The 143353-nt window shown below is 47.9% G+C and overlaps 1 protein-coding gene across 2 annotated transcripts; it reads right to left on the reverse strand.

The window, feature by feature from the left end:
• Positions 1-19930: 19930 nt before the first annotated feature.
• Positions 19931-103485, reverse strand: LOC135184092 (gamma-aminobutyric acid receptor subunit beta-4). 2 transcript variants are annotated; one of them, XM_064159607.1, is made up of 9 exons: positions 102727-103485; positions 98630-98718; positions 71207-71274; positions 48970-49190; positions 31496-31578; positions 25646-25783; positions 23930-24082; positions 20989-21233; positions 19931-20492 (listed from the first exon to the last, which is right to left on the reverse strand). In XM_064159607.1, exons 1-9 carry the CDS (start codon positions 102804-102806, stop codon positions 20115-20117), a joined length of 1455 nt encoding a protein of 484 aa, XP_064015677.1. In that variant the 5' UTR covers positions 102807-103485; the 3' UTR covers positions 19931-20114. The 2 variants fall into 2 exon arrangements, with proteins under 2 accessions (XP_064015677.1, XP_064015676.1); XM_064159606.1 differs by having other exon boundaries at positions 20977-21233.
• Positions 103486-143353: the final 39868 nt, after the last annotated feature.

The raw sequence follows: 143353 nt of genomic DNA on the forward strand, positions 1-143353 counted from the left end.
GCTGGGTGCTAGGTTGGCCTGGATGATCTTGGAGGTCTCTTCCAACCTGCTTGATTCTATGATTCTATAATTCTGTGATTCTCTTATCTTCAGCAGCAACCCTTTGTAAATTCCCCATTGGGACCACGATGTAAATTCCTCATCAAGACCACAAAGCTGCCATGCTCCAGTGGATGAATAACTGTACCAGGGGACCTGGAGACCTGAACTCTAAGCTTCTGCTTTCCCTGTGTATGCCATTCTCAGGTGCTCTCCCTCGCTCTGCTTGCATACCTCCTGGGGCATTCATGTGCTCCTCTAGTGTGAAACACCATCACTGCTTCACAACACGAAGCCAAGTGGAAACTTTATCCAACAAAAATGGAACACTGAGCACTCCTGTACTTCTATGCTAAGGTTACTACCACTACATAAATTCTGTTTGTGTTTTGGCTTTTATTCCCCTTTATCCAGCAAAGCTCATGAGAAGCACTGTTGTGATGAGAGAGTGAACATCACATTTTCATGTGGGGTGTACACATATCTGTGTCGCAGTGGGAGGGAGCTGAGGAGATTTTTGGACCAGAAACAGAATTACCAATAAACACAAATATTCAGCAATAATTAGTCATTTGCCTTTTCATTTCTCCAGAACCTTCATTTTTCACTTGAAACCTATTACCTGATTATGAACACTGAACAGCAGATTCCTTTGATTTACCTTCTGATAACAGGTTCCAGTAGTCACATTTCTGAGAGCTTGTCTTCATGACAGAAACATACTTCTTGTTTTCAAATGAAAACACAGCCCTGGATGCCTTCCCATGAATCAAAGAACATGTTGTTTTTTTTTGAAGAGGGACTTAGAACTAGGCTCATGATTAATTCACCAAATTAAATTAAACCAGTTGGCAACGCTGACTTAAAGTTGGCTCCTCTTCACTCGTCTGACTTCAAAATGGCAGAATGGATTTTGCTCAGACATCAGGGGGAAAAAAAGACAAAACAAAACAAACTTGTCTTTGGGAAAAGGAGTAGAGACTAGAAACAGAAATATGTGTCCTCATTGGTCACCCAGTGTTAAGCAGAAGCAGCGTCTTGCTGGTGGCTCTGCCTGCAGGTGCATGGCAGAGGAAAGATGTCTTGGTCAGCCCACAATGACATCCAGGTGCAGAGCCAAGCAGAAGTTCCTCCTCCAGAAGGAGTGTGACTGGTGGTGCTCAACAGAGTGCTGCCTTTCTGCCCCTCTCCTGAAGAAAGGCCCCACCTAGACCTACAGCACTCACCTTTAAACTGAGTATTTTAACAACTGGGCAGCAGCTCCTGTTGTGATCTTCACAGCTCCCCGAGGAGGGTGCAGCTCCTGTTGTGATCTTCACAGCTCCCCGAGGAGGGTGCAGCTCCTGTTGTGATCTTCACAGCTCCCCGAGGAGGGTGCAGCTCCTGTTGTGATCTTCACAGCTCCCCGAGGAGGGTGCAGCTCCACATAGCAACTGGAAGATGAATCAAATTGAAAATGTGCTCACATTCACCAATAAACCCACAGAGAATATACAGTGTGAGGATGTGGGTGGGTGAGGATGGATCTAACCTCACCATTGGGTAGATGCTAGATGGGCCATCTTGAAAGAGTACCACTGAGCTCTCTATCTTGCCACCAAAACGATGCCTTTTTCTACACAGGGAGAGGTTTTTTCCTGAATGCTTATACAGCAGAGATTTTAGACATGGGATATGAATAACACAGGCTAATATCTACCTCATCACAGGATAACAGGACCTCATCACAGGATAACAGGATGTCAGGAGTTGGAAGGGACTGCTGGAGACCTTCAAGTCCAATCCTCCTGCCAGAGGAGGACCATGGAATCTAGCACAGGTCACATAGGAAGACATCCAGACAGGTCTTGAAAGCCACCAGAGAAGGAGACTCCACAACCTCTCTGGGGAGTCTGTTCCAGTGCTCTGTGACCCTTATAGTACAGACATTCTTCCTCATGTTTAGGTGGATACTGTTAGTGCTGCTGAGGAAGAATTTTTTCCTTGTGAGGGTGACAGAGCACTGGCACAGGCTGCCCAGGGGGGTTGTGGAGCTTCCCTCTCTGGAGATATTCCAGAACCATCTGGATGTGTTCCAGTGTGACCTGCTCTGGGTGCTCCTCCTCTGGCAGTGGGGGCTGGACCAGATGAGCTTTCAAAGTCCCTTCCAGCCCCTGGCATTCTGTGATTCTATGATTCTATGACCTGTGCTTTCCAATTAGCCTTGCATGTTTACCTGACAACATCTCCTAAGAGTGGTGTGAGTGCCAGCTATGAACTGTTTGGCTGTCACGCAAGCACAGGGAAAAGGGCAATAAAATCTCTTTTTCCATACAGTGAGCACATGCTGAAGCCAGACCTTGTCACAGCAGCTCTTCTAAATCTTGGCTTAGGACCTGGCCTGTAAATACACAACACAGGCCACACAGGTAAATGTTCATTCCTAGAACTGAGACAGTGATACGAAATCCCTGTCTGAAGAAGCTGACATAAGTCACATTTTTAACCAGGAACTCCTCTGGATCTATTTGTCCAGCTACAGACCTTGCCACCATAATTTGTGCCTTCATTAACACAGTCTCACAGTCTCACAGTATCATCAGGGTTGGAAGAGACCTCACAGATCATCAAGTCCAACCCTTTACCACAGAGCTAAAGGCTAGACCATGGCACCAAGTGAAAAGCAGACTCCTGCAGCGTGCTTAGTATGATGTCAAAACTTCAGTGACTCCTGTTTAGCAAAGCTGGTACAGACCCTGACATGATGCTTGTCAGCAGTACCTGCTGCTGGGTTGGCTGACCCCAAGCACAGTAGCATCCTGCTGGTTTGTAGGAAGCAGGGTTTACAGATTTGTTTCTCCTTTCTTTGCCAAGCAGCCAAAGGCTTCAAACCTACCTGTTGTGAAGGAAGCAGGTCTTCAGTTTCATGAAGAAGGGCTTTTCAACTTGTCAGCAGATGTGTTCTGGGATGCTGAGTTACTTTTGCCTTGCTTTTGCAGCAGCCTGCCCAAACAGACGGTGCAGTGCTGGTAAAGCTCTGTCTTCCTTCACAGAACTTTTAGTGTAAGGAACAGAGTGACAGAACTGACTGGTGGAAGGGAATGAAGGCTGTCTCCAGGCTGTTTGTGACTGAACAGCTCCATTTGGGGAGGAAAAGTCCACGAGAGGGATTCAAGGTTGAATCCTCTGGCTGATACTGCATTTCCCACGGGCTGGGGAGAACACACGGAACAGTTAATATTTAAACTGTTGACACAGTGCCCGATTTAAGCAGCTGCTTCAGAGTCACCCTCGTTTGGAGAAGAATACTGTCTGGGGGAAAGCCACATGATCTAACCAGCAAGCACAAAATGTCTGGGCTCCCTCAAACCACATGCATAAGCTGCAGCTGAGTCGGCTCAGCTCGCTTCTGCATGCTAAGCAGAGGGTGACTTCCAAGGGCTTTTCAGCACAGGGCATAGGAGATAAGATTTCAGAAGGCAACTGGCTGGAAAATGTTTGCTGCTGCTGCTTATTTTTTCTCTCCCTCTTTGTTTTGTTGTTATTGTTTGTTTTTTTTTTTTCTTTTCCCTGCAAAAATCTTCATTTTCCCCCAAAACTGCAAAAAAATAAATAAATAAAGAAGCAAAGTCATGGTGATACAAATGAAATGCTTTTCAGCTGCCTCGAAAGAAAGGCCTTTATTTCATTTCAGGTTTAGCATCCACTTTGCTCTCAGGTTGTCTTGTTCCGAATTGCCCTCCCTCTGCCTCTGCCTGCCTTAAGTTAGTCAATGGAAACTCTGTCTGTGCAGGTCATATATAATTCATTCTTGGACATGGAAGGCTCCAAAAAGATAGCAATGAAAGGAAAAAAAGGAAAGCCTTTGGATGCAGAAGATTTTCACATGCAGTAAAGACATTAGTTTAAAAGGATTTCTGTTCTTTCTCAAGTTTTAGAGGCTAAATATTCCCATCAATGCATGACAGTTGGGAAAGCAATGTGCTAAACTCTACCTTGTTGCCACCCTCCAGACTTTGGGAGGTTGATCTGTAGTGGTATCTCCTACAAACAGAGTTGGCAGGGAGTGCATTGATATTCTTGCATGCTGTTATGCAAACTGATTTTGAGGAGTTCTTCTTTTCAGTGGCAAGAGAACTTCCAGAAGAAACCACTCTGAACACACTCTTCATGTTTGTGCAAACTTTGACTATCACCATTAAGTACTAAAGCCATTGAAAAGTTAGAGGGCCTTGGATGCTTGAATCACTTAAGGGCTTTTGAAAATCATAGGATGATAGAATCAACCAGGTTGGAAGAGACCTCCAAGATCATCCAGGCCAACCTAGCATCCAGGCCAACCTAGCATCCAGCCCTATCCAATCAACCAGACCATGGCACTAAGTGCCTCATCCAGGCTTTTCTTGAAGACCTCCAGAGATGGTAACTCCACCACCTCCCTGGGCAGCCCATTCCAACGCCAATCACTCTCTCTGCCAGGAACTTCCTCCTCACATCCAGCCTAGACCTCCCCCAGCACAACTTATACAATCATAGAATCATAGAATCAAGCAGGTTGGAAGAGACCTCCAAGATCATCCAGTCCAACCTAGCACCCAGCCCTAGCCAGTCAACTAGGCCAATGCACCGAGTGCCTCATCCAGTCACCTCTTGAACACCTCCAGGGATGGTGACTCCACCACCTCCCTGGACAGCCCATTCCAATGCCAGTCACTCTCTCTGGGAAGAACTTGAGAATGTTTCCCCTCATTCTATTGCTGGTTGCCTGGCAGAAGAGACCAACCCCCACCTGGCTACAGCCTCCCTTCAGGCAGTTATAGACAGCAATGAGGTCTGCCCTGAGCCTCCTCTTCTCCAGGCTAAACAGCCTCAGCTCCCCCAGCCTCTCCTCATAGGGTTTGTGTTCCAGGCCTTATGTGGAGCTCTGTCTTTATTTGGATATTGAAGAAGTTTTCCAGCACCATTAATGATAACAATTATTAACACAAAGACACCCCAAACCTTCCAGTATCCCAGCAGAGAGGTGGGCAGGTATGGAATTCAATGACATGCCTGTTGTTGCAAGCAGTGTAGCCCTACCTGGGCTTCCAGGATGTTTGGGTGTATACTGGTACCACTTACTAAGCATATAGTTTAATACAGCAAAACAGCTGAAATTCCAGTCTAGAGAAAATATTCTTCTTGAAAGGACAGAGAGCAGTTTTCTGGGGCCTGTGTGACCTGAAGATTGTCTCTGGATGTGAAGCAGTTTATTAGCACCTTATCCCTAGCTATGACTAGAAGAAACCATTAAAGCTTTTTCTCTGTTTGCAGTATGAGATCTTACCGTGGAAACTCGGGGGACAACAGATTAAACAGAAGAGAACAGGAGGGTTAGGTGAGATTAACAGGGCTAAAATCTCCTTTCAAATTAAATGAGATGGCAAAATGAGTTTTTCCAGCAGCTAAACATAAACACAGTTATCTGTAATAAAATGAGTGCAGGAGGAGACAGAGCATCACAGAAGCTCTCCAGAATGGCAGGTTAGCAGGAACTGTAACTCACCATCACAGCTTGAAAATATCTCCACTGTGCTGCTCACCTATGGTCTGTTATTGCATCACTTAAGCATAAACACAGCAGATACCATCCACTTGCTATTTGCTACGAAAGAATTGGCTTTTACTGTTTTGATTAAAGGAAAAAGCCTCTTTAACTTTCAGCACTTTGGTGAGACTGAGACTCTCAAGAGTTTGGATATCTAGGACAGAGCACTGGTTGCCTAGCTCACATGCTAGGTTTTGAAAGGCAAATATGGGGTCAGTGGGAAGGAGGTCCAAAAAGAGAGTGCAGCAGTGCTCTCAGGGTCTCCTCGCTGTTGGCAGCTGTGTCATGAAGGGGCAGCTGCTCAGCTCAGCAGGATTTAGGGGCTTTTAAAAACAAGAACCACCCTAATGGCTGGTGAAGATAGTTAGAAGCTGAGTTGTTATATCTGAAGGAAGTAAAGCAATGGGTTTATATTATATATACACTTCAGTGGAAAAAAAAATCCAGAGGCAAAGAAGAAATCATTCTCCCATCACCTTCCAAGCACCTGACAGTCAGTTTGCTGAACAGGTGATGGCTCCAGACAGTGTTCAAGAGGGAAACAAGGACTGGGTCTCAAATGTTGAATGCTGAATGCATTCCTAGCAAGAGTTTTTCTAACTTTTCATTCTAGCACACACACTGATCTCACTGGCAGTAGGCCTCAGCTGGGAAGAAATACAGGTACCTGGATACCCAGGTGAAGCATATCCAGCAGGGTAAATGCTCCTATTTTCCTGCCTGAGTGTGGAGGATGCAGCATTTTTCTGCTTCAGAGATGCAGAGGTGGCCCCATGACTGGCAAGCCAGTTTCCAGCATCCCACCAGCATCTCTGGACTTCTATTTTCCCCTGTATTTTTAAATCTTAGATGTATGCTGGCAGTGTAAAGCCACAGAAGTGAGGAGTATATCAAGCCGTGACGAACACAGCCTGGATGGGGCATGGGCACCTAGCACAGCTATGGCGAGGGACTTTGGGGTGGTAACATTGCTTTGCATGACAGAGAAATGGAGGCTCAAAGCCATCTTCCTCCTTTCTCATGTGTTTGTAGCTGACCATGAATCCCACTTCCCTAACAGCATCCCCTCTGTGCCCCCTCAGCCAGGCAGTGAGTGGCTCCACCACCCTGTAGCAGCCCAGTGACTCACTGCCTTTGCCCGTTCAGCAGCAGCTGTCCAGGCAGCCTGCCTGGCACATCCAAAAAACCCCCAGATTACTTCACAAGGCCAAGGCTTTTAAACTTTTAAGAAGAAATTTGGGAGCTGAAGCCTCAGCCTGTTAGCATGAAATACCTCAATGTCTTCCTCTAAGTGCATCCATCATTTCTGAAAATGCTCTTGTCTAATCCACTTTTCGTTAGCATGGCAAAGTGCTCTATAAAGTACTTTATTTACTTGTGGGAGTAGGGCTCCAGAGCTTTGGAAAATGTAATCTCTGATCTTTGCTCCTCAAATTCAGGGTGAGTTACCTGATGGTGGAAAAAGAGCACTGAGGATTTATTCTAATTTTCCCCTGTGCTCTAGGTAGTGTCATAGAGCTTGGATGTGTTCCAGCTCTCAGCTCAACCCACCAGACAGCATGGATACACAGAAAGCTTTCCTTAAGTCTTAGCAAAGTCCTTTGGATGTGTATTTCAAGTGCAATCACTGCAGCTATATTTAAAGCTAAGGACAAGTTTGAGGGCTCTAGATGGTAAGGTTGATATCACAGAATCATAGAATCAACCAGGTTGGAAGAGACCTCCAAGATCATCCAGTCCAACCTAGCACCCAGCCCTATCCAGTCAACCAGACCATGGCACTAAGTGCCTCAGCCAGGCTTTGCTTGAACACCTCCAGGGACGGTGACTCCACCACCTCCCTGGGCAGCCCATTCCAATGCCAATCACTCTCTCTGGCAACAATTTCCTCCTAACATCCATGCTAGACCTACCCCAGCACAACTTGAGACTCTGTCCCCTTGTTCTGTTGCTGGTTGCCTGGCAGAAGAGACCAACCCCACCTGGCTACAGCCTCCCTTCAGGTAGTTGTAGACAGCAATGAGATCTGCCCTGAGCCTTCTCTTCTCCAGGCTGCACACCCCCAGCTCCCTCAGCCTCTCCTCACAGGTCTGTGCTCCAGGCCTCTCACCAGCTTTGTTGCCCTTCTCTGGACACCTTCCAGTATCTCAACATCTCTCTTGATATGCTTTTCAGAGGCCAGTAATGTAGATTTGACCTAAATACAGCGCCTTGAAAATGGGAGGATGTAAGAACATTCAAACCAGCAGAGAAAAAGTTGAGTATTTCTCCTTTAAAGGCTGTATTTTACAAGTATTATTTTTGTTCTGGGTAGGGGGAGGAGGAGGAGGGTAAGGAAGAAAAGAAAGAAAAGAAAAAGAAAGAAAGAAAAAAGGCCAACCCAAAAGCCCAAGGAAGATTCCTAACCAATTAATAATTAACAGTGTTCAAGTACATTTATGTTCACGTACAGCATCTGCTTAAAAAAAATAGTTGGGTTTTTTTGGTGTTTTAACATCTTTTTACCAAAAAGGAAGGAAGGAAAGGAAAGGAAAGGAAAGGAAAGGAAAGGAAAGGAAAGGAAAGGAAAGGAAAGGAAAGGAAAGGAAAGGAAAGGAAAGGAAAGGAAAGGAAAGGAAAGGAAAGGAAAGGAAAGGAAAGGAAAGGAAAGGAAAGGAAAGGAAAGGAAAGGAAAGGAAAGGAAAGGAAAGGAAAGGAAAGGAAAGGAAAGGAAAGGAAAGGAAAGGAAAGGAAAGGAGAAAGGCAGGCAAGGCAAGGTGGAAGGAAGGAAGGAAGGAAGGAAGGAAGGAAGGAAGGAAGGAAGGAAGGAAGGAAGGAAGGAAGGAAGAAAGAAAGAAAGAAAGAAAGAAAGAAAGAAAGAAAGAAAGAAAGAAAGAAAGAAAGAAAGAAAGAAAGAAAGAAAGAAAGAAAGAAAGAAAGAAAAAAAGAAAGAAAGAAAGGAAAGAAGGAAAGGAAAGGAAAGGAAAGGAAAGGAAAGGAAAGGAAAGGAAAGGAAAGGAAAGGAAAGGAAAGGAAAGGAAAGGAAAGGAAAGGAAAGGAAAGGAAAGGAAAGGAAAGGAAAGGAAAGGAAAGGAAAGGAAAGGAAAGGAAAGGAAAGGAAAGGAAAGGAAAGGAAAGGAAAGGGAAAAGGAAAGGAAAGGGAAAAGGAAAGGAAAGGGAAAAGGAAAGGAAAGGGAAAAGGAAAGGAAAGGAGAAAGGCAGGCAAGGCAAAGTGGATGGAAGGAAGGAAGGAAGGAAGGAAGGAAGAAAGAAAGAAAGAAAGAAAGAAAGAAAGAAAGAAAGAAAGAAAGAAAGAAAGAAAGAAAGAAAAGAAGAAAGAAAGAAAAAGAAAGAAATAAAGAAGAAGAAGAAAGAAAGAAAGAAAAAGAAAGAAAGAAAGAAAGAAAGAAAGAAAGAAAGAAAGAAAGAAAGAAAGAAAGAAAGAAAGAAAGAAAGAAAGAAAGAAAGAAGGAAGGAAGGAAAGAAAAGCAAGAGAGAGAGCTAAGAAATGAAGGTACAGATGACATTATTTTGGCACTGGAACGGACCATTTTTAAAAACATTACTTGTTAGTATTTATAATGGTTTGTACAAAACTGTAAACTGTTTTCAAGCTTCTGTTGTTGGTTTTGTTTTGTTTGTTTGTTTCACTTTTGCTCATCATCACCTTTCAAAAACTGCCAAGGCAGGAACGGAAATCGCCCAAAGGAAAACCCAAAAGAGAGCAACGCAAGCAACTCTCCTTGCCCCCCTTTCCCAGCTTCCCCTCCCTGCCCTTCTGCCCGCTCGCCTCTAAAAGACGATAGGGGAGGCAGTTTTTGAAAGCACCTGGCAGTAACTGGTGAGGAAACTCCTCCCGGGAGCCCTCCTGCGGCACAGCCTGGGCTGCGGCGCCTCTCCCATGGACACAGGACGGCTCTGAGAGCAGAAAGTGCCCCCCACCAATCGCACCTTCCCACCTCCCCAGCAGACAAAGATGGCTCTTTAGGTCATTTTAGTTTATTTCTTTGTTGTTGCTTTCTGGTTTTTTTCCCTTTTTTTTCCCTCCTCCTTCCCCCCCCCCCCCCCCCCCCCTTTTCCCCCCCACTTTTTTTCCCTTTTTCCCTCTTTACCCCCCCCCCTTTTTCCCCCTTTTTTTCCCCATTTCCCCCCTTTTTTCTCTTTTCCCCCTTTTTTTCTCCTTTTTCCCCCATTTCCCCCTTTTTTCTCTTTTTTTATTTTTCCTTTTTTTGTCTTTTTTCCCCATTTCCCCTTTTTTAATCTTTTGTCTCATTTTTCACTTTTTCATCTTTTTTCCCTTTTTTCTCTTTTTTCCCCTTTTTCCCTTTTTTCTCTTTTTTCCCCTTTTTTCCCTTTTTTCCCTTTTTTCTTTTTCCCTTTTTCCCCCCTTTTTCTATTTTTTCCCTTTTTTTCCTTTTTTCTCTTTTTTCTTTTTCCCTTTTTTCTCTTTTTTTTCTTTTTTCCATTTTTTTTCTTTTTTTTTTCTTTTTCACAATTTTTCCTCTTTTTTTCTTTTCCCCCTTTTATCTTTTCTTTTTTTCCCTTTTCCCTTTATTTCTTCATTTCCCCCCCTTTTTTTTCATACAAAAATGTCTACCTCTAAATCACTTTGCTAGAAACATTATTTTTTTTTCTTTCCTTTTTTTTCCCCTCCCCCTCCCCTCATTTTTTTTATTTTTAAATTTTTTTTTTTTTTTTACATTAGTTAAAGCAGAATCTGCTTTTGTGAAAAAAGACAAGGATCAAGGTCTTCATTTCATGCAGAAAAATGCAAATTAAAGATCATAAAAATGGGTGGTTTGTTCTGGTTTCTTTTTTTTTGTTGTTGTTGTTGTCATTTTGTTGTTTTTTTTTCCTTTTTTTTTGTTTTGTTTGTGTTTTGTTTGTGTTTTTCCTGGGTTGTTGTTGGTTTTTTTTTTGTTAACACTGTACAGGATGCAACGCAGCCACTCAGAGTATGTTAAAGATGGTTCACAGAAGTCCTTTTGATGGCACACATTGACATTGACACTGATCTCCCTGTCCTGTTGTCGCTGTTGTCCAGTTAGTTGTCTGAATTTCAGGCCACGTGAGGTGTCCCCAGTCAGAGAAGAGGTCGATGCTGCGGTGGCTTTGAGAAGAAGATGGGTGGGTGCAGTTTGGGAGGATGATAGACTGACATAAATGGTCTGGATTTTCCTGGGGAAGATGCCCTGGCATTAGAGGGGTTTGCCTTGGTACCTCTCGGCGTAACGCTCCTGCAGCAAGCAGGCGGTGCGAGGGCATCTGTCCTTCAGCAGCCAGGTTCTCTTCCCAAAGGGGAGGTGATTCCACACACAGACACTGTTATTGTGACATGCCAGCAAACAGAAAGGAAAGGTACCACAGACTGAACAATGGTCCTGCTACCGGGGTCACGCGTACTTGCCAAGGGGTGGGATAGTTCAGGGGAACCCTGGAGGCTTCCCTTTATTCTCAGGCTTTTGCATGTTCTTCTCCAGCACCTAGCTATTTGTCTTTCCACATGTCAGCAGCTCTTCTCTGTGGCAACTGCTGAGCCTTTCTAGAGGGGTTGCTCACTAAGAATCTTCCCTTTCGGCTTGCCAAGCACATTGAGCCCAACCCAGTGAAGCTGTCAGACCTAGGCATGATTTTAAGATGCACAGTCGGCAGGTCAGCTCCTGTGCTTAGACCTGAGCAAGGGATGGGTCTTTCCAAAACTGGGGCATTATATGGGATTAATCTCACCACGCTCCTCTGCTCTGCTTGCCTCTTTCTTGTTTCAGTGCAATTGAAATGGGACAGAGGGGAAGGTCGAAGAGAGAGGATGAGGTCAACCCCATCTCCCTTGGTAACCTCTTCCTCCACCATCATCTAGCTTTGGCAGGGGCTGAAATTCAGGGATTTCTGACCCATCTCTGCCTGTGAGAGACTCTGGGACAAGTATCCCTTTTCTTTGCTGCCAAATTCATGGGCCACAAGGCTGGTGACATCCCTAACAACAGCCTGGACACTGCACTAACGAAAGATATATTCCTGTTCAATGAACCTTTTAATAAGTCCCCAGATGTCCCCAGATGTCCCAGAGGCAGGTAGCACAGTAGTCTCCGGAATCTGAGGTCTTGTGAGCCACTGTTTCTGGAGAAAGCAGGTTAAGCATCACCAGCTAGTCCAGCACCAGGTCTCTCCTGAGGTGCCCCTCCTGCTTGGCTTCCCGTTTGGCACATCATGACATTGCACAATAGCCACCATTGTAGTGAAGAATTATCTGTACACCTCCTGCACTCATCACTGAGACCTGGTCTCACTGGGAATGGGCATTCCCTTGGAAAGATTTGTGCCCACAGCAGTACAGGCTCCACTGCCCTGGGTGCTGGCAGGAGATGGTGATGAGAAGGAAAAGACCAACAAAATGCAGCATTCCCTACAGGTAAAACCAGAGGCACCTGCTCAGTGCCTAATGGGATTAAGAGAGCCCATCCCAGCAGAGGGCTAAGCATCTGTCAGGGAAGAGGCAGTGCCAGTCTGTTTCTCTGCAGAGAAGAGTTGAGATCAGCAACAGAGAGGAATTCCTCTGCTGACCTGAGACAGGGTGTCCCTGATGCTGAGAAACAGGCCATCAGCCCTCATCATTACAACAATGGCTGTTACCTTTTCCTTCCTCCATGGCTTAGCTTTCCCAGAGTGTTGGTCATCAAGCCCTCTCCACTGGGCTCAGCAGTGCCAGGGTTACCTGGGCAGCATAAGTCACAAAGCAGCATACCAGTGAAGCACACCACAGTCAAAGACATGTCCAGAGGGGTGGTAAAGTCAGTGAAAAGGCCTTTGACCTTCCTATCTGGACACTCTGCTCACTGGATGCCCAGTTACATCCCAAGCAAGACCTGGACTCAGGGTATGACTAAGGCAATTAACCCCTGCACTGCCTGGCATCATTCATCTGGCATAACACTGAGATCTGGCAGGCATGAGCTTTTATAGGAAGCAAACCAATACCAACCTATGCTCAAAACAAATTCTGGAGAAGAAATCATCACCCTCCTCCAAAAAAAAAAGTTGCTGACCAGTGTGCTATCTCATCCTCTCTGGGGGAAAAGTCTGCCTGTAGAGATGCCAAGCTCAGCCTGTGCAAATGACACAATGTGCAGACCTGTATCATAAATGGGATCTGCCCCCTTCATCATACATACAATGATTTGCTTTTTCCCAATATGTGTATGTGGCACTGATGAGTTCTGGCTGTCTTAGATGGGAGCAGGCAGCTCACAACATGGAGCTGAGAGCAGGAGGTTTGGGATGGTTTGTGTCTTTTGTCTCTTGTGGGGATGATGACAGCATAAGCTTCTTGGAGCAAGAGAGTGCATTTTGTTTCAGGATTTTCTAGTACAGAGCACAACAGGGTACAGGAGCTTATGCTCTCTCAAGCCCTCCTCGCTTTGTCTCTGCAAAACACCTGTCCTTGCTTGCCCACCAGTCCTACTTGGCCTGCTCCTCAGCAGAAATAGCTGAATTAAGGCTGTGTGCCTGCACAATACTGATGCACTCCAGCTGGAGTGGCAGCTGCAGCAGAGAGAAGCCTCACTGCTGAAGAATGGCCTTTCCTAAGAGGAACAAGCTTTCCTCTGCTGTCTTCCATAATAAGTTTGTTTCTTTCAGCCTCTCTGCAGGAATACAAACAGCTCAACATTCATCTGCCCAAGTGCAAAAAAAAGAAGCCAGGACTTGCCCCACCGAGGCAAGACTCTGGATTTCCATAGCAATAAACATAAGACATGCAGGTAGTTTATCAGATTAGTTTTTACCCTTTACACTCCTCAGAGTTCAGAGCGTGGATTGTGACATAGAGGGTTACCCACATGTCTCAGACCCACTACCATCATCATCCTTGCCATTGCCTGTCACTCATTTCTGCAGAGTAGAAGCTGCCTGAAGCCAGGTGTTCCTCAGTCTAAATTCAATCACTGCCCTGCACTTGAGCCCCCTCCTTTGTAATTCCAGCCTTCTGTTGAAGAATTTGGCTCTGCAAGGCCATGGCCACTAAAACAGATAACTAAGACCCCTGCTTTGCACTTTTTTATCCAAACCCATCCTTCACTAACAGCCAGAAACTTACAGACAGGGTTCTGTTGAATTGCAAAAGGTCTTAAGATAAATCTTTCCACATGGATGGCTTTCTCCTCTGAGTAGCTGGGCATCTCCCAGCACTTACCACCCTACACTAAGTCACAGGGTGAAAAGCAGCAGTAGTAACAAAAGCTTCTCAAAGGAAGTTCAGGCTTACATTGCCTTTATTCCATCTGCATTACCTCATTCCTGCAAGTATTACCCAATCTCATCTTCTTCCCCTTCACTACATCCCAAGATACAGTAAGGCATAGTGCAGGCTGGCTGTCCAGAAGGGATCATGTGCACAGATGAGTCTAACACAAAGCCTCCAGCCATTGGCCTCAGGGACAGTGGGATCAAACACTGAACAGTTACTTACATACCATCCCTTCCTCATCTACTGTCCACCTTTTCTGTACTGTGCTTGGAGGTGGATCAGGGAGCCAACCCTAAGGTCACCATGCTAGTGGGCTGTGTAAGCACAGACACAGGTTTGTCTTCCAAACTCCTGTGGGCAAAGTCTGAGAAATGTCTTAAAGGATTGGCCTGGAGGACGCTGCTTCATTGCACTTGTCACCTTTCAGCTATTCTTTACTTCTGAATATACAGAACTGCTTTTTTCTTGGTTCACATCAAGACATCAGCAATAAAACACCTTTTTGTTTTTCTTTTTTTCTTCTTCTTCTTCTTCAAAAAAAAAAAAACCACCCCCAAAATAAAACAAAAATAAAACCTAAGCCCCAACACTATATACATCTTCTCCCCAGTCTCCTCTCTCCTCCCTCCCTCCCACCCTTCGTCCCTCCCAGCATCTGTGTTAGGTCCTGCTTCCAACACACAGGTTTCACTTCTCTCACCCAATCCATACCCCCCCAACTCGATTTCCATGTCTACAGCAAAGACATCCTGCTCTGCTTGGTAAGCCAAATCTCACCTCCAAGAAAGCACTTGGCAACCTGCATGGCATTTCTTACCCATTTGGCTCTGAGCTCTATCCTGGTGTCAGGGCAGAGCCATTGCTGCAGCTTGGCACGGTGGTTCTCCCGTGTGCACCTCAGCCCAGCTCCTACAACATTGTCTACATGCAAATGATTGTCCCTGCCTAAAGGGACTGAGCTCATACTGATGGCATTGCACCATGGATCTCCCCTTTGTTTTCCTCATTCCTGACCTCTCCATCTCTCAGAGGCCACAGTCTGCCCACTGGAGACTGCTGCCATGGCTGGGTTTCTTTGAGTGCTGCCTGCAGCTGCACCCAGCCTGACTCAGTGGAGGTCTCCAGTTTTCAATACTCTAGTCCCTTCAAGCCTGCTGTATTGCACATATGTTTTTCACCATCTCTCTCTTATTTGCTCTGCTTCTGGAGTCAGAGCTCTCTCCCACCACCACCACCCTCTTCCTCATACCACCCAATAAGATTTCAGTAACCACTTTCCCTAAAGCCACTGTCCTCTGATCTGCAGCTCCAGAGGTTTCTCTTCTGCCTAATAACAGCTCAGAGATTGAAAACCTCTTTCTTTCTCCTCCCCACAAAAAAAACCCAAACCAACCAAACAACAAAACCAACACCCTTCCCCACCCCTTATCTCCTTCTGTCAGAGCCTTTGGAGCACATCTGGTCAAACAGACCAGCCAGATCAGTTCTCTGCATGGCTCTCTTTCTGGGGAGTGGATGTGCTGTCCATTGGACAGAGGAAGTGCCAAGCCTTGGCAGGTTCCCTACTTATTTGCAAGACATAAGCTGCTGGCATGGTGTCAGATGTGCATGCAAGAAAGCTGAATGCCAGTTAAGACCTACAGTCCTGCTTGTTTCATGCACTGTGAAGTTATCCTATGTACACTATGGGCTGGTTTATGCTTGAAGACATGAATATAAAGTCTACACTGGCCTTTTACCTTAGTAATCAAAGCTTTACTTTTGCCTATGAATAGCAGGGGTTTGCTACCAGGGCTCTTATTTTCCTCTTTTGCTTTTTCTCTCATTCTCCTTTCAGGTCTTAATAGTCAAGGTGAAAGGTGGTTAGGAGGGGGGACAGGTAGGATTACAGTCCCAAGGTCCTAGTTCCTAAAGGTCCCTGAGTGACAGCACTCTACAGTATCAGAAAACGAAGTGATAGAGCTGCATTGGCCATGTATGTCCTGAGAGAGATTCCATTTATATTCCTTCTCCTCCTTCTCCTCCTCCATAGGCTGTTAGGCATGAGAAAGGTGCAAAACCTTCTTCCCCAGCCCAGCTCCCTCATTACAGTCTTTGCTAATAAACACAGGCCAGCAAGCTGTAATCTTGAGCTAAGCTGCAAACAAACCAAGCCTCATTCAGAACTGCCTTCTGCACCGCTGCAGTGGAAGTCAGAAGTTCTGCTTTTGAACAGCACTCTCACTCTTTCCCTTTCCTCTTTCTTGAAGAGCAGACACACAAGCTGCAGCATGGAAGCTCCCTCCTCCTCTCTGGTAACACAAGCTTTGTACTCAGGGCATGAGAGGTTCATGCCTTTCTTTTCTTTATGCTTGTGATGGCTTGAAATCTCTGAGCCTTCAGTATGATTAAAATGTCCTTCATTTGCCCTGCACTGTCTCCTTTCTGGATCACTGGACCTCAAAATGAGACATAGGTTTGTTTCTTTTCCTAGGGGCAGACACAGACAGCTAGAGAGAGAGAAGATGGAGGTGCCACCTTGGTGATGAAGGAGGACATGTCTAAAGTTCTTCAGCATTCCTCCCTCATCCCTGTATGGAACCACATTTCCTGCTACTCATGTGGCTCACAGGACACTCGATTGTTCTCCAGCACTCTGCCTCACCACCAGAAATTATAAGGCAGTTCCTGAACTGTGAAAAGTCCTGACTGCACACTCTTTGGCAAAGATTGTTGTGTAGGACCAAATAGTCCAGATGTCTGGGCATACTAAGACTGACTCTATGAAGTAAAACAGAACTGGTGATACCAGGTCAGAAACATTCAGAGTAAAACAGATGACCTCTGATAAGAAAGAGAACTCAGTCAACAGAGAACTGAGGTAATAGCAAAGGACTCTGTTTCCCAGTCCCAGCAGGTTAAGAAATGAGCTGAGCCTTTTCCCAGGAAACCTTTTGGATTGTCACTATGAAATTCTGGGCTCGGTCTCTGACTGAAGTCTCAGATATTAAACACAATCTCCTTCTGTCTGATCTCCAGCTGCTGGAGGAGGTCAGCCGATACCCCACTCGGTGTGGGCACACCCAAGCAACAAAGAGCTTAGGTGAGTTTTGTATCATCCATGTCCTGCTGCCCCTCTGGTCTTTGGAACCAGCTGAGAGACCTCAGGTGTCTATCTTCTACCACACATCTGTTAGGTTTTTACTACAACTATCACATTACTGGAGTGCCTGAGTCATCTCCCTCAGCTTCATAACTTTTTACCATGTGGCCATTCTTAACAGTCTCCAATCTTCATAGTCTGCCTTTTTTCCCCCTTTCAATCATTCTGATTGCCCTTTGCACTGCAATCATATAGATAAAGGCTGTTTAGATACTTTACTTAATCATCAATCAGCTGGTTAGACTCTTCTTGAAAACTGAACCTGCTGATAGGCAACCTCCCTCTGGGAGCTACAGTCATCTGACATGCATCTATCCACCTACATTATGCTGCTGATGTCATAAAACATAACTTTACAACTTCCATTTAAACATTTAAAAGCCACTTCTAAACAGTCTGCCACTAGAAAGTGTAACTTTCTCTCTTGGCCAAGCTTTAACTTCCCTGCTGCGTATTGAGGAGGCAAAACTCCCCAGTTCAGCCCTAGTCCTGTTGTCCAGGCTCTTGTTGCTATACAGAACCATCTAGACCATAAACTGCAGTAACAGGGAAAGCTCATTTCAACAGCATTGCTCTTGAGTGACTTCTGCAGGGCAGCTGGGAGTGTAAGCCTGACTTAACCATTGTGCTAAAACCTTGGTGAGTCCAGGAAGGCCTGAACTGAATGTGTGCATCCTTGAAGATGATAGAGGGAGACAGAGGTTGGGGGAGATTGAGAAGGATGGATGCTCTAACTATGGTTAGGATTCTGTCAGTAGAAAATGCATAAGACACATCACTGATATAAAAGTAACAACACTTATTACTCTGATAAGCCTCTATTCTGCTTCACCCAAGTCAAGACAGACCTTTCCATGACTTCAGTGTTACTAAGTCAGGCTTGTAGGAATTCACATTTTCATAGTAATGTGCAGACAGAAATTAGTGAATGAGCAAGATGTGAATTAGTGGCATCTGTCATCTGGAAACCAGGAGTTTCCCTAGTCTCAGAGGATCACTCTGCTCTTCCAAGTGATGAGAATCAAGGAAAAGGGAAGAGAATGACAGCAGAAAAATAAGGGATGGTTGGGTTCAGGGCAGTGTATGCATTTTTGTGTCTGGCATAGAAAATCCTCCATCAGCTAAAAACAAGGTTCTCATCATTCCTCCAGGAATGGCAGGATGGCCCTAGGGTTAAGTTTTGCACTTGTGAATTCATTGTTTTCATGGCTTTTGTTCATTTTATAAAGGAGACTACCAATCGTTAGTGATTGCCAAAGTGGCCAAGAATTCAGTGGTTTCCCTGAAAGTCACTGGCTCCTTTGGAAAAGTTGACCTCAATGTCCAAGGCCAAGTTACTCTTCCATACATTTGCAATGAGCGCCTGTGGATGGAAGCTGCTACAGACTGAGAGGCTTCCATAAGCACTGACAAAAGCAATAATTTCATTGCAGTTCTCACCCTGACCAGTCTCTGAAAACCATTGACTTCCCGTGGGATGATGCTTCATGGAACTCTACTGCATCCTTAGTCACATCTTCTGCAAGAAGGGACACAGGGTGCTCTTTACTTTACAGTCTTCATGTACTAACAGACCTAGAGCAAAGCCTAATCAGAGGGTGGCAGTCCACCATTTGCTTCTGAACTTCTTAGGAAAGGGGATAGTTCTTATTTCCAGAGTTTTTCATCCTGAAGCACAACAAAATGGCATCCACCCTTTCCTGCATCTTGCCATAAGCTGTGGTCACTCAGCAGGGTGGAGCGTGAAGTCCCTTATCTGGCACAAAGAACAGGTGGACGAGGAGGAAGAGCTGAGTTTCAAGAGTCGTACAACTGCTTTTCTCCCCCAGTCTCAGTAAGAAAGATGTGGGGTGGGAATGATTAGGAACAACCCCTCCCTTCAGGACTGAATCAGATCAGTCTACTAAATAATAACAGTGAGCAGCAGCACTGTCCTCTTGCTGATCCCCAAAGCCCTCTCTCCCCTCATCAAGTATATATTTGCACAATCTACCTCCCCAGCTCCATCTCTCTACTACAAGCCAGGACCTCAACCTCCAGCCTCACCAAGTTGCAAGGAGAAAACAAAACCCTGCTCTTCTCCCCCAAAACACTGCCAGCTAAATGCCATCTGCATTTTCATTCTACAAAAGGCATTACAAACCCCCCCCCCTCACAAAACATGCCTGTACACACACATTCATGTCTACACACATGTGCACACACACACACACACACACACACACACTCACACAGCTTGCAAACTCCTGAAGGTGGTAAAAGGCAAATTGCAAATATGCCTTTGATTTTGTTAAGCTCCCCCCTCCCCTATAACCCCACATCACCCCTTCCCTTCCAGATAATTGCCTTGGCCTCCCCTCCCCTTCCCAGCTCTTCCAAAATAAATATTACTTTTATTTGTTGATTTAAAAGATTCTTTTAGGCTTGTAAGCAAAAGAGAGGGAGGGAGGGAGGGGGGAAAAAAAAATCTCCTAGCATGAGAATGGAACTCCACCACCTCATGAATCCATGAAAGAATAAACATGATGGGTTAAGAACAGTGATAGCAGGAAGAGTAAAAAATAGCTGTATCATGAGAAAGATGAAATTCAGTAGTGAAATGGAAGGGAGGATAGCACATTAGTAAGCACAGCCAGAGATAACCTATCGCCCCCACCAACTTTCGACTCAGTTTCTTCCCATTTCCCTCCCCCTCTTATTTTTCATCTTTTCTTGGGTTAGGGGGGAGGGTTTGTGGTTTGGTTTTTTGTTTGTTGTGGGTTTTTTCCTGTTTTTTTTCCTGTCATTTTTTCCTATTTTTTTTTTATGTTGGTGGTTTTCTTTCTTTTTTTTTTTTTTTCTTTTCCTTGTCACAATGATTTAAATCCTTCAGCAGGAAACCAAAATCAAGGCAAACACATCCCTCCCTGAAACAAACCCCCCCCTCCCTTGTACCCTTCATCTCCCTTACCCCCCCCCCCCCACACACATACTCCATGGTTCTACATGTGCTGAAAAGAGAACGGTAAGCTTAGAATAAACCTAATGGATCAAAGGAATAAATGATAATGATAGCAAAGAGTAAAACCCAAACCCAAAAGACCACAACACTCCTGTGTTGTCATTGTCTGAGTGTCTGTCCCTATCTCTCTGGGAGGCTGCAGGCATCAATTTACATAGTACAACCAGTAAACAAGGTTGAAGAATCCAAAGGTGATTGGAAAAATGATTCGTGACCACTTGTCAATGGTGCTGACATCTGTCAGGTCTGGGATTTTGAGCTTCAGCTTAGACGACCGCCGGCGCAGACGGCAGTTGGCACGGTTGCGGGCTGCAGCGTGGTGGGTCAGGGGGACGTGGCGGTCCAGGGTTGGGTGGTGACCAAATCCATCCCGAGAGGCCAGCTGCTTGCGAAACTGGATTCCTGAGCCTTCAAAGGACATGACAGAGTTTCGAGAGTCGCCAACGCTGCTCATCATGTCTGTGGCCAGAAGCTCATTGTTCATCTCCAGAGTGCTGAGGAGGATGTTACCGTAAGGGTCGACCTAAAACAGGGAAGACAGAGAGAAAGGTAGCAGGGATGTCCTGTTTGCACAGATTCACACTGTCGGGGATGATTCTGAACTGGACTCCGTCTAACAGTAGCACTGATTGGTCTGTTTATGAGCTCTGAACCTGGACTTCTGCATGTGAAAGTGTTGTTCAGTGATGCTGGAGTTGAAGGGCTAGCCACATGTGCTTGCAGTAAATATTTGAGCTGAGTAGTGTGATTCTGCCAACACAGTAGGACCAAAAGCCACAAGAGTGCTTTTGGGTACGCCTGGTCCATGCAAGAGCATGGTCCTGATGAGGCTGGCATGAGGATGATGACGAAATGATCAAGGAGAAAAGATCCCCAGTAATTACAAGCAAGGGGAACTGGAGTTCATGTCTCATGACGAGGAGAAAGGCTGCTCCACAGCTCACCCAGCACCAAATGAACGGTGGAGAGTCTGAATTCTCCTGCCACAATGAATGAAGGGGACAAACCTGCTCTCTCACCCTCTTCTCCTCATAACGGTGGCGCTCGTTGTTGGCCTTGCTGATCCGTTCGCTCTGTTTCTTTTGCTGCCGAGGGCCTCTCCCAAAGAATATGTAGTTGACAAAGGCATACTCCAGGAGTGCCAGGAACACAAAGACAAAGCAGCCCATGAGGTACACATCAATAGCCTTGACGTAGGGGATCTTGGGGAGAGTCTCTCGCAGATGAGTGTTGATGGTAGTCATTGTAAGTACAGTGGTGACCCCTGTAAGGAAAGGGTAGGTGCTCTGTTACTCTCAGCTTCGCCATCTCTCCTTGCAGCTGAACAGCTTCAGGAGGGATGGGAGCAGTGCAACTGGGAAGAAAACTGATTATTCTAAGCCCAGCTGACCAGTGAAAATTGTTGCAGAAAACAAACCACTTGTCAGCAGTAGGGAAAATTGCCAAAGTTGAATATCGTCAGGATGATCTGGATCGGTATCCTTTGGACCTTGGTTCTTTAAGTCCTCTTCAGTCCCCCTTTTTCTTTTCCCTCAATGTGGTAGGAAATACTCAGTTTTGCTCCCAGTTTCATAACCTCTTTTCCTCTCTTTTTTTCCACTTCAAGAACTCATCAGGCTTCCCTGCATGCCACTGAATGCCTTAGTGTCCTTATCGTGACTTTATAACCTGCTGTCTTTCCAATGCCATGAACAGGAGAAAGAGCAAAGAGATTCTCTATCATGGTGGCTTTCTTTGAGTACCTCATGGACTTTAGTCTGCATCCTTAACCTCATGAATTCCCATCTTCCTCCCACCAGCTTTACCACTCATTATTTCAGCCATCTGCTCACAATCCTCCATTGGTTCTCATGCTTTCCTTTTTAGGTCTGATCACATTTCCTACATCTTAAGCAAACATTTCTTGGCTTAATTGATACCTTTTCCCCCCTTCCATTCAAGTCTCCAAGAGCCTGGTGCACCATGGTTCCTCTTCCACCTTTGGTACTCTGTGATTTCTTCCCAGCCTCTTCTTTTCTCTGGACTGAGTGGCCTCAGGTAGGCCTGTTTGACAGTTTTCTGCTAGCTTCAAAAAGATGGCAATGAACCTTCATGCTTCTTTCGATGGCAGTAACTTTTTCTATCCAACCTAGTCTTCTTTTCTCACTAGCTTAGCTGTCCTGCTTTTCTTACTACCTTGCTGATATCCTTTTCTTCTAGTGTCTCTCCTTCTCATCTCTCTGTCGGAAGCTCTCTTAGGCTTCAGGACCTTAATTTGCTCTTCTCATTCCTGCCCTGCCTCTCCAGTGAGGACTCTCTGTGCATCATAGACCTCTGCTCCTCCTGTTTCCCTTTCACCCTCATTGTGTCGTTAGCGTCATTCCTGATAAAAGATTTACAGAACTGATAGTCTGCAGTTCACAGAAGAGTAAATAGAAAGGAGATATATTTATATACATACAGTATATTACATTGTCTATATTTAGACAGTAGTCTAAATATCCAGAAATCTGGGACAAAGAAAGGGAGAATAGAATCTTCTCTGCATCCCCATTGTGAACTGGCCAAATTGCAATGGTGACTTAGGACAGAGACAAAGAAAAGCTTTTTGACTGTGAGAGCAGGTAAATCCGGAGAGAAAGTGCCCAGAGGAGAATGTGAAGTCTTCTTTGGAGCTTTTTAAGGACAAGTTAGATAGAGAGCTGTCAGGAGCAGTTTAGGGAGAGCCGTTCCAGTTCTGATCTACAATGTTTTTCTTCTGTCTTCTCCTTTGAACCCAGATGTCAGCAGAAATTCAACAGCTGTTCATCTCATGTCCACCCTTCTGCTTGTACTTTTACTGTGCCAGCAACGTCTGCCATGGTCTCTTTTTCTTCTCTCACTGATTATACTCTTGTCAACGCAACTTACCTTTTTAATTTACCATGTTGTTCGCTCCCTGTCTCCCTGCCACAGCCTCTCCAAGCAATTTCAACCAAATAATCTCTGCTCTGATTCTCTCCAAACTCTGTTTTCTCCTAGACCTACTTTAAGCTTCCAATCTTTTCTGTAAGACTCAGGCTCTACCTGTGCTCCACTGCATCTCTGAGCCTTTCCCACACATAGATTAAATCCTTCTCCTTCCTTGGCTCTCTTACCTCCTCTGGACTTTTTCTCCTGTTTCACAGCCCCATTCTCAGTCATCCTCCCCATTTCTCCTATTCCTTCTTCAAAATCTTCATCTGCAATCCACCTCCACTTTCCTTCTGCTGCTTAAAAGACCTCATTTTTAATTCTTACAGGAAAACATTCTTATTTACATGCTCAAGAACTTGGACTTTAACTACTGTCCCACATAGTGCCATGGTTATGAAGGTCTTCAGCTACTGGGCCCTAAGTTTGCTGGAAGTGTGCAGTGCTCCTTCCTTTATTATTTCCATCTTTTAGCCATTCACTCACCATTCTTACCATCCTTTGGCCACTCATCATTAGCCTTTATCATCCAACTAACTGGTCCCAACACATCTATCAGCCAAGAGGGGTCCAAATTTCACTTCTTAGTAAGGCAAGTACAAAGCAGATTGCAGTAATCAATAGACTCATGACATGGTTGAGAAGCTGTGGCCATTTATGCTGTTGTTACAGAGTTTAAACTTGCATCCACAGAAATTTATGGCAGAACTGATTCTTATGCTACAGATTCAAGCATGGAAAGTACTGATACCACTGAAAAATGCTAACAAAAAAAGTAGCTCTTCTAGCTGAAAATTTGAAGTGTGTTGCCAGAAAAAATGTCCCCCTCCTTGGGACAACAGGCTTGGCCAGCCTATGTGATTTGCTTATCTGCTACTTCATAAAGGAAAAGGTGTTTTATTTCTTACAGCTGTCCTCACTGACATCCTGCAGTACTTCATAAAGGAAAAGGTGTTTTATTTCTTACAGCTGTCCTCACTGACATCCTGCAGTACCCTGCAAAAACACAGCTGGTGAGAAGGTACCTACCCAGTGCCACTCGTGCAGCAGAAGCATCATAATTGATCCAGAAGGAAACCCAGGACAGGATGGTGATGAGAATAGATGGCATGTAAGTCTGCAGGATGAAGTAACCAATGTTCCTTTTAATCCGGAAACTCAAGGATAAGCGCAGATATGAACCTGTCAATGAGATAGTAAAGGCAGATGAGAGGAGGGCAAAGCTGAATTTGTGGTAAGAGCTTAGGTTTGGTAGAGATAATTTCTTTGGAAATTGTTGTCAAGAGGCAGGGATAATGAGAAATCTGTCTTGTTTTCCTCATTTGGTTTTGCAGACTCATCAGGTTTTGGAAGGAGGCTCTTCAGAGTCTGCTCAGTTGATTCAGAACATTAAGCGGAAAGGAAACTATGTGAGTTGCATTGTTTTATCAGACACCATGGGAGAATGACTGTTCAGTGCTGGAACTGCTGTTGTGGGGCATGTCATTTGAGACAGGTTTACAAGGGAGACTTTAACCCTGAATCTGGGTGCAGTGAGATGATTTTCCAGTCTTTCATGTCTAGCTTTTCCTCCAAACAGCAATCAAGATCTGAACCATATTTTTCCCATGCTGTTCTAAAAATGGGTTATAGGCAGACTGGGCAAATTCATATGCAAATAGAGTACTGCTAGGTAATCTGTAGGGTTTATTTCTCCAAGTTGTTGCAACTTCCCCCTAATCCTTCAGTAAACCTAATGGGGATAATTATGACAATAAGTACTTCTGGAGTTCTTCCACTGGAGCAGGGGCATCTTCACTTTACTGTGAAACAAAGTCCAAGTCATTCTTCCTTCCCACCTCCAACCCTTAGGCAACACAGCAGCCTGAAACATGGGTGCAGTCGTGGGTTGGCAGCTAAAGTAACAAAACACCAGTTTGTAGTGATCAGGAAGTAGACTAGGAAGAAGGAATTTAGGTTCTCTCACCCTTATGTGCATCTGCATAGACTGAACACTGCATTTCACCAATCTCTTTTAAAAAAACCTCTTACCTATTTAGACAGCAAACTTCTTTTGGAGAAAAGCTGCCTCTTGTGGGTCTCCAGATTACCTTCGCATCAGACCCTGCTCCTAGCACGCCCCCTGAGGCACCATGGTAACAACATCACCATCTGCCACCATCACTGGAAGACTCAGGCTGTGATTTCATGACATTTCAAAAACTGTCCTATTTAACAGGTGTGTGACACTTTGCTTTGGCAGTGAACTTCACAACAGATCAAAGTAAAGACAGCAACCAAAATCCAAACCTCTCTAATTTTCCAACTGGCAGCATGTGAATTGTCCAAGTTATTCTCTCCAGATCTTTTTATTGCTGTGTACAGATGGGATTGCATAATTTCATAAACCACTTGCTTTTTAGCTGAGTCTTCTGCTTACTATTGCACATATATTAGCTTCAAGAGCCAGTTGCAAAGCACATAAAAATAAGATAAAGGCTGACAACCTTCTAAAGAGGTTCTGTTTTGAGCTCCCTCGGTGTTTTGACTAAGAAATTCAAACAACTGCAGCAAAAAAAAAGATCCTGTAAGTCTCTGAAGAGAAGCACTTGATGGGCAGAGAGGATACCACTTTTCCAGAGGCACAACATCCAAACCTGAAGCCTGGATCCTAAGTTAATGCCTCAGAATCTGAATCAGAAGAACCACGTTGATGTTGATCAGAATGTTTGCACATTCCATTGCATGCCTTCAACAGAAACTCACCAGTGGTGAAGACCACTTCCCTGCTGACCAGCCTCTGCTCAATAATGGTGAACTGGGGCAGTTCCAGCACCTCCATCCCCGTGACAGCAGAATCATTTCCTTGCCAGAAGAAGACAATGTCATCAACCGTGTAACCATCTGCAGAGATGAAGCACAGAGAGAGAACTAAGCTGAAAAGATGAAGCAGATGACACCCCCATTTTCACCAAGGTGATCTGGAAGAGGATTCAGAGGGAAGCCCACATCCTCAGACAGCAAGCACAGCCCCTCCCTGCTGATGTCCTGCTCTTGTTCAGCTGAGCTTGGCAGAACAGCACTCAGGAGAAGAGGAAAAAATTGGTCAGAACTCCCACTTCAGGCTAGAATTCAGGAGAAAAAGGTGAGAACTGGCCTGCCAAGCCTTGGCTTGCGTTATATAACCTCCATGGCTGACATGCCAGCAACTCGTGCATCAGAAGCCTCCGTCAAATGCACCAAACACGGTGTTTTGCTGTTTAAAAGCTGCAGCCTCTCGCCAGAAGGGGGAGAAGGCACAATACCTTCTGCTGGCCGCTGTGCTAACAGAGCAGCTACGTACCGCGAAGTCCCAGGGAGAAAAAGATTTGCAGCACAAGTTGAACAGAAATTTGGACAGCAAAGCACCTCCCTCTTCTAAGTACTCTCAGTCAAAATTGGGAGCAGAGAAGTGGACAGTCTCTGAGATCAGGGACTGCTTTTACTGAGTGCTGACCGAAAAGAGCAGCAACCAGAGCAGACAGCAATGGAAGTTAGGCTGGTGACAAATACTCATTCCTTATATTTCAGGGTAACAGAATTGCTAACCCAGCCGAGGGTATACAGCCTTTTACTTTAACCCCTAACTATATATGCCAGACAGGGCTGCACAGGCTGGAAATGCTGAGGAGCCCAAAGTCACAGTCAAAGGATGATCCTATGATCAAGCAGGTTGGAAGAGACCTCCAAGCTCATCCAGTCCAACCTAGCACCCAGCCCTATCCAGCCATCTAGACCACGGCACTAAGTGCCTCATCCAGCCTTTCCTTGAACACCTCCTTAGATGCTTCAGCCTCATAGAGAATGAGGCCCAGGGAACAAAATCATGCAGCCCCCTTCCCATCAGTGTGGTGTTCACAGTCCTGCTCATTGTGAGGGCAAGGACTCATCTCCACTTGAAAACTAACACCACTTGTGGCAAGCTGGGTTTTGAAGCACTGTGACTGTTGCTGCACAAGGAGTGGTCTGTTACTCTAAGCAAAGTGCAGAGCTGTGCACCTCTGTGTGCAGAGAAGCAGTAAGATATGTACGGACTTTGGTACAGCATGGTGCAGGGCTTCCTTTAGAGCATGAACTTTACCTGTCCCCACAGACAGCTTTCATTCACAGCTTGCTCTGCAGCACGTCAGCCTGCCTTATCCACAAGCCTTCCCAGCAAGAAAGGCAGTTGTCTAGCAAAAACCAGCAAGGCTGACATCTATTAGGGACTGCTGCCACTAAAACCATCACCAGTGTATAAGTGGGATCAGAGGAATGAGAAGCTGTTGAATGTATCACAGAAGAGAAATTATTTTACTTAGCCTTAGGGGCCAAGGGTTACCCCAGATCAGAACTGAACCTCTGAGGATAGTGTCATCCTGCAGGTCCTGAGTGGACAGAGCTAAGCAACCCGCTATGATCTCATAGCTGACCCTGCTTTGAGCTGTGGGCTGGACTAGAGACACCCTGAGGTGTCTTCCCAAACTGAATTATTTGATGACTGTGTAGTCTCCAAGCCCACATCCTGCACTCTCAGTCATTACTGTGCTTATTCATAGGCGATAAAAAATAATAGAAACCTTCCAAATGCCATGCCAGATCTGCTTCTGACATAAATCAGCTAAGCCAGAGCCTCCCCCCATGGCAGTAAATTGGCAAAGCAGCCACAGACCTGCAAAGATTCAGGACCCTTAAGTTATCATCTCATCTGCTGCAGACACTGCAGTGTCAGGGGCTGCTGCATTGTCTCGTGCACCCCAGGAACTGGAGTCTGCATCTGGCTGCAGCATCCCTCCGGGAGCACTGACTCCAAGGGTAGAAAGAAGCAAGAAACAGTCAGGTCCCTCTCTCCTCGCGGTAGTTGATTCCAGGGCCTCAGAGTCTCCTGAAGCTAAAAATACTGTGTGCATTTGAATTCATCTGGATTAGCCTTCCCAACTCTGATGGCTGCTCTGAAGTTTCCTAGGAGGTCCCCCAGCGATTTCTACCTGGTGCTTCTGCTCTGCAGAAGTGCACCCAGCCTGTAAACAAGTCACCTCTCCACCTCCTCTGCAGTAAACAATCCAGACTGAGCTATTGAGGTTTCTCTCACTGCAAAACATCTGCTCTAGCCCCTGAGCTGCTTTTTAGCATCTTTTCTCAATGTCTTCTGATTCCTCAACTTCCTTTCCACATTTTGAAAGTCAGATAGAGAGAGAATCCCTTTCCCCATCTCACAAGTGACATACTCAGAGGCTGGTCAGTTCCCTACTCTGACTCATGACTCTCCTGGTTTATATAAGCAAGCCTCCAGCCCTTTTTTTGTCCAAGCCCTGCTAGGAAACCTCCAGCAGTGGTGCCTGATATGGTAATCCCTTCGTCATTTCCCTGGTGGATACCCATGCAGATACCAATCCTTCAAGATGGTAGCCTGGCCCACACTCCCTCATCCAGGCATAGACCTCCACTTTTAGCTGTATTCAGCTGCATTCTGGATGCATTTAAATTGGGAGGCATTCAAATGTGCAGTGAGCAAGCCATGCAGACTGCGATCTTCATCATCCACAAATTTAACAGCAGTGACTTCAAATTTACTTCCTGATCAGCAATGAAAATGTCAAATTACAGTAACTAATTTTAGGAGATCTCACCGTTAACTAGCTCTATTCCATTTATTCACAGTGTCACAGTATCATCAAGGTTGGAAGAGACCTCACAGATCATCAAGTCCAACCCTTTACCACAGAGCTCAAGGCCAGACCATGGCACCAAGTGCCACGTCCAGTCCTGCCTTGAACAGCTCCAGGGACGGCGACTCCACCACCTCCCCGGGCAGCCCATTCCAGTGTCCAATGACTCTCTCAGGGAAGAACTTTCTCCTCACCTCCAGCCTAAATTTCCCCTGGTGTAGCCTGAGGCTGTGTCCTCTCGTTCTGGTGCTGGCCACCTGAGAGAAGAGAGCAACCTCCTCCTGGCCACAACCTCCCCTCAGGTAGTTGCAGACAGCAATAAGGTCTCCCCTGAGCCTCCTCTTCTCCAGGCTAACCAATCCCAGCTCCCTCAGCCTCTCCTCGTAGGGCTGTGCTCAAGGCCTCTCCCCAGCCTCGTTGCCCTTCTCTGGACACGCTCAAGCATCTCAGTGTCCCTCCTAAACTGGGGGGCCCAGAACTGAACACAGCACTCAAGGTGTGGTCTAACCAGTGCAGAGTACAGGGGCAGAATGACCTCCCTGCTCCTGCTGACCACACCATTCCTGATGCAGGCCAGGATGCCACTGGCTCTCTTGGCCACCTGGGCACACTGCTGGCTCATGTTCAGGTGGGTATCAATCAGCACCCCCAGATCCCTCTCTGTTTGGCTGCTCTCAGCCACTCTGACCCCAGCCTGTATCTCTGCATGGGGTTGTTGTGGCCAAAGTGCAGCACCCTGCACTTGGAGCTATTGAACCCCATCCCATTGGACTCTGCCCATCTGTCCAGGCAGTCAAGGTCCCACTGCAGAGCCCTTCTGCCCTCCAACCCAGCCACATCTGCCCCCCTATGACCTGTTGGTATTGGGTACCAATTTGGGAGGTTTGCTGGGGTGTTTTTATTTCATGATGTCATGATGCAAAATGTAAATCAAACACAGGTGTGTTTTTTTTCTTCAGGAAGCCATCTTTTAAAGTGAATTCTAAAGGGAAAGGTTTTTCAGTCTAAAAATAAATGCCTCACTTTGATTCCTGGCTTTAAAAAGAAAATCAAATTTCCATTTGCCTTTAAAAAGAACAAGGAATTTCACAAAGGCAAGTCATTTCAACCTGAAATATCATAAAGTATTGATATGATGTCTTGAAATGTCAGATTAAGAGCCTGTTTGCTGCCTGCTTCACCAGGTTTTTGTTGAAGCCTGGCACAGAGCTAGGCAGTGCTGAGGGTTATTTTGGGGATGGAGGGATGGGCTCAACAGCCAGTGCCAGCTCTGGTTTATCTCCTTCAGGTAAGCACTCTGAGCTGCTGTTGGGAAGGAGACCCCAGCTGCCTGCTGCTGCTTCAGAAAACCAGCAGCCCTGACCCCCAAAGAGGCTATTTCAGTAGTCTGTTTTCTTTGTTTGGTTTTTACATATTTACTTTAAGCCAGACATAAGCCAGACCTGCTATGCCAGAGTTCTGTGGACTTGGAAGCACACAAAATAGAGCCCTGCAGCTTCTGAATGGGAGAATGTGTGAAAGACAAAGTTTCTGTTGAAGGAAACAAGGGACATAGAACTGCTTGATAGAGTCCAGCACAGAGCCACAAAGATGATTAAGGGAATGGAACTTCTCTCTTACAAGGAGAGCCTGAGGGAGCTGGGGCTGTGCTGCTGGGAGAGGAGGAGACTGAGAGGTGATCTCCTCCGTGTTTATGAATATGTGCAGGGTGAGTGCCAGGAAGGTGGAGCCAGGTTCTGCTGGGTGATGCCTGACGGCAGGACAAGGGGCAATGGGTGGAAGCTGAGGCATAGAAAGTTTCATGTAAACATGGGATAGGTTGGACTGGATGATCTTGGAGGTCTCTTCCAACCTAGTTGATTCTATGATTCTATGAGGAGGAATTTTTTCACTGTGAGGGTGACAGAACACTGGAACAGGCTGCCCAGGGTGGGTGTGGAGTCTCTCTCTCTGGAGATATTCAAAACCAGCCTGAATGAGTTCCTGTATGATGTGGTATAGGTGATCCTGCTCTGGGAGAGGGGGTGGTGTGGAGGAGTTTTGGAGGTCCCTTCCAGCCCCTGACCTTCCATGATTCTGTGTGCACCTTAGAACTATTGTGACCTCAGCTAACAAATCAGCTTGACGTGTCCCATTAAGAACAAAATGGGGAACTGTGGGTGATTCTCTGCCTTCTGTTTTCTTGGTTGTACCATGAACTAGTCTCAGAATGCTAAGGAGTGCCAGAACTGACATGTCATTAGTGCCTCCAGCAGCACCTAATTTGCATCCCATTACCCACCACGCCAAGCGGTGCAACGGCTGCGCATGCCAAGCAAGCCCAGTGGTGAGTGGGAAGAGGGCTCCCAGGCACAGGCAGGGCTGGTGAGGAGGCATGGTGCCTTCCAACTCTGGATGCACTGGGATCTTTCTTGGGAAAAAAAACAATTCTCTAATAATCACCACAGAAGCTGCATCATCATTACTGTGAGATCTGCTGCTCTGGACCGCTCCTGTGGGGATACTGCAGTGCATTTTGATGAGGGAAAGCTTGGACTATCTCTGCCAGTCTGGTAGGAGTCAAGGGAAGATCTGGGCAAGGAAGGACTGCAGGAGGGCTCTGGTCCCAGCACCTGCACATAGTGGGGCAAGCCAAGAATGAGATAGGTTCCCAGGGCTTTCTTAAAGTTAAAGGAGGCTTTCACCACCCTCCTGAGGTTGAAAGTGTTTTCAATGCCCAGCTTGCTGCTAGAGCTCTGTTTTTCTGGGCATTCCACCCATGAAGTCTCCTCAGGCTGGAGCTTGGATGAGGGAGTCTTGCCCTGTCCCAGGGGACATCCTGCAGGAGGTAGCACTCCTCGGACACATCCTATAAGCAGGAAGCTGTAAGTGGGGTGGGTGGCATTGGGGTGGCACAATGTGGCAGAGAGAGGGCATTTGGCATACGCACAGCTCTCGATCTCCAGTGTGCAGTTCTGCTGGTCCAGGGGGTACCTCCGCAGGTCCATCATACAAGCAGCTGTGGTGGTGATCCTGAAGGGGAAAGTAGGAAAAAAAAAAGAGTCAGTTATGTGTCTTTTCAAGAAAGAAAGGAAGGAAGAAAGGAAGAAAAGGAGAACTGAAAAGCAGATGTGAAAGTGAGGCAGCATTTGGGGCCGCTGTTTCCCTGGAAACCAGGGAGATCCGTGGTGGGAGGTGTGTGAGGCGGGGGGCTGGCTGCGGCTCACCCTCCACTGCATGGCTTAAACCCTTCGTGACTCACGTCAGCAAGGCAGTGTCTCTATTAACAGGGTGGGAAGGGATTTGTGTTCCTTCTCTGTTGCTCCCTTGAGAGAGACAAAGAAACTGACAGTAGGCAGAGCTATGGGCAGGGGGAGAAGAGGAGAGGCATGTCAGTTCCTAAGAGAGAGACAGCCAACACATGTCCATAAAAGCAGATGTATCGATTAAATTGCCCTAAAATGACCTATGGAGAAGAACAACTGATCACATTGCCAACTCCCTCTTCTCTTGCCTTGTTCTAGTGACCCTACTTGCAGACCTTCATCCATCTATGCCCCCTCCATTACACCTGCTCTGACATTGCCAAATCCGAAAGCCCAGACCCCACCAGTGGGGCCCTTCTGCTTCTGCAAGCTCATGGCTTTGATAGCAAGTCTTTTATACAACCAATTCCATGATCAAGATTCATACAAGGTTGGGGAGGGGGTGGGTGCATCCCCCCAGAAATTAAATATGTGGAGAGAATGAGGGCTGGTGTTGCTTTGGGGTGTCAGAGCAGAGGATGCAGAGCAGCACTGCAGATATCTGCAGTGGAGTTCACATGAGGGAATGAGAAGGGTTTGTGTGCTTTACCTGTTGTACATGAAGGAGAATTGCCTTCCAGGATGGGGAGTTTTGGGGTGGGATAAATAAGGGAAGAGAGCATAAATCAGGGACAGAGCAAATCAACAGCTAACTTGCCAGCCTGGCAGTGCTGCTCTGGAGTTAACAGTCTGCCCTTATTTCTCAAATATATTGCTCCCCTCACCCTTGAATGCAGTTTTCTTCCTGTGCTATGTATGTGTGCAGAGTGCTGAAGAGGGGGAAGAGATTGGTGCATTCCCCTCCTCTTTTTTTTTCAATTAACCATCTGGAAGGCATTAATCAAGCTACACATTTTTTACTATGTAGGCATAACCAGTGAACTGTTAACGAGAAAGCTTTATCTTCTGAGCCCTGTGGCCTGGGAAACAGAAAAGAAAGGCAAGGAAAAAAAAAAAAGAAAAACAAGAAAACAGAGAGGATGAGATGGCAAACCAGGAAAAAAAAAGAGAGAGAGAGAAAAACATCAATGAAGGAAAAGAGACCAGAAAGGGAGAGAGAATAGATAAAGCTGGAGATAAAATGGGAAGGGGATGGGGGGAGAAGGTGGTTGGGTAAGCACCTGTGGGAGAGGGCTCCCCCAGTGTGGGTATAGGGGTGGGGGCTGTAGCAGGGCAGGCAAGCAGCTCTGCATTGCTGCTGGCTCTTTAAGAAATCTCGTGTGCTAAATTTATCTCTCTGCTGTCTGTGAAGACTGTTTGTAGGAGATGAAGCCTTGAGGAGAGCCTTCGCCACTGCCTGCTGTGCTATAAATAGATCCAAAGAGACGGAGGGAATTTATATATATCCTCACTGGGTCTAGATACAACACTGCAAATGCCCTCTCCCTGAGCAGGGGGCCCAAGCGAGCTCCTAACCCTTCCATCTGTAATGTGGATGGGGTGGAGGAGAAAGTTCAGAGGGGAGGAAGAACGACAGGACAGGAGCCACTTAAAAATTATCACCATGACTTTGGGATTGTGTCTGTGCTGCTTTTACAGCCTCCCAGGTTTGCATCTCTAGGATGGCTGCTGGAAAAGAAACACTTCTCCTACCCTAATCCTCTTGGACCAGGGTAGCTGGGCACAGCAAGGCTTTGGTGGAGGAACAGATCTGAAGCACATCTGGAAGGAGCTACAGCTTGCCAGGAAAGCTGGAAGTGGCAGGTACAGAGTCCATCCCGGCCAGGCATTGAGAGCAAAGAGTCATGCATGGGTATGACTCATCCCCCTATGCCGCACACAGCATATACTGTGTGCATTATACTGCATCCATGGGAAACAGCAGCTACAAATACTTCTGCCTTTTTCCCCTGAAGATGCAAAAATGTATTAAATGAAAATTTTCCACCCCATTTGTGGGGCCCTGGGGGCTAAAACCTTTCCACAGACTCCTTTCCAAAGTTGCAACCTGGCCACAAAAAGGACATCCAGGAGAAGATTTCCCTGGTTCGAGAGGGACTTTCTTGCCTCTCGACAGGATTTGCTTGACACCTGCAGTGCTGGTTGGAAATGCAGAGCATGACATAGTGAGCTATGGCTACCAGGCTCCATGCGCCAAACCCTGCTCCCATTAGCAGCCGGCATAAATCCAGAGCCACGCCAGTGATTTCTGCAAGATCACACCAATTTATGTGAGCAGAGATTTACAGCAGGGCAGAATTTAGCCCTGTTCCTTCAAAAAGAAGAGGACCTCAGGTAGGGCAGAAAGGAGAAGAACAAGATTAAGATGGCATCTGTCCTCAAAAGCCAGATAATTTCTCTTTCCTTCCAACTAAAGGGCAGTTGTAGCCACACCACATAGTTCAGTATCTTCCAGAGATGCTGCAGCTGTCTGCAGTTCCCAGACTCCTGATGATCTCTCCATGTAACACTGCTCGAGCAGGTGAGAATTTGGGCCATGTAAGACTGAAGGTTTTGTTCTGTTTTCAGAGCAGAGGTAGCACAGCCACATGTGGCTGTCCTGGGCTTGTAGCCACCTGCTCTCCTGGCGCATTTCAGCTGCAGTGCCATACCCATAGTGAGGTGTAGCCAGCAAGCCCAGGGACATCAGCACTGCAGGGCTACCTGCATGTAGTGCAGCTGCAGTATAACGAGAGTAAGGGGACAGCTGGTCTAGGGCATCAGGTTCAGCTCAGGTCCTAGCTCTGAGCATCCCAAACCCTCCTAAACCAGCTCTACTTGGTATGAAGCAGAGAGAAGGTATTGCTTAAATCTTTAGAGCTCAGATCTCCAAAAGCATCCTGGACACAGGTTTCCCCTTGCCATGCTTGAACTCCATGGGTGACCTTCAGCATCACACCCCCATCACTGCTTTTCAGAGAACCTGCTACTGTTGGTGAAATCTCCTCTTGTGGCCTCTGTGACTTGTGACTGACTCAACATTCCTTTATTCCTATAGAAACCAAGACATTTCTCAGGCTCCTTTGGTTGCTGTGTACTATGGGCAGGTGGCACTCACAAAGGCATGAGAGTTCCTCTTACCTCTTGCAACCAAAGGGGAATGAGAGCAAAAGTCAGGCATTTCAGCAACCATGTGGGGTCACAGCATACACCATCTATAGTCCAGAAGGCTTTCACGAGTGTTAACATTCCACCTTGATATGCTCTGAGCTGTTATATGAAGAGATGTGCTTGCTTGGCACATAGAAGACACCATGGGGAGTGAGGATGAGAGGCAGGAAAACAGATAGTGCAGGACAGGAGGCCACCAGGGTAAAGGAACAGAGGAGAAGGATCAGGGGAAGCAAGGGGTAAAGCAGCTTGGGGAAGGAGAGCTGGAGAAGAACAAGAGGTTAAAAGACAGAAAGCAGAGGAGGAGTGGATACTCACTCTGTGAGCAAGATGAGGAGACAGATAACAAACCATCGCCCTGTAAACAGCTCTAGACAGAGCGAGCTGCCTCCAGGAGATGCAACCGAAGTGAAAGGGAACAGGGAGCGCGGGGGCCAGAGGGAACGCCAGGGAAGGATGCCACCTTCCCCGTGGCGTTAGCAAGAGGCGCTGGCGCACGGCCAGCCTGCATCTTCTCCCTCCCCCTCATTCTCTCCCGTTTCTCTACCCACCTCCCTTCCCTTTTAGATTCAGAAATTTGTGTGGTGTGAAATCTCATCTGCTTTGACGGCGATTCACAGAGACACTGCCCATCAGAGGGGAGAGGCTCGCCTGCGCCGTGCACCCTGCGCTCAATGAGCAGCGCCGCTCCCTCCAGCAGCCCAGCCTGGCCAAAGCCACCACCCTCCAACTCCAAGCTGCCCTTTCTCCCCTTAATCTCTACCCACTCCATGGGCCTCCAGGTCAGCCCCCTTGCTTGTCACAGCCTTTATGCCTCCTTCCCCCACTCCCCCCTCGGCCAAAAAAAACAAACAAACAGGCAGTGATGCCTTTGCCCTAATAATTTCTCCTGAGGTCTGCAGGCACTTGTGCTACCCAACAACCAAGTCCTCCCTGCCTTGCTGCTCTGCTGTACAGCTGGCAGGCAGACACAGTTCATCTGAGGGAAGACAGGGTTGTGGAGAAAATACCATACATCTAATACAAGTGGAAAAGGAAGATGCATTCACGAGATGCTGAGCAACTCTGGCAAGCTGTGGGCTGACGAGATCCCCTTCTCTATCAGCAAGCAGTGGATGCAAGCAGAAGCCAAAGTTACAGGGATATCTCATTCTGGAATGCATCCTTCTATCCCAGGAGAGGCAGGAACCATCTCCAGCAGAGCAGCCACAAAGCTCTAAGTCATGCAGGGTGAGTGCTAGGTCTCTGTTACAATGAGGGAGGCTCTGGCCACCTGAAGTTTGTATCAACAAAGTAGATGCTGGCTCGGGGAAGGTGACGAAATCTGATCCTGCTGTCTTTCCCCTGCTCCCTGCTTTGCATGCTAAATCCGGCAGCAGCAGAGGACTTTGCCACCACGGCTGCAGCTCAGAAGGGAATGCTCAAGTTTCTGTCAACCCTCAGTCTTCAACGAGCATTTCAATTCTCTGCCTTGAACACCACCAACTATTCCATTACCCTTCTGATCCTCCTCCTCACTATTTATCAATGGCTTCTTCTGTCTTACGTAGAGTTATTATGTAAGTTCACACTGGGCAGCTTAGAGCTCCAATCTAACATTAAAATTCGACATGGCTGAATGCCTTCTTCCCATCTCCTCCCTATCCTCTCCATGGCTGTCCCCAAGGTAGCTGCCCCTTCAGCTCCTGCCTCGGTCCAAATTCCCTCAACAAAACTTGCGCCCTGACTGCCCTCAGCTGCTCATTCATCCTCTACATCATCTCCAGTGTGTCAGGAGAACCAAATTTGCCATCTAGAAGTGTAACAGGAAAAACTTACTTCCTCAAAATACCATCTGATTTCAAAAGGACCAACCCCAGACTCTAAGGAGGACTGGGTGTGTGAGAGGGGAAGGCTCTTACCCTTGAGAGGTTTCTAAAGCTCATCCTTATAAAATAAGCTACTGCGTTGTCTGCACCATAACTGAGTGAATACCAGCAAACCAGGCATGCCTGGCACTGGTTCCTGGGGACAGTGTCAAAGGGTACAGAACACTTTGGCTACACTGACATTCTCACTCTCCAGAAAGAGTTTGGTCCTACACAAAATGTTAGTTGAGAATGGTCACCAGCCTCTGCTGTGCTCTCACTGGGAGATGGCCAAGTGACTGTTCATGGAGACAGATAAAACACAGGAAACAAATTGACTGTGTGAGCCACTCATGTTTAGTGCTCTTTAACATTCCCTGATACCTTTGACCTTAACAGAATGCTGCCTAATATCCAGCATGGATGAGAACAGGAGCAGTAGAGCACAGACACCCCCACCAGTGCCTTCCTAATTCAAAGGGAGACAGAGTCAGTGGCTCAGGCACTGAACTGTGTTTTGAAGTTATGGATTCAGTGTCATTATGCAGGGACTAACACAAACTCTGTCAGAGGAAAAGACAATCAACATTCCTAAAAGTTTTTAAAGTTGCTGGTTGCAACTTCTTGGATTTCAGATCTCCTGAAAAGCTGAAGACCATAGAATCATAGAATTATAGAATCATAGAATCAACCAGGTTGGAAGAGACCTCCAAGGTCATCCAGTCCAACCTAGCACCCAGCCCTAGCCAGTGCACTAAGTGCCTCATCCAGGCTTTCCTTGAAGACCTCAAGGGACGGTGCCTCCACCACCTCCCTGGGCAGCCCATTCCAATGCCAATCACTCTCTCTGGGAAGAACTTCCTCCTAACATCCAGCCTAGACCTACCCTGGCACAACTTGAGACTGTGTCCCCTTGTTCTATTGCTGGTTGCCTGGCAGAAGAGGCCACCCCCCACCTGGCTACAATGCCCCTTCAGGTAGTTGTAGACAGCAATGAGCTCTGTCCTGAGCCTCCTCTTCTCCAGGCTGCACACCCCCAGCTCCCTCAGCCTCTCCTCATAGGGTTTGTGCTCCAGGCCCCTCAGCAGCTTTGTTGCCCTTCTCTGGACATGTTCCAGCACCTCAACATCTCTCTTGAATTGAGGGGCCCAGAACTGGACACAGCACTCAAGGTGTGGTCTGACCAGTGCTGAGTACAGGGGCAGAATAACCTCCCTTGTCCTACTGGCCACACTGTTCCTGATGCAGGCCAGGATGCCATTGGCTCTCTTGCCCACCTGGGCACACTGCTGCCTCATCTTCAGCTACTATCTACCAGTACCCCCAGGTCCCTTTCCTCCTGGCTGCTCTCCAGCTACTCAGTCCCCAGCCTGTAGTGCTGCTTGGGGTTGTTGTGGCCAAAGTGCAGAACTCTGCACTTGGCCTTGCTCAATCTCATCCCATTGGCCTCTGCCCACCCATCCAACCTGTCCAGGTCCCTCTGCAGGGCTCTCCTACCTTCCAACAGATCAACACCTGCTCCTAGCTTGGTGTCATCTGCAAACTCACTGATGCTGGACTCAATCCCCTCATCCAGATCATCAATAAAGACATTGAACAGGACTGTGCCCAGCACTGACCCCTGGGGCACACCACCAGTGACAGCTGCCAACTGGCTGTGGCACCATTCACCACCACTCTCTGGGCTCTGCCATCCAGCCAGTTCCTGATCCAGCACGGAGTGAATCTGTCCAAGCCATGAGCTGCCAGCTTGGCTAGGAGCTTCTTGTGGCAGACAGTGTCCTTCCATCTCCAGGACTCCTAAAGCTCACACCAGTTTGCAGTAACAAAGACACAGAATGGATGGAAGCAGCTCAGGTTTTGCAGGACTTGTGCAGACTTGCCTCATGGGACAAGCTAGACCCAGAAGGGAATTCTGGTGACTAAGAGTAGAGAGAGAAGCAAAATTGCTGTTTTGCTGAACTTGGGGGGAAAAAAAAAATCAAAATTGAATTTTTACTCTGTGCATTCTCAGTCAGTCATAAAACCATGCTGGCAAATGTCACCTTCTGCCTGGCAGTAAGCACAAACTTTGAAGGGCCTGGAGGGATTTATAAACCCGTGGTGAATTTTGCCATTCTTTTAACACAGCCTGATCTTCACAAACTCCTGGAGGTCACATTAGAACTGAGAGCAATATGGAATATTCTCCCCTTGTGTCTGCTTGCCTAAAACTGACTCCATAAGCCTTGGCACAATCCTGATAAGGTCACTCTGTTTCCAAAAGCATCTGTGCTTGCATAGGCATCCTTTGATAAATAACAGTGTGCACTGCACTCAGATAGGAGAGGGAAAAAGCCAACCCTCTTTAAAACTAGTACTCAGACTACAACTCATCTAAATCAGCTGATTTTCTACCCTTAGAGAATGCAAAATAGAGTTGCCATAGCTGCAAGGTTTTCCCTTTTTTGCCTCTTTATTCTACTGCAAATGCTCTGTGCACCTGGCAAGTTGTCAGTTGGACTGGGGGACAAGAGAGGCCCGAGTGAAACGTGTTTGAAAGGAGATTGGTTTGTTGAAGTTGCTTCAGACAACAGCAGTCTGGATTTAATGGAGCAGGAGGCCTCTTCCTTCAATGGTATCAGGCTAGGATGAAGTTAGTAAACCAGTAACCTATGACTTAAACCTGTGGGGTTTGGCAAAGAATAGACAGGGTCTAGGAATGGACTCAGACTAGTGGCTGGGCTAGGATGAACAGGCAGACTACGAGGTGCTGCCAGGGTGAGCTCCCAGTGATCTGTTAGGAACCAGTGGTAATCATCTCTTTGTGGATACTCCTTGACCTCTATTTTGGCTAATAAATGAGTCAGGTTTATAGGAGAGGTAGCACAGGCAGCAATGCCAGCCAGGCCCTGATGATGCTTGCCTCTGTTCTTGCAACATTAAGCATGGAGAAGCAGCTCTAGCTTGCTGCTTTATCCTGTTTCAGTGAGTTCCAATTTCTTCCACAGCTTCTGAGGTAATGCTGAAATTCCATATTATTAAACTTCTTAAAGTATTTCCAGCTAAGTTCCTCCTCCCAACCCTAGGAGGCAAAAATGCAGAAGTCCTTAACCTCACCTAGGGAGCTGAGCTCCTAATTATGTTCTCATTTCCTCTCACTCTCCTAACGAACTCTTCTCCCACCCACACATCTGTGTGCTAAGGAGCTGGCCCAGAGCAGAGCCCTGTGGTGGGAGCAGCACAAGGCTGCAGGACTAGCTCCAAGGGGCTGGCTAGATGGACATGAACCTCTTTCACTCAAACTGCCAAAAGAGAGACTTCTGTAGTCTTTGCCTCCTCTGTGGAGGGAGCAGGAAAAGCTACTAGAAATGAAGTAGAGCCTGAATCATCTCTCACTGTTCCAGAGAAACTTCTCTAAGGGAGGGAAAAGGAAGCCAAAATTGCAGATTTCTTCCCTTCTGGCTTGTGAAATGGGAGATGAAAATTGCTCAGTTGTCTTAGTACAGAAAAAAATGCCTCTGTCTTAGCCCACCAGGTCATATTCTCTGCAGAAAATTGAGTAATACCCATGGAGAGAACAAGAACTTGGTTGAAAACAGAAGGATTTAAATTAGGAGAAACCTTTCCATCAGCTGGAAAACCCAATAACCCCAAGCTGGGACCTGAGAAATGTAATACAGACAAGGCTGGATCATAATCAAGAGGCACATTGGAGCTGAGAACTATGAAGAAGTCCTCAAGATGAGCTCAAGCAGAGCCCCATCTGTGGGATCAGGCAGAACCCTAGGGTAGCATGAAGGACTCTGACAGTGTGGCTGGTGCTGGAAGGGTAAGATGTTTGACATACATCTGTTAACCTGTGCTGTCTCCCTTTGTAAGGAGAGCTAAAGGTGCTGCTCTAGGTGCTGCCTTGCCCAGGAATGAGGCTTGGCTTAAAAGTGTGCCAGCAGAAGCTTGATGACATGTGGGGGCTGACACTCCCCAGGAGCTGTTAGGTTTCAGGGAGCAGCTGACCGATGAGGACTTACCCTGTGAAAAGGCAGCAATTAAGTGCTGCCAAAGCAGATACTTCACACTTCTACCAGTTTAAAACTGAAAAATTTGAGTCATAGAATCAATCAATTAGAGTCATAGAATCAAGCAAGTTAGAAGAGACCTCCAAGCTCATCCAGTCCAACCTAGCACCCAGCTCGAGACAATCAACTAGACCATGGCACTAAGTGCCTCAGCCAGGCTTGGCTGCAACACCTCCAGGGACAGCGACTCCACCACCTCCCTGGGCAGCCCATTCCAATGCCACTCACTCTCTCTGCCAACAACTTCCCCCATGACATCCAGCCTAGACCTTCCCTGGCACAACTTGAGACTGTGTCCCCTCGTTCTGTTGCTGGTTGCCTGGCAGAACAGACCAACCCTCACCTGGCTACAGCCTCCCTTCAGGTAGTTGTAGACAGCAATGAAGTCTGTCCTGAGCCTTCTCTTCTTCAGGCTAAACAACCTCAGCTCCCTCAGTCTCCCCTCACTTGGCTGTGCTCCAGGCCTCTCACCAGCTTCATCACCTTCCTCTGGATACGTTCTGGTATCTCAGTATCTCTCTTGAATTGAGGAGCCCAGAACTGGACACAGCACTCAAGGTGTGGCCTGACCAGTGCTGAGTACAGAGGCAGAATAACCTCCCTTGTCCTACTCTGCCCTCTCCATCTAACTGTCTTACTGTCTTAGAGTTGTGCCTGAGGGGTTTATTTTGCAGGGGAAGGGGCTCCTGGCATTGGACAATTCTTCCTCCTGGCATTGGACAATTCTTCCTCTCTTCCTTTAAACCCTGACCAGGTATTTACACTGATGGAGGCAGCAGGGGTCTGCTTCCCCAGAGGAGCACTCAAGAAAGTAGGGCTGAGAGCTCCACTATGCCTTGACACCTTTTTACATGTCTGGACTGCCTCATCTGCAAACACATCTCGTTGCAGTGACTATCATGGGTAGGAATAAAACCCCCCACAAAGCACATGCACATGCTCCCCACCACCACTACCACCTTCGCAGGAGGAGATCCCTCATTCTCTCTGCACAGGCTTTAGTCTCTGTCATCAAATTCCTCTGCAGTTGCTCAGTTTACACTGCCTGGGCTCTTTGCCAGCCAGGCATTGCATCTTGTTTGCTGTCCATCCAGCTTCCTGCCTGCCTCCCAGCATCCCACCCCTGTGAAGCTCAGGAATGCAGTCTGGGCTCCTCAGAGCACCTGTTTTGCTGGAATTCAGTTCTGTCTCTAATTAAAATGAAATCAGATAGCTACAAGATTTCCCCAAAGGATGTGTTAAAGCTGGTTTCAAACACAATTTCAGATTATCAGATGAGACTTTCAGCATTGTAACAGTTGCTTCTATCTTTAGGTCTTTGAAAACAGCAAAATACTGGTGACATCAGCATTTGCCAAGTGTCAACTTGCTTCACTACCAAATGGGTGCTGCATGGTCTAGAAAAGGAAATAAAAATCTCAGCTCATAATGTACAGCTTATATGTGTGAGAATGTAAAGCTTATTGAATAGTGGGGCAGAGGTGGAGTAGACAATCTCTGGAGGGCCAGAGAAAGCCTCTGATGATTCTCTGTTACCCTGACATCACCAGTGGCAGTAAACCAGCCTGAAATACTGAAGGAAATACTGACATAGGTGAAAACCTCCCTACATAAAATTAGGAATGAAACATTATGAAACCTTCACATTCTCTGAAAGGTTCAAAGGAAAACTTGCACCTTAAACTTTTGCTTAAAATGTGATGAAACCAATGTCATTTCTGACAAAAAGTCATGAGGAGAAACAAATATATATTGAATTCAACCAGTGCTATCCAGTTCTTCCTCACTATTTTATCTGGCCTGCTCCACTTCTCTAGAGCTAATTGCTTTGGCTTTGTGAGTAGCTCCTTTAAGCCTCTCTCCACACTACAGAATTTCCACATCAGTTTAGCACTTTGATGCTGTGTGTCACAGGTGACCAGCCCCTGTGCTTCACAGTCACTTTTAATCCCTGCAAGGTGTCTGGGGGGCAGGCAGGTTCAGGAACCATCACAACCATCACACCAGTTTACACATCCTAAAAACCCCTTCAGCGCTGCCAGTTTGCATGCTCACATGCTGCTTTGTGTTTGCAGAGATAAGAGTGCTCTCTGAGCTGGATCTGGGTTTCAGAACCCTCTTTGGCCTTCTGAGATTCATGGCATCTGCTAACTGGCTGGGGAAGGTGGGGAAGGTATGCAACAGCAGTCCTGACTCCAGCCCTGCAGCAGCCCAGCATCACCACCCCGGCACAGCCCACTGCTGTTTATGCATTCCTTTTGTTGGAGACCTGGCAACCAGCTTTTAATCTGAGCCCAGTGGGAATTAATTTTGGAGTAAGCTTCTATACTGAACGCTTCCCCAGGATGCAGCTATATTACATCTGCTGCATTCCCTTTATCCATTAATTTGCTAATTCTATCAAAACCAAGCATATGCTTTTCCGACACACAGCTCTCACAATGGAATGTAGTGGAAGAAGAAAAGGCTTCATTTACTCAGGCAAAAAAAAGTTATCTGAAGCCTGATCTTGTTCTCACTGAAGTCAGAAACAAAATACCCATTGACTTCTCTGTGAGCTAACTCGGACCTTGGGGTCTGAGCCAGAGCTTGAGCCTGATCCTGCCAGTCACTTGAATGCTCCTGAAGGCAGGGGCCTGCCAGGGTGTCATCCTTCCTAGTCTCTGACATCAGAGACTGCTGGAAAGAAAAATTACTGTTGTGCCACAAATAGTATGATTGAGTCACTTTGCTACAGCTCAAAGGAGGGGGACGTTACTGGTGAGGAGGTAGCAGGAGAAAAGAGCAGAGTTGTGGTACCTTGCTAGGGGGAGCATAAACAGGCAATCAAAAGAAAAGAAACAGAAATTGCCTTCTTTGGCCTTCTTTCATCAGGGCAACATTATTGTATGAATACTTCCAGAAAATGCAGGAGAAGACAAGAACAGGCTTCAAAGTACTAGGAGGACCTCTGCTTTTCTTCCTGTTTGCAACACAAAAGTGGGTGCCTTTTTACAATGGTAAGAGGAGCACAGGTGAATACTCGATGCCTGTTTTCTTACACCTGCTGTGCAGGTGGTGATGCCTTTTGGAACAGGACCACTGATATTTGCACCTGCAAAACTGGACCTAGCATGTCTGCTCTCAACAGAGTCACAGGTGTGATCTCAGAAAGCAGTCCTGAGGAAATTATTGTCCATACTACTATGAATAATGCTAGAGGAGCTTCAAGCATGCAGGGCACCTAGCTTGTCCCCAGAAACTCCAGTGCTTTCAGGGTAGTAGAAACCAGCCACCATGACCTGAGGTACAGTTGGAGAACAGGAGTTGCATCTGCTCCATGCTTTGTTTTTGCAGTTGCTATTTTCTCCAGGGGCAAGAGAGCAGCTTCCAGGAAAACCAGCCAAAAGTTAAAACAACACAGGCAGCTCTTTCCTATGGCCCTGGAAATAAGAGGGGCAAACAGCTGTCATTTTCTTTCTTCTGGCCTGGATGCAGTTTTCCTCATCTCATCCCTTTATACAGGTCGTGTGAGGGAGCTGAGTTCCCTTCCTCACTGCTGGGCTCCATGGGAGAGGAAGGGAATGGATGGTTGAGAAGCTGCTTGCACAGTGTCGCAGCCCAGCTCAAGTGCAAACCCTTCAAGGGCTTCCATTGCCTGTCAGCTGTGCTGCTCATTAGTTGAGCTGATAAAAATATACTAACATTTCTTCTTCTTTTGCTGTGCAGGTGTGTGGAAAGACTTCCCACCAGCCTGGGGGAGGCAGCTCTATGCTCATGTGGGCTGGCTCAGCAGCACAGAGCAGCCTGAGCTTAACAGCACTCTTTGCCCTCCTCTTCCCAACAGGCTAAATTTCTGTCTGCAACCTACCCCTAGCCAAAGAGTTTTCTTGCTTAGCCTTCACTCTTGTTTAATATGATAAGGAAATCTGTGCTAGTCAGCTGTGGGAAGCCCAATAAGGACACTGGCCCAGGGTAGAGAAATGGATGTACTTGTCCCATGAAAGGAGAGGCAGAACTGGGACAGAGTCAGAAAGTTGAGTTTGTTACACTTTTTCCTGCCTCTGGGCCTGGAGCAAGAGGCATCCACTAACTGGAATGCAAACCCAGTACATACATCACCCCACGACCTGCATCCTGTCCTTCAGCACCAGCAGTGATTGCTGCTCTTTTGGTTGCCCAGGGCTCTGCCAGAGGGAAAGCACAAGGCACAGCCACCTTGCTGCCCTGGCAAAACGATGCCTTGTGCAGCTTCCTACTTTGCTGTGCTACAGCCAGCCCCACCCTACCCTACTCATAATAGCTCTGCTACTTAAAGAGGAGGGAAAAAATCATGGCAAGTCAGACCTTGCCACAAAACATGAAGCATCAGAGGAGCTGATACTGTAAATGGGAAGGGTGGGTGTACCCTCTTTGAAGGAGAAAGGTCCTTCCTCCCCCTTTGCTGTACTGGGATGTAAGCCCAGAGCTGCTATCACAGTCATTTGTGAATGTGGAGGCAGGTCTAAAAAGCCAGCTGTGAATTCTGGTAGTCAAAAAAAAGGGAGGTGGGGGTGAGGGGGAAGGCAAAAAAAGCACAACAGAAAAATCAAACTAGGAGAAAAGCTCAAAGCAGACAAATAGTTCTGAGAAAATCAGTGCCTAGATTTCAGCCACAGCATCCAAAACCTTCACTTGTATCTATAGCTGCACATTGCCTTTTTCATAGAATCATAGAATCAACCAGGTTGGAAGAGACCTCCAAGATCATCCAGTCCAACCTAGCACCCAGCCCTGTCCAATCAACCAGACCATGGCACCAAGTGCCTCATCCAGGCTTTGCTTGAACACCTCCAGAGACAGTGACTCCACCACCTCCCTGGGCAGCCCATTCCAATGCCAATCACTCTCTCTGACAACAACTTCCTCCTAACATCCAGCCTAGACCTCCCCTGGCACAACTTGAGACTGTGTCCCCTTGTTCTGTTGCTGGTTGCCTGGCAGAACAGACCAACCCTCACATGGCTACAGCCTCCCTCAGGTAGTTGTAGACAGCAATGAGGTCTGTCCTGAGCCTTCTCTTCTTCAGGCTAAAAAACCTCAGCTCCCTCAGTCTCCCCTCACTTGGCTGTGCTCCAGGTCTCTCACCAGCTTCATCACCCTTCTCTGGACATGTTTCAGTATCTCAGTATCTCTCTTGAATTGAGGAGCCCAGAACTGGACACAGTACTCAAGGTGTGCTGAGTACAGAGGCAGAATAACCTCCCTTGTCCTACTCTGCTCTCTCCATCTAACTTTCTTACTGTCTTAGAGTGGTGCCTGAGGGGGTTATTTTGCAGGAGAAGGGGCTCCTGGCATGGCTTCTGAAAGAAACTTCAAGGAGGTCCAAGTTGAACCCAACTCTTGTGAAGCTTGAACCAGCCAACACCTTTGCAATAACATATTGTTGAGAGGGAACCTCTTGGGGAATTTCCTTTTATTTTGGGGAGCTATTTTGTTTTGGAGAGAAGTGGGATAGGAGGAACAACCATGTGGACACCCAGGTCAATGAATAAGGAGACAGGAGGCATGATGGAGCAGCTGTTCCCCTTCGGTACATAGTGAAATGTCAGGCTGAGACCTTGCACCCTCAGAGATCAATGATGTGGCAGAATCCCATCTACAGCCCATGGAGGACCCCATGATGGAGCAGATGACCAATCCTAAGGGAGGCCATGACTCTGAGGGAGACCTGTGCTGGAGCATTCAGTTGTTGGGAGGATTGGGGTGTGCAGAAGGGACCCTCCTCTGGTGGGATGGGGAGAAAAACTACAAGATTCAAGGATTGAGACAAAGGAGAAGGTGAGCATGTTTGCCAGTTAGATAAGTTCATGGAGGACCATGTTGCTGCAGGGGAGGATTGTGAGGAGTTTTGCCCCAGAGGAGTAAGGAGTGACAGAAACAACATGGAACAGACAGGGATTGACTGCATTACTCATTCCCTGCCTGCCCTACACCACTGGGAAGGAAGGAGGTACCAGAGCTAAGACCAGAAAGAGGGGAGGGTGGGGCTGGTGGTGTATATCTGTAAGGTCTACCTGTATTTATCACTGTCCTTCACTGATTCAGTTGGTGAATTGGTAGTGGTTTTGTTTCAATTGAAGTGATATTTTCTTTATCCAAGTCTTGTCTGTCTCTTGCCTCTGATCACAACTGGCAACTTCCTCTCCTTTGTCCCAACCCTTGAATTTTGTATTTTCCACTCCCCATCCAACCAGAGGAGTGTAGAAGTGAGCTAATGGCTGATGGCCCTTTGATGCTGCCATGACACTTTCCTACCCCAGCATCTCCACATACTTAAATAACACAACAAGGCCAAAGCTTGCTCCATCCACTGCACACAGGCACAGCGTTTTCAAAGGCTGTGGGCCTGCCTAAGTTAATTTCACAGTCTCACAGTATCACCAAGGTTGGAAGAGACCTCACAGATCATCAAGTCCAACCCTTTAGCACAGAGCTCAAGGCCAGACCATGGCACCAAGTGCCACGTCCAGTCCTGCCTTGAACAGCTCCAGGGACGGCGACTCCACCACCTCCCCGGGCAGCCCATTCCAGTGTCCAATGACTCTCTCAGTGAAGAACTTTCTCCTCACCTCCAGCCTAAATCTCCCCTGGCACAGCCTGAGGCTGTGTCCTCTTGTTCTGGTGCTGGCCACCTGAGAGAAGAGAGCAACCTCCTCCTGGCCACAACCACCCCTCAGGTAGTTGTAGACAGCAATAAGGTCTGCCCTGAGCCTCCTCTTCTCCAGGCTAACCAATCCCAGCTCCCTCAGCCTCTCCTCGTAGGGCTGTGCTCAAGGCCTCTCCCCAGCCTCGTTGCCCTTCTCTGGACACGCTCAAGCATCTCAATGTCCCTCCTGAACTGGGGGGCCCAGAACTGAACACAGCACTCAAGGTGAGGTCTAACCAGTGCAGAGTACAGGGGCAGAATGACCTCCCTGCTCCTGCTGGCCACACCATTGCTGATGCAGGCCAGGATGCCACTGGCTCTCTTGGCCACCTGGGCACACTGCTGGCTCATGTTCAGGCAGGTATCAATCAGCACCCCCAGATCCCTCTCTGTTTGGCTGCTCTCAGCCACTCCGACCCCAGCCTGTAACTCTGCATGGGGTTGTTGTGGCCAAAGTGCAGCACCCTGCACTTGGAGCTATTGAACTCCACCCCCTTGGACTCTGCCCATCTGTCCAGGTGGTCAAGGTCCTGCTGCAGAGCCCTTCTGCCCTGCAACCCAGCCACATCTGCCCCCAGCTTGGTGTCATCTGCACACTTGCTGATGACTGACTCCATGCCTTCATCCAGATCATCTATGAAGATGTTAAAGAGGATGGGGCCCAGCACTGATCCCTGAGGGACACCACTAGTGACAGCTGCCAGCTGGATGTGGCACCATTCACCACCACTCTCTGGGCTCAGCCCTCCAGCCAGTTCCTAACCCAGCACAGAGTGTTGCCATCCAAGCCATGGGCTGACAGCTTAGCCAGCAGTCTGCTGTGGGGAACAGTGACAAAGGCCTTGCTACAGTCCAGACAGACCACATCCACAGGCCTCCCCACATCCACCAAGCAGTCACCTGATCATAGAAGGAGATCAGGTTGGAGAGGCAGGATCTGCCCTTCCTAAACCCATGCTGGCTGGACCTGAGCCCTTTGCCATCCCAGACAACACAAAAAGCCACCTCACTGCAGATTGTTCTCTTACTAGATACCAGCTTTTAAGCCTGGCTCTTCAGATTGCTCTGGGAAGGGACATCTTTTTAGCTGTACAAACCCACATCTTCTCTACCATACACAAAAACCACCAAAATGATTTGACTGATGCTCAGCTTTTAATAGGAAAGCAAAGGAGGCTCACCTCCACAGGCCCAACTTGAAGAAATGTCTAAGCAACTGAAAGTGAACGTTTCAAATGGCAGTGTTATGCAACGTGAATGACAGTGACCTGAAACACTCAGAGCAGACTATTCCCAGCTCCAACATTTGTCTATAGTAACACGGGCAACTTCAGAGACCCAAAGGAAACAGCCACTTCCAGATTGGAAAAGCACAAATACTTAGCACTCTGCAACACTTCAGTGTCTTTTGGGTTCAGAGTATCTCTGGAAATGGGGAGAGTTTAGATGAGATGCCATTCTCAGCCATAACCAACCAAGGTTTCCCTTGGGCTTACCTCAGGCCATACAAGACAGTCCCGTCAGGATGGAGCCGAATCATGCGGTTCTTCACCGTCACCCCGTGCAGAAAGGACTTCTTGTCGTTCAGGAAATAGGTGTCAGGCAGCCACAGCTGGTCAGCCACCCTGTTGTCCAGGGTTAGGTTGAGAGGAAGGTCGTTATATGCCAGGCGTTTGTCCCGCCAGCTCTGCTGGAAGTACATGGTGATGGTGTAGTCCTGGGGGAGAAACATGCAAGCATCAGCCTGGCTCCAGGGGAGGGATGTAACCAATGTCTCTTCACTACCACCCCTGTGGAAACCTTTGATGGGGCTGCAGCTTCTCTGGCACTCAAATATTTGTCTGCACCTCTGCCAGCTGGAGGAACTGTTCTTCGTTGTGGGAAAATGGAAACAAGCCTGAGCTCTCTAGGGGACAAAACGACTCCAGCCAAACAAAACTCATCTCACTCATGTTTTCTCAGCCTGCTTAGGCTTGGCTGCAAAGCTAGTAGAAGTCAGGGCTGTGATAGTACTAAAAGATGTCCACCAACAGTGGGCTACACCATGCAAAGACTTCAAGGGCTGATTTCCCAGTTAAGTCCCATAAAGGCCTCTGGACACAGCGCAGTCACACTCAGCCACTGCTCCCTACCACACAGTTGGTAAAAGTCAATTTTATACTCAGCAGAAACTCAGGAGATTCCCAAGGGCACATGGAGAATCTCACCTCGAGGCCAAGGTTTCAAAGTCAACCCAGGCCAGCCGTGACGAGCCATTAGCAGTTGCCTTGCTACATGAGCTGAGTTGGAAGCTTACTGTGATTCTTGGGAAGGGACATATGTGGAGCAAATCTGTCACCAGTGGAGCAGGATCTGCTGGTAAAAGGGCAAGTTCCCTACCCACCCCCAGTTAGCACAATGCCATACATATCTCTTGCTTCTCTCCTGTTCAACAGTAAAATGTTGGCACCTAAAACTCTTGCTAAACCAAGAATCTTATAGAGGACAAAGAAAGCTGTTTTGTGGCACACAACTGCATCTCTGCAGGAACCACACAAGCTGCTGAACAGCAGCAGCATTTCCAGGGATGGTCCAGACACCCTAGGTGAGGTTGTCTGGAGACACAATATTGCAACACCAAACTCTGGTAAACAAGCAGTACAGGAAGGGCTCTTGTGCACACCAGTGACAGAAAACATTCTCACAGCAGGCCCAGGCTAGAAATAGGCTAGGAGACAAGATTTAGGGGGTAAACCAGTTAGCATTAAAATAACAAGGTGTTGATTAGGAGGTGGACACAAGTCTTGCTGACGGTAGCCCAGCAGAAGTCAGTGATTTTTCACAAGTTCTTAAATCAAAAGTAATTTTGGAAATGATCTAGAAGAGATGGGTCCAGAAAAAGCATTGCCTCTTCCCAAGCAGATAGCTACAATACCTCAGGAATCTTCTTGACCATGCAGATTTGAACCACAGGCATTTCTGCTCGGGTAATTCCAGCTCTGTGCAGGGACTGATGGGGACCTTGCTCATGCACTAATGTCTGGACTGAGTCAGGGGCACCCTGCCTGCCTGTCTTCTCTCACTGCCTCCACTCAAAGTCAGGTTTGATTAACACCTCTGAAAACAAGCTCAAATAATCCCACACTGTGGGAATGCCAGGTTTGGGGTATCTAATTATGATTCAAACCCCCCGACCCACATACATACCCAAAAGGTCACAGAGTAAATCTGTGGTGTAGACTGGGTACAAAAGCTACATCTGTCACTTTCTGTGTTACATTGAAAAGAACAAAACCACAATGACAGCTTTCTGGCCAAGAAACTGTTTTGCTTTGCTGTTATTCAAAGGACTGCTGAACTCCTGCTTCAGAAGCCTCACAGTCCATCTCCTGGGGGCACAAATATTTTCATTTGGGGAAAACCTTGCAAAGGAAAATGTCCTCCCCAGTACCCCTCCCAAGCTGTTTGGATCTGTATTGCAGCGAGAGCACAGAAGAGCAAAGCACCTGAGTTTCTGGAGCTTTTTACCTTCCTTGGTAACAGATTTTTCCCCTGCCTGTGGGAAACTCAGCTACAGAGGCATCACTTTCATTCTTCCCCTTTGAGAACTCCACCCCCACATCTTGGCAAGCTGCTTCACTGCCCTGCGTGCTTCTAATCTTTGACAGAGTCCTGCAGCACCTCACCCCTAACCAGGCCACCCTGCTGTCACTGCAGGCTCCTACCAGCCTTCAAGCAACAGCAAACAAGCTGTGGTACTGATCTCCACAAGACAAAAAGGGCAATCTGCTTACAAAGTGAACAGTCATTAGCACCTAAGAGATACACCTTCTAAGCACATCTGCATTTCCAGGATCGACAGGAGCAAACTCGGGATGCAGAAGTTAAAGCCTACACCATCATCATCAGTCTGACGTTCTTCAGGTAGGTTTCTGGAGAAGAACATCCAGCCCAGCTCTGGGCTGAGCTCTCTTTTCCAGTTTTCCTGGGTTTCGAAACAAGCATCCATCTCTGCTAGGTCAGCAGTGGCCAGACCCTTTGGTTTGTCCCCTAAGCCCAGCCCAGCTCCCCGCTGCTTCCAGCCCTTTTGTTTCCCGTGGTGCCCTCCTTGCCCTGCAAGGTGGACTTTGCAGCCCAGCTGTGTGCGGGACCACACTCAGCACTGCTGCTTCCCTCCAGTCCCTCTCGAAGCTGAGGCGACACCTGAGCCTGCCGGAAAGCCGCTCAGCATGACCGTCCCCGGGGGACCTCCTCCCCCCCCATGCCTCCATTCAGTCTGCTCTGCTGAGCAGCTCGTTGCGAGCTGGCAGTCCCAGCCCCCCTTGCCTCCCCCGCTCCCAGGTTTTGCACAGGCTCTGCTCCTTCTCTCTCCTCCTTCTTGCTGCATGACGCACACAAAAGAGAAGTGAGCGCAACACGTGGAGCTGGCAGACACTCATGTTGCAGAGGTGCCTCCCCGTCAGGAGGGAAGACAGCTCACTCAAAAGCCCACAGGAGCCCTGGAGAAGGAAAGGGAACTTACCTGAGAAACTCACACACTGACCTGACTGTGAGTCCTGTCAGCTACTGAGGAAAGGGTTACTAACATCTATCTCCAGATGAGACAAAAGAGATTGCTCAGTTAGTCTTCCCTGAAGCCCAGCAGAGACCCCAAACTAAAGATGATGTAAGAGGACCAAAGAGTGGAAGGCTGAAATGTTGACATGAGAGGGGCATGGATGGAGGAAGGGATCTCTTGCAGAACCCCAGACATACTTTAGGGAGTCAGTTGAGGGTGGGAACCTGAACTTCTTTTCCTACAGATCAAAGAACAGCAAGGGGTAGACCAAGAGCAGTTAAGGCACCTCAGTAACAAGGGTAGCACTCTGCAGAGAGCAGCTTCAGTTTTTAACTGGAAAGCCACCTAAGGCACTCCTACTTTGCACACAGGGGCAGACTGTTTGAACCCATAGCCTCAAGGATGCCTCTTTGGAGGATAGTATCATGGGTCCATTCCTGCTCATTGAAGCAAGAGAGGGGGTCCAAAATTAAGAAGCCACTCTTTCTCAGAGAGTGCTGCCCTTCTGTGCAGCTTCATGTCAGCACACAGCACACAAACATGGTGAGTCCAAGGGGGCATTCCTACAAGTGTGCTTGTGCTGATTTTGAAGACACAGTGGCACTGTGTCAGATCAAAGCCTTTCTAAATTAATAGCCTATCTCCAGTAACAGTAACAAGAGTAGCAGGGAGGAATATAAGCAAAACAGAGTCCCTGATGGCGTACTTGATTCTCCAGCTGTTTGAGGCTTCAGGTTCTCCTCAGCCAGAGTTGGTACTTTCTTAATTGAAGAGACTTAGCTTCTCTTGTGGGAGCTTGGCTTCTCTCTCAAAGTACTGTCTTTGGCAGCTGCAATCTTTTGGTAGTGAGTTGCAGTTTAGCTCTTCACTCTACCTCCATCACTTTGAAATGAGTACAAAAATCAGTCTCACTCTTTTCTGATTCCCTGTAGTGCTTACATTGAGTCAGTAAATAACCATACTCCTATGTTACTTGAGCTTACGAGGTATCCCTTTTAGATATCCAGAGATTACTGAGTAAACACAAATAACTACCTGCACTCTCAAATGTAGTAGGAAAGGCTCTGATGGAGATAGGAAGCACCAAAGATGATGGAGGTAGGAAGTATCAAAGAGGGAGAACTGTTGCACAGGTTAAATGCGGAACGGAGCCATATGAAGATGGTATCTAACATTCTGCAATGGGTTGTTGCACAAGAACAGACTGAAGGCAGGGCAATGGAAATAACTTTCCACAAAGCTTCTGGAACTTGCTCTTGCAAAAGCATGAAGTCAGGAGCCTAACACATTTTGGAAGGCCTAGGCATTAATGTGGAAAATACAGTCCAAGTAATAAAAAGGAAGAGACTAACAAGAAAGAATAGCTGGAGGATGCAGAGCCTCCTGCTGCAAGGCAGAAACTCCATCTTCCATTAGAGTCACCAGAAGCATTCCTTTCTGGCAAGCAGCTTCATAAACCCCCATCACAGCTCCTGGGAGACACAGATAGTTGGCAGGTTGGGTCAGATAATTTTCCTTTGTGCTGTGACCTATGGAGTCCCCAGCACTAAACTTGTCCAGAGGCAGAACTCTGCATGCTCATGGGGAGCTACACTAGACTCAGAAGCCAGGATTAGAAATGGAAGGAATAATGTATGTGTGAGGGTCGAATATTTGTTCAGGATACAGTATTTCTGGCAACATGGATGTCTCCTGTGCTTAGTCCATTTCTGTGGATGACAAATTACTCCAATACCTTTCGGAGGGGCTTTGAGAGTGAAGGAGACTATTCCACACTGCTAATGGAAGCTGTGCTTCACCAAGCACTTGCAAGGTACTGGAAGCAATAACTTTTCTGCAGGGGAGAGTGCCCACTGCTCTTCTGCTGCTGTGTGACTTTGGGCATGAGGGATAAAGGAAGGTTTGCCTCTAGCACTAGCTGTGCCACTTGACTTTTCCCCCCATTTCCCTTCCTCCCTGACTTTGATGAAGCACCTCGTTTTGGGGAAGTGACCAAATAAAAACCCTTCCCCGTACAAGTAAATGACATATGGTCTCCTTGTCCAAGATCACAAAAGAACATTAGGAAAGCCAAGGTGCTCCAGAAAGAGGGAGAAAAATGGAACATCTGACTTAGTAAAAACCAAGCTGCCACTGCCAAAGACTAATGAACAGTTTGTTGGCTTCAAATTCTTTGATGATTAAACACCATCTCCTGTTCCCGTCATTCTTGAGAAAGGAATGAAAGGACAAAGTAGTCCTCAAGTATGTTTCATTTTAGGAAGGGGGGAGGAGAAATGAGAGGAATTATTTTTTTAAGGGGAGGAGACAGGATGTGCCTTCAATCAGCTGCAAAGAATTGGAGCAGTGGAAAATGTGCAGAATGCACAAAGGACACAACAAGATGGCCACAGTTCACTTAAGATAACTACTTTGCCCTCATAAAGGATTGTCCATTTCCATGCAGATATATCCTTGAGGCCCAGACCTTAATGAGCACCTGTTAATCTGACACAAGGAAATACCTGATAGCAGCATTTCCATCTCTGAACAGCACAAAGTCTGTTGAGACTCTCACCTTTGCTTAGGGCAGGAGGCAGCAGCTCTTGTTCTTTTCATGAGCAGACTCTTCTGCCAAAATGCTGGGTTTAGCTCCTCTTTTGGTTCAAGTGAGTGCCTGGTTTGCAAGTCTGAAGTTCTGTATGACAACTGTTATACATAAAGTGACAACTGCTTCAGATATGACTTTTCTCCCTGAGTTTCAGCTTAGCAGGTGAGAAAGTTACAATCTCTTCCCACCTCCTCTGGTTTTGAGTAACCAGATGTCAGCACTCCCTCGGTTATCACTACGAACACCTTGCACCTGCAGCCTCTCTGCCAGTAACGCAAGGGGACAAGAACAGCAGGCTTCTAGGCTATGCTCTGTGCCCTTCTGTGCTGCAGGCTTTTGTGCTCGTGAACTCGTTCTCTTTGAGACCCAAGAAACACTTTGCATGGAGATGTTCCCCTCTGTAATCTGATCTGCTTCTCCAGTAATTTGCATGTGTTTAATTGCTGAATGCGTGTCCGGAAACTAGGACAGGTATCAGCTGTATCCTCAACAGCTAGGGGTGTGCAAGTCAAGTGTCACTTTGTTGCCCTATTTTTCTCCTGCCGTGCCATGCCCAGCACCTGAGTTATACCTCAGCAGCAAGACAGAGATACCTGAGTCCTAAACCAAAAGGGCATTTATCTGCCCATGACAAGGCTTTTGGAATTCTGAGCTTGCATATCGATGCCCTATCTGAGCAGGAGGCAGCCTCACATGTTGCCTAACAGCCCCAGTCACAGTGAAAGCAGAGGGTAAGAGGAGAAAGGCAGAACTGATGGGCACAGGAATGTCTATCACCTGCTCTATGGGCACCTGTGAAACAGCAACCTTGTTCAGTGTTCCAGGCAGCATCCCAAAATCACCACCTGCAGCATGACATCTTCCTCAGGCAATCTCTTAGAAAACAACACCAGGCAGATTCTGTTCTTCAGCCACACAATCTGTCAGCTGCTGTGCACCATTTCTGCTGATCCCCCAACTCTGTTCTCCATGAACTGGTAGCTGGACAAAGCCCAGAGCCCGTTCTACTCACAAAAGCAGAGTTGCTTGACTTCTCTATTTGTGCATCAGCAGCTAGCTTTCACTCCAAACCTCACCATAACTTCAGAAACTCTTTCCCAGAGAGGAGCCATCTCATAAGAAATGGTCAAATTCATTTTTGGCTTCTCTAGCCTCCTATGCCAAACTGGCATAGAAGGGCATGCTTTGTCCAGGCAGCCAACTTTGTCCAGACAGAGGAGCAAGGCCATACAATAGGTTCAGAAAAAAATGTGATGCATGAATCTGAGCAGTTTCCAGGCAGAAAGTCAAACAGATAGTGCTTACATTATTTTCTCATCCTAAATGGGCTGGGAACTGGTAGGGACCTGTTGTAGTACCAAGAGAGATAAAAACAGGTAAGATGCTCACTTGATCAAGGAGGAAGCTCAGACAGTAAGTCCTCAGCTGAGTAATCTCCTCCAGGAAAAAGGCAAGTTAAAAGAGTGGCTGGTTGAGGCAGTGCAGGAGGACAGCAAGCTGACCCCTCCAACAACAGTGTGTGTTTTCCCAAGTGTAGTCTGCCCCAGCAATGAAGCAGATCCCAGACAGTGCAGGTAACATGGCTTATTCCCCCTCTCCTGGAGACTCTTACAGGCTTATTGCTTACATCTGTGTTCTGCCAGTGCACAAGGTGCCTCCAAAGGCTTTCATTAAGTCTTCCCAAATCCCTTCTCTTTCTTACCATGTTTACTTAAGGTAAAATTTTAATTTAGCCTCTTTTGTTGATTCTCTTAACCTCTCTCTGGGTATGCAGGAGGTTACCTATCACTGCAGTGTAAGACACACAAGCTTTAATGTCTGTGGAGTCTCAGAGAAACATTATGATCATGGATTTCATATCTGGGAAAAGGAGGTTGAGGGCATGCTTGCATCATATCAAGCTTTCTGCTCATTTAAAAAGAGATTATCGAAGAATCAACCAGGTTGGAAGAGTCTTCCAACTTCATCCAGTCCAACCTATCAGCCAGCCCTATCCAATGCACAAGACCATGGCACTAAGTGCCTCATCCAGGCATTTCTTTAATACTTCCAGGGAAGGCGACTCCACCACCTCCCTAAGCAGCCCGTTCCAATGCCAATCACTCTCTCTGCCAACAACTTCCTCCTAACATCCAGTCTGTACCTCCCCCAGCACACCTTGAGACTGTGTCCCCTTGTTCTGTTGCTGGTTGCCTGGGAGAAGAGACCAACCCCCACCTGGCTACAAACTCCCTTCAGGTAGTTGCAGACAGCAATGAAGTCTGCCCTGAGCCTCCTCTTCTTCAGGCTAAACAACCCCAGCTCCCTCAGCCTCTCCTCACAGGGCTGTGCTCCAGGCCTCTCACCAGCTTCATCACCTTCCTCTGGACATGTTCCAATATCTCAACATCTCTCAAGTTGAGGAGCCCAGAACAGGACACAGCACTCAAGGTGTGGCCTGACAAATGCCGAGTACAGGGGCAGAATAACCTCCCTTGTCCTACTGGCCACACTGTTCCTGATCCAGGTCAGGATGGCATTGGGTCTCCTAGCCACCTGGGCACACTGCTGCCCATGGGCTTTCCAAGGTGGGCAAACATGGTGCTTTCAGAAAGGCTGTCACTGCCTCTTCCACCGTTTGCCTGCACCAATCTAATACACTTTACCATGAGCGTAGGGGAACACTAGAACAGGCTCCCCAGGGAGGTGGCTGGGGCCCATCCCTGGGGATATTCAAGATGACTCATGACAAGGCTCTAGGCAACCTGATCTAGTTGAGGATGCCCCTGCTTACTGCAGAGGGTGTTGGATTGGGTGACCTTTGGAGCCCCCTTCCAATCCAGACCACTCCATGATTCTGTGCTACACAACTGCTGTCTGCACACCTACAAGCCATGGGACACTGCTAGTATCTCCACCCTACTTCTTCTCTCCCCTTCCTCTACCCAGCTTCTCCCAACTCACCTTTTCATACTTCTCTAGCACTACCATTACTGCCTCACAGCATGTGTTGCCTGTGTCCCCCTGCTTACACATATGAGCATATCTAATAGACAGCCATTAAAGCTCAAAAATGTTTTTAATAATCAATTTGCATTTAATTAAACGTGCAACAACTAGCTTATTAGAGTAAATTAAATCTGAGTGAGATATTTGAACAGTGACTAGTGGAGATACCACCTCCTAAAGCCTTCAGAAGGAGGGATTATGTCAAGGAAATGTGATGCTGGAAGACCAGTGATGCTCCCTTAAACATTTACTAAGGGCTTTCACAGCCTTTGCATCTATCTCCATAGATTTTTCGCCTTGTAGTGATTTTCTTACCTCTTGCTTGGTGAGAGATGTTCGAGTGATTAAAACTCAATAGACTTTCTAACAGGAGCAACTTGGTAAAAATGTCATTTCTCCAAGACAATCCCAGAACTTGTCACTCCTCTGTACCTTTTTTAGTGTTAAGTGGAACATCCTCTTCACCTTTCCAAGAGTTTTACTGAACATCAACCCAGTCAGACTCTGCCCCACTCAGGAGAGTTTCTGCAGCCCTCCACATCGACACTAATAGAGACCATGGGGGGAAAAGGCTGGAGGAATGGAGAACTAAAGCAGTTAAGGGGCTTAGTAGCCCACTGGAGTTAGATAATCTGGAACACACCTCTGGGTAGCAATTCCAGCTCACTCAATGCTAATTCTCCAGCAGACTGGGCACTTTCACCTATGTCTCATTTTCTCTTACCTGTAAAAATAAGACGTGGGTGCTAACTTGCCTCCATGCTGCAGTTTGGGATCCCCACATCTCTGGGCAAGTGCTAAGTGTGTAATGAACAGAAATTACTTTCTCCCTGAGGAAAAAAATAATAAAAATAGAGCTTGTAATTCCCTGTGGCAGTCAAGACCACCAATGCAGTTTGGGGCTGCATAGACTGGGAATCATGTTGTGAAAGAAGTAATATTTCTACTTCACAGGGCAGGGTAATGTGCTGCAAATGCAGCTCTATGCACTGAAACCACGAGACTCTCTGCAACAATATCAAGGCATGCAATGCTTTAAAGACACTGTTTAACTCAGAGAAGGAAGGTTTGGTATTCCAGGCTTCAAAAAGTGCCACAAAGCTGTCATTTCCCAGGAGGCAGAGAGAAGCAAACAAATCCTTTGAATGGTATGATTAACATGGTCTGGGTGGGTCACCTCAACTAGGCTGGCAAAGATTGTCTCGACCAAAAGTTGAGCATGATGTTTATTTACTTATCATGTAGGAAGGATGGCTAGGGGGAAAAAGAGAAGATGGTGAAATGCAGAAGAGCAGAGAGTATTTCTGCCAGTAGGGTTCAGTTAGGGTTTAGGTTCAGTAGGGTAGAAGCTGGATGTACTGTGGTACAAAAACCAAAGTCTGCTTTTCAACAGGCTCAGGCAAACTGGATATAAACTACTGAACCTGAAAACCCTGAGACTCCTACACACAGACTCAGTTCTATATCTGGAGTGACTTCTTCTACACATGGATATTCTGCACTGTCATGTGTGTGGCCCCTAAGTTGACAAACTCAGTCAGATTGAGCTGTTGAGAAGAGGAGGCTCAGGGGAGACCTTATTGCTGTCTACAACTACCTGAGGGGTGGTTGTGGCCAGGAGGAGGTTGCTCTCTTCTCTCAGGTGGCCAGCACCAGAACAAGAGGACACAGCCTCAGGCTGTGCCAGGGGAGATTTAGGCTGGAGGTGAGGAGAAAGTTCTTCCCTGAGAGAGTCATTGGACACTGGAATGGGCTGCCCGGGGAGGTGGTGGAGTCGCCGTCCCTGGAGCTGTTCAAGGCAGGACTGGACGTGGCACTTGGTGCCATGGTCTGGCCTTGAGCTCTGTGGTAAAGGGTTGGACTTGATGATCTGTGAGGTCTCTTACAACCCTGATGATACTGTGATACTGTGATACTATTATTAGAGAAAAGGGCCAAGAATCCACTGTCTAGGCTGTGGCAAGAACAGAGGCCTGTATAGTCATGCCAGCACAACCAAAATGTGCAGGAGTATCTGCTAACCTGATCTAGGAAACAATTTCTGCTGTCAAAGGTATTGACCTTACCACAATGAATGTAATCTACCTCTGCCTCCGTCCGTGGGTTAGCCTGCCCTTGGTTATTGCAGGCTAAAGCCAGGGGAACCAATCCAGGCTGACACCAGCAGCAGTACACACAACATGGCCCATACTAGCATTTCTCCACTTCAGCAGTCCAAGTCTTGATGCAGGATCATAAACCTGATGGACAGATGCAGTGTAGGTAACTGACAATAGCATTCAAAAGGCAGCTGTATGAAACATTCTAGATTCTGCTGAACAAGTCAAGTTTATTATGGAATGCATCAAGGGAAAGGAGATTTCAGCAGGCTGTGGAGGTCCACAAACGAGCAGACTCGGACTTCACGGCCAACTGGATGGCAGAGAACAAGCTGCAGTCTCTGTCCATGCTGAGTGAGTGCTCTCTGCAGTACCAGGACCGATAGTCCTGGAGCCAAGGAACTCTATTTGCAGAGCTCACTGAAAGTTATTGGCAAGGAGCCCATGTAAGCTCAGTAAATAAAGCATCTAGATAAAAAAAAATACCCAAAGGCACTATTTAATTTTTCTGAGGGTTCTGATACAGTCAGTAACATTGAGAGGGAACAGAAATCCTACATACAGGAACAGGAGCACAGGACAAAGGCAGCCTTCCAGAAGAGTGGAACACAAGGCACCTAGTAGGTCTGATGGCTCACAGCCTATACAGTTAAATACCCAACACTCATTTTTGGGGGCAGATAAGAAAGATAGGGTTTGTGTCTAACCCTATCAGATAAAAAAGAAAAGGGTTTGTGTTCAGGGACTAGACTGGGACTCAGAAAAACTAGACTCAGACCCACTGCATGCAGTCACAAAAAGCAGGAGCCCAGCTGTGTGCACCTTGCAAGCAGTAACTTGGAAGCTGCCAGTGGATCTTGCTATTTATGCCCTCTGCCATTTTTTCTGGCTGGAGCTGGTCTGAGACAGCACAGCCTACCCATATATCATCTCAAATGCACACCACAGCCTTGTTGCCCCAAATGATCCTTTTCATCTTAGTAGAAGACCTTCCTGGATCTCCAAACAACTCAACAGATCCTCTTCCTCTTACCATGCCTTCTCCTTGAATGTTCATTTTTCTCTGTAGCCTAGCAACTCAGCACAGACTCAGAATATTAACAGCTCCTGTCCCCACACACGATCTTCTCCAGAGGCTTGGGAAATGCGAGAGCAGAAAGACGGAGATGGGGTAGGAGCAAGCACGAGAGATACAGGGAGCACGCAGGGAGCTCCTATCAGCATTCAGAAGCAGCAGAGCTATTCAGCTGTCGTATCTGCCACCTTCACTTAGTATGTACATAACATATAGAGCTATATATAGCCCCATTTATTTACATATTCAAATAGCAACATGACACGCACGCACTCGCATTTGGATCTGGGTTCTATATCGAGGCACAGGCACTCTTGCGCACATCCACTTTCTGTTGCTAGATGCTTGAAAAGTATATATGACAGGATGTCAGAAGGTCAGATGCTCAAGATCTAATTTGGTTTTCAATCAAATCAGATGAAGCTTTCACTTGTGGGAAGATGCTTTAGCATTCTGCAGTAATCCTTTCCATTGCTGCAGTGTTCCTATTGAAACAGGTGGCAATTTGGAACATTGCTCTCAAATACAGAGGGATTTTTAATACATCTATATAAATATATATATGTATATATATATATATATATATATATATAAAGGCTGTGGGAGTTCTGCCTGTGTAAAAAGCTGAATAGAAAAGTAAGCAGGGGAGCAAGGGGAAAGGACATTTTTATCCCAGGCAAAGTTTTCTGCAGTAGCAATTCTAACTACTACAGAAACGCTGGGGTGCAGCTTGAAGTGGTTCATACCAGTACCATACAACGCTGATATGTTCAGATCTAAAGATAACTTGGCTGATACAGGAACAGATGGAGCACTGCAATACATAGCACTGTTCAGCTGAAAGTATGCTGCAAACTATATAGCCATGGACTCTTATCCTCTCCAACACGACTTCTCTCCTGCTGTGAGGTGGAGTCACCTAGTCAAAGCAGAGTGATCCTGGCCTCTGCAATAAGAGCACAGAAATGTTCTCATTTGGGAAATTGCCTACTGAGCAAAACATGTGAACTTTGTTTCTCAGTGTTGGAGCAGGATTGACTCAGCCCTCTTGAGGCTTGAACTTGTGATACAGAAGAACTTGCAAAGCTGCTCCTTAGGGATAAGAGCATCACAGGAAGATGCACAGGGGGAATCATTTGCCACAAGCACTGACACCATATTTTATTTGTGCTGCAGAACCTGAGGTCTAGGCTAAGAATCAGGCAATCTACCCAACAGCTTTCCTACAACCAAGAATTTACAGTTATGCAGGCAAAGATCTTTCTGCAGACTCTCCCATTAAGATATCACATGAATGCTACAAGATCCCTGGGAAAAAAAAAACCTCAATCACAGTAGAATAGAAAGCCCCAAGGGGAGAAAATCATTCTCTAGTCCAGCAGTTCACAATCTTTCCCCAACTGAGAGCTCACTTCACTGAGGTTCAGTATCTACCGAGCTATGTACATGGCAAAAATCACAAAATTCAGCCAACAGAAGCATTTCATTCAAAGACATCATTAATGCTCAAAACATCACAGCTCTTCAGCACAAGCATAGGAGACCCCTTTGTGGGTGATGCAAGAAAGCTGTCTCTTCTCACATGAGGACACCTCCAGGCAGTACAATGGCAAGAACCTGGCAGGATCGCTGCTTTAGCAGGCTGCTCTCTGCCACACATGCCCCGAGTCCTTGAGACCTCCATCTCAGAAGAAATTCCTAGTGCTTTGTGTAGATTCTAGGTATCAGCTGGCCACAGCATTCGAAGAGACTGCACGGTGATCTTTGGGTTGTTACTTAGCAACTTGACTCTAAGATGTAGTGAATTCACTGGGCAGCCTCTGCAGCAAAGCAATACCAGGACCAAGGGCACAGGGAGGATTTTGTCATGGGAATGGGATAATCTGTGAAATATTACGGCAGACAGATAAGATTTTTTCCCTTCTACAAGTTGCCATAAATGCAGTAAATATTGACATATGAGTCACACTGACCTATTTTCTAGTTTTTAAGACGGGACAATCTCTTTGCAGGCAATTTCAAAACCCAAATGGTGAGTACTTCATATCCCTTCACAGCTCCTAAGGATTTTATGCAAGAACTGTATCCTCTGATGGAAGGGCAGAAAGGAGACCACTGCCTATTTAAACCTGAGCATCCACTCCCTGCTACCATCACACTGAAGACTGCCCTTGAGGCCAGATGAATTACTTGTCCCCATGCACTACCTTAGCACAAGGAACCTTTCAGCACAATCAGTGGAATTTCTGCTAAAAAATCCCAACCAACCAAAACCAAAAACCCAACAACAACAAAACAAACCCAAATAAACCCAAAGCACAATGTGATAACAGCAGATACCTACATCTGATTCCTGACTTTTTAGACAAGTGACTGTTTTTCATCAGTGCTGATGAAAGTCACCCTGAGCCTCAGCAGTCACAGGATGTCAGCACTGCTAGGATAGACAAAGTAACCTCAAATGCAACAATGGCAGATCAGATGAGTCCCCTGACATCTGCTTTGTTGCAGCGATGTTGCTAGGAGCAAAATAGAGCTCTACTCTTACCATGTATCTGGATGAGCTACAGAGTAAGCAGTTGTACCTCTTGCCTGCCAAAGAGACTAGGTCAAAGGTGCTCTGTCTAGGTTTGGAGGTTACTCTCTATGCCGCTGCAACAATCTTTTATTTCTCCTAACATGCCTCTAGCAGAAGGAAAACACATCAAGATGCTGTTGCTTTCCTTCAGCTAGCCAAGTGATTGTGTGTTTATGCACAAAATACTCCCTGTTGCTGGAGAAGCAGAGACATGAGTAGGCCAACAAGGTGACTGCATGTAACTGATGATAGTGTGCACAGGACACTGCACACAACCACTGTGCAGGATGGCCCTTTGCATCCCCTGGCAACTCTCCCCTTCAGAAAAATGCTGTTTCTCTTGTGCAGAACTGCCACTGTTTGGTCTCCTAAGCAATCAGCCATCCAGTGCATTGCAGCCCTGCACACCAGAACTTGAACTGACAATAGGTGTGTGACCTAAGCTGTACTGAAGCAATCAGCAGCAGAGGAAGGCAGACACTTGCCAGGTCTGAAGAAACCTTCCATCTCAGTTGAATGTTTGTAATACTTTAGCTTAAATCACAGTGCACAGAAGCCACTAGCATGTGAAAAAGAGCAGAACATAACCCCAACCTGTCCATGCCAGCACAGAATCTGGGGATATCTCACCCTAAGTCAGAGCTGTACCATTCTTACCACGCCATGTTGGTAGGATATTGCCTTTCTCCATCTCCAAGGCTCCACAGCATTATCAGCTACCTGCAACCCGATCATCCCCTGAACCTACAGCAGTCTGCCAGGACTATACAGCCCTTGCAGTACCATCACAGCACACCACCATTAGCTCAACATCAAAGCTGCCTCTTAGTTTTGCCATATTTTGGCAGTCTTCAATGTTCAGCAGCCTTAAATACCAAGTTGTAATGTGTACACACACACATAGTTTAGATAACACAGAGTCACAGGACTGGAGATACCCTAGGCTACAGGAAAAGATTTACAGCACCAACATGTCATGTCATGCTTGTATCCCACAGCATAGAACTCCAGAAACCACTCACTGTAGGAGTTAAATGCTCTTTGGTTCTGAAAAACCCTTTGGTTACCCATGGGTGCAGAATGGCTGGCAAATACTTTATGCCATTTTTCCATTGAAAAGAGATGGCAACAAACCAGAACAGTTTCAGATAAGAATAATGCAGATACTGTGCTTGAAAAGAGTAGATGGTAGTAAAAGGTACAGTATCTTTTTAGCTATCTTGGCTATTAAACCTGCAGACATCTATAACAGTGGAAAACCCTTTTCACACACACTGCAGCTATTTTTTTTGTCCATCATTGCAGGCATGCAGAGGGGCTGCTAAAGGTCCTCCAAGGCTACTGTCAAAGCTACGTCAGCCCCAAGGGAACTAGTGTTTTGGCATAGAATGGCTGCATATACTTCTGGTATCAGACAGGATGATACAGCCTCATTTTCAAGGCACATGAGAACTATCAAATCTGCAGTGTCCTGATGGAGCCTTACTTCATGGCATAGAATCAACCAGGTTGGAAGAGACCTCCAAGATCATCCAGTCCAACCTATCACCCTGCCCTATCCAATCAACTAGACCACGGTACTAAGTGCCTCATCCAGGCTTTTCTTGAAGACCCCCAGGGACGGTGCCTCCACCACCTCCCTGGGCAGCCCATTCCAATTGCATACACAATTTGACTGTTACAATGCTTGGAAGATGGATTGGACCTCATGCATCCAGATCAGTGATCCCACACAGATACTCATTTTTCTACCTATCAGGAAAGGGCCAAGAGAGTCAAGAGCTCCAGCAATAGAACAAGGGGACACAGTCTCAAATTGTGCCAGAGGAGGTCTAGGCTGGATGTCATGGGGAAGTTGTTGGCACAGAGAGTGATTGGCATTGGAATGGGCTGCCCAGGGAGGTGGTGGAGTCGCTGTCCCTGGAGGTGTTCAAGCAAAACCTGGATGAGGCACTTAGTGCCATGGTCTGGTTGACTGGATAGGCCTGGGTGCTAGGTTGGACTGGATGATCTTGGAGGTCTCTTCCAATCTGGTTGCTTCTATGATTCTATGATTCTATGAGAATGTACAATCTGAGAGGCTGCTGTGTGGGGTGCACCAAAGAAAGCCTCTCACACAGAATCTAACTATCCACACTGCCTTCTTTCATCAGCTATGCCCAGCACAAGCACACAGAGGAACCAAGCATATATATATAGATATATTACTGTGAATGGGTTACATTGCAACTGAGATTCAACTAGTCAATGCATATTCTTATTCCAGTGAAAACAGAACAGCAATACCCGATCAGAACAGATTCCACTACAAAGCCTATTTCTAGCATGCCTAATAGGTGGAAAATTTGATGTAGTGAGAAGAGTGATGGCCCAGTGATGGTGACATAACAGGTGTTAGGATGAGCTGTCCTGGTTGAGGACACCCTTACACATAATGTATCATATTTTCTTTGGGGTTAAAAGCCAATTAAAAACCCTAGCAGCTCATCACTGCCTTTGGTCATGCTTCATATCTTTCTTAAGCAGGGAAAACTTCTTTGCCAAACAATACAGCCTGGATTTTTTGGGGGGGAAATAGCAAACACAATGCTTCCATTCACAAGCCCCAAGAGATCTAGTGCAGTATGCCAAGAGCAAGTGCAGTCACCCCAATAAGACAGCAGTGTGGCAAGAGGTGATACAGAGAGAAGGAGGCAATGAAATGAACCATCAAAGTCAGTTTTGCCAAGCATCCTGCACCAATGACTAACCTATCTCCACTGCAAACTGTCCCACAGCAAATTACATTGCCAATCCCACAGGTGTGGTTCCTTTACCGCTTACCTTCCTGCAATCATTTCTGTTTGGAAGCCTTGTTTCTCATGCTAGCCCTTTGCAACAATCCTCCTGCATCTTTTCAACTTGTCACCAGGTTTATAAAACTTTAAAGCCAGTGCTATAACAAACTGAAACGATGTTATTGCAGATGTAGGAGAGCATCTTGGGATGAATAAATTATAGGAGCCACAAAGAAATCACGACTATAACGGCTGGATGCTCCGAGCTGTCTACGGTGCGCAGATACACAGGAGGGAGCAGGTTTAGGACTGCACAGATCACAGGGCAGGAAAATGGAAGTGTTATGAAGGGTAACCATCTCTTATTTCAAATGCATAAAGAACTTTGCTTGGTTTTCTTATTGAAATAGTTCATCAATGCTTGAAGGGAGTCTGAACTCATTGGTGTTAGAAAAATATATGCCCGAAGATCACCTAGAGATCAGTCTGTAGCTGGAAGTATTATCCTCTAGTCTCACCATGCAGCAAGTACAATATACCCTTGATAGACCAATCCTCAGCTGTCTGTTGAAAGGGCATGCTGGAGTTGAGTAAGACTTCCAGCCCATTCTGAATCTATTGATACTCTATACCATCAGAACTGGATCCACCAAAACAGGTTGGTTGAACCAAACTATTAAGCTGAGAGTGACTTAGGGCAGCATTCAGGCCACATACCACAAGGACAGAAACTCACAAGCTGTTTTAGCTGCAGAGTGATCTGAGCTCTGTGCTGCCAGTGCTCTTCATTCTCCTGGGTCAGAAGTACTATTATATTCCTCAGTAACTTGGGTACCAAGACCATACAGTTCTGAACACAGCACTATCCAAGTACTGTTGTACACCAACAGACATCTATAAATACCTGCTCGTTGTTCCATGCTTACTGCAATTCAAACTCCCACATCAAAAATGGCATTTACCAGACAACTTCTCCATTCTATTTCCTTTAAGGAGAACTAGGAGATACCATCCTTTCATTCTTGCAGATCATCTGAGCTACTGAACATCATCATGAAGACATTCCTACTTTCAGGTTGCCTCTAAATCTCCAACTTGCACATTCATAGAGGACATGAAAAGACTCTAGCTAGGACTTTCATCTTCATGGATCATCACTTCCCAGAGGGTCTGCCAGTCAATTGTGCCCTCCCCTATACCTATTTGGCCTGGCCCCTGACATCTTTTCCCAGGCATTTCAATTGATGTCACTGATCTTGGCTCAGAAAATAATCCTTCTAATCACTGACAAGAACAGAGGCTGCAGCTCAGCGTTGCTTAGCAAGGCTAAGAGCAGTACACAGCAATAAAGCATTTCTCCAGCAAGTGAGCCTGAAAGCACGGCTGACCACACACAGGCAGGAGCTGCAACAAGCAGGAAGCTGCCACTTTTCAAACAGAAGGACTGTGGGTTTTGACCCTCATCATTTTGAAGCCAGCACTGTACCTATGGTCGTACTGCATCCTGGCACGGGTCTGGCTTGTAAACTGGACAGTGTCTGAGCACGGCCCTTGTGGAGATGGAGATGCATTGACGTTGTACAGCAAGGCTCCAGGAAACACAAAGCACTCACAAGCACCTGCAAAGCACTCTGTATATCAGAGTGGCTGGGAACTTCCAGTATCAAGACATAACTGCCTTTGCAGAGAGCACTGAATCCTCCAGGATTGAAATGTCACCACATCATCGTTTTGGCATTACAGTCCTCATGCAATGAAGGCAAGGACTGCTCCTTGGATCACGGGTAGAGCTGTATTCCCCCAGCTGGACTCCTGTGGAAAACAACTTTTTGAACTCCTGTGGAAAACAACTTTTTGAATCATGCAACGGGTAGGCACTGACAGCACTTGTTGCCTGCCATCAGACAGCCAGCAGATGCCAAAAGTCCCAGATAAAAGCATGGGAGAGCTGCGGATTCTCCTCAGCCTGCCCAGCCCCAGCACCAGGGCTATTGTTCCCAAAAGAATGTCTGAGGATTAATTAATTATCCTACAAGGGGCAGTAAGTAATAACACTCATTGTGGAACAATAGAAGCTATTTGGTTGCCATGACAACCCAGCTTCACTTCTGTGCCTTTAATTTATTCATTGCACAGTCCCTTTCCCAATCACATATGATGCCAAAAACTGCCTTGTTTTTCTTGCCAGTATCCATGTCCAGAGCAGGGGTAAGACACAGTCCTTTCCCTCAGGCATCTGTCACACAGAAGAATGATGCACATAAAATCCCTTCAGCCTGGAAACTTACATCACATGATAACTCTTCTGCTCCCTAAATGTTTGTTCTTTAAGATGATTCTGGTTTGGTAATCCTTTATTGAAGCTACCTAAGCATGATGCTTATAGATCTTGATCTCCAGTAGGTTTGCACATACAGCTACTTTGTCCCCATTCCACCCCCAGCTCAACACATGTAGGAAGCATGGACAGGAGATTATGCTTGTCAAGTCAGACAGAGAGCCAGGGTAATCAAAGCTCAGGAGTAATGCCTTCACAGTGTCAACAGGAGCACGACACGGACAATGCCTGGTGTCATTTGATTACAGTCATGCCACAATCATCAAAACACACTGCCCATTAACAGCACTGCCCAAATTCTGTGAGATGCAGAGCAGCATACAGATGAAGGTTCATGGCAGGGAACATGTTTTCCTATGTGCTCCACAAAGACATTATTGTTGCTGTTTCCCCACAGCTCAGGGCACACACATTTGCCTCATCCATCCTACAACAGAAATAGAGGAGAGCTGGAGAGGGGAGAGCACCACATTCACATGGCAAGGGTTGCAAAATGTTGGTAAGGATATGACTACTAGTCTAGGGCACAGACTGGTGCCACAGCTGCTCACACCAGGTGTGTAACAAAGCACATCACCAGCCTTTATAGTCCGTAGACACACCACCAGCAGGAGGTTCATCTTGTACCAGCCTCTGCAGCACTCAACTATCTTCTCAGCTCTACTGAGGAAGATCAGGCTGTTGAAGTAAGACAGCTAACATGCCTCACTCCCTTCTAGTTATATTTATGCAAGCTAGGGTCTTAAACTACAAGTCCAGACCCCAAATTGCTCATGCTGGCTCTAGCAAGGAGCTTGACAATTGGTTCACCGTAGGAAAATCCAGGTCCGAGTTGAGACTGGGGGATGACATGATTCAGAGTTGAGCTCTGCCCTGACAGGCAAGATAGATGGAACTAGGTTAAGCCATCTGGCTTTTCTAAGTGGAATCTAACCTCAAACACAGCTACCCAGTGCAATGGGGATATGGGTCTGTACCTGACATTCTTACTGTACACACTGTGCAGTGTCAGTTGCTAGCCTGAGGTGTAACATGCCACCCAGACAGTTATGGTAATGGTGGGATGACAGCAGAGCCCATGGAGGACACTGTTCCATGTGAGAACCTGAAGGCTTATGGCTGACCCTTCACCCTGGGTTGTACTAACACCTGTGTTCAGGATTTTCAAAGATGGAAACCAAAGTAGCTAGTCAGATTGTCTCACCACCCCTCCTCCCCTCCATGCAAGAGCAGAATAGTCGGTGGGCCACAGAAACAGGGCAGAAGAGTCCAGAAACAGATAAATAGGACAGGAGCATTGGGAGACCAAGGTTTTAATTGACTTGAATAGCAAGAGCTCTAAACTGGCCTAGGATTCTCCTGCATTGGCCAGGAGTGGAGGAAAAGCACAGCTGCTGATGGGGGAGTCAGGAGCCTTCTACTCCACTCAGCCTCTTGGAAAGGAGAAGAGTTTGGAGGAAAAGCCTCCAGGCAAGAGGGAGAACGGCAAGATTAGACAAGGATCAGCACAATCTGCAAGATCAGGCAAGGATCAGAACAATCTATGTCCTCTGCTGAGTGCTAAAGGCTAGAGAGACAGATAGGACAGGCCTGGATGTGGAACCAGAACTGTGGCCAAAACAATTAACCGATTTCACACCCAAGCCATTGCTATCTGGGCAGATGATTCTTTTCTTCTTAGTGGTATAAACATCTCCAGTTTAACAATGCCACCCAGAACTACATCTCCATTAGATCCCTCCCTTTCCAGTGTAGAAATGCCAAATTAACACTAACAAACATGAAAAGCTGCTCAGCTTTTTATGAGCTTGGTAGCCACAGGCTGACTGTCAATCCACCCCTGCCTTCGTGCCAACCAAAAAGTACAACTTGCATCTATCTATTTCTTTTCCTTTTGAATTTCTTTTTTTTTTTTAAGGCATGAGCACTAATGGATAAGAGAGATGGCTGTAAAACCAGCACACAAATAGAACAAATGCCAATCTGCTCTGGGTAAGGTGGCACTAGCTCCAGAGATGCCAGAAGATACTCTCTGTCCACATGTTCACAGATAACAGCAGGGATACTTCGACATGCTAATTCAGACACTTGCTAACTCTTCTAGAGTACACCCTCCAAAAGCAAGTGAACTGCAGTCCTTCAGCATGCCCAGCCATGCCACACAGCAGGGGCAGGTGTGTACCACCTACCAGTCCCGTCTTGCAAGTATTGAGTTCAAGATTGTTTCAGCCTGGCTCTGAGGCTGTGGGGACCACTGACAAGCAGCCCCAGTGATGTAAGTCATTCAGCAGGTAGAAGAAGCAAGGCTCTGACTGAAACTGCTATGCTGAGAAAGAAATTTGGGGGGGAAAAAAACCCAACAAACAAGTATATTCCTATAGCCCAGCTAAATATTTGATCTTCTTTTCCATCACACCATACATGGAGAAATCCTCTTTAAATTCCTTATGTTTAGTGAGGAAGAGTTTTGCCTTAAATTAGAGTTCCCATCACCCCTCAAAACTCTGTTTCCAAAGCAGAAGCAAAACCTCCTTCTTCAATACCAGACATATGCCACTCTTTCTCCAACAGCTTCTCAGATGCAGGAAAGATTCACAGCAGGAAGTCAAGAAAGCTGAGGTGTGACTTCCATGCAAAAGTGTACCCTGAGATCTCAGGTAACTCCAAGAAGTCATTGTCTTGGAAGCACATCTCAACCAGAAAAATGGAAGAACAGTTTATTAGCCTTTTTTTTTCCCCCAAAATACTTACCATGTTGACTTCAGATATCTGGTCAATGCTGGAGATATGGATGCTCATTCCCACTGTGACAGGGTTACCTGAAACGCAGATGAACTGGGTTAGGATCATATTCAAGCCTCCCTCTTTTACCTGTTATCAAAAAATTGCCTAGAAAAGCCTAGATGCAATTTGAAGCAGCCTCACATTGTCCAAATATATAAGATTTCCAAGTCACATGTGCTCAAATGACTAGAGAGGAGTAGATTTCTCTAATCTCCAGTTCTTCAGCTTCACCCCTAGGAGTAGTGCAGCCTAAGCTTGATTCCTGGAAGTTAATTACCCCCTAGTTATACAATTATCTCTAGTTATTCCAAATAATGCCTTCAGAGACTATGAGCAGCCTCCCAGTGGACTTGCACAAGGTGTTACTGATTGACCATACAAAGAACATAGTAATCAAGCCCATGAAACACATGGGTAAGAAAGATACTGCAGCTCGCTCCTCCATCACTCTGTCAGCTCTGAGTGTTCAGTCTGAAACCCCCACATGAATTAGAATACTCAAGATACCAGACAAATACAGGGACCAGATCTATGAAGTGAGAAAGCAGCATTTGTATAGTGACTTTTCTTTCTATCTCCTGTCCTCCCCACAGCCAGATAACAAACCATCCCACTGCAAGGTAGAAAATCATTCCTTGCAATGCAGTGCTAGAAAGGGAATGGCAAGCAGTTATGCCACTCAAGGTATTAACTCTTCCATGGACTCATTAGTAGATCTAACAGCTAAAATATTTACAGATAATCATGAAATGGCTCTGAAAGTAATTAGGAGATTGGAGGAGAGAAGCACACCAATACCAGACAAATACAGGGACCAGATCTATGAAGTGAGAAAGCAGCATTTGTATAGTGACTTTTCTTTCTATCTCCTGTCCTCCTCACAGCCAGATAACAAACCATCCCACTGCAAGGTAGAAAATCATTCCTTGCAATGCAGTGCTAGAAAGGGAATGGCAAGCAGTTATGCCACTCAAGGTATTAACTCTTCCATGGACTCATTAGTAGATCTAACTGCTAAAATATTTACAGATAATCATGAAATGGCTCTGAAAGTAATTAGGAGATTGGGGGAGAGGGGAGAAGTGCACAACTGGAAATGAAGTGATGTTTTAATTATGTGTTACCAAAAGTAGAGAAGTAATGTCATTAGGGCTGCTTTGTGATTGGGTGTACTGTTAACTGAGACCCTCTGCTGCAAATTAAGCAGCATTATCCTTTAATGGAATATGAACAACACAGAAAACATCAGAATCAACAACTGTAATTAGGCCCTGCTATGCAAAGCCCCTTAAAGAGGCAGTGTTCTTCTCCAGCACTCCTGGCTCCCTGGCAGGGGTGCTGGAGGCAGGGGTGCTCAGGAGACCTTGCAGAGGTCTCACACAGCGCTCTCCTAGTCGTATCACAGTACCACCAAGGTTGGAAGAGACCTCATAGATCATCAAGTCCAACCCTTTACCACAGAGCTCAAGGCCAGACCATGGCACCAAGTGCCACGTCCAATCCTGCCTTGAACAGCTCCAGGGACGGCGACTCCACCACCTCCCCAGGCAGCCCATTCCAGTGTCCAATGACTCTCTCAGTGAAGAACTTTCTCCTCACCTCCAGCCTAAATTTCCCCTGGCGCAGCCTGAGGCTGTGTCCTCTCGTTCTGCTGCTGGCTGCCTCTCTGCCTTACTTCTATGTTCAACTTTCACAAGGGAACCAGGTGGGAAAACAACCAAAAGTCACTTCAGGGAGAACTGATTCTCCTGCAGCCTCCTTTATGCCAGAGGCTAATAGTGGCACAGGAAAGCTTTTAAGGAAGTTTCACTTTGGTGGTTTGCCTTTTTTTCTGAACTCAGGGCCTTGTGATAGAAGCTGTAACAGAGGGAGGGAGTCACCACTGCCCTGAGGCTCCTGCAGCCTTCAGTTACAGGAGGGAAGCTGGGGAAGTGTGTGAGGCTGCAGCAGAGCTGGGAAGAAGGCAGCTCACCACTCGTGAGCCTTTCTGCCACACGGTGAGCTTCTCCTCCAAAAGCTGCCCTGGTGCCTGCTTTTCTTCCACTCTGTCACCACCCATACCTGTGCCACTGTGCTTATGTGGCAACTCCTCCCCCAGTGTAAAAAGTGTTCCTTGCCCCCAAACTGTGTAGAACACCCACTGCAACCAGCAGTCTGGGTGGTTATGGCAGGGGAGCACTGACAGTGGCAATACACAAATATTTGTCAAATGCAGAGTCTATCCAATCTAATCTATCTGTCTAGACACTTGTGCTGTGTTCATCACCATGGTATCTGAGTGCCTGAGGTCATGCAGTGACTCAGTGTCAGAGCTGTGGATGAGATCCAGACCTCCCAACTCCCAGCTCCAAGATGAACAGTGGACCAGCCATGCTGCTCCCCGTCAGCCTGGGCTCCCATGCACACTCAGCAGTGTTCCTCTTGGCCTCTCTGGCTAGTGTCAAGGCCTCTACACCACATGTATCACAGCAAGTGAGGGGCTCCACTGCCCATTTGCAAGCCTTGGAGCATGTGCTTATTAACCCACAGGCAAAAGCATGTGATTGTCATGCAAGCCCTTCAAAGATGAAGGTGTGCATTTACTGCCTTTACTGGACCTGCTCTTAGCTTGATCACAGGGAAGTCGTTTCACCTTTGCCATCTCTGTTGTGCCACACCTCAAGTAGTGTCCAGTTCTAGGCCACTCAATTCAAGAGAGATGTTGAGGTGCTGGAAGGTGTCCAGAGAAGGGCAACAAAGCTGGTGAGGGGCCTGGAACACAAACCCTATGAGGAGAGGCTGAGGGAGCTGGGGGTGTGCAGCCTGCAGAAGAGGAGGCTCAGGGGTGACCTCATTGCTGTCTACAGCTACCTGAAGGGACATTGTAGCCAGGTGGGGGTTGGGCTCTTCTCCCAGGCACCCAGCAATAGAACAAGGGGACACAGTCTCAAGTTGTGCCGGGGTAGGTCTAGGCTGGATGTTAGGAGGAAGTTGTTGGCAGAGAGAGTGATTGGCATTGGAATGGGCTGCCCAGGGAGGTGGTGCAGGCACCGTCCCTGGAGGTGTTCAAGAAAAGCCTGGATGAGGCACTTGGTGCCATGGTCTGGTTGATAGGGCTGGGTGCTAGGTTGGACTGGATGATCTTGGAGGTCTCTTCCAACCTGGTTGATTCTATGATTCTATGACTGTCTCACAGACTTCTCAGGACAGGGATGCAAGAGGATGTACAGAGCCAACAGAAAAAGCATGCCCTGCCTCTGAGTTCAGCCCAGAGGAAAACTAGAGCGGCTGGTGTTCAACATTTGGTCTGTAAGCAGTACACAAAATAAACAAAGGACATCGATTCTGCCAATGTTAATAGCTCCAGGCAAGAGGGATACAAAAGTAGGGTATTTAAAAATACAGGATAACTTCATCTCTACATTTGCTCCAAAAGGCAGAACTCTTCATTTGTGGATCTGAGACAAGGCAAAAGAACCAAACCTACTAAAGGTCCAAGCTTCTCTCTGTGTTTTGCCAATGGGTTCAAAAGCCTAGACCTTCCCCTTAAAGAAAGTCTTATGCCTAGAGAAGGCTTGCAGGCAAGGTCATGAGTGAGGGCATGTGAGAAATTCTGCCCCTTTCACCAGTGAATGGCACCCCCACACGTCCTTGTTTCTCACCACTACTGGAGAAGTCACCAACATTTTGTCCCAGAAGTAGTCTGACGCCTGTGAAAAATGTACTTGGGAAGTTGGGAGGGAAGCAAACAAAAGAGTTATAATAAAACCTGTCCTCTTTTTTTGGTGAGTGATACTTGTCAAGCAAAAAAAACAGTCGAGGTAGAGAACAAGTTGTGCTAATGTGCAATGTTTTCCCAGCAACTAGTTATTCTTTCACATTTTGTTTTATAATCCCTAAAAGCCTCAGAATCCAGAGCCATGTTGCTGCAGAAGGAATTCCTATGGCATGACTGCAGAGGAAAGGTCATGTTTCCAAACCTGTGTCTGCCTGCACCACAGCCAGAGGATATCTCCTGCAGATCTCAGCCTGGTACCTCAGCAAAGACAGCAGCACAAAATTCAGTGTAAGAGGTCTCCAAACACCAAATGCTTACTTGGGCAACCGCCCTGTACTAAGGTCCAAGCTGCCCTCTTTTCATTCTTGAGAATTAGACTACCTCAAGCTTGGGTTCCTTGGCCATCAGATCTCCAACTACAATACAGACACAGCCAAATTACAGCCACAACCAGTGGGCAGATAAACAGAGCCACATCACTCTGAAGAACTACAGCCAATGCTTCAAGGACTCTGGTTCATGCATTTCTGACCATGTAAACTTGGCAATGCTGGAAAGCTAAGGGAGAGGCATCAACCTCAAACCTACCCTTTAGCCTAACCTACAGGAACAAAGACACTAGTGGGGATCTTGTGGGGGTTGCACAGCCCACATCTTTCATGGAAACAGACTGGAGTTTCTTTAAACCACCAGCATCAAAAAGTCCCCTGGACAATCTTCTTCTGCATTTCATTGCACTGAAGGCATTTCCTAAGCATCCAAACTAAACCTTCTCTGCAGTGTAAATGTAGTTTAGTCTCATCATTCTCCCCCAGTGATAGTGAAAGAACAAATCAATCATCCTTCCTTAACAACAACTTTTATGTACTGAGAAACCATGACATCCCTCTCCCTCCCCCATCAATACTGTCTTGCCTAGATTAAATGCACCTGATTTCTTCAACCTCTCCTCAGAGGTCATGTTTTCTAAAGCTCTGACAATTAGTGCTGCTCTCTTCTGGCCTTTTGCCAATTGGTCTACATCTCTATTTTAAAGCATAGTATCCAGAAAGCAGCCACCAAAGGAAAGAAGACATCTTCCTGCTACGGAGAAGAGAAATAAAGCAACCTCCTGTGCACAGCGTTCTCATGAAACCACAGCAGCCTCTCCAACCCCACTGCACCCATCCTGGGAGCTGCTCACTTTGTGTAGGAGGTTAGAGATGTAAAAGGGGCAGAGTAGCTCTTGCTATTAGAGTGCATCACACATGCATGAAGAGGGAGTACAGCACTGTCTCTTTTGAATAAGAGCAAAGATTATTCAAGACAGTTTTGTGCATGAGCCCCAGCGCTCCCTGGTTGCATCCTGCCTCTGGCATCACCAGTCTCTGAGATCCCTGCAGCAGCAGGAAAGCTGCTTTAAGGTCTTCTGCTGAGTAAACAAAGTCAATCAGAGAAAATTAGAAGCTTCAATCACTAAATCTACACATAAAGCAGGTCTGTGCCTTAACCTTCAGTGGTAAATACCCAAAGGCATGTCTCCATGTAAAACTCCGCTCCTTATGCTCAACTCTTCAGAAGCTAAAGAAACAGAATCATAGAATGGCTCAGGTTGGAAGAGACCTCAGAGATCATCTACTCCAACCTCCCTTCCATGGGCAGGGACACCTCTCAGTTAGAGTTGGCTGCTCAAGGCCTCATCCAACCTGGCCTTCAACAGCCCCAGGGAGGAGGCAGCCACAACCTCCCTGGGCAACCTATTCCAGAGTCTCACCACCCTTGTACTGAAGAACTTCTTCCTAAGATCCAGTATAAACCTACTCTCCCTCTGCTTCAAACCATCCCCCCTTGTCCTGTCTCTAGACACCCTTATGAAAAGTTCCTCTGCAGCCTTCCTATAGGATCCTTTCAGGTATTGGGATGCAGCTCTAAGGTCCTCCTGGAGATTTTTCTTCTGCAGGCTGAACAGCCCCAGCTCCCTCAGCCTATCCTCACAGCAGAGGTGCTCCAGTCCTTGGCTCATCTTTGTGGCCCTCCTCTGGACTCCAAGGACAGTAGTGGGACCAGAGGCAAGTCCCAGACAAGGTTGCCCGGCACTGACTGGCAGAAATGTGTCTATAAATGCAGGGCAAAACAGGCAGCCATGAGGAGGGCAAGGTTTGCTGATATATGTAGCTACAGGACTGCAGAATCTTGCTTGCATATTCACCAAACACTGAGAGATACTCTCAGGCTTGCCAAAGGCATGACGAGCACACAGACTAATTTCACTCCCAGGACTTTTGCCTTCAGTCTTATTCCCATTTTCCTGAATAAGGGAGAAGTGTTCAGTACCTACTTGCTCTTTCTGCAGAAAATTGTTTGCCTCTGCTTTGTTCACAGCACTGAACCTCAGGGCACCCTGGCTTTGTGTTTACAGCTTAAAACCATGGTTCACGTCACTGCTGTGCGCAGGGCTGGGTTGGTTATACAAGGGCTGACAGACATGGTTAGTTAGGAGGCCAGAGCTCCCAGGTAACCAGAGGTGCAGAAGGCAACACGTTCAGCACGAGGCTTCTCACTAGCCCAGAGGATGCTGCCTGGATGTAACCATGCAATCTTTTGAGAAATCCCACCCTGCCCCTCCCATAACAGCTACCTTTGAATAATTTCCAGCTGATGGACCTGAGTCATAGGGGGTTTTAAACCCATCCAAAAGATAACTTGGATTAGGGGACTGGAAGGCATGGTTTAGGAGGAGAGGCTGAGAGACTTGGGACTTTTTAGTCTGGAAAAGAGAAGATTTAGAAGGGATTTGATAAATGTTTATAAGTATCCCCAGGAGGAGGGGGACAGGCTCTGCTCACTTGCTCCCTGGGATAGGACAAGGAGCAATGGGTGTAAATTGCAGCAAAAGAGGTTCCACCTCAACACAAGGGGGAACTTCTTTACTGTAAGGGTCCCAGAGCACTGGAGTAGGCTTCCCAGAGAGGTTGTGGAGTCTCCTTCTATGGAGATTTTCAAGGCCTGTCTGGATGTGTTCCTCTGTGATCTGTGTTAGATAGGATTGTCCTGCTCTGGCAGGGGGGTTGGACTTAATGATCTCCTTGGGTCCCTCCCAACCCCTAACATCCTGTGATCCTGTGAACTTAGAGGACAGTCTGCTGTTACAAAACTCTCAGGTTCACTATACCTACACCTCTGGACAAGGAGGATGGAAATACTCCTGGGTTTTCACTGTACTGAAGGATTGTAAGGAGTCCATAGATTGCTGTTTGCATAACAGATGAGCTCACAGATCTCAGGATTGAGGCTCTGCTACAATGGTTAATGGATGAATGTCTAAAAGATGCCATCCTGTCAGACTGCACTAAGAAGTTTCCCAATTTTCATTTTCCTATTCCTTTTCTCTTATTTTTTTTTTAGGCTGGATATAGCACCAGGCACAAATTCAGTGAGTGTTAGCATTGCTTGAAGAGCAAGAAAAGTTGACCACATATCATGAAAGCAGAAATGTTTTGGGAACAGCCTTCATCCAGTATCTCTTATTTGCCATGACACATATGTGTCTAGTTCTGGGCTCCTCAATTCAAGAGAGATACAGAGATACTGGAACATGACCAGAGAAAGGTGATGAAGCTGGTGAGGGGCCTGGAGCACAGCCCTGTGAGGAGAGGCTGAGGGAGCTGGGGGTGTGCAGCCTGCAGAAGAGGAGCCCAGAACTGGTGACCTCATTGCTGTCTACAACTACCTGAAGGGAGGTTGTAGCCAGGTGAGGTTGGTATCTTCTGCCAAGCAACCAGCAACACAACAAGGGGACACAGCCTCAAGTTGTGCCAGGGGAGGTCCAGCATGGATGTTAGGAGGGAGTTCTTGCCAGAAAGAGTGATTGGCATTGGAATGGGCTGCACAGGGAGGTGGTGGAGTCACTGTCCCTGGAGGTGTTCAGGAAAAGCCTGGATGAGGCACTCAGTGCCATGGTCTGGTTGACTGGCTAGGGATGGGTGCTAGGTTGGACTGGGTGATCTTGGAGGTCTCTTTCAGCTTGGTTGATTCTATGATTCTATGTAAGTACAGAGTTCAACAGGGTCTCTTAAGAACCTACTTAAACTTTTCCAACAAAATCTAGGTTTAAATAACCATTAAGCATTCTCCAACCCTTTTTCCACTTGTTTGTTTTTTTGTTTGGTGTTTTTCTGTTGTTGTTTACTCATTTCTTCACCTATCCTCCATCTGCATGCATTGCTGGGCACTAAGCTTGCCAGGCTTAGCACAACATTCAGGAACATCAGACACATTCTGAGACTGAAACCAAAGCTCTCCCTCTACTCTCAGCAGCTCATTCCATGACATCTATTGGACTTAAAAGGGCAAAGCAAACCATGACGTGATGCTTTTGTCCACTCTTACACGTTACCAGAAAGAGAGATGTTCTCATGGCAACCTAACAAGTATGACATTGCCTTCTTGTCTGTGTGGAAACTGGAAGTGTGCTGCTGAGGAATCTCCTCTACATGAAGCAAGCATGGTATTTTGGAGTTTAAAGACAGAGACTGGCAATGCCTGCTACTTTCTCATGGATGCACTGTTCTGCAGGGGCAGGATGGGTATCTACCATGACCAATTCTCATGGAGGTTGCAGCTAGTCTCCAAGTAGCTCTTCAGAAAACACTTTCTTCTGCCTGACAGCTTTCCTGCATTTTGCCATAGTTCTTCTGTCTTGGCACCTTTAAAGCTGCTTAACCTGTATGCAGAACAAGATCATGCCTAACCTTGCAAGAGTTTCCATTCATCCATGTCAGACCAGATACAGTCTCAGTCTGTGCAAGGAGGCTAATGAGGATTTCCAGCCTTCACCATTCTGCTCTCCTGGCATCCTGACTTTTCACCTCACCCAGTCAGATGACTGAGTTTGCACTATTCATTTCAGGAGAAATACTTCCCCAGGGAAATGAAAAGTGAGAAACAGTGGCATCAAGGACAGCACAGATTGGATGGAACATCTAAGAGAGGGCACAACCATAGCATAGCTCTTGAGCTCTTTTTGAACAGTTGAATCCTGAATAAAACAAAGGCTTCAGTAGGAGACAGGTTTTCTCCAAGCAAACAATGAGCTGAGTCTTCAGCAAGGAGCCAAGAGACACGACACTTGCAGAGCAGGCAGGACTGACCACTCAAGTACTTCTATCCTGTGATGCTCTTTGCAAACACACATAGGTTAACCTTGATAATGGCAGCCACATTTCCAGCATGTTGTCAAGTGAAGCTGTTCCTGTAGAGCTGAACAGGTACAGAGCATTTTCTCAAGCAAGCTGTGCCTGCTTGTAAGCTAGTGCTGAGAGATCCTTTTGGAGGAACAATGCTTTCCCAGTGCAGATGTAGCACTCATTCTGTGACTATTCTAGGGAAAGCAGAGAAGGAAGCAGTGCAATCTGTGAGGCACAGTGGATTACCTAATCTACCTCATGGGTATTTTTAATGGATTAGTAGGTATTAGAGTGGGATATTGCAAATATCTCATGAAAATTTGGAAGGGAGAGAGAACAATCAACTGGCTGCAAAAACAGTGTAAAGGTTGTCCCAGAGGGATTGAAGGATTACAGAGCAAGCTAAATCAAGGCTGATTTTAAAAGATGTTGGTAGCCAGCTACCCAAGCTGAATAAAAACAAGGTCTCAAATGTCCAGGCTTAAAGACAGAACAGGAGAGTAGACACGAACCCCTGGAACATCTGCACTAGCAGCAGACTGAGTTCAGCAAGGCACCTGGACACAGACACAGAGCTTTCAGCAGCAAGAAAATCACTGCTCAGAATACCATCTGTTCTTGGGAGAGGCCTAGGTCACTGCTCAGGAGACAGAGTTTTAAAGCTGTTTCATTCTTAGCGATGAAGACAGTCTTCCAAAACCTTCTGCAGGTGTATCCCTTGCTTGGCTGATCTACACTCAGTGAGCTTACAGCAAAGTGAGGGGAAAATAAGTTCCCAGGTTTGTCAAACTGCGTATTTGATCCTATCTATAGACACACTCAATTGAATCATCTTACCAGTGGGTCCACCAGTGGGTCCCAAGCTTTTAAAGAGTAACTTTAACAAGAGCAGCAATTTCCAATTACAATTCAACCACTGAAGCAGGCAATGCTCAGCTCACAACCACTTCATGTTGCAGGGCAGCTACAGACATCAATTTCTTTGTTGGAAAAGAATGGTTGAAAAAGCAGCTCCAGATCTGACTGTTAGGAGGTGAATGTCCTGATCTCCTGCCACTCTGTGCTGCTAGAGCTGGGGTTGGTTAGCCTGGAGAAGAGAAGGCTCAAGGGAGATCTCATTGCTGTCTACAACTACCTGAAGGGGCATTGTAGCCAGGTGGGGGGTGGCCTCTTCTCCCAGGCAACCAGCAATAGAACAAGGGGACATAGTCTCAAGTTGTGCCAGGGTAGGTATAGGCTGGATATTAGGAAGAAGTTCTTCACAGAGAGAGTGATTGGCATTGGAATGGGCTGCCCAGGGAGGTGGTGCAGGCACCGTCCCTAGGGGTCTTCAAGAAAAGCCTGGATGAGGCACTTAGTGCCATGGTCTAGTTGATTGGCTAGGGCTGGGTGCTAGGTTGGACTGGATGATCTTGGAGGTCTCTTCCAACCTGGTTGATTCTATGATTCTATGATTCTATGAATGGAGGTTGTAGCCAGGAAGGGGTTGGTCTCTTCTTCCAGGCACCCCATGGCACAACAAGAGGACACAGCCTCAAGCTGTACCAGGACAGGTTTATAATGGACATTAGGAAGAAATTATTCACAGAAAGAGTGATTGGCATTGGAATGGGCTGCCTGGGGAGGTGGTGGAGTCACCATCCCTGGAGGTGTTTAAAAGGAGGCTGGATGAGTGCCATGGTTTACTTAATTGAAGGGTTAGGTGATAGGTTGGACTTGATGATCCTAGAGGTCTTTTCCAACCTGGTTAATTCTGTGATTTTGTGATTGGTCACTTGCCCTCCCCCTCCAGGGACAAGTCTCCCTGTATTCTCCAGAGCACCCACACAGACCAGCTCCATTCTTTGCAGTCTGCAGGGCACACACTTTGTGATTTGCTTTTACTTCCCTCTCTGCAGAGCCTGGCTCTATGAATCACTGCACTTTCTTGATAACACTGAGCTGACCCTGGAAAAAGCAGAGATGCTGAGCATCCCAGATCCCTTCAGCTCCTACTTTCCATTAAGACTAGTAGCAGAAGATCAACAGGGCTCCTCAAGTGAGTGCATATTGCACATCAGCACAAGCCAGGCATTCTTCCCTGGCAGCTCATTGAAGCATCAGACCCACACCAATCAGCCACCTCCACCTTTCTTCAGCTGAATTCCCTCCTGTCTCTTGTCAGGATCCTGGCAGGCAAATTCATTCCTCCTGTGAGCCCTGATGGTGTAGTCGTGGAACACAGTTCTGCCCACCTGCCAGGGAAGCTGTGGGAGACTGGGGAGTAGTCCATCCCTTTTACTTTTGCTCAGCCTCCCAGAGCTCATGTTTGCTAAATCTCCTGACAGCCAGACTGGTCATTTATTTGCTCTCTCAGAGCCACCACTCCCCCAGCTCAGGCAGGCTCAGAAGTCTTCGGCACCCTGCTGCTCCTCATTTCCTAGCCTGCAGTCTGCTTTTTAACAGGGAAGATCTTCTGAGATGTTTGCAGAAAACAGAGTGTTTCAAGCCTCATAGGTAAATGTGCAAAAGGGAGTGGGGCATTTAGCCATGTACCTACAGCTTTCCACCACAGAACACTCACCTCAAGCCTCAGACAGGCAGATTCCCCCTCCTGCCCAATCTCCAGCTTAGTCTCAGACCAGATCCACTCCCAGGACTCCCTCACAGCCTGGGAAACACTGCTCACAACCTCAAATGCCAGATTCCTGCACAGAGTCCTCTCATAGAATCAACCAGGTTGGAAGAGACCTCCAAGCTCATCCAGGCCAACCTAGCACCCAGCCCTATCCAATCAACTAGACCATGGCACTAAGTGCCTCAGCCAGGCTTTGCTTGAACACCTCCAGGGACAGCAACTCCACCACCTCCCTGGGCAGCCCATTCCAATGCCAATCACTCTCTCTGGCAAGAACTTCCTCCTAATATCCAGCCTAGACCTACCCTGGCACAACTTGAGACTGTGTCCCCTTGTTCTGTTGCTGGTTGCCTGGGAGAAGAGGCCACCCCCCACCTGGCTACAGTGTCCCTTAGGGCTATATGTCTAATACTGGGACCCCCCCACAGCACCATGATGCTCTTCGCAGCAGCCCAGGAGGTAGGAACACAGAAAACTACCTGAGAAGCAGCACCACCTACCCACAGCCAAACAGCCTCCAGTGGCAAAGGTTATGCTTATGTGGGATAGCCCAGTCCAGCAGCTGCTGGGGATTGACACAGAATCTAACCACCTGGCTCCTTCCCTCCACAGGACCTTCCAGTCCCAAGATGTGGCCATGGAGCAGTTTTCTCTGCATGCCAGCTGGCAGCTGTGGCAGTTTCTCCCGTGTTTCCCGTGGGTTTGTCTCACTTCTCACGTGCCCACACAAAAGTTCTGACCCAGCTTTTCAGTGCAGGGCTTTTCTGGCACGTCACCAGCAAACTCCTGCTGTGTGAAGGAGCCTTTCTCTCACATGCACTGGAAATATTATCCCCCAGACAACTGCAAACCTGGCCTGTACTTGAGTATGTGACCTGTCTGGGAAAACATTCCTACACTTCACCAAATCCTGAGCTGTCTGATCCCCTTAGCTGAAAATGAGCCAAACCAAATGAATTCAAATGGGTTAACACAAGCTTCTCCATTCAGATCAAATCCATTGCTCTGTCTTGGAAAGGATAACAAAATATCAGGACTTGTCATTTTTACCAAAGTGACACCAAGAAGGTGTTTTCCTCTTGTTTTCCATGAGTTAGCCACACCTCCTTATCACTCATGTCTTTAAAGGGTAACAAAGCATTTACCTTCTGGATTGAATCCAGCTGGAGATGCAGAGCATGTAGGGGAAAAAGAAAGGAGAGCTGTCCAGGTGAGGACATGCTAAACTAGCACAAATATGGAACCAGGACTGGGACCTGCAGGAGTAACAGGGGACAGCCCTGCCATGACCCCCTTGCCACATCTCCAGGGGATGATTTTTTGATCCTAGAATCATAGAATCAGCCAGGTTGGAAGAGAACTCTGAGATCACCCAGTCCAACCTAGCACCCAGCCCTAGCCAGCCAACCAGACCATGGCACTAAGTGCCTCATCCAGGCTTTGCTTGAACACCTCCAGGGACAGCGACTCCACCACCTCCCTGGGCAGCCCATTCCAATGCCAATCACTCTCTCTGCCAACAACTTCCTCCTAACATCCAGCCTAGACCTACCCCTGCACAACTTGAGGCTGTGTCCCCTTGTTCTGTTGCTGGGTGCCTGGGAGAAGAGGCCACCCCCACCTGGCTACAGCCTCCCTTCAGGCAGCTGTAGACAGCAATGAGGTCACCCCTGAGCCTCCTCTTCTCCAGGCTGCACACCCCCAGCTCCCTCAGCCTCTCCTCATAGGGTTTGTGTTCCAGGCCCCTTCCCAGCTTTGTCACCCTTCTCTGGACACCTTCCAGCACCTCAACATCTCTCTTGAATTGAGGGTCCCAGAATTTGACACAGGACTCAAGGTGTGGCCTGACTAATGTTGAGTACAGGGGAAGAATAACCTCCCTTGTCCTGCTGGCCACACTTCCTGATGCAGGCCAGGATGCCATTGGCTCTCTTGGCTACCTGGGCACCTTCAGCTACTAACTACCAGCACCCCCAGGTCCCTTTCTTCCTGGCTGCTTTCCAGCCACTCAGTCCCCAGCCTGTAGCACTGCTTGGGGTTGTTGTGGCCAAAGTGCAGAACCCTGCACTTGGCCTTGTTAAATCTCATCCCGTTGGCCTCTGCCCACCCATCCAGCCTGGCCAGGTCCCTCTGCAGGGCTCTCCCATCCCCCAAAACAGTGTAAAGTCAGTGGCTGCAGTCTCCAAGGGAGACTCTGTCAAGTCCTTTGTGGATATATATCTCTTTCCTGGTGACCATGTTATCTTTCTGGATAGAGTCTGCTCTTAGGGCTTTTGTTAATTTGACTTCAGATGCCTCCCCTTACAGCCCACCTGGACCTTCCCTTACCTTAATATGGGCACATGACCCTTTGGGGCAGCTCAGAAACAGAGCTTTGAGGTCACACTTTGTCCAGGGCTTATGCTCAGTGACAGTCAGGACAATTTACAGTGCAAATATTGAAAACAAGAGGAGTGAGTCAGGCCTGAAAATATCATGGCATTGACATTAAAATCATGAGTCTGAGTTAGAAATCATGGGAAACAAAGTACACACACAAACAAGCCTCCCTCCTTCCAAATGGCATTATATGTTTTCATCTCCTAGTTTCTGAGACTCTTGGATGTGCCTTATTCAGATTGTTCTGCTTTATCCTGACAGCCTCAATCCAGAGAAAATCTTACACATTTCAGTGGCCAAGAAATGAAAGAATTTTGTAGAGGAAGAGTTTAAATTGGGATTAAGAATTAAGTTGGCATTTCAGTTGGAATTGAGAATTAAATTGGTGGCACCTGCACTGGTGTTTCCATCATTTCACAGTATCACAGTATCACCAAGGTTGGAAGAGACCTCATAGATCATCAAGTCCAACCCTTTACCACAGAGCTCAAGGCTAGACCATGGCACCAAGTGCCACGTCCAATCCTGCCTTGAACAGCTGTGTTCAATGTGCAAAGCTGTCCTGGGAATTCAGTAGGATGGAAGCTACCAGCTTACCTTTTACCCCAGCACCTCTTTTGGAGAGGTAGAATTGAGTGTCATTTGTTCACTGCTTTCACTCAGGATGCATGGATGAAAAGCAGAGCTTTTGCATGGATATTCATCTCCACCAATTCATGAACATAATAATCACATATTATTTTCTTGAGTACTCATCTCTTTCTCTCTCTAGCTTCAAATACTAGCAAGGACCTGTTTGTGCAATAGGGAAGAAAAACATGCAAGGGAGCTTGTGATGAATGTTCTATTTTTGCTATGAAAGGAGGATAAGAAGAAAACTCAGCTCATATCCTACCCTCTCCCTCACTTCCCAAAATTTCCTACCAAGCTGATGCCCCTCCCCAGAGCCTGGCAGACAGATTTTCCTGCAGACCTCCTCCCCAGCTGCAGGAGCTTTACTTCTTGAGGTGACAATGTCTCACTAGTGACCTCCCAACCATAACATGGGTGACCTTTCCTGGTGTACCAGCCTCTGATGTTACACCAAGAGCTCTGCCACTTGTAATGTGCAGATCCCTTCTTCATGCATTCCCTTTGAACTCCTCAGAGGGTGCCTTGAATCTGGCTTTTCCCATGGCAGAAGTTTCCCCTAATCTGGGAGAGTAATTTGCTGTGGTCTCACTAACACAGAGCTCCTTAAGAAAGAAGCCTGTGGGTAGACTGTCTTGCTGTGTCCACTGTAAGAGAAGAGCAAGGAAAACACCAGGAAGCTCCCTGGTAGCTGAGGAGATTTCTTAATAAGAATTCCCTGGTCAGAAAACCCATCTGGGTTCTGCAGCACACCTGCTGTTGCAGCCTGTGGAAGAGGAAGGGGCAGTTGGGTGCTCTCATTTCTCAGCTAAGTGCTGAGCCTTGGTTCCAAATGCAAGCAGAGGATGACAAACTGTCATAGGAAGAAACTGAAGCATACTGCTTCTGGTTCATGTTCTTGGTAGGGGCTGGTCTGCACAGTAGAGAAAAGCCTCCCCAGTTTTTGGTAGCTGAAATCATAGAATCATAGAATCATAGAATCATAGAATCAGCCAGGTTGGAAGAGACCTCCAAGATCATCCAGTCCAACCTAGCACCCAGCCCTAACCAATCAACTAGACCATGGCACAAAGTGCCTCATCCAGTCTTTTCTTGAAGACCCCCAGGGACGGTGCCTCCACCACCTCCCTGTGCAGCCCATTCCAATGCCAATCACTCTCTCTGTGAAGAACTTCTTCCTAATATCCAGCCTATACCTACCCTGGCACAGGCTGGATATAATGACCCTGCAAACTCAGTGAGTGGAGTCTCACAATGGGATGTGGGAGTCTCTGGTGCCTCTTCTGACTGAGAGCCCATGGTGAGATCAGTTCAAGAAGCACATGAAGGGTGAAGGCAGGAACTAGGGCAATAGCCAGGACATCCTTTCCCACTTTTTCTACTACATGACACTGTCATACAGAGGGAATATATCAACTGCACATACACTTGTAGAAAATATTCAGCCAGTGATCAAACGTTCAAAACATCAGGTTTTCTGAAGAGGATGGTGAGGAATGCCCTCCTGCTCCACACACCAGGACAGGAATGATTTATGAACAGCATTAATGCCCACTGCATGTCAGAGTCTTTCCTACGGCTGTACCCCTTCCATTTCTCTGCAGTAAGAAGTGGGCTCAGCTGCCTGTTCCCTGTGGGTATTCCACAGGCTACCACAGTCAGAGGAAAAGATATGATTTGGTGACCAACAGCCAAACAAAGCACTGAAGGTGCTCAGGTCTGTCACCATGAATAAAGAGCAGTAGCAGAAAGCAGAAACTCTCAGTGCAATGCCTCACAGAGCCATGAGTTTTCTATGTCATCCCCACCAAGCTGCCCCATCTCAGTGTCCCTCAGATGCAAAATGGATCTGTTAGTGGCTCATCATCCCACAGGCAACTGGGAAAGATTTGTTAGTCAATGTTTGAGGAGCACAGGAGCCTTGCTGCTATCTGTCATGCAGAGCCCATAATACTACCTGAGAACAAATTATATTTGTGCATAATCAAAATCACATCCAGCTCAGCTCTGACTTGAGAATCCTCTTTGGCTGGTGATGATGTCCAGAGCAGAGAGAGCACAGCTTGATTTCCAGAGCCCAGGTTGAGCTGGCAGAGCTGGCAGGTAGAAATATCTTGTTTTGACTGGTAAACTGAGCAAGTTTGACACTAACACCACTGAAGGAGAATAAATATGGAACAACAAGATACAATTTTTACAGAGACTCTTTTCCAACTCTAACTATACTCAGAGCCATCCTAGACTTGAACTAAGATGTGCTGAGGTCTAGGGAGGGAAATTCAAGCCACAGTAGGTTTGGCTGAAGCTCACTCCTGTCACAAGCACAGACATCTGTAAGTGCACAATTTCCTAACAGCGCAATTCCTGCAGGACTGCAGAGAGTAGGAGAGACAGGAAGGGGAGGGGAAAAGATCAGAGAAGAAAATGAGGTTTTAGCTCTGACACAGAACCAAGGATAAATGCCAAAAGCAGAAGAATAGCCTATAGGAACTGCATAATCAGTGTTCCCCAAACCAGCTTGAAATTCATACCCTGCTCAAAGCAAACAGTGGCACTCCTACAGCCCGGGAGAAAGGGCTGACTGAGAAAAACACTATTTCTTTCCATTTAATGGGAACAGATCAATCCCTGGATCTCCAGAATAGCTGCATTTTAACTACTCTGTTTGTGCTACAAGGCTCCACCATCCAACAGTTCTCTTTTGCGTAGATGCGATGCGAACTCCTTTAATGGGCTTGAGGGAGCTGGGCCTGTTTAGCCTGGAGAAGAGGAGGCTCAGGGGTGATCTTATTACTGTCTACAACTACCTGAAGGGGCATTGTACAGGTGGGGGGTGGCATCTTCTCCCAGGTAACCAGCAATAGAACAAGGGGACACAGTCTCAAGTTGTGCCGGGGTAGGTATAGGCTGGATGTTAGGAAGAAGTTCTTCACAGAGAGAGTGATTGGCATTGGAATGGGCTGCCCAGGGAGGTGGTGGAGTCACCATCCCTGGGGGTCTTCAAAAAAGCCTGGATGAGGCACTTAGTGCCATGGTCTGGTTGAGTGGCTAGGGCTGGGTGCTAGGTTGGACTGGATGATCCTGGAGGTCTCTTCCAACCTGCTTGATTCTATGATTCTATGATTCTAAGATTCTATGTAGTCATTAAGTCATCATTTGTCTTGTCCTTCTTTCTGGTCATGTCTTAACATGAAAGATCAAGATATAAATAGACACTTAACAAACCCCACCAAGGGTTTTCTGCAAGAATGGATCTTGCAGGCTTCCACACCAAATGCTGTCACCACCACTGAAGAACCATCTTGCATCAGCTCAGCCTGGCAGGTTATTTTTTACCTTTTGAACTACACATAGGTGAGAAAAGTGCCATGAACACACAACCTGTCTTTCCTGTAGCAATAATAGGACAATAATAATAATAATAATAATAATAATAATAATAATAGGACAATAATAGGAGAAGGGAGGTTATTCTGCCCCTGTACTCAGCACTGCTCAGGCCACACCTTGAGTCCTGTGTCCAGTTCTGGGACCCTCAATTCAAGAGAGATGTTGAGGTGCTGGAAGGTGTCCAGAGAAGGGCAACAAAGCTGATGAGGGGCCTGGAACACAAACCCTATGAGGAGAGGCTGAGGAAGCTGGGGGTGTGCAGCCTGCAGAAGAGGAGGCTCAGGGCAGAGTTCATTGCTGTCTACAACTACTTGAAGGGACATCATAGCCAGGTGGGGGGTGGCCTCTTCTCCCAGGCAACCAGAAATAGAACAAGGGGACACAGTCTCAAGTTGCACCAGAGGAGGTCTAGGTTGGATGTTAGGAGGAAGTTCTTCACAGAGAGAGTGATTGGCATTGGAATGGGCTGCCCAGGGAGGTGGTGGAGGCACCGTCCCTGGAGGTGTTCAAGCAAAGCCTGGATGAGGCACTTAGTGCCATGGTCTAGTGGACTGGACAGGGCTGGGTGCTAGGTTGGACTGGATGATCTTGGAGGTCTCTTCCAACCTGGTTGATTTTAAGATTCTATGATCTAAAACTACAGCACATTCCTTGGCTTTTACATGCTGTGCTATGTGGGTTAAAAATATTTTCCTGCCTAACTGGGATATTGAGAGTCTTAAGAAATGAACAATGCAGATATGTAAAGCTGCTCTGGTGAACAGCTCTAGGGCTCTGGGAATATGTTTTGAGTAATCAAAAGGACTTGTACTAATGGGGTTTACACTCTTTTTGCATTTTGCTTTCAGTGGTAGTCCCTTGAAGGCAAGTTTGCTGGCAGAAATAATCTCAGAAATGGCAAGTTGTATCTAGATGTATCTTTTCAAGGGGAAAGATGGGTCCAGGTGAGATGGTAAACACCCTTCACATATACAACAATCTGCTTTTAGTCAGTTAATTAGCAAGTATTGGAATTATTCTACTAAGCAGTGACTTGCATGCATTGTATTTGGCCATTAAAAAAAATATCTATGACTAAGAGAAGAGCCAAAATTCGTGGAATTAATGCTTTGTTAAAATGATGATCTTTCTTTTAGAGAGCTGTCTCAGAGCCTCTCAATAGCCACAGTGCACTGCCATGGACTAGCTCCAGCGGTGCTGGAAAGCAGCTTTGTCAGGGGCCGAATGGAGCTGCAGGGAAAGGCTGCACCAGCCAAGGGGAAAAAGGAAGGAGGGGGGCAACTAGATGCAATCATCTGACGTGGGCCTTGGCACAAACAGGAGAATCAACATCTCCTCTAGCTCCTGTGAAAGCATACTGGCTTAATGGATGACAGCAAGACTTCATGTCCTGCACCAGATAGCAAATCTAGAAATCAGTGCTTGGTACTACCAAGTACAGCCCTAGGGCAGACACACAACTTGCTCAGAAACCTAAGTCCACTTCGACTCTGGCCTGAGGCTCAGGACAACTCATCTGCGTTGCTGTCTTTGCCATGCCCCCCAAAACTCCCTCCACTGCCCTCTCTGAGCTTCCTGATTCTGAAAGAGGGCGATAGGGATCTTGTGGGGGCACAGATGGATGCACAAATGTGTGCAATATACAGCAAGAAGCTTGCAAGCTCTGTCTCACTGGAGGAAGGGACTGGTCTAATATCAAACTATATTATTGCATTCAGAGAGAAAAAAAAAGGCATGAGGAAACAAAGTGGATGAGAGTTAGGTGGAAGGATGACTATTGCTGAATGGATTTTACAGAGGCAGTTCTTAATGAAACAGTCCACAGGATCCTTGTTCGTTCCTTTCCCTTGTTTGACAGAGGATGGATTTGCTCTGAGGATGACACAGGATTATGTACTGGAGGAGAGTGCTGACAGTGGGGTCCCTGCCTGATGTGCTGAAAAAGCTGCTAAGCCATGCAGTGAGCGAGGGGAAGGCCTCCAGGAAAGGAAAGATGTTTGTTTAGCTGAGTCCTGTTCTCCAGGACTGGATGTGTCACAGGGGTTCCTGCATGCTCCTTGCTATTTTTGTGAACTTTGCATGTCCCTCTCTTGGGGCACTGGGACTGAACACTCACAGCTGTGGCTGAAATCAATAGGTGCTGTGCTTCAAATACGCTGTGTGGCGACTGCAATGCTGCCAAGTATTCTGGAAAATCAGGTGTTTTGGCTGGGCCCCCGACAGCAGGGGATGCCTTTGACTCCTCAAGGAGAGGTGTGAAAGTGCTTGTGCTGTACTGGTGTGCCTGACAGCAGCCATAAAAACAACTAATGATGGTTTGCGGGCCGGCCTGAATACAGAGCAGTCAAGGAAAACAAGTCCAGTATGGACTTTGCCTGTTCAGTTCCAGGTTCTGCATCAGCCATGCATCTCAATCTAATCATAGAATCATAGAATCAAGCAGGTTGGAAGAGACCTCCAAGCTCATCCAGTCCAACCTAGCACCCAGCCCTAGCCAGTCAACCAGACCATGGCACTAAGTGCCTCATCCAGGCTTTGCTTGAACACCTCCAGGGACGGTGCCTCCACCACCTCCCTGGGCAGCCCATTCCAATGCCAATCACTCTCTCTGGGAAGAACTTCCTCCTAACATCCAGCCTATACCTACCCTGGCACAACTTGAGACTGTGTCCCCTTGTTCTATTGCTGGTTGCCTGGGAGAAGAGGCCACCCCCCACCTGGCTACAATGTCCCTTCAGGTAGTTGTAGACAGTAATAAGATCACCCCTGAGCCTCCTCTCCTCCAGGCAATCTGGCCCAACCAGTCCTAATCACCTGCCATGACCACCTCAACTAGTCCCCACTGTCATGCTCCCAGTCTGTCCCCATCCTGAATGAAGGGAGTAAGAAAGATCCTCTCCCTGCATAAATGGCATTGCTGGTGTGCTCCGTAGAGGTGTTCAGGAGGAAGCGACTGCTGTACCTTGCCTACTGATGCACCCTCACAAAGGGACCAAATATAGATCTAGGGAGAAACCCCAATTCTGACTTTTCTGCAGTCCTGAATGTCTGACTTTACAGCATCAAAATCCTTTTCACAGCATGTATTTCCTATAAAAAGAGCAAAGCAAAAAAAATAGAAATCCCATCATGTGGCAATGTGTTAACATCCACATATGTCCCAAGAAGGACTGGATCCTTTCATTTCCTGCCACTTCAGTTAATGAAGTAAGACACAACAGCAGGAGGTTGTCATCTTCCTTCTGGATTAGCCCTAGAGAGGATGTGACCCATGGTCTGCAGCCAGAAGTCACATAAATGGGGAGGAAGTGAGGGCTGCACAGCTGCAGCCAGTTTTATTGACCAAGAACATCCTTTTCATAACACCTTTGTTTTTTTTCAGGACTGAAAGTGGGACTACAGGCAGCCCTGCTGGCATATCCACCTTTTCTTTGGCCCCAGGTGACACTGGAGTTTGCAGACTTCTCCAAAGAGCTCCTGCCTCTCCGTCCTCAAATTACTCCTTCCTCCAGCACGATCCATATTCACTCCTCTGCTTTCAACTCCAGAGCTGCTTTTCTGTCCTGAGGGAAGGGAGGGTGATATTTCCAACTGTAGGAAGGGTCTGTGAAATGCATCGTTGAAGGTTAACCCTGTGTCCAGCTTTGACCAATTTTGCCTGTGGACAGTGAAGGAGATGGCCCTGGTAATTGGAGAGCCTTCCTGCTAGGTTTCAAAGCACGCAAAAGAATTGGTTCAAGGCATTTCAGAATGAGGACATAAAGGTGTGCCCTTAATGCCACATCAGAAAGGTAGGGGAAATTTAATCTGGCTACTTAGTTCTTCCCTGAGAGAGTCATTGGACACTGGAATGGGCTGCCCGGGGAGGTGGTGGAGTCGCCGTCCCTGGAGCTGTTCAAGGCAGGATTGGACGTGGCACTTGGTGCCATGGTCTGGCCTTGAGCTCTGTGGTAAAGGGTTGGACTTGATGATCTGTGAGGTCTCTTCCAACCTTGGTGATACTGTGAGACTGTGATACTCTAAGATTTAAATATTTTTGCTGCAGAAGTGGAGGGGGCAGGTGTGCAGCTCCTACTGTCCCCAGGACAGGCAGCTCAGGACCATCACTTGTCTGCCTGCCAGGCTGCCCCACTCCCAGCCTCACAGCCCAGCCCTTCTGAAGCAGCACTGTGATGCAGCATGAGTGCTGTGATGCAGCATGGCCATAAGGATTGTGCCACTGGGTCACCAGCAGGCACCTGCTTGCTACACATGCACCTAGGGCAGCCTTGCTGGAGGTGCTGCCAGCTTCACCCTCCAATTATTTAGGAGAGGCAAAAAAAAACCCCAGCACATCATGCCTCAGTTCATTCTCAGAGATTTCTGAATCCTTTTGCCTACCAGATCTCCCTCCCCTTCTAAAAGCCCAAGTAAGCTTGCTGCTCATGCAAACCACAACTGCTGTGTCTGCACCCTGTATGCAGTGGGATGCAGGGAGACTGTCAGGCAGCCTTAACAATGTGCAATGCTACCAGCATTGGCTATGGAAAAAAACAAATTCCCATTCCTTCCAGTACAGGACTACTAAGAGCAGCTGTTTCCCAGCCACACAGGGCTGATGGGCCAGCGCTTGACCCTCTCTTCGCTTGCTACCGCATTCATGCCAGCCAGAGCAGCCACCCAACCTGCCAGCCTCCCCAGTTTCAGAGCCCTGAACTACTGATGATGCTTTACTGCAACACTTTATGCATCAGCAATCACTTATTTTTACAGTTCTGGGTTTCAAGCGATGCTGTTACGCAGGGAAGGGATGAAGATTTCATCCACACGTCCACTGAATTGGAAGAGGAAGCCTTTGAAGAAGAAGGCTAGGGGCAGGCTGGGTCTCTCAAAAGGTACAAGTGTGATGGAGCAGAGAGGGACTGAGGGCAGGAGAGGCAGGGGAGAGATCAAGGGAAGCCAAGTTACTGCAGCTAACAGAAGGAGTTGTGTGAAAGGAGGGAGGTGAGACTGGGTAAGGGTGACAAGAGCTGGGTCCATGCTGCAGGGCAGATGAGCATCCATCGAGTGCTGATTCCCTTAGGGAAGTTTAATTTAAAAGTGGGGCAGGGAAGGTGGCTGGATCCACAGGCACGAAAACATGGGATTTACTGTGTAATTCTGAGGATTTCCCAGTCATTCCTTTTTCACTAAGCATTTTCAGACACTGTGCATGCCACCCGGGAATCCTGCACTCTAGGTAGGCTGGGGGCAAGGACCATAGAATGCTCTTACTTTGCTTTTGGCTAATAAGATCTGTAAATGATGTTGGGAGATCATAGAAGGATCCTCTTCCTATCCACTCCTGAGAAGCAGAGCCATATGCCTGAAACTCTTGTAAAGTTTTGGGCTGGAAATGCTGCACCAAGAGAGAGGAGCTGAGTCACTGAGCTCACCGGGATCCTCCTGCCATTCCTTCATTGCCTTCTCTACCCTGGGGCAATACAATCTTCTCTTTTTTTCTTTCTATTTTTCTCCTATGGAACTAATTCTTCTGAAAGTGAGTGCCTAAGAGCACTTGAAAGAACCAGGATGCCGCTCTGAAACCTCCCTCTCTCCCTTACACCTGCTGTGCAATGATTCCCAGACCTGATCTGCAGCATCCCCTGCTCATCCAGTCTTAAACAGCATCCTGCCTGCCTTGCTGTGGTGTAATTATTGTGCTTGCAATATATCCACTGAACACTGTCTCCATCTCCCAGGCCAGGACCAGCTGGATGACATTCACCCACAATCTGGTCTCCCTGTGAGGTGTACTCCCCTGTTCCCCAAGAGCTGAGCAGGCTGCCCAGCATACCCTGCCAAAAGACCTCACTCTGCACCGTTGCTGATCTTGCAGTACTAGGACAGATCTCCCTCTTCAGCAGATCAAGAGACCTGGCTGTATCTTCCTCCTATCCTGCAAATCTCTCCTCCAAGACTGTTGCAGATGCCCACCACAGTTCTGACCAAACCCCTTAGACCTGCTTTGCAGTGATGCCCCTGTCCTTTCAGTCCCAGGCCATCTCTTTGCCCAGCCCTTGAAAGGTGGGCTTTGTGGTCCCTCCGTGTCCTAGCCTGCCACTGTCCCATATCTCTCCAGCGTGGTGTGCTGTACTAAGGCTTGATGGGACTGTGGATGAGAAGCAAGAGGAGACTGTCCAGGGGTCCCCAGGCTGGAAGGCTTTATTGCCTGTGCCCCAGGCATTGCTGTGCCTGCTGGCTTTTCAACACCGGCCCTTCAACTTAGCCTCGCCTGGTGCTTGCCCCCCTCAGAGCACTCCACTGAGCCCAGACAGCTTTCTGGAGAAGTTGCTCTCAGATTTTTCTATCACCTCCACGTGGCCTCAACTTCCCCCTTCTCCCCTGTGTCCCTTCATTCAGCCCAGCTCCTCACGTCATACTCAGTGCCACAGCACTACCCCTGAGAGCCAACCTGCTCATTGGCCTAATGGGTTTCCAAGGGGGTGGGGGAGAAGGGAGGAGAGCAAGGAGCTGATGCTTCTCAGCCACTCAGCTTGGCCCAGAGCTAACGAGGCATCTCAAAATTAAAAAGTGAACTGCAATCCCCAGCAGGCCTGTCCTCCTTTTGGCATTAGTCAGAGTTCTCTTTCTCTCTCTCAAAAAAAAAAAGGAGGGCTGGGGAGCCAGGAGTTACATCTGGAGCTGTTGAAGAGCCACATCCCAGGGATGGTGGAGGTGCTGGAACGAGGAGGGCAGCCTGGGGCTGCTGTGCTGTGGAAGCACTGGCTCTCTTAGAAAGCTTGTGAGGTGCAAGATCTGCCTTGCCGTGGCGAGGAGCCCAAGGAGCACACGGGAACAGGCTCATCCAAAGGTCCCCAGCTCCCTCCTGCTCTGTGGGGAGCGACTGTGGGTGCATGGAGGAGGCCTTCCAAGATAAGGATTTGGTACCCTGCCCACAAGGCTGAGCAGGTGAGGATAGTGCAGGGCTGACTGCCACTAGGCACTGGTCTGGGGGCAGGATGGCAAGAAGGAAACAACACTCCTGTAGGAGGAAGATGGGGACAGTAAGCAGGGAAAGAGCAGAGAAGGAAGGGAAGCCAGCCTAGTTTTTGCATTTGTGGGCTGCATTTCTCATGTGGGAACCTCTCTGGGAAGGACATTTCTCTGCCTTCATCTCTGGAGTGCTCAGCACCAGCTGCTCTGACCTTACTGCCCCCAGTATCCTCATCCTTCAGCTGCAGAGGGCTTGTAGAGGTGCTCTCTAGAGCAGCCTTCCTGGCTCACAGGTAAATGACTGGTAACTGCTTTGCTCCATTCTCCTCCACTTTCCATGGAGGTAGCTAGCTACCTGTCCAGTCAAACCCCTCTCTCACTGCTGGGCCAGCTCTGAAGACAGTCCCAAGCTGTTCCTCTGGGACACACAGCTCCAAGCAGGATGTCTCACCCCTCTGAGATGCTGTCTTGGTCATTTACAGCTCATCCTTACTGGTCTTCCCATAGAGAGAGCCCTGGGTTTGTAATCCTAGTGGTTGGCAGATTTCAGATTCATCTCTCAGCCCACCCTTCCCTCACCTGTAAGTGCTGCAGAGGCAGTTTTGTCCAAATTAGCTTATTCTTAGGGACAGGGGACGACACACACACTGAGAAAGAGGGAATCTCTGCACACTGAGCACCAAGGGCATGGTCATTGGTGCAACCAGCCAGGCCTATGCACTCCTGAGCAAAAGGAAGGACAAGAAAGAATGAAAGGCAGCAGTGAGGTAACTGCAGATAAGAAGGTTAGCATCACCTTCCTACTTCTCTGCTCGTGTGAGTGAAAATGCAGTTTGCACTTTGGGAATTCAGAGTAAAATCAGATAAAACACAATGGTTGCCCAAACCCATCCACTCTACAGTCAGGAAGGATAGTGCCTGCCAAGCCCAGCCTGTGTACAGACTATGAAATGGACCTGGGATGTTGGACCTTTGCTGCACCTCTTTGCTCTGTGTCCCTGAGGTGCCAGATCACCCACAGATTTACTGTACCAGAATCATCTTAGTGCTTTACAAGATGATTTTCTTGTACTTATTACATCCTCTGCAACATTTCCCCTTGTAAAGTGTGACTGCATTCCTGTGATTTGGACTGGTGAACTAGTGGGGACATTTCTTCTCTTTTAGACAGAGCCTTTAAATCAAATCCAGGAGAGCAAAGGGGAAAGAAAGGGAACCTCTCTTTCCTAGGACAGCACTACAAGCTCCTCCAAAGCAGTTCCTCATTGAGCTAAATTGAACTTCCAGTTGCTCCTAAAAGCCATGGAGGGACGAGCATCTGCCTCACCCAACAGCCCTCCCTGAGGTTTCAGCAGCACTCACAGTGTTGAGGGCAATGAGGATGGTGTGCGTGGGGAGAGAAGGTAGGCTTTGCTGAAGGTTAATGGAGGTGAGAGGATGCAGGGAAAATTAAGGCTTCAGGAAGAGACAGATTTGTTCATAGGGTCATGGGAAGCTGGAATACACCAGAGTGGCTTCAAAACATGGTGAAAACATTGGGGGTATTCTTCTACCCCTAGCTTCAGGGAGCTTTGGAAGAAAACTCACAGCTTGTAGCAACATGGAATTGCCTTTGGCATCTCTCCCCCTCGAGAGCACAAGCATGAATTTTCTTCCCAGCATTTATCTGGAGAAGGATATCTCAATGTGGTTCTTGTCCTCCTGAAGGCTGAAGAACCTCCAGTCCCACATGTCTCTTCATGAGGAGGAAATACCATTGCCCAGAAAAGACTGAAAACAGCCAAGCTTGGCAGGCTGAAGCCAGAAGTCCTCTAAATCCTCCTCCCTGTGAAGTCAGCTCTGGTTCTCCATTACCTGATTCACTTCAACAAATGGACCTCAACTGTACCCTGGAATTAACCAGTACCCAAGGATTACATCATATTTTATCACCACCCAGACAACCAAGAGAAAGCCCTTCTCATTCTCCTTTCTGATCACAGGACATAAGAATTGCAGACCCTTGTATCTACTGAATAGCAGCCAGGCCACCAGCTCCACAGGGAATATTTTATCCCATATTGCTGTCGAGGGAGCAGCCTGGCAAAGCAACAGCCTTGCTGATGGTCACCGCTACCCTCTGTATGGAAAAGAGCTAAAATATCTGACCCTGGGAAGTGGAGGAGGGATGACTTGTGGTGGAGGAAAGTTTGGAGCAGAGGGAAAGGAGAGTGTCACCAGAAGTACCAGCAAAATGTTCCCAGATACATCACACCATGGACAACCTGCAGCAATGGGTGGCAGCAGGGAGGAGAGGAACCAGTGAGAGAAGGAGGGAGTTCAGGAGGCGAGAAAGAAACATGAGAGAGAAGACAAAAAGGAACTGAGGGCTGGTAAGGGTAGGACAAGTCAGAGGGGAGTGCTTCGCAAGGTCAGTGCAAGCTGCAAGCGGCCAAGCCAGCAGTACAGATGCGCAATGGCCTCCATACTCTGCTCCCCGCCACCAGTCGTCACCATACCTCCAAAGTCAGGCCTGAGGCGGACATCGTAGCCCTTCAGCAGTTTGTCCACAATCTCTTTCACCACAGAAATATTCCCAGTGGATGGGCTGTAAGACAAAATAAGAGAGTTCTCCATCATCCCGTGTGCCACTGGCAGTGTGAGCAGAGGCCCCGACCAGGGAGCGGTTCTGCAGCGTTCCGCACACTGCACAGCACCAAAGTGCCTCTGTGTACTGCAGACACCCCAGCCCTGGGTAGAGCCTCCCCAGTCCTTTCTCCCTCATGCTTTCTGCTCCTGGCACAGCACTCAACTCCTGACCTGCACACAAGCCCCGCAGGTATGCCAGGGGTCCTAAGCTGTCTTGGGAGGTGGCGTAAGAGTCTCAGCAGGGATTTTGTCTCCTCTTCTGCAGCTCGTCCCAGCTGCTGAGTAACCCAAACTCCATCCCCTTGTGCTCCCGCTTGGCATCTGCCTGTATTCTGTCAGTCCCACCAGGCAGCTGCAGCCCTCAGTGCAGGCACTGCACACCATGCATGCTTCCTCCTTGGCCGCTGACCCACGCATTCAAGATACCTCACTGTGCCCTGCCCATAGGTAGCTGCTCTCACACACAGATTTAGGAATTGTCCTTTCTGTTCCATGAAGCCATGGAAGGGGCAGCTGCAGCCTCTCTCTTGCACGGCTCCCTCCCCTGCCCCTTCCCACGCTGGGTACTTGCTCCTGGTCTCACACTGCACAGCACAGAGCTGTCACTCACTGAGGTCCCCACTACACAAATTCCCTGGAACAGATGCCCTGTACTGTCACACACACAGCAGTGCAACCTCTGCTTCTCAGTACAGCCAAGCATTTTTTCACATCATTGAAGGAAAAACCAGTGCTCCTCTTGGCCTATGGCCTTAACATATGGCTGATCTCTGGCATGTAAAAATTCATTGCTGCCACTCAACATCACTGTGACTTCTTAACAACACAAACCTAGGGACAATTAGGGCAGGGGAGCCCACCTTTCCCTCTGTGTGCCAGAGCCCACCTCCCCCTCCTGACCCTTTGACTTGCACACAGAGAGGGTAGATGTCCTCCCTAACACTGATCCAGCTCCTCCAGCCATTTCAGCAAGAAAGGAGCTCCCTCTCAAAAAAGCCCAAAAGCCAAAGCAAAACTGAAGATGGGAAACCAGAAAGCAGAGGAAGCTAAAAATATTGAATCTCTTCATTCCTGCGGGGTATATAGGCTTTCTGCCTGAATACCCAGCCTCTGTGCCACCCTCATCCCCTGCTTTGCATGAGAATAGAGACCCTACCAGTGACAACTGCTGCTCTTTGCAGTCACCCACAACATCATGTCTCCCTGTCAGCACCACCTCCTACATCCATCCAAGTCAAGCTGGAAAGCGGTACCATAGCACTGCCTCTGCCAGCCAGCCCCGTGCCTCACTGGACACTGGGGTTTGCAATGATATGTCCGTGTGTCTGCACACATGCCCCCAGACACACAGATAGGCATGCTGTCCTGACTGTGCAGAGGGTGTACAGACTCCCCTGCTTGTACACACACACACATGTAGACACCTGAACATGCTGGAGCTTAAGGATACAGCTGTGAAGTGTGCACAAACCTCTGTGTCCATGTGTGTGACCACATCCAAGTCTATGTCAAGATGACTATGGGTGTAGATCTTGGCCCATCAGGTTATGATAAGACACTGGGTTCTGGACACAACTTATACAGGACCACAAGAAGAGGCATTTGTGGGTGCTGGGGACTGGGTTCCCAGGTGCCCAGACTCTCTGTACAGATGTAGGTGGAGTCATAAGGGACCACTTGGGAGTCTGGGTGTGCGCTAAGGCTGTGGATGCACAGGGATTTATGAGCCAAACAGGAGCGTGCAAACGGGAGACAGTGCTCAGGCCCAGTTCTGGTGCATGGACAAACCTTTCAGCACTTGTGCTGAGAGGAGAAGTGCCTGAGCTGTGTCACTGAGCACGCACCTCAGAGGGGTACACCACTTGGTTACCTTGCTTTACTCCTGGTAAAAAGGCCAGAGAGCTGTGCACAGGTAGACATTTTCACAACACTGTGCCTAGGCTTCAAGGTCTGCCTGCACCTGTGGAATTCTGTACAGGTGTATGAGGTTTTGCAACATGCTTTTATATATATGCTCACTGGGGACCAGCAGTGTGCTCCAGCACTTGCTCATCTCTAGACAGCTGTTCCTAGGTACATAGATTTCCATATTTATAATATAGATACTATGTATTTCTTAAGGGATTTAAGCTCTTCTGTTCAGCTTCACAGAGGACATAAACTCAGGAAATATTTTACCTCCTTAGTACAGGCAAGGCATTTCAGGCAGAGACAGTAACCAATGTGCCACAGGCCCTGAAGAAAGGGACAGAGTGGGAAGAGGGCCATAGGGGCCCTTTCTGACTCGTTAGCTACAAATTGGCCTAAACGAGGGCATAAACTGGCACCATGATTAAGGTCAAGGTCTTTTGCTTCCAGTTGTCCCTTTTGATCCAAAAAGCCACGTCTCTCCTGCTGAACAGGCAAGCTATGCATTTGCCCAGCTGTGGGTGAGCAGCTGCATGCAAGTGCTATTCTTGGCCAATGTGGGTCTGTATCCGCTGAGGGAGCACATACAGCCAGCCTGTGAACTGAATTTTGGAGTGCTGTGTCTCTGACTCTCTGTGTGCCTGCATGTGCTTTGCACATCCACGTACACTTGCAGGCAAACACCAACATATGTGTGCCCCGTGCTGCTGGCTGGGATGTGTGGGAGTAGCTGAAGGCATGTGCACATGGAGAGTGCTGTGTCTGCAAGGTGTGCACTGATACACATGCAGACTACAGGTGAACATCAGTCCTGAATGCAAGCAGGGATAAACAGGATCTGTGTAAGCAAAGGCTTTTGCTGAGGGCATTGCTCTGTATGCATTGGCTCGGGCACCAGCTCTAAGGGTGGCAGTGTATGTGCCCATACAGAGTGGCACCATGCATGAATGGTGTGGATGAAGTGGGCACTAATCTGCGCATGTGCATGTTTATAACTATGGGAACATAAATCTTTGTATAGACAGCAAGCCTGTGCAGGGACCTGCATGTGTGCGCTGGGAACGCACTGCTCAGTGTGCCCAGCTGAGCAAGGAAATGCCACAGCTCCCCCCCCCAAGTAGAATTCATGCACGCTGTCAGCACGGAGGTACAAACCCACCTGCCTGCATATGTGAGAAGGGAGGGCGAGGAGGAGTAGGCAGCGCTACTCCTGTGTGTGAAGGCAGTGCATAAATGCCTATGTTGGAGCAAACAGGTGCGCTCTGTACACCTTCTCCAGGCTGGGCGAGTGCCTGCACCTCTGGCTGCTTGGATCACTCAGAGTGCTCAAGGCGGATACCAGGAATAGCTGCAGCCTGAGGATGCAGGGTGTTTAGTGCAAACATTTCCATGGCTACAGGCAGAGCAGGTGAAGCCTGCAAGGCTCTGTAGGTGTGTTGTGCTACACATGTGTGTGCAGCACGGGTGAATGTGCACCGGCAGAGATGCATCCGAACGGATGCCATCCCCAGATGATGATGTTAATGCCATCCATCTGCGTGGAGGCACAGACAGAGGCATTGCCTGCCGTGCACTGCAGAGCCGGGGCTTTGCTACAGGCACAGCACGCTCGGCTGTGTGTGGCTGCGTGTGTGCAGACACAGGCATGGCCAAGGCAGCCCTGTGCCGGGGTGCGTATGCACACAGCTCGGTGCCATGCACTCCGTCAGCTCCTGTGGACACCATGTTCCACGGTAAAAGGCTTCGGCTTGCCATTTTCCCTCGGAGTCGCGTACGAAAGGGAGAGGAAGGGGGGGACACCGACACGAATGCACTCCAAGTGGGCTGTGAGGTGGGCTCGGTCTGCAGATAACCTGCTCCACATCTCATGTATGAGCATCCCTCCTCCCCTTAAAATGACACAGACTGGGAAGTAACAACAGCAGGCAGCAGAGGAAGCAACTAGGGAAAGAACTCCCTCCCCTTTCCCACATACAGATCGATGGAGAAAACCCCAAACAAAACAAACAAATTCTGTACCAGCCCCCCTGTCCCTGCAGCCTGGGATCGCAATCCTTACCTTTGCGCACAGCAGGCGAGACAAAGAGCTGCTAAAGCAGAGACAATTCCACTCAATCTGTCTGCCTGAAATGTCCACATTTCCACAAAGACGAAGGAGGAAGAAAAACCTTTGGAGGGGAGGGGAAAAAAGGATGGAGGATATTCTGAAAGCTCCCTCCAAAAAAAAAAAAAAAAAGGGGGGGGGGGGGGGAGAGGGGAAAAATAAAACGACCCTCTCCCCTGCTAATGATTTCCTAGAGAAAAAGTATAATGTAAAAAAAAAAAAACCTAAAAATATGGGGGAAAAATTTCCCCCCTCCCTTCAATTCCAGTCAAAGAATTCGTTTCTTCTTCCTTTCAGCATCCTCTCAACAAGAGACATCCTCTAGCAATGGAGAAAATCCCAAGAGAAAGAAAAACAAAATGCCCCAAAACGGGCTCAGCAAAATGTGAAATCAAATCTCACAGGTACACAGAAGGAGGAGAGGAAAAAGGGGGGGAAAAAATGAAGAAAAAAAAATAAAATGAAAAAAAAAAATTAACTCAGTGTCTCCTGAGCACTCCACTTGGGTTATTTTTCCTCCTGCTCTTTTGCCATCCGGTTCTGCAGATGTTGCATGGCTCCTGCTACCCACCTTCAGAGAAGAGGAGGAGGAGAAAGAGAGAGAGAGAGTGTGTGTGTGTGAGTGTGTGTGTGTGTGTGTGCGTGTGAGGGAGGAGGTGTGAGTTATCTAGCAATAAGATTTTGTTCTGGATTTTACCTACTTGCTCCCCCTTCCCTCTTTATTTTCTAAGGGGGGGAAGGGGAGGAAGCCCAACCCCACTGTGCAGTTATTTTATTTTAGGGAAATCTCAGCCTCGTCACTTGGAAGGTTTGGGGGGTTTCTGAAAGGGTTAAAAAAGGGAGAAACAAACAGAAGGCAGTAAATACATCGATATATCTATACATGGGTGGAAAAGAGATAAATCCCTGTCTGCAGAAAGAGCTGCTCTCCGAGGGAGGGCTGGATGGCTCCCTAGTGCTGTTGCCGCAGCTCCTGTGGAGTTTTGCTGCTCATTGCAAAGTCACAAGAGGAAGGGAGGAGAAAGGGAGTTTGTGGATGGGGAGGGGGACTCTCCGGACAAATTGAGATCCTGACGTCATGGCTGACAACATTAACCCCTGCTGGTTTGCAGAGGGGATTTTTTTTTTCCCAGGGAGGTGGGATCAGGGGAGAGGATGAGAAAGGTGATGGCATTTTGGCAACAGGGGGATGCGTCTGGACAAGAGTGGCTCAGCTGCAAGCACTGATGGGTGCTGTGGTTGCTGAAACAGTGTGATCAGCAAGGGCTGAGCTTCTTCCTTCAGCCACAGGAAGGCATTTCACTGAGATTTTCTCCATGCCACAGGGCATTGTGGCCTGACAGTCTTCTCCTGTGGAACTGGGAAAGAGCTGAAGACTCTGATGGCGCTGGAGACTTCTCCAGGCCAGGGAACTCAGCTCAGCAGGGATGCTCAGCTTTCCCTGGAGGGTGCTGTTTTACAGTTACAATAGTTTGTGGAGGAAGAGAATCTGAACTTCCAGAAACGCTGCTGAGAGTCAGCTCCTAGTGCTGTGGCTTTGCCTGCTGAAATGGTAACCGACATTGAAATCTTCACAGTCACAATCTCCCATGTATCTGCTTTTGATCTTTATCTTAAAAAGTAATACAATTAAGGAGCTCTGCATCTCTCCATCAGGCATGTAATAAGGTATTTCCATGGAGGATTTCCATGCACAACTTTAAATGCAAAGCAGAAGCTGAAGATCATAGAATTGTAGAATCATAGAATGGTCTGGGTTGGAAGGGTCTGCCAAAAGTCATCTAGTCCAACTCCCTTTGCAGCAATGAGGGACATCCTCAACTCGATCAGGTTGCCCAAAGCTCTGTCAAGCCTCACCTTGAGTATCTCCAGGGATGAGGCCTCAACTATCTCCCTGGACAGCCTGTAAGATCAAGGAGGAAATGTCCAAGCTCTCCTGCCAGGACTATCCTGGTTACAATCTCCTGTGTACCTGCTTAGCAGCTCAGAATAGGCCCTCTGAGAAGGTAAGAATCCCTTCCCCTGGTACTGGCTGGCACCTGTATGTGGGCAGTCCCCAAAGCCCTCTGGGCCAAGAGTGCAGAGCAGATGTGTCACTGCAGCTAGGAAAGCCTCTACAGAAGGCTGGGGCAATGCATAGTAGCCACCAAAGGGTATCCTTATCCTGCCCTTCCATGCAGGCAGATCTGCCCCAGTTCTGGCTCTAGGGTTCACAGTGATCCCTTCCCTCAGGCTTGGCATGGCTCTTCATGGCTTCCTCATTAGAGGCACACCAGAGAGCCATACTCTGTAACCCCTTCTCTCAAAAATGGTATCAACAATGATCAATTTGAAGAGTTTCCTTGCTGCAGTCCAAACTGAGATGTTGTGATGCAGAGACATTAACTGAAGGAAAAACTGAGCTGTGTGATGCACTGTCCTGGTGTCACAGCTCAGGCCATGTCCTCTGTGCTGTCACAACGGGGAGCTCCTGGGGGCAGCCAGCATATGAGCCTGATGGGGGAAAGGAGGAATCCAGGAAGCTTTTCATCTGCAGTGAGGCTGTGCTAGAATGGGAGGGGGAAAATTCTCCTCATCTGCTGATGAGGCTGGTGGAAAATGATTGCTGCTTGGTTTGGAGCCTGGACCATCCCTGCTCCTCCAGACCTCTGAGAGTTGAGCTCAGAGCAGTAATCTCCCACTGTGCTTTCTCTCAGACCAAGGGAGATAAAGTGACCTTTGTCATATGCCAGCAAATTTGACTGTGCCTCCAGAGATAGGGTATGAGTTGCAGGATGCTACCCACAGACCTTCACTGAAGACCACTTGCTGTGGTGTCTCAGACTACAGTGAGATGCAGGGAACACAACCGTGACATCCAGCTATGGTTGGTGCTGTTTAGCTGCTTGGCAGCCCAAAGCAACTACTACCTGTCTGCCTGGGCTCTCCACACTGGGCTGACTACTCTCCTGGAGGTGTATGCCCTCAGAACGTGCCCCAGCTTTGGCATACACCTGTGTCATGAACAATACATGCTTTGTCAACTTCTCAGAAGCTTGTGGCTCTCTGATTCCTGTGGCTGAAGGCTTCACCTCTGCTAAAGAGCAGCGTGGAGGTGGGCCAAAGCAGTAAGGTTTTGCCACATGCCTGTTGAAGTAGAGAAACCAGCCCAGAATATCAGGGCTGTGCTTCATCAGGCTCAACCCCAGCTCAAAAATCAACTGGTCTCACCATTTTCACAGCATAGTTTGCCTTCTCTGTTGTCAGTTATGTCTCAACCAGCGTGCCTAGCTCCACAGTGTAGGGCTTAGCCAGCTATGGCATGGATAAGGCAGGGTCCTGTGAGATCTCTCCATATGCACATGTACCACTGGGATTCCTGGGGCTGGGATGAACTGTCCTGCTGCCTCTCAGGTGTCAGCTGTTGTACAGGTTCAGTATTTCCCTTATCTGCTGCTGCCAGCACACACTTACTCCAAATCAAGGTACCAGGGAGGAGCTCTTGCAGATACAAGAAGCTTTTGCCTCTGTTAAGGCTCTGGGCACCAGAGACCTATTTAGTTCCTCCTGGGTCCTTCAATTCCTCATTTTCCTGTCTCCTTAGCACTACTCTCTCCCACCAGCTATGATTGCATGTCAGTGGCAAAAAGGTAATTGGAAAGCAAATGTCAGAGGCATACATGAAGAGGAAAAATTATGCTCACAAATGGTGACATTTGTGCTTGTGAGCTCACCCAGACAGGAGCAGAAACTGCGTCACGTGAATTATTTGACCACTCAGCCACAACAGGAAACTTTGGAAAGCTGATTGCTTAGCAGCCAATGCATCCAAAGAAGCTGTTGTGTACTCTTGAATAATCTACCTGAAGCCATGTTCATGCATAAAGCACTGCTTTGGAATTAGTCACTCATCTCTGCTGACTCTCATTAAGGCTGCTACACATTGACACACGATGATGCTCACTGAAGTGTTTGTTCTCTGTGTTCTGGAAGATAGGCATCCTTGAGCTCCTCCCAGAATCCCAAAGGCTGGATCTCCCTACCTGGCTGAGACTGCCTGCTCTCCAGTGAGAACCAAACAGTGGTTTTTTTTCTGAAGTTCATGTTCTGAGCTAGAAGGGAGGTGTGAGATGCTGCTGGAGGCGACATGCTGTGGCTGTAATCACCCTGAAAAGCCCACGGAAGATTGCATTCATGGCCATTTGTTGTCCTCCACTTATTAAATCATTCATTTTCACTCCTCTCTTACTTGTTACTCTGCTGCAAGCTCCACACCCTGACTTCCCATTTCATCCTGTGACTGCAGCCAACTCCAAGTTGCAGTCATTGTGGCAGTGTTGTGCCAAAAACCTCTACAGATAATGGCTTGTGGTCTTAGCCACCAGCAACAGGGAAATTTCCTTTTCCTTACCTTTTTCTTTTCTTTCCCCACGGTGTCTAACAGTTGAGCACATGCAGAGTCTTCATCTATGTGCTACCTCCATCTTTGATGGCACAGGAGAGAAGGATCAGTGCTGTCCTGAGAGGTTTGCATGAGCAAGGCAGCCAGGCAGTAACTCAGATTGTCTCCACCTTTCAGCAAGGAAAAAAAAGCAGAAGGGAGAGAGAGGATGAGCTTCACCAGCACCAAGGAATGCATCAGACAGATTGTCCAAGCGTGGATGCACTCAGCAAATGGATTCTGGGTAGATATTTCAGGAGAATGTATCCACCATTAGGAAATCCTAGTGCTAGGGTGCATCCAAAATACGAGTCCACTTAGCTGTGTCACCTCCTGCCTTGAGGAGGTATCATGTGTCCCTTTCACAGCGGGAGGGATCCAGGAGCACTTCCCCTCGCAGTGCTGCTTTTCCCAAGGGTTTGCCATCAAGGTGGAAAATCTTCCTGGTCCCCTCTTCCTCCTGGAAGAATGGCTGGATCTCCTGTCAAGCCAGCAACTCCCAGCAGAAGATGGTTGTTTTTCTAAAGCAGAAAAAGGACAAGAGAAAGCAAACCAAACCAGGCACTAATTCAGAAGTTTAATAAAAGCCCTGCAGGAAGGGAGAAAATATTTGGCTTTGGAGCCAGCATTCCTGTGTGAAAGGTGGAAAACACTCTGAAAGCAAGTGAAGTGTACCTCATGAGGTGGAAATACAGAAAGGCAGAGGTAAGGGAAGCTTTCTTCTCTGGGGTAGCACACAGCCTCTGTCTCCTGATGCAGCTGCATCCAGGACTGAGCTCACCAAGCCAGACAGCCTTTGCAATTCCAGCTCTAGGCTGCAGCAGAAAAGGTTTTTCCCTCAAGCTATTCTGCAGGACAAATGCTCCATCAGCAATTACAGGGCCACCTAATTGCCCTGAGATATTGGCAGAGGAAGACCATGAGTCACCATCCCCATGTACCGATGGGGCTGACAGCTACCAGCAACTACTTGGACATGTGGGACTGTCATTTTGGCAATCCTTTGCCTTACAAATGACTCCTAATGAGGAATGGAGCCCCTCTGCTTGGACACAGCATATGCTAGGTGCTATATGTTCTTGAGGAAATATCCCAAAGACACAACTTAGATAAAAGGTTCCCTATCTTTGCTGAGGTAAAGATCCTCCATCGCTTTGCAAGGTAGTGCAGACTTCTCCAGAGTGAGCAGAAATGTTGGCCATGGCTAGGAAGTGTGAAGGGGGGAAATGGTGAGCAGGGCTTTGAATGCAGCTGTATAATCCCTCTGTGCTCAAGGGAAAGGGGAAAGGCTTGCTGATGAAGATGAGTTTGTGCACCAGCTCCCATTCCAGCCTGTCTCTTAGCTCATGAGGCTGCAGGCAGTCTAGTTGTCCTTCACCTGAAAAATGGTATGGTCAAGTGAAAGGCCTTTGATGATGAGCACAGGCATGAGTGGTGTGCCCCAGGGCCCAGTCCTGTTTAATATCTTCATTGATGATCTGGATGAGGGCACTGAGTCCACCATCAGTAAGTCTGCAGACAACACCAAGTTGGGAGCATTTGTCAATCTGTTAGAGGGCAGGAGGGCTCTGCAGAGGGACCTGGACAGAGCTGGACACATGGGCACAGTCCAACACTGTGAGTTTTAACAAGGCCAAATGCCAGGTTCTGTGTTTTGGCCACAACAACCCCATGCAGTGCTACAGGCTGGGGACAGAGTGGCTGAGAGCAGCCAGGGAGAGAGGGACCTGGGGGCACTGGTTGACAGGTGACTGAAGATGAGGCAGCAGTGTGCCCAGGTGGCCAAGATGGCCAATGGCATCCTGGCCTGCATCAGGAACAGTGTGGCCAGTAGGACAAGGGAGGTTATTCTGCCCCTGTGCTCAGCACTAGTCAGGCCACACCTTGAGTACTGTGTCCAGTTCTGGGCCCCTCAATTCAAGAGAGATGTTGAGGTGCTGGAAGGTGTCCAGAGAAGGGCAACAAAGCTGGTGAGGGGCCTGGAATCATAGAATCATAGAATCAACCAGGTGGGAAGAGACCTCCAAGCTCATCCAGTCCAACCTAGCACCCAGCCCTAGCCAGTCAACCAGACCATGGCACTAAGTGCCTCAGCCAGGCTTTTCTTGAAGACCTCCAGGGACGGTGCCTCCACCACCTCCCTGGGCAGCCCATTCCAATGCCAATCACTCTCTCTGGGAAGAACTTCTTCCTAACATCCAGCCTACACCTCCCCTGGCACAACTTGAGACTGTGTCCCCTTGTTCTGTTGCTGGTTGCCTGGCAGAATAAACCATCCCCCACCTGGCTACAGCCTCCCTTCAGGTAGTTGTAGACAGCAATGAGCTCACCCCTGAGCCTCCTCTTATCTAGACTGGAGATTAGGAAGAAATTATTCACAGAAAGAGGGTTCACCCATTGGAATGGGCTGCCTGGGGAGGTGGTGGAGTCACCATGCCTGGAGGTGTTTAAAAGGCAGCTGGATGAGGCATTTAGTGCCACAGATGAGTTAATTAGAAGGGTTATGTGATAGGTTGGACTTGATGATCCTAGAGGTCTCCTTCAACCTAGTTAATTGTGTGACTCTGTGATGATGGAGGATAGGAGCAGCTCCCTTTGGAGCTGAACTCTCTGATTGCATTATGACTGACAGTGTGAAGGGCCTAAGGCAAGACAAAAGCCCTTCAGGCCCCACAGAAAATTAGGAAGTGCCAAAAAATGCCTCCTTGCTCATTGTTGTTAATGCTGAAGATCTTCTCAGACACAAAGGATGTCTGCTGGGCGTCCCCATTTCAGAAGCTGTAGCACCTCTCTCACTCCTAGGGATGCTCTTTCCTATTTTCACCAGCAGGAGAAGTCCCTTCTGAGTCAAAGCTCCTGGTCTTGAACACCCTGAGGAAGGAGGCATCCACAACCTCCCTGGGCAATCTATTCCAGTCTCACCACCCTTGCACTGTTGAACTTCTTCCTAAGATGCTGAAAAACATCTTCCTAAGATCCAGTCTAAACCTAATCTCCCCCAGCTTAAAACCATTCCCCTCTGCCCCATCACTCTTATGAAAAAGTCCCTCTCCAGCCTTCCTGTAGGACCACTTCAGGTGTCGGAAGGCAGCTATGAAGTCCCCATGGAGCCTTCTCTTCTCTAGGCTGAACAACCCCAGCTCCCTCAGCCTATCTTCATAGCAAAGGTGTTGCAGCCCTTGGATCTTCTTTGTGACTCTCCTCTGGACTCACTCCAACAGCAGTGTGCCCTTCTTATGAGGGAGACACCAGAACTAGACACAGTATTAGAGGTGATGCCTCACAAGAGCAGGGCAAAGGGGAAGAATCACCTCTCTTGGCCTGCTGGCCACGCTCCTACAGGGGCAGGGCCATGGACACTGGCAGCAAGTCCTGTGCCGGAGTGCTGTGGCTGTAGAATCATAGAATCATAGAATCAACCAGGTTGGAAGAGACCTCCAAGATCATCCAGTCCAACCTAGCACCCAGCCCTAGCCAGTCAACCAGACCATGGCACTAAGTGCCTCAGCCAGGCTTTGCTTGAACACCTCCAGGGACGGTGCCTCCACCACCTCCCTGGGCAGCCCATTCCAATGCCAACCACTCTCTCTGTGAAGAACTTCCTCCTAACATCCAGCCTAGACCTACCCTGGCACAACTTGAGACTGTGTCCCCTTCTTCTGTTGCAGGTTGCCTGGGAGAAGAGACCAACCCCACCTGGCTACAATGTCCCTTCAGCTAGTTGTAGCCAGCAATGAGCTCTGCCCTGAGCCTCCTCATCTCCAGGTTGCACACCCCCAGCTCCCTCAGCCTCTCCTCATAGGGTTTGTGTTCCAGGCCCCTCACCAGCTTTGTTGCCCTTCTCTGGACATGTTCCAGCACCTCAACATCTCTCTTGAATTGAGGGGCCCAGAACTGGACACAGCACTCAAGGTGTGGCCTGAGCAGTGCTGAGTACAGGGGCACAAGAACCTCCCTTGTCCTGCTGGCCACACTGTTCCTGATGCAGCCCAGGGAGTAGTTTTCCAGTGCCACACTAGGCCAGGGAGATGCTCTGCTCAGTTGCCTCCCTCAAGCAGAACAGGACCCTGTTAATTATGTGCCAGATCAAGAGGTCCCCACCAGTAGTGCAAGTGTCCCATTGCCAGTTGGGAGGTCTCTGGCCAAATTTGGTTTCTATAAGTTTTGATTGGATACCTAAGCCAACTGGCAGGCTCTTTTCTGTGATGGAGACTGAGTCCAGCTTTCAGGTGGAAGTTCAGGAGGACACATCTGAAATGTGTTTTCTGAGGACATATACTGCTTTGGGAAAGGCATTCTCCCTCTGGGACCCCTCTTGCCTGGGATGGCTATTTGCAATACATTCTCACCATGTGTGCTGCTCATTAACTCAGAATTCTCTCTGCTTTCCCATAGTGTTTACCCACCGCAGTGGCTGCTTTGGCTGACAGCTCAGGAACAGGTGTCTGAGAGCTGAGTGACTTTTACAACCTGAAAAGGGTGATAATTGTGCCAGAATCTACTCTCAGGGTGTTATATGGCTGTTATGAAATGCAATTTGTACATTATTGGATGGAAGACAGTAAGACATGTGTCCTGCTCCTGAAATGGGTCTGACAGTCCATCAGCCTGCCTACAAGTAAGCTCAAGTCACACTTCTGAAGTCCTTCACTCTGTAGATGTGAAAACATGTGAGTATCAAATTAAAGCCTGCAGACTGCCAGTCCTGTGCAGTCTGAAGGTGAGGCACCCAGGATACAAACCCCTCTGGGAGACAAGGATCATGCCAGTACTTCTCACCATTCCCAAGTGCCTGGCTTCCAGCTGCCTGTGGGGCCGTGCCTGAAAGGAGCCACTGCCTTCAAACAAAACTCCATGAGGGACTTCCCAGGTGCAAAACTGGCAGATGGGAAGGTAAAGAGAAGAGCTGCATGTTAAGTGTGCCCCTGCCTTGGGGAAAAAACCCATCCAAGATGGGCTCTGTGTTCCCTTTTACAATAGTGAGAAACTGCCTTGATCTGAACCAGTGTAACAGAAACCACAGCACTGGTCCTGCAGGTCGGCAGAAGTCTTGCTGCCCATCCCTTGTGACTGCAGCATAGGAGGTAGATGTTGAGTGTGAGCAAGCTGCACAGGGCGGGGAACAAGGAAACCATGTCTGGTCTCAGCAGGAGTTACAGGTGTTTCCCCTCTGCCTTCGCCACCCAACTCCACCCTAGCTTCCCTGCTCCAGGCAGAACAGCACCTCAGGAAAGGCAGCAGTCAACAGTGACTGCTGGACACCCCTCAGCCTCTCACAATGACCAGTTCCCATGTCCAAAGGACCTTCTTTGGAGAAACAGAAGGAAAATCCCCTGCATATAGTTTACTCTGGAGCTAGGAGTGAAATTCATGTGATGCTGTGTTGCCTGGCAACAGTGATAGAGCACAGGGCAAGCCTTCTCCAGGGCTGTGCTGGAGAGGAGCATCATAGCACATAGCAGAGGGAAGAGGAGCATGCTCCAGCAGAGTGACATGTCTTGGAGCTACAAAACCATGCAAAGAACCAAGAGGGCACTGGAAGTCTAACTGAGGGCAAGGGAAAAGTGAAAAGTCAGAGAGGGAGAGAGGAGAGCCCAGTTAAGATATCTGGGCAGTCACTGAGCTCCAAGGGCTCATGGCTGTCACCTCCCAGGGACAGCTGCTGTCTCTCTTCAGATGTGTCCCAGCTTTGACCCAGAGAACTGTGGGAAAATGCAGTTTTCTTCTGAGCACGAGTAGCATTTCTTCACCTGTGAGGGATTTACACAGTCCTCCTGCCTTCACAACCCCTGCAGACCTCAGGCAAATTCTGAAGCTGATTTGGCTAATATGAGCCAAGGGAATTTTTCTGAGCAATGAGCATCCACACAAGGCTACACTGGGAATAACACCACCCTTCAGATAAATCCCTGAGAAGATCCCACTCCCACTTCATCCATCCCAAGGGCTTAGCACACTCAGGCTAAGGAATCAGGCATGGTCAACAGAGAAGGTGTGAGCCCAGGCTTCATTTCCTTTACCTGGAAATGGTTGGAAATAAAAAACAAAAACAGAAATTAAAAAAAGAAAAAGAAAAAGAAAAGGAAAAAGAAAAAGAAAAGGAAAAAGAAAAGGAAAAAGAAAAGGAAAAAGAAAAGGAAAAAGAAAAGGAAAAAGAAAAGGAAAAAGAAAAGGAAAAAGAAAAGGAAAAAGAAAAGGAAAAAGAAAAGGAAAAAGAAAAGGAAAAAGAAAAGGAAAAGGAAAAAGAAAAGAAAAGAAAAGAAAAGAAAAGAAAAGAAAAGAAAAGAAAAGAAAAGAAAAGAAAAGAAAAGAAAAGAAAAGAAAAGAAAAGAAAAGAAAAGAAAAGAAAAGAAAAGAAAAGAAAAGAAAAGAAAAGAAAAGAAAAGAAAAGAAAAGAAAAGAAAAGAAAAGAAAAGAAAAGAAAAGGAAAAGAAAAGAAGGAAGGAAGGAAGGAAGGAAGGAAGGAAGGAAGGAAGGAAGGAAGGAAGGAAGGAAGGAAGGAAGGAAGGAAGGAAGGAAGGAAGGAAGGAAGGAAGGAAGGAAGGAAGGAAGGAAGGAAGGAAAGAAGGAAGGAAGGAAGGAAGGAAGGAAGACTGGATGGGGCACTTAGTGCCATGGTCTAGTTGATTGGATAGGGCTGGGTGCTAGGTTGGACTGGATGATCTTGGAGGTCTCTTCCAACCTGGTTGATTCTATGATTCTATGATTCTAAGGAAGGAAGGAAGTGAGAAGAAAGGAAATAATACAGGAACAGGGTAAATGGACAAGGAAAGCAATTGGTGTCTGTCCATACTGAATGCTTTTCATCTTGATAACCCCTCTGAAAGCCACGAGTCTCTCTGCACCTCTGTCCTTCCACCTGCATCCACACCGCTTTTGGAGATTCTTTTCCCTACATCAACGTGGAGACCAGAGGAGATTTGCTGCCTGGAGGTGAGCTATTGGTCAGGGAGGGATGGTGAGGAGCTGTACAGCCAGCCCTCAGAGAAGAGGCTTGAGGAAGGCTGCCTTCTGATTAGAGTGGCACTGGGTCCTTTCTCACTGGGAAACCCCAGGCCTGTTGATAAGTCACTTGTTCATCACTGCCCAGGGCATACCTGTAATTCCCCTTACTTAGAGCACAGCACCATGAGTCCTGACTGCAGACCTCTGTCCTGGACATCCCAAAGAAACTATTTTGAGTTCTATTTTGTCCCACAGGTGAGGTTTCCCCATCTCCCTCTGCTTGCATTTCAACCTGATGGCAGCACTGAATCAGGCAGGAGGGTGAATGCTCAGCTCTCTGCATCAGTCCCATAGCACCACGCAAGACTCCCCCTGAACAGAATAAAACTGCAACAAGGACACCAACCATCCCTTTGTCCACCCTCTGGCTTTCCCTTCTGCTTTTCCAGAGTAACTACACCATCCCACAGTGGCCTCAAGAGCAGGCATTCTTCCACACTGCCTCTGGGACACGTATGACAAAGTATCTTGTTCCTACCCATACAGTGAGAGAGTAGTAGGGTTATGATAGACTATGGCTTCCTTGTGCTCAGCTCTAGAGTCTTAATAATTAAGATAAACCTTTTTAGCTCAGTTCTTTCCATCCTGATGCCTTTCCACCCAGCTTGAATGAAAACAGTGTTTCAACAGGACTTCGACCTGGCAGGAACTCCTAAATCCAGCAGCTGGTTTATTCCAATTTGGAAAAGAGGAGCAAAAATACTTGTCCCAACTCCAGCTGCTTCTGAGATGTTGGGATAAGGTTTTGTTTTAGCTATACCTCTCTTGTAATTCCTAATACTAGATCTAAAAATTGTAAGGACTGCAAGCCTGAGCAGAACAAAGTCCATCAGAATCTTCTATAAGGAGCACAGAGGAAAACCAATCAGTCTCTCTCCACAGAACACTTCCATGTTTCACCATGCTTTCTGAGAAAGATCTCTTGCTTTCTCCTTCAAAACCAAGGTTCCATACAGCACCTGGGAGCAGAAGGCGAGGCAGTGCACCTCGGAGCTGGTGCTCACAGGGTGAAGCAGCTGAACCAGGCCATGCTGGTCATATTGAGTTTGCCTGTGTCAGCTGCAGTGCTAAGCATGCCTGCCCTTGCCATAGTCTGAGTTTCATAAAGAAAATATCTTCTTTTGTTTTTTTTTAAGAGCAATACCCAGAAATGTTGACAGAGAGAAGGGTTACAGCAAATTCCCTCTGCAGGGTGAAATGAACATGAGCCAGAGTGTGCCCAGGTGGCCAAGAGAGCCAGTGGCATCCTGGCCTGCATCAGCAATGGTGTGGTCAGCAGGAGCAGGGAGGTCATTCTGCCCCTGTACTCTGCACTGGTTAGACCACACCTTGAGTGCTGTGTTCAGTTCTGGGCTCCCCAGTTTAGGAGGGACATTGAGATGCTTGAGCGTGTCCAGAGAAGGGCAACGAGGCTGGGGAGAGGTCTCGAGCACAGCCCTACGAGGAGAGGCTGAGGGAGCTGGGATTGGTTAGCCTGGAGAAGAGGAGGCTCAGGGCAGACCTTATTGCTGTCTGCAACTACCTGAGGGGAGGTTGTGGCCAGGAGGAGGTTGCTCTCTTCTCTCAGGTGGCCACACCAGAACAAGAGGACACAGCCTCAGGCTGTGCCAGGGGAGATTTAGGCTGGAGGTGAGGAGAAAGTTCTTCCCTGAGAGAGTCATTGGGCACTGGAATGGGCTGCCCGGGGAGGTGGTGGAGTCACCATCCCTGGAGCTGTTCAAGGCAGGACTGGACGTGGCACTTGGTGCCATGGTCTGGCCTTGAGCTCTGTGGTAAAGGGTTGGACTTGATGATCTGTGAGGTCTCTTCCAACCTTGGTGATACTGTGAGACTGTGAGATGAGTTATGATTCCCTTCTCAGCTGTCCTTGTGCAAGGCTGCTGTCCCTCTCACTCCACTGCCTTTCTCTCAGGCATAAAAGACTTTTCTCAGGAAGAGCTATCTATAATTGAAGCAATAACTGAAACATCTGATTTTCCATCAGCCAACACCTTCTGCTACAGCTAGCACCAGTCTAATGTGAGTGCAAAGACATAACACTTTAGTAGTATGTTACATTTCCTTTATTCTGATGCCAGCTGCTGTAAAAGGTAGTGGAAAGTGAGTTGAAGCTAATACAAACACTTTTGAAAAGCTATTGACATAAATTTAGGCCATGTCTCTCATGCACTGTGAACCAAGGCATGGAGCATACTCATAGAATCATAGAATCAACCAGGTGGGAAGAGACCTCCAAGATCATCCAGTCCAACCTAGCACCCAGCCCTATCCAATCAACCAGACCATGGCACCAAGTGCCTCATCCAGTCTTTTCCTGAACACCTCCAGGGACGGTGCCTCCACCACCTCCCTGGGCAGCCCATTCCAATGCCAACCACTCTCTCTGCCAACAACTTCCTCCTAACATCCAGCCTAGACTTCCCCTGGCACAACTTGAGACTGTGTCCCCTTGTTCTATTGCTGGTTGCCTGGAAGAAGAGACCAACCCCACCTGGCTACAACCTCCCTGCAGGTAGTTGTAGACAGCAATGAGGTCTGTCCTGAGCCTCCTCTGCTGCAGGCTGCACACCCCCAGCTCCCTCAGCCTCTCCTCACAGGGCTCTGCTCCAGGCCCCTCCCCAGCTTTGCTGCTCTTCTCTGGACACCTTCCAGCACCTCAACATCTCTCTTGAATTGAGGGGCCCAGAACTGGACACAGTACTCAAGGTGTGGTCTGACCAGTGCTGAGTACAGGGGAAGAATAACCTCCCTTGTCCTACTGGCCACAGTCTTCCTGATGCAGGCCAGGATGCCATTGGCTCTCTTGCCCACCTGGGCACACTGCTGCCTCATCTTCAGCTACTATCTATCAGTACCCCCAGGTCCCTTTCTGCCTGGCTGCTTTCCAGCCACTCAGTCCCCAGCCTGTAGTGCTGCTTGGGGTTGTTGTGACCAGTGTGCAGAACCCTGCACTTGGCCTTGTTAAATGTCATCTCATTTTCTCTGCCCACCTATAGACAAGCTTAGGAAGTGTGAGTTAGAGGAGTGAACAGTGAGGTGAATTGAGAATTGGCTGAATGACAGAGCACAAATGGTTGTGATCAATAGCGCAGAATCTAGTTGGATGCATGTAGCTAAGTGACCAGTACTAGGTCCAGTCTTGTTCAATATCTTCATCAGCAATGTGGGTGAAGGGACAGAAGGTAGTTTCAGCAAGTTTGCTGACAAGACAAAACTGGGAGGAGTGGCAGACCCACCACAAGACTGTGCTGCCATTCAGCAGGACCAGTCTGGCTGGAGAGTTGGGCAGAGGGAAGCCTCATGAAGTTCAACAAGGGTGAGTGTAAAGTCCTGAGTCTGGGCAAGAATAGCTCCATGCACCAGCACAAGGTGGAAAGCATCTCTGCAGAAAAGGATCTTAGAGTCCTGGTGGACAACAAGTGAACCATAACCCAGCAGTATGCTCTGGTGACAAAGAAGGCCAATGGGTTCCTGGGCATTAAAGAGTATAGCCAACAGGTCAAGGGGGGTTTGCCTCTCCCTCTGCTCTACCCTAGAGAGGATATATGTGGAATATCATACTCAGTTCTGGTCTCCTAAGTTCAAGAGACAGGGAACCACTGGAGAGAGTCCCACAGAGGGCCACGAGGATGATGAGGGGATTGAAGCATCTCTCTTATGAGGAGAGGCTGAGAGACCTGAGGCTGCTTAACCTGGAGAGAAGACTGAGAGGGAATCTTATAAGTGCACATAAATATCTGAGGGGCAGGTGTCAAGAGGATGGGGACAGCCTCTTTCAAGCAGTGTCCAGTGATAGGACAAAGGGCAGTGGACACAAACTGCCACACAGGCAGTTCCATCTGAAAATAAAGCAAAACTGAGCTACTTAGAGGGTGTTGGAGCACCAGAACAGGCTGCCCAGAAAGGAGTCTTCTTCTCTGAGGGCTTTTGAAAGCACCTGGATGAGTTCCTGTGTAAACCAATTGAGGTGAACCTGCTCTGGCAGGAGGGTGACCTAAATGATCTCCAGAGATCCCATCTAGCCCCTACCATTTTGTGATTCTGTGATACAGTGGTGCAAGCTTTCTCAGTGCATGCCTTTTTTGCTTCAGCAAGGTGCTTCAAATTATTTCCATTCAAGTGCCAAACTGATGTTTTCTGTGCTCCATTGAGGGCAAACATTTCCACATAAAGAAAGACCATACCAAAAAAAAAAAAGTTTTCAGGGAAACTGCAGGGATGCCAGAGAACAAACTGACTGGAAGGGGAAGTATAAAGAATTTCTGCAATCATAGAATCATAGAATCAACCAGGTTGGAAGAGACCTCCAAGATCATCCAGTCCAACCTAGCACCCAGCCCTATCCAGTCAACCAGACCATGGCACTAAGTGCCTTATCCAGTTTTTTCTTGAAGACCCCCAGGGATGGTGCCTCCACCACCTCCCTGGGCAGCCCATTCCAATGCCAATCACTCTCTCTGGCAAGAACTTCCTCCTAACATCCAGCCTAGACCTACCCTGGCACAACTTGAGACTGTGTCCCCTTGTTCTATTGCTGGTTGCCTGGGAGAACCAGCAATAGAGGCCTTAAGAGGCAAGCCCAGGAGGAAAGAGAGTTAGATGTCTGTGTTCCCAGGGAATCTGAACCTTAGCCAGCAACTTCCCAGGAGAAGCAACAGCTTCCAGCCTGCTTCTCAGCCCACCATCCCAGCTTCTGGCTGTGAAGCTGTTTTCCAGACCACCAACATAATTCTTCCAGCAACAGCTGCCCAGTTCTGAAGAGAAAACTGAACCAACTGATTTGTTTGGCCCAGAGATTTAAGCATAGAAAAACTGCTTGCAAGAGATCATCTAGTCCTACCTTCCTTCACAGTGCCAGGCACCCATACCATGTAACCAGCAGGCAGAGAAAGGGACATTCCTGATCCAAGTGGCCTCTTGTTCTCCCAGCCTCAGCTAAGTGCTAGTTGGCATGCCACTGCTTTCACTTCCAGCACAAACCCTGTGCCTCCTCCCCACATTGTCGTGGTGACACTTTGCCCACCTCAAGGACAGAAAGGAGAACAGAAAGGAGGAGCCTGGCCAGGTTAGGGCCACGCAGCAGATACACTGCTTCCATTGGAGTCAATTGACACCCTGGAGGAAGCTGTTACCTCCTGTTGGTGGCACTCGCATTCACATTCACAACTCTTTCACAAGCATCCTCACCCTGGCTGAAAGAAGCAAAGCCTATCAAACTTTCTCCCCTTTGTTTCCTGACCATCCCTGCAGGACATCTCCCTGGGATGCTGGGGCATGAAAGATACTGAAAAAGAGCCTGTTGGCACAGAGCTGGGCAGCCTGGCTCTGCGGTGCCTCTGCTCCCCACTCCTGCTGGGGGGAGGAGAGTGCAGAAACAAGCAGGTGGAGGGCCCTCCAGCCTGCCCCAACGTACAAGCTCCCTCCGTCCTGCACATTCCCCTGCAGAGAGGGCAGGAAGGTGGCCAAGCACTGCGGGGGAGTGAGAGAGATATTTGCTTTATTGTACCTAATGCACAGTGGAAGTACAGGGGTCAGGAGATGGCTGCTTTTCACGCCAAGATGTCTTGATTAAGTTGATCACTGAGGATGACATCTTAAAAGAGCTGCTAAGGGGTAAATCAAGCTCTGGAGAAGAATTACCCCCAGAATGCCCTGGTTAGGGGTCAGCATCAGCTCTAACCGTGGGCATCCCTCGTCTCCAGCCCATGGCTCCTAGGAAAGCAGAGCAGAGCGTTCCCTCACGACACAGGGGATGACAGTCTCTGTTGACATGGCAACGCGGGATGCTGCGGCAGGGACGGCTGGGGAGGGGTTTGCAATGGGCAGAGCGGGGAGATGCTTGATGGATTTCAAAAACACCAAGCGCAAACACTCTCCTCTCACTCGCTCGCTCCACCTTGTGCTGCCAAGCTGAATAACGATGTTACTGTGGTGGCAAAGAAGCAAGATAATCTGTAGCCTAGCTCGCAGGGACAGCGCAGAGAGAGAGGTTAACCACTTCTCACTCTTCTTGCTCTAAGCCTCTAATAACCTGACCAGGATGGGTCATCAGATTAAGCTGTTCCTGACCCTCACTGCCCTCACAGTGAAGAATTTCTTTCTTGCATCCAATCTAAATTTTGCCCTCTTTCAGGTTAAAGCTAGTATTCCTTTTCCTCCTACTACTTGCCCTTGCTGGCAGTGGCTCTCTGGGTTTCTTGTAGGCCTCCTTTAGGTCCTGGAAGCCTGATACAAGTCTCACATGAGCCTTCTCTTCTCTATCTCAGCCCATCTTTGTAGGAAAAGTACTCCAGCCCTCTGATCATCTCTGTGGCCTTTCTCTGGGCTTAGTGCAACATGTTCATGTTCTTCTTATGTGGGGGGGCAGAACACAGTACTCCAGGTGGGGGGCTCACCAGAACTTGTTAGAGGCAGAGGGAATCACATCTTTTGATGCGGCCCAGGATGCAGTTGGCTTTCTGAGCTGCAAGTACACATTGCTAGGTCACATTGAGCTTTTCATCAACCAATACCCCCAAGTCCTTCTCTTCAGGGCTTCTCTCAGTCCACTCATTGTCCAGCCTGTATTTGTGCTTGGGACTGCTCTAATCTTGCAATTGACCTCACAAAATCTCAACAACTTTGGAAGACTTGTTGGTGTCTGGGGGTCTGCTTCTGTGTGGACAGGTAGGACCCTAGCACAGCTGTGGGGTGGAGAGAGTGTCTCAGTGCCAGCAGCAGATAGAGATGTGTTGGCTCTCACCAGGGGCTGAAGCTTAGAAACCCCTCCCCAGTGGTCTGCTGGCACAGCAGCCTTTCCTCCTGTATCTTGCAGACAGGCTGAGCACAAACCTCCATGGATTTCTTTGAAGACAGGTCTTGTTTTGTGTGAGTGCTCAGCCCTGGTGAGCGATGGCAGAGGGAAGGATCTCCCACTTCTCTGGAGGGTAGCCGAGGGGGTGGTGCTGTTGTTTTTCAATACCTCTGCTACGCGCACAGGGAAGAGAAATCCACTCCAGCAGCTTGTCACTGAGCCAGGACCAATAGCGGGTGGCAGAGGGAATCCCTTTGCAGGGGGAAACACTGCTGAGTCCAGCCAGCTTCTAACAGGGATCCTCTACAAAGCCCCAGTAAGAAGCAGTCTACCTCGCCACCTCCTCCTGCCCACAGAAGCCTTTTGAGCTTCCACTCTCCTCTGTTCTTTTGTCTCCTCTAACGTAGCCACCTCCCTCTCTGGCATTTCTTCTGCCTCGCTCCACACTGCTCTGCAGCTTTCTCTGCTCAAAATAATTTCTGCTCAGGGAATTCCTCTCCCTCCCACTCTCCTCTCCTGCAGTATTTCTCCCTGGCCTTTGCCCTAGGAGATGTAGTCGAGCATTAGCCCAAACATCATCTCTCACTGGTGATCTGTAGGAGACTAGGTGGCTTTAAAGCCCTCCTGCAAAAACATCTTGTTTCAGAAACAGGGCATTAGAGAAGTGCTTTGCTCTCCAGGTGGGGTGTTTGCTGAGGAATTATTCTAAGCACTGATTATCTTAGTAAAGTGCTGTGTTCACCCAGGGTGCTCACAACCTGAGGAGGAGCAAAATCTGAGCCTAGGAGCAGCAGTTTTGATACTGCTGACAGCATCCATCTCCTCAGCAGGCTCCAGCAGCAAACCATGCCCACCTGTGATACTGTAGGGAGCCCCTGTATCCACCCCACAGACTGCAGTAAAATCATCTGCAATTAATCACCTGCAGATCTCAACCAGCATATTTACTGATTGGTAGGTGCTGGGCTTCTGTGGAAGGTCTCACAGAATGGACTTGGTTCATCCTTGCAGGAGAGCTGTGAGACAGAGTGCTCTGGACCTTGGAGTGCGGGGCTCAATGTCAGCAGTGTAACCAGACACCCTCAGAGGCAGGAGTCTTAGGCACTGTAGAGCCTGGGTGTTTTTTTTAAGTCCCTGCTCTAATTAGGTAATTTATTGCTTCTGCCTTTTATTCTACCCTTCTTTGTTTTGCAGTGAGTTGCTGAGTTTTGTGATTCCTCTGCAAACTGTTAAGGGGACCTGCTCAGTCATGGCCCCATCACAAATGCTTTAGGTTTTGCCTGTTGAGCTGATGTCATACTTCACAAGGCATGGCTGCAGGGTGCTGTGCATGCTGTCCATGTCTGTATACGTGCTGCAGCTGCTGACCAGAAACGTAGTGAGGTAAGCAAAGGAAGATGTATGTATAAGCTTTCCTTTAAAAACCTAGCCTGAGCTTGTGAGGGGTGCAGAGTAGCTATTTTTAGCAAATTGCTTCAGGTGAATTGAAACTTCCCCCTTTGTTGCCTATGTCTTCAAAGCACTTCTTTCAGCCTGAAGAAACAAGGCTAATAAGCCTCTGCTGCTTTTCAGTTCTCCTGGCAGATAAGTCTATAGCCTCCTAAATACTGTTGCAAATGTGAGCATCATGTTCCAGGCTGTACTGCTCTGTGACACAGTGCTAGCTAATAAAATTAAGTGATATAAAATTATCCTGGGTCTAAGAAAGCTACCAAACCCTGTATGTGGCCTTTCCTTGGAAAAGGGCTGGGATGTATTAGCAACTTCTGCTCTTCAGGGTCTCCACAGGCAGTTACCTGGATTAGTTTACCATACTGCAAAGGAAGGTGATGCTAAAGCTGTGACTGCCATGAAGATGCGAAGTGTGGCAGGGCAGTTAGGAAGGTGACAGCCTGATGCCTTTTGTTTTGGTATGCCCTCATCCAGCTAGGATGTCTGCTATATCTGAGGGGCACGTGTCAAGAGGATGGGCAGAGTCCAAGGGGATGGTGTTCAATAGCTCCAAGTGCAGGGTGCTGCACTTTGGCCACAACAACCCCATGCAGAGATACAGGCTGGGGTTGGAGTGGCTGAGAGCAGCCAAACAGAAAGGGATCTGGGGGTGCTGATTGATACCTGCCTGAACATGAGCCAGCAGTGTGCCCAGGTGGCCAAGAGAGCCAGTGGCATCCTGGCCTGCATCAGCAATGGTGTGGCCAGCAGGAGCAGGGAGGTCATTCTGCCCCTGTACTCTGCACTGGTTAGACCACACCTTGAGTCCTGTGTTCAGTTCTGGGCCCCCCAGTTTAGGAGGGACATTGAGATGCTTGAGCGTGTCCAGAGAAGGGCAACGAGGCTGGGGAGAGGCCTTGAGCACAGCCCTACGAGGAGAGGCTGAGGGAGCTGGGATTGGTTAGCCTGGAGAAGAGGAGGCTCAGGGCAGACCTTATTGCTGTCTACAACTACCTGAGGGGAGGTTGTGGCCAGGAGGAGGTTGCTCTCTTCTCTCAGGTGGCCACACCAGAACAAGAGGACACAGCCTCAGGCTATGCCAGGGGAGATTTAGGCTGGAGGTGAGGAGAAAGTTCTTCCCTGAGAGAGTCATTGGACACTGGAATGGGCTGCCCGGGGAGGTGGTGGAGTCGCCGTCCCTGGAGCTGTTCAAGGCAGGACTGGACGTGGCACTTGGTGCCATGGTCTGGCCTTGAGCTCTGTGGTAAAGGGTTGGACTTGATGATCTGTGAGGTCTCTTCCAACCTTGTGATACAGAGAGCTGTGAGTGCCATCCATCCAGCTGGTGCTCACAGCTGAGGAAGAAAACTGGGTTGGTAAAGGGCCATGATCTTATATATAATACTGAGGATCATTGTTTGGTGTTCTGGTTTTTGGGTGTTGTTTGTTGCTGTCTTGGTGTGTTTTTTTCCTAACAGATACTTCTCTCCAGGTGACTGACAAAGCCAGCTCCCCATGGCCAGCAGTCCTGTCTAACCTAGTTTTATACCATCCACTTAATGCAATGAATCTTCTTGCTTTTCTCAAAGATCTTCACTTACAACAAGATCCCTTGGCACCCATTTCAAAAAAAGAAGCCTTGCTGACATGCCTTTATTGGGCTGCTCTTAAACCTGGCACGGATAAGAGCTGTTATACAATTTGCATTCAGTTAGTAAATATTAATGCTGACTTTTTTAAGGTGAGTGGTGTCTTCATATGTGGTTGGCAGTTATCTAGTCTGGTAAGTCTGGTACAGGAAATGGCTTATCATGCCTCAACTTTTGGTGAGAGTTCAGGAAGGTTTGAGCTCTTGGAATTTGAGGCTGGAAGAGGAAATTCGGTGAGCTGTTTTATCTAGGGTGTCCTGAAGTTTCATCTGCTTAACAATCCTCAGTTGATAAGCCAAATAACTTTAGCTGGGTGAAGGCAGATTAGGTGTTTGGCAAGGGCAGTTTTTTAGAAGGATTGTGTTTTGATTTGTAGACCTCTGCTCCTATTCAACCAGCTAGATAAGCAGTGCAGTTGCAGTGAATGCAATATATAATTGCCCTTCACAGAGAGAGTGATTTGCCACTGGAATGGGCTGCCCAGGGAGATGGTAGAGTCACTGTCCCTGGAGGTAATCAAGAAAAGCCTGGATGAGGCACTTAGTGCCATGGTCTGGTTGATTGGACAGGGCTGGGTGCTAGGTTGGACTGGATGAGCTTGGAGGTCTCTTCCAACCTGGTTGATTCATTGATTCTGTGAAATGTATGGTTTGACTTTTTTTTCATTTGGCTAATTTTGAACTCTGAAGGTCAATTATGATGGAAGTAAGTCTTGTTTATCACCTTCCCCCTTTCCTCCCTCATGGCTAAACTAACTCACTTTACTGCTGAACTTAGAAGGCTTAGCATTTGAAGCTTCATTTCTAATGATGGTGAGCAGTCTCCTAACATGGGTATAAGGAGTTCCTTAGCTGGGAGAGCAGATCTGTAACTCAGGAGAGTGTTTCTTTGGTATTTAAGTTTTGCTCAGTGGTAGCTACTAATAAGGATGTTCTGTGTTGAACTCAAGCCCAAGATATTACAAATGTTCCTGTAGAATATCAAGAGTAAATGCCAAGTAGCCCATGATGTCAGTGTGATGCTATATTACAAATGCACTTTATCCATACTCCAAGCCTCTGGAACCTAATGGGTCAGGTAAGCACAAAGGAGAGAGAAACTCTGTGGCTAAAGCTCTAACTGGAAGGGAGACACTAACTCTCAAGGCTGCCATAGAAGCAGGTCCTGACCAGTGGCAATCCTGTATCCTGTTTGCTGTGTCTCAGCTTGATGCCACCAGGAAAGCTGAGGGTTTCTTGACCTCTCTTTGCAGCACACCTTCTTCATTCAGCTTTGCATCTGCAGAAGCCAGTGTTACTTGGGCCCAAGCAAGAACTTCACTGAACACACACAAAAAAAGAAGAAAGCTGGCCTTGCCTGGTGAGACACTGTGTTGTGACACTTTCCATGGAAATACCTATAATGAAGGCAATTTATGCACCTTTATCATACCTGGTAATGTACATACACATTTAGCACAGGAGCATTGCCTGTTCCATGGGCATTGAGGGCTTTTTGGCAAAGTAAGCACTCTTCCATCAGATGAAGAGATCAGCTATGTTTCCTGGAGGCAGCAAGCCTCTCTTACACTCAACCCAGCAGTTTTCACACTGGGAGAGTAAGTACACTTTATATCTCATTTCTGTGCTGCATGCCACCTTGCACACCTTTACAGGCTGTTTAGCACATCTGAGGTTCCTGGAGGGTGGGAGAGAGGAGAGTGAGGTAAAAGCTACTGCAGAGCTTGGAACCTATGGTCATGGCTTATGCCCAAGCTCTCCTCCCTTTCCTAGCTGTTTTTCTGCCCTCATTTCAGTCGCTCAGGTAGTACAGAGAGTAAAGAGTTGAGTTTGCCCCTAGATGTTAGGAGTGGGTAAGAGGAATAAGCAAATGGATGAAGAGGTCCAACATCCCCATTTAAGAAGCCTAGGACAGCTCTGGAGGCCGATGAAGTGCTGTTCTGCCTCTTGTAGGGCTTAGTTTTCACCAGCATAGCTACTAGCATATACATAACAGTGTGCCCAGGTGGCCAAGAGAGCCAGTGGCATCCTGGCCTGCATCAGCAATGGTGTGGCCAGCAGGAGCAGGGAGGTCATTCTGCCCCTGTACTCTGCACTGGTTAGACCACACCTTGAGTCCTGTGTTCAGTTCTGGGCCCCCCAGTTTAGGAGGGACATTGAGATGCTTGAGCGTGTCCAGAGAAGGGCAACGAGGCTGGGGAGAGGCCTTGAGCACAGCCCTACGAGGAGAGGCTGAGGGAGCTGGGATTGGTTAGCCTGGAGAAGAGAAGGCTCAGGGGTGACCTTATTGCTGTCTACAACTACCTGAGGGGTGGTTGTGGCCAGGAGGAGGTTGCTCTCTTCTCTCAGGTGGCCAGCACCAGAACGAGAGGACACAGCCTCAGGCTGTGCCAGGGGAAATTTAGGCTGGAGGTGAGGAGAAAGTTCTTCCCTGAGAGAGTCATTGGACACTGGAATGGGCTGCCCGGGGAGGTGGTGGAGTCGCCGTCCCTGGAGCTGTTCAAGGCAGGACTGGACGTGGCACTTGGTGCCATGGTCTGGCCTTGAGCTCTGTGCTAAAGGGTTGGACTTGATGATCTGTGAGGTCTCTTCCAACCCTGATGATACTGTGATACTGTGTACTCCCCTAGGTCAGATTGGTGGTGACCTTGGTGGACAGGCTGGTTTTGGTCCATGACTGCAGCATCTGTTGAGGCTCAAAAGTGTTGTCCCACCCAGGTCAACAAAATTTTTACCCAATACAGCAATAAAACTTCCTAAGCCCCATGAGGTACTAGGAAGCAGCATTTCTTGATTTCAGCAGCAGCCACACATGGGATTGCTCCACCTGAGCATACCAAAGCCAGTGAAATTCAGAGATCATCTGCTTGCATCTCATACATACTCATAGTTTTTCTCAGGTGTAATTAGCATATGCATATTAGGCCATGGAATGCATTACACATGTAAATCTCCTGCACATATGCTCATTATATACTGGGGGGGGGTCCCCTGGTGGTCATTTGAGGTGTCCATCCTCTTCCTCCCTATGGCCTTTAGCTGAACTTCTTTATGCATACTCTTGAGGCTGATACAGTTGACGAGAGAGACTGATCACGGAGTCAGCCTAAACCAGCTTGCTCTTAACTTCTTCTCAAGCCCACAGTTACAATTTCTTGTTGTTTGCACAGTTAATGATTCTTAGTTTCCATAATAGGCAATCCTCACAAATGTAGCTATTCCTAAATGTTCCTAAGTTGGTACAGTATCAGCGTTTAGCACACAGAGTCTGGGCTCTGCTCAGGAGCTGCTTTCCACAGAGCAGAAAGATAAAAGGGATGTGATACCTCAGCCTGGAAGCGAGTGTTTCCCGGGCCTGGGGCTAAGTGCTGGGGCAGGGAAAGGAGAGAAGTTAAGGCTTGGGGATGCTGAATCACCTTCTCACCCCAGAGGTGAGTTGTCCCCTCAGGCAGGTCTGAGGAGCAGTGCTGTAACAGCATAGGCAAAGGGGACCTCAAATGTCACGCTGCTCATTATTTCTCTGTGCCCTGGGGGAAGGTGTAGCACTCCAAGTCTTCATTGGCATTCATCAACATTCTTTCTCTTCCTGGATAGCCATGAATGGAAGATGACAGGGGAGCAGCACCGGAGTCAGAGCATGTCGAGCTTATCTTGGCAGATGCTGTGGCTGCATGAGAGACACTGAACAATAGGACAGGGGCTTTGCAGCCCACTCCTCCAGCCCTGGGGGAGGAAGGCCTCACTTATAAGATTGCTCATGAGCTCTTAACTCTGCTTTCCATCTTTGGCAGTCTTTGTAGGTACCTCCTGTTCTGTCCCTCCTTGTCTGTCCCACGAGTTACCTGACACAAGCAGCTCTGATTAGAGGTAAACACAGAGACCTCAAAATCACAGTCTCACAGTCTCACCAAGGTTGGAAGAGACCTCATAGATCATCAAGTCCAACCCTTTACCACAGAGCTCAAGGCCAGACCATGGCACCAAGTGCCACGTCCAATCCTGCCTTGAACAGCTCCAGGGACGGCGACTCCACCACCTCCCCGGGCAGCCCATTCCAGTGTCCAATGACTCTCTCAGGGAAGAACTTTCTCCTCACCTCCAGCCTAAATCTCCCCTGGCACAGCCTGAGGCTGTGTCCTCTTGTTCTGGTGCTGGCCACCTGAGAGAAGAGAGCAACCTCCTCCTGGCCACAACCTCCCCTCAGGTAGTTGCAGACAGCAATAAGGTCTGCCCTGAGCCTCCTCTTCTCCAGGCTAACCAATCCCAGCTCCCTCAGCCTCTCCTCGTAGGGCTGTGCTCAAGGCCTCTCCCCAGCCTCGTTGCCCTTCTCTGGACACGCTCAAGCATCTCAATGTCCCTCCTAAACTGGGGGGCCCAGAACTGAACACAGCACTCAAGGTGTGGTCTAACCAGTGCAGAGTACAGGGGCAGAATGACCTCCCTGCTCCTGCTGGCCACACCATTCCTGATGCAGGCCAGGATGCCACTGGCTCTCTTGGCCACCTGGGCACACTGCTGGCTCATGTTCAGGCAGGTATCGATCAGCACCCCCAGATCCCTCTCTGTTTGGCTGCTCTCAGCCACTCTGACCCCAGCCTGTATCTCTGCATGGGGTTGCTGTGGCCAAAGTGCAGCAGCTGGCACTTGGAGCTACTGAACACCATCCCCTTGGACTCTGCCCATCTGTCCAGGTGGTCATGGTCCCACTGCAGAGCCCTTCTGCCCTCCAACCCAGCCACATCTGCCCCCATCTTGGTGTCATCTGCAAACTTGCTGATGACTGACTCAGTGCCCTCATCCAGGTCATCTATGAAGATGTTAAAATGTTTTAAAGAAGCGAGCCATGTGCCAAAAAAGAAATAGCAAATCCTCAGGTTTCTATATTTATTTATAATTATATAATAGGAAAATGCTGAATATGTTAGCATGTCTGACAGGCAGGACTATAGAGCTTGCAGGGTTAGGTGCTTACCTGGAGTGGGGTTGGGAGAGTGCAAGGGGGTCAAACGTGTCACCTGCATAGCAAAGACAGTATGTGTGCTTGCTGAGGTCTAGGAAGAGCTGCGTATTCGGATGCAGAAAAGAGGTAAGACAGCAGGGTCTGAGAACTGCTGTACATAGGTGGCTGGCCAGACACATGCTGCAAAGGACAGCATGTGTTCTAGCTGATAGAGAGCTGCTATCTGAGAAATGGGACATGGAAATAAGGAGAATGCTGGCAGTTTCATTTCAGGTTAATGAAAATATGATTAACAGTTGTAATTAACTGATGAAATGGTGGCTACTTCTCTGCCCCCTCCTGATGATTTATGTGTCCATGGTTTCTGCTTGTGGCAGCACTCTTCAGAGCCTCAAGCTTTCTGCCTCTAACTCAGGCCTGAAAGGGAGCTTCTGTGGCTTCCACTGCTGAGACTGGCGTCTGGAGTTCCCCTGCACCTCAGGCTTGCTGACCTTGATACCAGCCCTGCCTGGCTGGGAGACTTAATAGCAGCAAAGAGAATGCTGGGAGCACTGATGCAGCAATTGAGAGGAGATGTTAATCTGTGAGAGAACAGCCACTCAACAGCAAGGCTGAGAGATGAAGCCTTGACCACGGCTCACTGAGAGCTGGGAGCTGAGTTGATCAGGCACTTGGTTGAGATGGCATTTCCTGATGTCAGGGACTGCCTGTGGATCTGATTGTGTGCCCTAGAGCTGTATGACATGCCAAGCCTCAGAGATCAAAAGGACTTGGCGTGCACTCACAGGTTGAAGATGATGTCCCAGGGTCACACTGTGGGCTGACCTGGCTGGGCTTTTGCAAGTAATTGCTCCTCAGCAGCTCTTCCATTTTCCCTCATTCTGCCAGTGCTAAAGTTATATCACTGGGGATGGAAATAAGGCATGTGTGGTGTCTCCCCAGCCACAAAGTTCTGAACTGATGCTGCATAATCTGCTGAATTAGTGCCCCTCTCCTTTTGGTAACACATAGGAGGCAAGTACACTACTGAAAAGTACCGTAAGTAACAAACACTTCCTCTGCCTGTCTTGTCTGGATGAGGCACTTAGTGCCATGGTCTAGCTGACTAGCTAGGGCTGGGGGATAGGTTGGACTGGATGATCTTAATGGTCCTTTTGCCATTGGAATGGGCTGCCCAGGGAGGTGGTGGAGTCGCCATCCCTGGAGGTGTTCAGGAAAAGCCTGGCTAAGGCACCTGGTGCCATGGTCTGGTTGACTGCATGGGGCTGGGTGTTAGGTTGGACTGGATGATCTTGGAGGTCTCTTCCAACCTGGTTGATTCTATGATTCTGTGTCCAGGTGTTATAAAACAGGAATAAAATTATCCATGGAGCTGAACTTGCCAGCAAGGCACTGTATGCATGAACTGCTAATCTGAGTAGGACAACTGCATGGGTGACAGAGAAACAACTTTCTTTGGTTTATCCCAGCATGAGGACAGCATTCATCCCTACAACGAAGACAGATGGCACTGCTAGTGCCTGTGCCCAAGGCAGGTCAGACACTGGTGTTCCATCCCATCTGAGCAGCTATTGCTTTCACTGGAGCAATTGTAAAGGATGTGCCTTGTGCTGTAGAGGGGAAGAACAGGACAGGCGAGAGCTATATTTTGTTTGCCTAATTGCATATGCATGATCTAAAAAAAGTGACTATCCATTTCTCTAAGGATACCTGATGAGCATTAAAAATACAATTGCAAGAATAATCAGGTCAGACTTCAAACAAATGCAGGGAAGCAGATCTGTTGAAGAAACAGATACCCTGTTATGTCACATTTTGTTTGAGCAGTTCTTATAAACTGATGCTCTTGGAAACCAAACCAAGGTTTTTCAACCTGCTTGTCCACAAACTGTGAGTAGCCAAGGAGTTCTAATGGGAAAAACAAAAATAATCAAAGCCTATGGTTTTCATGGGCCTGTTTCAGAGCTTACAGCAGGGCAAGTGCAAAGTTTCAGAGGGCCTGTGCCTCTATGGCTTATGGTGGGTGCAAACACACAGTGAGCTGGTGGCAGGGCTGTCCTAGGGGCAGTAGACTGATTTATCTTCCAATGTCCCTCCTGCCTCCTTTGCAAGGAGAGTTTGAAAGAGAACTACGAGCCTGTTGCAGTGAGCCCATCATGTGTCTGTGGTAACAAGCAAATGCTTAGTCCTGAGCTAGTTTCTGGGCATGGTTGAGAGATGCAAGGATGAAGCTTGTTTGTGCTGAAGCTCTTCCTTCCAGCAGACAGAGTCAGAAGTGCTGTCCACTGGCTGTGGAGTGTTAGCACAGATGGAAGGAGACTGAATTTCCTTATCCCTCAAAACAAAAGCCCTTCATTTTTCAGATATCCAGCTGGGACTGTTGTGTAGGCAAAGAACTTCTGCAGATCTGCAGTTGCTGGCTAGGACCTCAGCCCCTTGGCTTTGTTCCTTGCCCTGGCTCGGTATGTTTATTGTCTGAGGGAGCAGAGCTTGTAGCTCAGACTCTAATTGTACTAAAAAATCAGTGACTTGAAGAAGGAGCTATCCATAGCTCAGCTTGGGGTGGAGGAAGAAGGCAAAAAGGGACAGGATACACAAAAATGCCATCTTACAGTCACTTTACCTGCTGAGGGACACTTTCATGCATCACTGGGATGCGAATGCTTGAATAAGCTTCAGTTTAAAATGGAAGTTCATCTGGGAAAGCATAGGTCTCCTGTGGACGTGTTCAGTTACCAGAAGAAAAACCAGGTTGACCTGAATGGCTGTGGCACATGTCTGCAGGTGACACTGATTGCTTTACAGCTCTTCCTAGCAAGTGAGCCGAGCAAAGACAGTCTGGGAACCATGTGTTAGAGGCTGATAGAAGTGCTTTGTAAAAGGCAAGTGAGGGAGAGAAGGAGCCTCTCTGAGAAGGCTGTGTCTGCCTAACAAGAGAGCTTTAATTTCTGGAGTCCAGAAAGTGGCCCTTGACTCAGTCTCCTTCCTTAGGAACCAGGTGCTGGCGTTGTGCAGAAATTCCCAGGGAGCCTCCTGCCTGCTTTTGATCACCTCTCTGCAGGAATAAATATGCATAAACAAACCAAGCTGCACCTCCGTGCACCCGGATCCAAGCTGCACCTCCGTGCGCCCGGATCCGAGCTGCACCTCCGTGCGCCCGGGTCCGAGCTGCACCTCCGTGCGCCCGGGTCCGAGCTGCACCTCCGTGCGCCCGGGTCCGAGCTGCACCTCCGTGCGCCCGGGTCCGAGCTGCACCTCCGTGCGCCCGGGTCCGAGCTGCACCTCCGTGCGCCCGGGTCCGAGCTGCACCTCCGTGCGCCCGGGTCCGAGCTGAACCTCCGTGCACCCGGGTCCGAGCTGCACCTCCGTGCACCCGGATCCGAGCTGCACCTCCGTGCACTCGGATCCGAGCTGCACCTCCGTGCACCCGGGTCCGAGCTGCACCTCCGTGCACCCGGGTCCGAGCTGCACCTCCGTGCGCTCGGGTCCGAGCTGCACCTCCGTGCGCCCGGATCCCAGCTGCACCTCCGTGCACTCGGATCCAAGCTGCACCTCCGTGCACTCGGATCCAAGCTGCACCTCCGTGCACTCGGATCCAAGCTGCACCTCCGTGCACCCGGATCCAAGCTGCACTTCCGTGCACCCGGATCCAGGCTGCACCTCCGTGCACTCGGATCCAAGCTGCTCACCTCCGTGCACCCGTATCCAAGCTGCATCTCCGTGCACTCGGATCCAAGCTGCACCTCCGTGCACTCGGATCGCTGCTGCTCCTGCTCTGCAGGGCTCGCCCGGCAGTGCGATCGCCAGTGGAGGTGCAGAGCTGCTGCCTAACAGGTGTTTTGGCCTGGAAACATTGAGTGTGTTTTGTGCCCTGGCTGGGGGGCAGTTGTCCGCAAGCTCCAGCCCTTGCAGGTCTGCCGGAGAGCACAGAGGTCTCCCCGCTGCTTTGAGAGCCGTCGTTGCTCAGCAGGGCCGCTAACCCCTGCCCACCCGGGCGCCCCGCAGCCGGTGTCTCCAGCCCCGGTCCCGGCGGCAGCGGCGCTTCCGCGGCCTGGCTGCAGAGGGCGGCAGAGGCCGCGAAACGGGCCCGGGCCCCGCGGGCCGCGCTGTGCCCTCGCTGCCAGCTGCGGGCCTCTGCAGCGACGCTTGCGGGATCGGCTCGGTTCTGTGTTTTCCGAGGGGGCAGAGGGGGCTGCCCTGAGCAGCAGAGACAGGCAATGTCTGATTAGCCCGAGGTGTGAGCTCCTCCACTGGCTTCATCCAGCCGCCCTCCAGGCGCCTTCCTCGGGCAAGCTGTCAGGCGAATGCTGTTGATGCCAGCAGCACCTCTCGCCCCGAGCTACCTGCAGTGGGCCTGCTGCCAGAGTGTAGGCACAGAAAGGAGCAGAATCTCATCATCTCTATCCTGGGTTGGAAATCTGCCTCATAGCAGTGTCACTCTGCAGCAGGACTGTGGCCTGGCCCTCCAAGGTTATCTCTAAGAACCATAGCTCCTGATACAGCTGCAGCCCAAGGAGCCCTCCTTGCGCAGTGAGTAATTCCCCCTAACAGCCTTGCCTGAGAGAGAAGCAGCTGGTTATGGCAAAACAATCTTCCCAGAGGGTAGCTGATCCATGCAGTGATGCCCAGGAGGTTCTGTTGCACCTTGCTGGCCACAGGCTGTGCTGGGACTGAGGCACAGTCCTGTCCCAGGCGTAGGAACGGGAGTGTGAGCAGCAAGGGCTGTGTGGAGCTGAGAAAATGAAGAGGAAGGGCAGAAGGGAAGTATGCAGCGCAGGGAAATTCAGTGCTGAGGTGAAGACAAAAAGTGGTGCAAAGCCCTGGGTTTCCCTTGGCATGCTGTTCCCTCCCCAGCAAGCTAGGCAGGACCCTGAGACACTGCCTCTTGGCCCCAGTGCAGCACAAAAAGGCTGGCCTGGGCTTGGCTCTGGGTAGAGCTTTTTCTCTCCAGAGTGGCTGGCTACAGCCTCACATTGATTTCCATTTGAGTCAGACACTTCTTAAAAGCCCCAGAGGAAGCTTGCACAGCATCTGTATCTCTGCAGTTTCCAGAGCAAGCATCTTGCCAAGTACCTCGGTGTGTCGATAGCTGAGGGAATCCCTCAGTAACCTCCTTTTCATATGGTTGCATCTTTCCAGGTCTCCTGAAGCAGGTTGTTCTGGTGTTAGTCGTCGCATAAGGACAATAGCCCCTTTTAGTGAGAGGTTCTGATCTGCAGAGTCCAATGCCAGCCTAGATGTGGTTTTACTTCCATCAGCAGGCTATAATCACCCAATATCTGAGTGACTTTCACAGATGTATAACCCTGCTGTGATGGGGCACTTGGTCTAGTTGATTGGACAGGGCTGGGTGATAGGTTGAACTGGATGACCTTGGAGATCTCTTCCAACCTGGCTGATTCTGTGACTGGGGTACCATTCCTTGGCCCTGCCGTCATGGCCAGGACCAGGTCTGGGTCTGTTCCTTGCCCTGCAGCTCTCAGTGCACAGCACTGCCTGGTGCTGGCAGCAAGGTTTGTCTGTGAAGGCGTGAGGGAAGCTTTACTGTTTCTCTTTACTATTGGTCACAAAGCTCTGCTTTGAAAACTGCTCAATAGGTTAAAAAGTAACTTTAGCAGCAAGCACTAAACGACTTGAAGCTCATTCAAGTCAGTGGATTGGTGAGAAACAGCCTTCTCTTTCTCTGAATTTTCTCACCCCTTTTCACCTGACAAAGTTCTTTTGTTCTGGTTTTATTTTTTTTATATTCTAATAGGAAGAGTTATTGCTTTCCACTTTCCTCAAAGTGATGGAAGCCTCCCATTGCTTGTCTAGTTGGTAAAATGGGAATGAAGAAAGTGACTGAAGCAGTAGATACTTGCTCAAAAATTCTGAATTCTTTGTCACTCAGGTGAAGATAGAAGGATAAAAAGGAGAAAAGAACCGAGAGAGATTGTTCTGTTTCCTCTGAAAAAAATCATTCCTCTGAAAAAAATCATCTTTCTTACTGCTGTTCTGGCAGGTACAGAGCTTAAAGTGGAAATGTAAGACCTTGGGGGGAAATGCAGTTCTCCAGAAGTTTAATTTTACATTTTTAAAGTCGAAGTTGTTGGCTTTAAAAAAAAAAAAGAGACAGAGATGGAAAGCATTCTGACTCTGCCTGCCAGGAGGCTCATATGGGAACGACGGAACTTGCTGAAGGAACCAAAAGCTGAAAGCAGGCCAAGCCATCCTGTCGTAGCGGTTCAGTGGCTCCCAGGCACAGAAATGCTGTGGCCAGAGCAGAGGTTAAACAAATGCCTTCATAGGTGACCACAAGTGTGGCTGTCTTACACTGCCAATTAAAAGCATCACGTGGAAGGCAGTAAATCACATGATGGATCCTTTCTTGGCCAACAGCATTTTGTTCCAGATGTGTTTGCTGTGATCTGGAGAACAAGGACAGCTGGCTGCTGGCCTGTGAGGCTCAAAGTCACATCAGCAACATATAAGCCAGGCAAAGGCATCAGATAGCTGAAAATTACTCCCCAGAGTTTATGGTGAGACCTCCAGGGTTTTAAGAATCATAAAAGCATTTATCTATGTTTGCTGAGTGTGCTTTGCATGGCTTTTAGGGTGTCTGGAGTCACTCTGACAGCTCTGCTTTCGTATGTATGACCTGCACGAAGAAATGCAAACCTTTCTGCTTGCCCACCTTCCCTTTCCCCTGAACACTACTCTCTAGATATCCTTTTCTTTCATACAGCTATGATTTTTAGAGTAAGTGAAGTACTAGCTCTTAGATCAGCCTTTTCAAGAAGTCACACTTCCCTGTAAGCAGCCAAATGGTTTTGCAAACCTGCTACCTTGATTTCATCAGTCTCTTTGGCCCAGCTTTTTCCTCTTGAGTCTGTTTTGTTTCTGGCTTAATTTTTAACTTTCTGCTCTTTACCAAGTTCCTCTGTACCAAGTATGCTGAAGTTACTGGAATGTTCAGGCAGTGAAGCCTGAACAGGAGGCCTTTTAGGAGCTGGGAGATGAAAATGGAATCTGCCTTTTTTACCTTACCCCACCCCTTGCTGTGCATATGCATTAATACAGCCCAATTACCTGACTCCCCTGGATCTTCTCTGAAGCACTTCTGCCTCATTGAGTGCACAGGATACCCAGTGCTTGCATTCAGTGTTGCTCCTAGGTTTTCTGCTTTTGCCTATTGTAGGATCTGCTTCTTTGCTGCACAGTAATAGTCATCGCTATTGTATCAGACTGCTTCACACACAGTAATGAATTTAATTTCACACCACCACTACTGGGAGACAGGTTATTTTTATCTCCTCTTTAAACTTGTGAGAATTGACATGCAGACCTTAAAATGGAAAAGCAGTGAAGGCTTTTGGCTGTCAAGGTGAAGATATCTAGGGCCTTGTGAACCCACAGGGCTCTCTGCAGTGCATCTGCTCCTGAGCAACAGTAGTGGGTGCCTGGCAGGAGATCTCCCAGGAGATCTCCTATACCTCAAGGGAAGAAATTCAATGGCTCCCTGTGGAAACATAGGCTTGAGTGGTTCTGTTGGCATTCTGCAAGAGCCCCAGAGGTAGTACCTGCTCCCACATGTGCCCTCGTAATATGAGTGCCTTCTATATTTCTGCAGCTCTATGGCTGCTATTTGTCCTCCACTACCTGCAACAAATAGCAGTTCCCTGTAAACAGAAACTGCTGCTACTTCATTGTGCTAATTCAGTCTGAGATAGATGCATCTGGCTGGCTCAAAGAGCTGGAAGTCCTGTAGTGAAGTAATAGGATTATATAATTAAACAGTATCATAATTTGCTGGTCTTGTATCTGTATGTGAGGGCATCAGGGCTGCACTCAGTTCTGGCACTCCTGATTTGAGTGCCTGGCTCTACAACAGCTTTGTGGGTATTGCTTCTGGAGAGGCTTCACAGGCTGTTGGCAGAAGGCTCTTGTGGCCACAGCAGTGTTTATGGACTTTGGTACACTCCCTATATACTCTGTGGGTACTTTGTCTTCTGCCCAGGATTTGACCAATTTGGCCTTGTGTCATGGTTTATCCTCAGCTGGCAACTGAGCACCATACAGCCACTTGCTTGCTTGTACTCTGCAGTAGAATGAGAGAGAGAATTGGGTGGGGGGCAGGGAAAGAGTAACACTTGTGAGCTGAAATAAAGACAGCTTAGTAGGAGACAAACAAGAAAGACAAATCATAACAATAGTAGTAGAATGTACAAAACAAGTGATGCATAATGCAGTTGCTCACCACTCAATAACTGATGCCAAATAAAATCCCCAACCCATGGCCAGCTCCTCCTAGTTTAGGCACTGAGCATGATGTCATATGGTATGGAATATCCCTTTGGCTAGTTCAGGTCAGCTGTCCTGGTCATGCTCCTTCCCACCTCCTTGTGCACCTGCAAAGCATGGGAAAATGAAATATCTTGGACTTGACTCTGTCCCAGAAGAAACCAGGACATGTTTCAGTTGTTCCTTCTTTCCCAGTCAGTTCCAACATCCCTGGCTGGACAGGTAGAGCCATCAGCCACAGAACTCCCTTTTGTCTGGCATTCCTGCAGTGCATGTTCAGTATGTGTATATGCCCTTACTTTCTGAAGGGCATTCAGAAAGGTTGTTTGAGAGCTGAGTGGGGTCCAGACCATTTCAGCAGTGCAGGAAGTATTTGTTTCTTTGTCCTTTCCATTTCTGCTTATGTTGATGCTAATGTTGGCTGCACTCTATCAGGGACAATGATGAGCAAGGCAAATATAGACTTCGAGCAATGTTGTGTTATCATTTTCCTTGTGGATGGGTGCTTGGATTGACTCAGCAACACTGCTACAGAGCATGTGTGTGGGAGGGACAGGTATTCAAGAGAAAACAAAGGTGGCAATTCTTACTGGAAAATGTGCCTAGTTGTGTGGTTTGAATTCAGGGGATCTGAGAAACACCCAGGAGAGAGGCTGATTAATTAGTGGTGAGGTCATTCTGTTAGCAATCCCAGAGCAGGCCAGATGAAACATTACCTTATAGATACAATCTCCATTAGATATATAGATATAACCACCATTATATCTACATCACCATGTAGGTATAATCCTCAATAACACAATCTAAGGTCAAGAAGTTTTTTAATGTTTAGCAGGTTTAAGACAGCCATAACAAAGCTAGCAATGCTGTCATCGTCAGGGCTGGGAAGGGGCATTTGCACTTTTGCTTTGCAGTTTCACAGGGGAGTGTGTGTCTGTGCCTCCCCAAGGGCAGTTAGTTAGGCTTTCTGAGGTTAACTTTGTCCTGGAAAGGTTGCAGCTTCATCCACTTACCCTGATGCACAGCAAAAGATTTTCTGCATCAGGCCACTCCCTGGATTCCCTGACACCAGACGATCACAGGATATTAGGGGTTGGAATGCACCTCTGGAGATCTCTGAGTCCAATGCCTCCCCCAGAACAGTGTACAGGTCACACAGGAATGCATTCAGACAGGTCTTGAAAGGCTCCAGAGAAGGAGAGATTCTGTGCAGCCTGTTCCAGTACTCTAGGACCCTCACAGTTCTTCCTCATGTTGAGTGGAACTTTCAGTGCTGTAGTTTATATCCATTGCCCTTTGTCCTATCACATGGCATAAGTGAGAAGAGGCTGTCCTTTCCTTCTTGACACCCAGCCCTCATACATTGATTAGATCTCCTCTCGGTCCTCTCCAGACTATAAAGCCCCAGGTCTCTCAGCCTTTCCTCATCTGAAGGCTACTTCACTAAAAGCTTTTTGTAGCTTTTAAATTTCACAAAGAAACCTTCAAACCTCCCCCCCCCCAAAAAAAAAAAAAAAAAAAAAAAAAAAAAAAAGGCAGTCCCATATTTTCTTCTTTAAGAAGGGTGAAGTTTTGCAATTATCTTGCCTTGCTAGATGTGCAAGGAAGTGAGGCTGTGCTTTATTCCCATGCCCTGCAGCAAGAGACTTGAATTTGGATGAATCTTTGCAGGTCACCAAAATGGCCCTTTGCTAAAAGCCAGCCAAAGTTTCCCATCTTATCTGAGGACAAAATTTCCATCATTCTCTCCTAGGAGTGCTGAAGTAACACACTTAGGAGGACTGGTCTTCCTATAGTGCTGTGCCAAGGACTTTTCTGCCTGGGGGCTGCTTTGGCTTCCTGGCAAAAGGTAGAGATAAACAGGGGACTTCTGGGGCTATTGGGGTGAGGTAGTGTTGAACCTCCTCTTCCTCACCCCCCACCCAGCCTCTTCAGTGGCTTTTCCTTTGCTGATAGCTTCTGCTTTCCTCACATCTGATCTTTTTTTTCTCCTCTATACATGTTTCTTTCAATACTGTTATTGGCAGCTGCTATGATTCAGATCCTCTTCAAATTTAAACTCTGATCCCTTCCAGCTCAGTAATTATTATATTGAATAAGACCAGATCTAGTCCTGATCTGTGCATTATCTCCCACTCTCTCAACACTTGTTAGTTTGCCATGATGTCACAGCTTACAGTAATGCAATAGCACAGTAATCCATGCAAAAAATGTCCCTACCAATCTGGCCAGAGTGGTTGTCTTTTCACATAAAGGGCACACATGTCTGAGGCATAGGGAAGAAGAGCTATGCTTGTGGTGCTAAACGGGAGGTGGGAAGAGAAGCAGCTGTAGTGGTGCTTTCCTGCCGCAGCTCCTGGCACCTTGGGTGACTCCAGATCTGCAGTCCACACAGTAAGGTCCGCTCTGCTGCTCCTAGCAAAACCTGTGAGCCTGCTCCCTCTGTAAGAGCTGATTGTAAGCTCCTGGAATTTAGCTAAAGCTCTCTCTTTCTGCCTTCCTCATTATAATCTCCACATCTACAAATTGTCAGGTTTTCATCAGTGTCTTGGGGCTTTGTGTGCGGAGAAATTTCCACTTATAAAAGGAAAATATGTCTTATTGAAAAACCTCTGGCTGGGAACCTTTTAGATTTACTCCAGAACATGCACCCTACTAAACACCCACCTCCACAGCTTCCCTCCAGACAAGGGAAGCTATCTCGGGGTTGCATATCTAATGCCTCATGCTTCCCACTGATCACTTACCCTTTTGTATAAGAAATGTAACAAAGTAGCCTGATTAACTGGGATTGAAGGAATTAAGGCTATGTTTGTGAAGATAACTATCAATAAGGTCTTTTTTAATGCACTTGTTACTCTGGGCTTGCTTTGATTGGCATATCAGCAGCTACACACCATAAATGACTTTGATGGATTCCCTTGTGCATCTGAATTTAAAAGAGATGAGGCAGAGGGTTATTTTAGTTAATATTCCAGTGTGTGATTTGCCAGGTGCTATGCAGCTTCTGTCTCGACTCATAACCTCTCTTATTTGACTTCTAAAGTCCTGTCTATGGAAGTAGCACTGCAGCTGTCCTTGAACCTGCATCTGGGCTTTCTGCAGCTCCCATATTGCTTGGCTGGAGAGTCCTCTCTGCCTGGACAGTTCCTTAAGCAGTATATGCTCGCAATACCTTGAGGAGAGAACAAGTGCTGTGAGACTGAGATAGTTTAATTACTGACACAAACTGTTTGCAGGACCTAGAAGGTTTTCCCAAGTTACCAGCTGAGGCTGCTGGGATGGATCCTGGAGACAATTACATAAAGAATTGTTCCTGGATGTATGTGGGTCCACAGCAGAAATTTTGGTGCTCCCCACTGTAGCCCATTAGCAGTGAAGTGAGAGACTGCCTTCCTAGGATTAAAAAGCACTTGAGGATGTCATTTACTCAGGCAGATTTCCCAGCTGACTGAGCGTTCTTATTCCACTAATTACAAATCAAGAGGGTAGTGTGTGCAGTGGCTCCCACACAGGAGGAGCTCTCCCTCCTAATGGTGGGGCTGTTGGGACTGGGAAAAGCAGAATGCATCCTGATGACTATTATGCTCTCCCCTCCCATAATTCGGAACACAGTGAAGCTTGCTCTGGTAAATCCTTCAAAGATCCACACTAAGATGCTGCAGATGGTACCCTCTAAAATGTGGGACCCATGTCCAGCCCTGCAAGTGAAGTATATCAACACTGCTTGTATCTCGGATCCAGGATCTTGGCTAATGCTGTTTTAGAGCCACTTGAATAGCCCAGGACCTGGGACTAGGGAGCCTTAAGAAAGAATGAACTAATCTGAATCTTTGGTAGGTGTTTGACCAAGTCGTTGTGGGACTGTCTTCTTCTGACTGCTTTCAGCTGGTATGGGTGGAAGAAGACCCAGGGAAAGCTGCTGTTTCTTATTTCCCAGTACTGAAGTCGTGCTTGGAGATATGAGGCAGAGCAAAAGCTGCAATGCTTATTACAGTCCAACCAGCTTCAGGGCTTCCCTCTCTCTAGGACTGTTGCGTGCCATGAAGGTTGACCTGTTATGAGTATTGCTGGTTTGGGAGCAGTTATGGCATCTCTTTTCTCATCTTGAATGTCATTTGATTCCCTGGGCCTGTGTTTTCCTATTTGGCTGAGGCTGACTGCATTTCCAAAGTCTCCATATCCCCTTGCCAGACAGCTGACAGCAGCAACAGAACATCTGCCTGTCTCTGTGCCCTGTGGCTCTTCCTCACGTGCATAGCTGCTTTGCTCTGCCTCAGTTGTACAGCTCCTCTTGCTGCTTGTCTCCGATGTGTTTACACTAAGAAAACCCTCCTGAAGCAGGTAAGCTCCGGGAGAGCACTGATTATTGATGGTACATTCATGGTCACAACTGCAGCTGGATTCTCTAAAGCACTGTGCCAGGAAGCAGTTACAGCTGCCTGCCCCAGAACTTGTAGCCTAATATCTGTCTGCCTCAGTATTCTGGCAGGCAGACAGTGTAGTGATTTCCAATGCACGTGTCTGAAGGCATTTCTGAGAGTGGGGGTGACCATCAATCCTAATGAAGTTAGGGACAGAAGGGACCCCTGGCACTAGCTGTGCAGATGGCGTACGCGTGAGAAGCTGTGTGAGTGACATGGAGACAGCCCTTGGGCTTTGATCTGCCCCTTTATTTGTGCCTTTCCACATGCCTAACACATGAAACATTTCTGAGCAGTACCTCCTCCTTTCATTAGCTGCTGAGCTTCTGGCCCAGCCTTAGCTTCCCACGTGGGTGCCTCCAGGAGCCAGTAGTTGGAGTGTCCAGTCCCTCGCATCCACCACTCACCGTAAATTCATGAAGAGCTCTTATTACTTGAGTCTCTGCTGTTTTGTTTCAGCTAATTAAAGCTGATGAGATCTACTCAATGTTATCCAGTTACCTGTCCCTCAGCTTCCTATGGTCCTTGTAAAGTTTACCAAACACGACAAGATATTAATTGTTTCAGGGACCACAGCACAGGCAATGTGGTGACATTTAGAGCTCTTAAAGTAGCAGCTTCGGGGTGAAGTCCTTGAGAAACTTCTGCTGTCCTGCTGACAGGCTCTATCTACAACCATATTTCATGGCTACTTGATGTAGAGGATCCTAAAATTGTTGTTTTGATAAAAGCACAGACAATATCCAGGTGTGGCAGGTTCTTGAGGGTACTAGAGTTTATGCCTTAGATTTATTCCCCTAATGGCCTTTGCACCTGAAGCTCAGCAAAATCTTTATGCCAGCAGACCCATTGATGCTTGGTAAAGCTGTAAGCTAAGCTCAGTTTGTTAAGCTAGGGTCTCCTTTAAGTTGACAAAGGAAATCAAGAGAGGTATTTGGAGGGGAGGGAAGATCTGGAATATTCTGTGTAACAGGGACACAGGGCATTTTTCAAACACTTCAGCTAGTGTTGTCAACTCCTGCCATTTTTACTGTGGGCCTCCTCATATTTGGCCCCATTTCAATTCCAGATTTTGTGTTTCCTTTGGGAATAACTGATGAGTTTATGGCTTTGTGGGTGCAGAGACAAACTCAGAAGGCCCCTGGATCAGAAAAGCAAACAAGCAAGACTCTTGAAGACAGCCTTCCTAAATATTTCATTTGGATGAGTGTTAGGTACCTAAATTGGTTAAGCATATTTGAACTTGACAAGCATGCGCAGTGTTTGAAATAGAAACGCTGAGGCATCTAAACCCTTATGACTCCACAGGGGTATTTTTGAACTAATGCTGCTATTGTAACTGCAGAAAAGAGAAGAAAGAGTATGTGAACAGGTTCTTTCTCTCCAGGTTTATTTTTGCTCTTGCCAAGGGACTGCAGGACAAATACAGTCTCTTTCAGGCCCATTAGCTTTTATGAATTTGTTCCACTGCCAGCATAGAGGTTTTTAAATTCAAGACAGCTATCCCTGCTAAAAGAGCTTTGGTACTTCTCCATGCAGTTGAACTTGGCTTCTGGAGATTTGAATGGACATGTTTTGTCAAAAAAAGCTCCTGCTCTTTGTTTTGCCGGGACCTGCTTAG

The sequence above is a fragment of the Pogoniulus pusillus genome, chromosome 19 (genome assembly GCF_015220805.1).
Source record: "Pogoniulus pusillus isolate bPogPus1 chromosome 19, bPogPus1.pri, whole genome shotgun sequence".
Classification (NCBI taxonomy): Eukaryota; Metazoa; Chordata; class Aves; order Piciformes; family Lybiidae; genus Pogoniulus; species Pogoniulus pusillus.

What these genes read in the sequence shown, in the direction of transcription:
- LOC135184092 (XM_064159606.1), bottom strand. Translation starts at nt 102,806, where the DNA reads ATGTGGACATTTCAGGCAGACAGATTGAGTGGAATTGTCTCTGCTTTA. An exon ending in CCTCAGGCCTGACTTTGGAG is followed by an intron (nt 71,275 to 98,629) that starts GTATGGTGACGA and finishes TCTGCGTTTCAG; the next exon opens with GTAACCCTGTCACAGTGGGA. An exon ending in AGATATCTGAAGTCAACATG is followed by an intron (nt 49,191 to 71,206) that starts GTAAGTATTTTG and finishes TTTCTCCCCCAG; the next exon opens with GACTACACCATCACCATGTA.